The sequence below is a fragment of the Rhea pennata genome, chromosome 5 (genome assembly GCF_028389875.1).
Source record: "Rhea pennata isolate bPtePen1 chromosome 5, bPtePen1.pri, whole genome shotgun sequence".
Taxonomy (NCBI): domain Eukaryota; kingdom Metazoa; phylum Chordata; class Aves; order Rheiformes; family Rheidae; genus Rhea; species Rhea pennata.
In genome coordinates, this window is record NC_084667.1 from 36,823,218 (window position 1) to 36,934,029 (window position 110,812).

Below are 110,812 nucleotides of genomic sequence, written 5' to 3' on the forward strand. Positions count from 1 at the left end.
ATCAAATGGAGAAAGATTAATAGTGGTGGCATAATGAAATAGGATATTGAAAATTGAATTATCCCTCAAGAGACAAATAAAAGCTGCCAAGTTTCAAGAAATTTTTTTAATGCATTTCTTACAATATGCTGTTTCCTCTTTGAAGAGACCCTGAAAGTACAAATGAGCACTAAGCCAGTGATGTTCTTCCTCAATGCAAATATATCCATATCATGCTTGATCTCCAGGCATAATACACCACACTAGATATCAACAATATGAGAATCAACTGATATTTAAAAACCCAAAGATACAGACCAGGAAAAAATACTGTTTACATTTGTAGCCGGAAACCACTGTCCTTCTAGAGCTGGATCTGACATGTTAGAACATAAAGTTAAAAAACACAATACTGCCCTATTTTTGACACAAATACAGCCGGAGGAAACAGGACTATACAGATGCCAAGTCACTGTCACTCCTAATGATGCTCAAGGAGCAGCTTCTTTGGAGGTAGTTGGTAAGTCATTTTATAACAACATTTTTCCTGAAATTTTAGTTACTGGAAGAGATGCATCTAGGTGAGCGTGCTGAAAATAGGTGCACCTAAGACAAGTGCTTAATTGCTATCACATTGCTAGATGTGTCAGATACAGCAGGTCTTACTTCTGCTGCCAGAAAGAACCCTTTCGTGAAAGGCAAAATTCCTTTGGTTTAGTATGTTCCACATATGTATATATGTACAGTATGCTACTAAAAACAGGTGCTGAGGAATCAAAGAGAAGCAGGTGAATACTTCTCATTCTGTTGCAGTTTCTTCTGTTATAAATCACTCTCGGTTTAGTATCCTAGAAATAATTTACTGCAGCATCTTGCTAATAGAAACCATTCTTTCTTATTTAGCAAAGTCTCTCAGAGATCAGAAATATGCCTGCAGAACCATAGCCAATAAGATTGCCTGTCATGAAGTTTCTGTATCAAATTTTGTACCTAAGGAAATCAGAGTTGTATGATATAAAGACTGGACAGAGCTACCTGAAACCGATCAAGTTATTATAACTGAAATAGGAGAAAATGGATTATAATTTTGCATGAGCAAACTACAGGTTTCTACAAAAGCATCAGAGAATATTAAAATAAGATGCAAGGTTATTCATCCAGCAACTCAATGCTGTGTAGAGAGCGCCTTTCCACTGAGCCTTGCAGGTAAATTGTATTGTTTTATTTTTGGCTTGTTATCTCCTAGAGGACAGTCTGAGTTTGCATACTAATTTGCAAACACTCAAACTTATTTCAGCATGGCTGAAAAATGGCATAAGATATTTCTCAAAGTTATTAAAGGTATTAGAACTTATCTAAAGAAGATTACATCTCTAAATAAGTATTTCTGTATGTCAGAATAACGTGGAAGTTACCAAGTTTTCTATCCCAGTTATGTACTGAATGAACCAATCTTTAAGCAAAAAAAAAAAAAAAAAAGCACTACACCTCACTAAAATCAGCTCAAAACTTGCAACTAATGCTGACCAGTGCTTTCATAAAATGAAAGAGATGCAAGTGCCTGAACTTCACTTTAATTAGAATTACATTCTCTGAACTGCATAAAGACTTTCATAGTCAGTAAAAAGACATCTATTGAATTCAGCATACTTTGGAGTAGTTTCTCCGCGAGTTAATGTGAAAAATCAGTGATTGCTAAATAATATGGAATGAGAATATACTGTTAGAAGTGTTGCAAAGTGGTATAAACTTGGTAACTTTTTAAATGTAAGACTGCGGATTTTTCTCTGTATACATTAACTCCCTTTGCTATTGTAGATATAATCATATATAAGTATTATAAATATCATATATAAGTCAGTATAAGTTTATTATTAGTGTAAGAAATTGTATTTCTTCCTACTTTGTAGAAGGATTTAACAAGGCTGCTAATAAACTGTGTCTGACTGCAAATGGGTGCCACAAAACCCCTGAAGGGTAAACAAAGCCTTTTAAAACAAAGCAAAGTTATAAAGGCCATTCTAATGACAACAGTCCAGAGCATGATTTTCACCTCACTAGGCAAATATTATTAAAAGATATGAGAAGAGAATGGCTTATGCAGTAAGCTCACCTCTACTATCTGCTACAGGGCTCTTGGTTTGTATAGAAGGGGCAGAAGCAGGCAGGATGTGCCTGTCCATCACTAACAGAGGATTTGTCCACATGTTAACATTAGCAGTTGCTACAGGAAGATTTTTTGCAGCAGAAATCACCTGAGGGAGGCAGCAAGGGATCTCTGGCAGTCCAGGCAGATGGAGAAATGCAGAGACCCAGGAAGGTTTATGATCCCACCATAGTCCCACATATGGGCCTGCCTGAGGCCAAATTCAAACAAGGGGAATGAGCAGGTGGAGTGTCTTATATGTATATACACCACTGTCTCTTCAGGCAGTTATTTGGTGTTACAGGACCTCAGTGAAATGTGAAAAAATAACCATTGTAGTGGTAGAACACAACCATGCCAACATGGCACGTTTGGTGCCAAGACCTTTATCCTCTTTATCCTCTTTTCCTCTCTTTATCCTCTTTATCTTTATCCTCTCTCTCAGGTTCTGGTCCTCATCAGGAAGCAGCCACCACTTTGAAGACAGAGTACATTACTGAGCATCCTCAGGCTGGGAAGGATGTGACACTTCAGTGCTGTGCAACTGGAGGGAATAGAGGCAGTGTGGTTTTTGTTCCCTGGTTTAAGGATCAATTCCCAACTGAGAAAGAAGTTAAAAATAATAATAATACTAATAAGGACTGTGAGGATGGATCTGGTTGTTTTCTGCATAACTTTCAAAACAGAAAAACAAAGCAAAGAATGTAGAATCAGATACGAGTTTTCTACTGAAGATGAAGCTTTTGAAGAAACCTACATTTTAAAACTTGATTGATTTCCACGTAACAAAGGTAACAGACTCTTCAGTGAGGAGAGATCTGCATCAAATGTGCAAAATAAAAGGCTCTACATAAAAGTAGAAACACTTATGATGCTATTGAAAGATCTTGAGAAGTTATATTTGATTTAAGAATTCTGACTATGGCATGCTGTCAAATAGGGTTGTTGTTACTTTTTTAATTATTATTATTGTTCTCTTATTTCTTAAACAGACTTTTCAAGAACACAATGTGAGATACTTTTCAGGCTCTATGAAAATGAAAGGCCAGTAAGAAAGTAAGAAAAAAAAAATCAAATAAAGGACTAACAACTTTAACAACTTTCCATCAATACAGAAAACACAAAAGAATAATCTTACAGACTAAATTATCTTGTCCATCAACTAGTTTTTTTTTTAATATATGTATCAAATGCATCTATTTAATAAAACACATGTAAGTTTTAAGTATAAGGATTTCAGCCATGGATGTTCAGACAACACTAGACAGAAGAAAGTTTTAAAGAATATAATGGTTATTTCCTACAGTGATGTTTCTGAAAATACAGCTATTGCCTTTGGAAAACCCATCTGTTCATAACCAATAATTCTAGGTAAAACCTGAAGAAGTATTATGTATCCCTGTGGTTTCTGAATATAGCCAACAGTTCTTTCAACTTAAGTTACTCATTTATTCAGAGTGCTAATCATGTTACTAAAGTATCCCTAGTGTTGTCTCTCTTTACCTTCAGGACAAAATTTATTACTGTTCCACAAAACAAAGTTGATCTCCAGGCACTGCCTACTCCAACAAAATCTGTACATTTTGCTAGAAGAACGGACTGATCTTATTCCCACTCACCTTGCTGATCCTCTGCTTCCCCCACCTCCTCCTTGAAAAAAGTGTTATTGCCTTACTAGCTTTTTCCCTCCTGTTTCTAAAGCCAAAGCAGAGCTAGCAGCACTTGAAAAAAAACCCATCTGAGCCAGAAGCGGGATGCTGAAAATATCATCCCCACTCCTCCCGTGCACTCACCAGTGGGTGGCAGGAGCTTGACAAACACGATTCAATGATCTCAAAGCAAGACAGAAACATCCCAGTCACACCGATGTTGCAGCATACAGGCAAATCCAATACGCACAAGGGTCCTATTCTCTCAGGTCGAAGAAGAGAAAACAAACAAACAAAAAGATTTTACTCACAGGCTAGAAGAAGAGAGGATCACAAGCAGTGGAAATGAAGCGCAAAAGCACGGCTTCATGGCACAGCTGACTTTCCCCGAGATGCAGGGACCCAGCCACACGCAGAGGGTACTGAACTGCACCCTTGGGGGAAAGGCAGAGCCACTGACTCAGGCACATCCAGCGGCTACTGGAGGGGAAGGATGAAGACATTTAACATAAAATGTGAGAACAGCTTCATTCTTGCTGCAAAGGCAGCATCAAGTGCTATTTGGGTCAGCTGCCTGCCTCATTGGCCTCAGAGTACCAAACCCTAATAGGAAAATCCTGGCACTAATGAACTCCTTGGCAAAACTCACGTGGATTTAAAGACCCAGGATTTAACGTGGGGGACCTAACTGGAAACTCTCTGAAGTCAAAGACTCTCACCACCCTCGTTGACTTAGGGCTCAATCTTTGTGCCTTGACCTGGGTTAAGAATAACCAACCAAAATGACCAAGAACACCATCACCAACCCAACACAGCTGTTCACACACTGTGCCTGTTGTCTTTTCAGCAGAACTAGGTTTGCAAATGCAAAAGAATAAAGAGATACCAGCCACTTAAAATAGCAAATGTACAAAAACAAACAAGCAAACGTACAGAAGTTTACAAATGTAAAACAGCAAATCTGCCAAGTCTGTGCACACGTTTTCTGGTAGGTGGTCGTGTTTAGCACCCGTCGCTCCCTGCACTGGACGAAAATGAGGGCAAAGCTTCGCACCAGGGACGGCAAAGCGAAGGAAGAGGGTCATCCGCTGGCGCTCGGCCTCCCCACAGCCGGCAGGCACCTGCCCACCAGGCCCTCACACAGAGGGTCGCCCCCAGGGAGCCTTCGCCGCCCTCGGTGGGGGCCAGGCCGCAGGAGGTGGCTGCGGAGAGGGATGCTCACCTGAAGGAAGGAGAGGGAGGAGGTGACGCTAGCTAGGCCTCCGGGCCATGGTTATCATGGGAACCGGTGGCAGTGAGGGCACAGGGAGGGTGGCCATGAAGATGACGGCAAGCTCGGGGGCACTCGGCTCCTGGCGCACGGTTTGTTTTTTGCTCCCCTTGACCGCACAGAGGCTTTTCTGGTGGGTGGCTCATGGGAGTGAGAGCTCTGGGCTCCTTTCTGGCTCTGGAGTGTTTGGCAAGCGCTGCCTTAGATTTTGGGAGGTCATCTTACCTCCTGTGGGGCACATGCTCGCTGCTGCCCAGAAACCAGCTGCAAGAGAGAGAAAGCACCACAAAGACACGGTTGCCCTTCTCAGTTTGCTTCCTTGCTGAGGTCTTGCTGGCAACTTCAGCCAGAGCAGCATGCACGTAAAAGCCCACTGCAATTTATTTATCCCTCAACACAAAAAGCAAGACACGACTAGAGGGGCCGTTCCTTCTGAGTGAAATACAGGCACCTTCTTGCCCACCGCACTCTGAGGGGATTGATCAGCTCCTCAGCTTGGTACTGAGGGAGCCAGCTAGGAAACCTCTCATAAAGTTGCCATCTGCATTTAAACTCAGTATGTCAGGAACAAGGGCTGACAGATGCAAGCGACAAAAAATGAGTAGAGAGGTTTCATTTATTGTTGAAATCTTTGAACTGAGTCATTCCCATGTGATGGTTCTGTAAAGCTACATTATATATCAAAATGGCAGCATAAGGCAGAAAATTATGCAGCCTCCCATCCTTTGTAAGCAACGAGCAGTGTGAAGAGCATGATGGAGACAGTGGTATGTTGAGCTTCTCCAGAATGTCTTCTGCTCTTTTAATAGTTCTCCTTGGGGGGTGTGGAGGTTTGTATCACATTTCTTTCTCCTGTTGCTGAATCAAAAATAGAGCACTGAGTCACTTGTTACAGGCAGGCGATCACCAGCTACTCTGAACATGCTTCCTGCTGCGGGCCACCCTCATGTGCCTGCTCAAGGCCCCCTTCACACAAGGTCTTCTTCTCACCTCAGTACCAGCTTTGCTTGAGTAAGGACTGGTGTGTGATTAAACCCCTCTTACTGCTACAGCACATGTGCTTTCAGCAGGTTGACAGATGACGCTCTTTGATCCAAAAATTCATAGATATCAATGGAATATTTTCTACTGACTTCGAAGAGCTTTGGGTCAGGGCTGTTTGGTGCGAGACACCCACCTCAGCGCGGGCCAGCTGGCCCTGGTTGAATGCAGGTAACCCAGAAAGCAGAAGTGGAGAGGGCATTGGTCGGGCCTATTTTTAGTGGCAACACCAGTATGAGTGTGGGGAGAGAGAAAGATGTGCCAACAGCAACAGAGGAGCATAAAATGGAGTAATTCCAGAATGCTTTCTCTTCTCACCCCAAAACCTTAAGAGCAAGACTACATTCCCTTCTGCAAAATGAACAACAGGAAATCATCTGTGGTAGCTTATTAATATCCAGATCCTAGAAACAGATATTTCTGTGCTTTATGCAAGGAATTATTGTGAAAGTTGCAAGCTTGGCAATTTCACGGAAATATTTTTGTGTTTATGACATCTATTTTATTCTTATATTGTATTTTTCAAATAAACTCCTGTGCTTTATTGCACATCAAAATTAATCTGTGCTAGCAATACCACAATAATTCTAGTGCAGATGACTTGAGATGCACAAAGAAAGAGTAGAGGAAGAAGTAAAACATGAGGAAACCTCCAGTTTTCAAAGGACTATTAATTATACATTAGTTTTATATTATTAACTATTAATAAATAGCTAACCACAAGAATCGGCCACTGCAAAGCCCTCCTAACACTGCTTCCAGAAGGGCTCTGTTATGACTTGTACCTTGCCCAACACGCAGCAATGTTTGCCCACAGGACCGAGTACGCTGATCATGCCCAGCCTGCATTCTCGCCTTACAGAGAAGCCTGAATTTGGGAGCTGACCTTGTTGCTAATCTATCATAGTATGTAAGTCCTGGCCTTATTAGACTTTCATGCCAGCCTCTCATACTTACATTTTAGGTCTCTGATCTCTCATCTCAGCACCTTCACACCTTTGTGCTAACATTTTCAGAGGAAAGTAATTTATTATTCTTGACATCGCCTTCCCACTTAGTCAGCTGTGGATTTTAAATGCATTTATTTTGTGTACCTGTTTCTCCTTTGCCTTAATATGCAGCCTCTTGAGTTCACTTCTGATTTGTGCATGTTTAACAGGTAGGTTTTCCTACTGAAATACACTGCTATATTTATAATATGCCTTGGGGGATAAAGAAGACCAAATTGGGCTTTTTTATGCTGTAATTTCCTACACGTATGTCACTTGATTTCATTAGGAAACACAGCATGAAACTGATAAACCCAGTGGTTATGTTCTCACTAGCAGTTACTGTAAGTATTTAAAATGACAGCAAATAGCCTAAGTGTTCTCCAGTCTCTGCCTCTGATCAGTAAGACTGATCAGCCTCTGTTCATTCAAACAGCTTAATGAATGCAAATTTGACTGCACTGAACAGTGTGGACTATAAGCATAAACCAAGGTTGTTTTCCTAAAACTAGAACCCAGGAAAGGCAATTCCATGGTCAGAGTGAGTTCCATCATGCCCTAAAATAATTCAACAGTGGCCAGCTACAAAACATATTGCCTCCCCGTGCCTGTGTCCAAGTCCTCCCCCCCATGTCAGGGCAAGACCCAAGTTTGTAGCCCCTGCTCCACTTCCCGCCCGCTTGCTTCTTTGCAGAGGCAATGTGGACCGGTAGCTCCACCTGCCCCCCCCCAAACAGCGATGCCACTTATCAACAGCTAAATGCAGTCTGGTAGAGCAAGCTCAAAAGTGCACTCGCTTTGGACTTCAGAAAACATAGCATTTGCTTATTGACTGAGGACTTTCCTACCTCAGATGATGGCACTGACATGTTCTCCAGAACACTTTGTAGATATGTTTGGTAAACTTTCAGAACACTTTATAAATGGCAAAATGGAAGGGTCCTCACAAATATGTAGTATCACTGTTACAAAATAAAACATTTGCTTGTCTGTGCTCTGATCCTGAAATTTTTTTATATGTTTCAGATGACGAAAGAATAATTTAAAATGAAAAGAATCCTAGTACAGAGTCACCAACATATTAAACTAATTGGCTACAGCAATTTTAATAGTACAAATTCTGCACTCTGCAGAGTGCTATGGGAGATCCTTTTGCTTGGCTTCTTTCTTGCAAAGCTTGGGAAAACTATGGAGTTTGGTTTTTTTAAAAAAAAAAAAGAAAAAGAAAAAAGAAAAGAGACGTAAAAACGTGGTCCTGAAAGCAGCCCAGCAAATGCAAGTTGTTTCGTCCTGTCTTTCCCCTCACCATCTCACAGTGAACAAAAAGAATCTGTGTCTCTGTAGCCCAGATTTCCTTGAGGGAAAAAGAGGTTTGCATCAGTTCCTGTGCACAGTTGCATGGTCGTGCTGCTGAAATTGCTCTGCATTTAGGTCAAATCTTGAAAAGAGCTTTAAAATACTACCAGCTCTGAAGATGTTTTATGTGCGACTCTTCACGTATATCTTACACATTGGAATAGGCACTCAGGAGACTAAGGAGAACCCAGTGATTCAGGTCATTGGAAAACAAACTCTGTGGTATTTTATCTATGATTCTTGTAAGAACAGAATTGTGACAGGTGATAAAGAAGAGTAAACTTTCAAAGGAACAAAAGTATCTAGGAGAAACCCACAGCTCAAGTGTAAGTGCTTTTCAGATGGACAAAGGAACACAGGCAGTAGGAGAAGGAAGGCAGGAAATAGTGTGGCAATTAGACTGAGTCTTACAGAAGACATTTCATCATCAAAATCATTTCGGCATTCCTTATTAAAAAAAAAAGATATTTAGGACTACATGCATAAATATGCCTTTCCAAATGTTCTTTTCTAACTACTTATTAATGTTAGTTTAACTATGTCTTCTTTGTGAAACACATAGCACATTTTCAGAGCTGTACAAATAACAGAATTGGTGTATAAGGAATTTAGAAACTGAATAGGTATTTATTCACTGAAGTGGCAGTCTGAGAATGCCAGTATATGTTCTAATAAAACTGAAAACCACAAACACTAATAATATAATTAATATTTTATTATTTTAAAATATTCTTTGATTTTACCCCAGCATTATTTCATTATAGATGCTTGAAAATATTCCAGAGTCAGTAAGCAAGTTTGACACAATGTTACACTGACAGGTTGTCAAAAAAATTGCCATGTTATTGCTAAAACAAACTACATCAGTATATGTTGTGAGCTGCATAACGGACAAGAACTTGATACTAGAAATCCTTTGAATAAATATAAGTACTAAGGCAACTCAGTGATTGTCCCTCTGCAGAACTTGTGTAACCGGGTGTTGGGTCAGTTCTGTAATGCTTGCTTAGCTTTTAGTTGGACAAAATTTATCTTTTTTATTTCAGTGGCAGTTTGCCCTATTAACAGCATTTTGTTGTTAATATAACTGCCATCTCCTAGTAGCCCTGCATAGAAATAAAAATGCTGCTGTTATTAATATCCCCAGACAGAGGATTTGCAAGAGCATGCTAAGGGGAATCTCTGCTGTTAGCACGGTAGAACCGATGGGGTGAACATGGCTCCTCTATGTTTGCCAGCGACTGCCTGCTCGCGAACTGAACTGAAAACTGAGGCAGGTGCTGGCTGTGTAGAGAGGTCAGGATCTCAGAAACCATTTTCTCAGCAGGGGTGCGTTCCGTGACACAGCATCTGAAGAGTGCCCGCATTGTCTTGCACATCCCTCTCTTCCATAAGCACAAAACCTCCGCTTCTTTTACAGAAAAGCAAAAGGTCTTGCCTGCTACAATCTTTCAGCATTCAGCACTGTCCTTTTATTTACAATATATAATTCTATTTATATTTTCTGATTACCTAATAGAATTTACTCAGACCTAAGGGGGAGATTATTTTTTTACTTGATATGTTACTGCCATGTGGCTCTGCATGTGCATTTGTGGAGAGAATGTTGCCTGCATACATTTAGATAATTAGAATACATAATTCTCCTATTATTAACTAATTCCAGTTGCACACTATCTGCTGGTCTTTTTTAAAGGCAAGACATTGCTTACTGTCCGAAATGTACAGTCCAAAAAGGCATTCTTGGACATTTTACTTTGGAAGTGTAAAGGGGTTTAAAATAAAATAAAAGTAAATATTCAAATACATTTTGTATTGCAGGTGGTAGCAGTGGCTCCATACAATACAGTATGGATGAAAGAAATCCAGAAGTTAATTTCTTTAAGGCATAGAATATAATGGCACAGACACTTCCAGATCTAGTCTTATTTGTGTTATATATAACACTGCCTATCCCTTCTGTGATTATTTAAATTCAACCTAATTAATTTAATAATTATTAGTATTTTATTTTTCTATATTGATGTTCAAGTTTAGAATAGAAAAACTGTTAAAAACTACTGACTTTGGGACAGACACTGCAAAACCCCAAGTACTGCAACCTCCGAGGATACATATACATTTATGTTTCAAGAATATATGCCATTACCTGCAGATTAATCAATGTAAAATGATCATGCAATTAAATATGACAACCAGAATTGAAGTTCAAAGCTGCAGATCATGATTTTCCTACTCCAAGTGCTGCTTGAGATCTCTCACACCTTTACAAAAATATAATTAACATTAGATTTACCCACAATAAATAACACCCAGAACATACCTCGTGCTACCAACCTGAATTTAAAAAAGTAACAGAGCCCATCTCAATGTTTTGAGTTTATGAGATCTTTCAGATACAAAGCCCTAACAGTTTCCTAGACAAAAGGCATCAGGAAGGATCATCGCTTACAGTGAACTTGGGCTTTAGCTTGACAGATCTCTTCCTTATGGTGGCTTTCGGGGACAGCGCCATGGTGTCCATAATGCTCTTGTCCTCCTCTAGTTGCCTAGCAGTGCACGAAGGGGTGGGCACTTTCACTGTGTTGCCAAATTTAGAGTAGTCCACGGAGTATCGTCCATCTTCCTCTGCCACAATGGGCACAAACCTTTGGCCCCAGAGGATTTCGTCAGCCAGGTAGGAGGTCCTGGCTTGAGTGGTGATGCCAGTGGTCTCCACCACCCCTTCTAAGATGACTATGATCTCCAGGTCCTCGTGGTGGTGCAGGTTCATGGGGGAGATGTCGTAGAGGGGGCTGTTCTTGTCTATCACATGGTAGATGATGAGCGGGGAGACGAGGAAGATGCTGTTGCCCCCCACGGGGTTCTCCATCTGGATGTCGATCTGGTTGAGGGGCACAACCTCCCCCTCCAGGCTGGTGGTCTTCTTCACCACTTGCATGCGGATGGTGGCACTTATGATCATGCTCTTGCGGAGGTCGCCCACTCGCAGCATGAAGCAGAGCTTGCCCTCCCGCAGGGCGATGACTGCGTGCTTGCTGAAGATGAGGGTCTCGGCCCGGCGGTGGGCCTGCGAGGTCTTCATGAAGATGCAGCCCAGCATGATGGCGTTGATCACCAGCCCCACGATGTTCTGCACAATCAGCACCAGGATGGCGGCCGGGCACTCCTCTGTGACCATGCGGCCCCCGAAGCCGATCGTCACCTGCACCTCGATGGAGAAGAGGAAGGCGGAGGCGAAGGAGTGGATGCTGGTCACACATGGCACGAAGTCTGCCGGGGCCCCGGCTGCCCCCTCGCCCAGGCCCCGCTGCACGCGGGTGCTGTGGTCCAGGTCGCCGTGGGCAAAGGCGATGAGCCACCAGACCATGCCGAAGAGCAGCCAGCTGCACAGGAAGGACATGGTGAAGATGAGTAGTGTGTGGGGCCACTTGAGGTCCACCAGGGTGGTGAAGACGTCCTGGAGGAAACGGCCCTGCTCCCGGATGTTTTTGTGGGCCACGTTGCAGGCGCCGTTCTTGCCCACGAAGCGCGCCCGCCGCTCCCGGGCGCGGTACCGGGCGTGATCCGGCACATCCTCCGCCAGCCGGGTCAGCACATACTCTTCGGGGATGATCCCCTTCCTCGACAGCATGGCTCCCCGCCGCCGCCGCCGCTGCCGCTCAGCGCCGCCCCATGCCCGCTCCCGCCCTCAGCCGCCGCTCCGCCGCCGCCGGGGGCGGGGGGGCCGCGCCGCGCCGCGCCGCCGGGCCCAGCGGCCGCACGGCGCCGCCGCAGCCCCCGCCGCAGCCGGCGCCCCGGCCCCGCCGAGGCGCTGGGGCCGCCAGGGGGCGCGGGCAGCGCCGGCCGCGCCCGGCGGCCGCCGTGAGGGGCCGGTACCGCCAACGGCCGCGCCAACGGCCGCGGCGCGAGCGCGGGGCGCGGCCCCCCGGGCGCTCGAGGCGGGTGGGGGGGGCGCGTCACGAGATAACGGTCGCGGGAAGCGGTTGGTGCCGAACCGTTAAAACCGTCGGGCCGCGGTGCTGCGCGTCGCCGGTGTGAAGGCGGAGCCGGTCCCGGATGCCTGCCCTGTGAGCTGCGGGTGCGTTGCTTTGTCTTTTCACCTCAGTGCTTTCTGAGCAGCGGGGAGCTCTCGCAAGCGGGCTCCCCCCTTCCCGAGAAATGATTTCTGGAAATGTTTTCTCAAGGGTAGATTTTCTGCCAGTATTTGGCTTCTGTTATGAGCAGTGACTTTGCTTGTGTGATTTCAATTCAGGAAAATATGGTGTGAAATTGGAAACAAAATATTGTTGGGGATTTTTAAAAGGTCCTTAATGCTAAGGGATTCCTGAAATTCACGTGTTTTTTAGGTAAATAGGAGGAAAGCTTTCCTCTAGTGAATGATTCAGGCAGGCAATGGTAGTAAATGTGCTTAAAGAGCCCCAGTCCAGCGAGGAGGAATTAATGCTTAAAGCTGAGCCCTGGAATTAAGGGCTCATTCTCCACTCACATTTATGAAATTTGCTAGGATTGTTTAGCCTTCAACATGGAAGAATTTTTCTGAAACAAGTGAACTGATACAAGCTACTGTGATGGCACTGACTACGCAGGAAGATGTCTACTGTCCAAATAAAAGATGCAAAGGAGTCATCTAGCTGCATGTGGTTACCCCACAACTGGCATGAATTTCCAAGAAAACATTAAAATCACCAGCCAAGGCAACAAGAGACAGGGAACTACAATGTGTATGCGACTGTACAATGTGTATACAAATACATGTATGTACACGGATGTAAGGCTATAGCTTTGTGACAAGATGCATTATGTGAAAACACAGTGGAGTGATTCTTCCCCTGTTTAGCACAAAAAACAATATTCTCCTTCCTGTGCTTACACTAAACGCTCTAAGTACTTTGTGTCTATATCAGTTTGGACACCAAGTCAGTGAATTGCTAAAGCATCCTAGGATAGTCTAAAAAAGAGATTTTTCTTAAGTGTCAGTGGCTCTGAGATTATGTTTTTCCAGTTGCATATATCTGTGGAATTTCCCATCAGCTGTGGCTCTGTGAGTGCTCTGGTATACTGTGCAAGCTGATTTCTGGGCAATGTAATAATACCATGAAGGAGCTTGATGCTTGGGAGCCAGCCAGTAGGGGAGATTGAAATTAACTTTCACTGTCTACTGCTACTGACTGGCCCATCTATGGACTGTAGAATTAATACTCCTGAATAATGTCTCCGAACAGTCGTTATAGGTCTTGCAATTAAATGATAGCTGTTCCTTTAGCATTTCATGTCTACTGTTTATATATAAATTGTGGCATGTCCTTGGACATAGACATTGCCTTTGGGGCAGTCAGTTTCCAGTACACTCTTGTACCTCTTGTTCTGGGTTGCCTTCCTTGCTGCTTTGATAAATAAAACTAAATGACAATGAGGTTCTCCAGCACCTGGCTGCTAGGCCTCTGAACTTAACCAAAAGTGCTTCCCTCTCCCTTTGTCACTTTCTCCTTTCTCTCCTAGACATTTTGTGTGCTTGCTGTATCACCTATACAAAACAAAGTACAAAGGTACACTGTAATGAATGCTCTTTGTCTGAGTACACGGTTTATACACAATTACTTAGAAAAAATATTGTATTTTTTATATTTTTATTTCTAACTGTTTAAAAAATACTTAAATGGATGAAGTAATTTGAAGTTATTTGTGAAAGGCCTGATTCTCCACATGGGAGCTCATAGTTGCTTCTGGCATTTTAAAATGAGCATAAAGAGGTTCTCTGATACCCTGCAGTTCTTCTTGGCAACCTTGTACACTCTTTTTGCAGAGGCAGAAATAGCTATTGAAGAGGCAGTCAGGGCTTTGGTGTCTTTTTTCCTTTCCTTTTCTTTCTTTTCTTTTCTTTTTTTTTTTTTTAATCCTTTTCTAGCCATTATCTTATTCTGTGCTTTTTCCTCCAGAGGGCAGTAATTACATGAACACAGAAAGAAAAAAAAAATTGTCAGGAGCATTTTAAAGAGAATAGAATAGAAAGGAAATTTGGGTAAATTGTTTGCTAGTCTGGTGCTAGGAAGACTGGTGGAGCCTACTGCAGGAAGGACTTTCACATGAACAAGCTCTCCATGCTGGCTTTAGGAATCCTGAACACTGGAGATGTAGAAGGGTGTTTCCTTGTTTCCACTTCTGTTCTTTATTGGGACTGTCACTTGCCTCTTACCTCCTTTTCCTTCACCTCTGATCACTTGTTGGCAGAGATGGGACAGCAAAGCAAGTGGCTTCTGCTGAAATTTAAAATAAAAAGAAGCCCAGTCTCTATGGATCAAGTGACAGATACTTAAAAGAAAAAAAGTGACAGATCTTCTGTGTGAGCCAACATATTTGCGTTAAGAGCTGCTGAACAAATTGGGCTCACAGGAACAATCTGGCACTTGAAGGTTTTAGTATTAAATCATGAGGGGTAACCAGGTCTTTCTAACCACAAAACAGATTTTATATTTCATAACTTCTTTCTTATTTTTTTTCATGACTTCTCTTAATTTTAGCAGGTATCAGGAAGATAATGTTGCAAGAATAGCTATTAAATTAACACTGAGCTGGCAGCGTGGTACTTTGCCTTTAGAAACACTCCTTTCTTTCAAAGACTATAAAGTGCTAGCATGACATAAATTAAGCCTCTCAAAACACTTTGATGTATGAAGCAGGTAGACGGAAGAAAAGAGATCAGACCTGGTTATTTAAGGTCGTAGAGGAAGTTGTGAGTGGAGCTAGGAAGAGGGGCTAATGTAGCAGGCACACTGCCCTTCTTACCCTTCTAGGAAACAGCCTTGCCTTAGAAATGCTTAGAACAGGATGAAGTGGCTACAGTAAGACAAGGTGTTTGTTCTAAAGCTTTTTGTGTAACAGAAACATCTACAGAAGGCAGCAGGGCAGAACAAGCCCTGGTTGTATCTCAGTGGGCAGCCTATCCACCAACACCTTTGGGACACAGCTGAGCCCCACCCCAGAGGAGAAGCGAGCAAGTTTAGACATGGCAGACCCCTGTGGCAATCTCACGCAGCAGCTCTGGGGCTTTCTTGAGCCCACTTTAGTACAGTGCTTTCCTTAATAATGCTTCATTTTCATGCTAAATATATTTGTGAGCCTGATTCAGTAGTGACTTCTGTCTGGCACCAACAGAGGTTTAAAGATTCAGATAATGGCAATGAGCCTTCCACCATTCTCTAGGTCTTTACTGCTCTCACCACAGAAAAATTTTCTTGGACACTGCTTCTGATGGCTGTTGAGACTTCAGTCATTTGGACTCAGGAGGCAGAAGCTCCCTGGGATTTGGCCCCATATTTGGCCCCAAACAAGATTAGATAAAATGTGCTGAGGAAATAAGAAATATATTCAGTCTGAGTGGCAGGTAAGAGGTGTCCATGTTCACACTTATTTATCCACCAAAACAACACTATTGGAAATGCTGCTCTGTGAAATCTAAACTTCAATTACAACGCAAAATTGTGGCAGTTGTATTTGGCACAATTATTAATAGAGTCTTCCACTATTAGTGGTAGAGTGTATCCTTGGCTTCCTTGTATTCTTTTCTGGATAAGCTTGTGTCCAAATCACAGTCTCAAATCTCAGGTCCACTATTAAAAGCATATGAAACCTCATTTTTCCATATTTTTCCTCTTGTCCTTAGGATTTAGGATCTTCCTCAGATGGTTTGTAAAGCTTCTGAGGGGCTCTCCCTGCAGCATGAGGTCTGAGAAGTCCTGCACAGTGATGCATTTTCCTAAGCCTTTACAGGATGAGATACCTGCCTGAGGCCAGTCTGGGGCAGCTCAAAGGCAGCACATGTAGTGCTGTGTGGTGCACAGTACAGTATGCTCAGCACAGGGGCTGAGTACAGCTGCCCTTCTACTCGCCTGAAAGGTTACAGTTACCTGTCTCTCATTTCTTTTCTTTTACTCCTAATAGATTTCTGCTGTCTCAGAGTAAAACCACGTCAATACTTCTACTTCTGCAGCTATTTTTTCTTTGAAGCTGCCTAGCAGAAATGATTGCCTGCAGGAAGGGATCCCTCCCAACAGCTCTTTTTCTTTTTTTCTTTTTTTAATACTCTCATCTGCAGAAGGCAGTGATGGAGCTCATTATTTTATCTGCATAACTATTCTACCTTCCCCACTCTACTATTGCTCATGCTATACTCTCCTATTGGTCATATCATCTCTGGTTCCAGCTTAATGCTCTTAAGTATTGTACAAGTAATAGCAGGCAGATATTGTTGTTCAAATACTGTTATCAGTTCCATAGTGCAGTATTTGCAACAACAGTTCTTCACTTTTCCCTTCTCCCTGCTGCAGTGCTTGAAGAGAATTAATGCATTAAAAATACCATGTAGCCCACAAAAACACTGAGATCTGTTTCTAGAAAATAAAGTCTTTAAAAAATGGATTTCAAATTAATTGAGCAGGCTGAATAGAGAGGAAAAGCTGAAAGCAGTTTTCCCAAATGCAATGAATTCTTCAAAAAAGGGAAGAGGACAAAAATGGATATGAAACTAAAGTTGCTATTAAAAGAATACCAGTGAAAAATTCATTGTAGCCTTCCGTTGGATCATTGACATTCTAACCACTTAGCAATTAATAAATCCTGGAATGACTGGCACAATAAATTGAAAAAGGGCATGGGTAAGTAGCTGTCCAGCCACATCAGGATAATTAGACTGTTTACAAGTTACCTTAACAAAATATTGTACATGTAAGTATACATAATTTATTGGGAAAGCTCAGAGTGAAACAAGAAACAATGTGATAGTGGGTGAAATATGCGAAATTAGGAGACTATGAGTTGAGTTCTTATGGCTCTGAGCTACAGTGAAAGACTTAACAGTGTTTATTCATGAGATTTGGAGAGATAATGAGATGAACCGGTATGTCTGCAGGACTTTGGAAATCATGTGCACTAAATACTGATACTGTATCACAAACTTGTTTTCTCTTAGATTTTTCAGTATTTGGGAGGGATTTTGACTCAGTCACCTTTGGAATCAGTGCAGTGTGACTCAATATGAGTTGAAGTGAGGCAATCTAAGGAAGAGAAAATGAATCAGATTGTAGTTAGTTTCTTAAAGGCATTGAAGGAGCTACAAAGAGACACAAGCAGTAGCAATAAATCACATCATAAAGAAAATGCTTTACATACTTTATATTTAGATATTAAAGATTTACAGTATCATATGATCAAAAGTAGAAGCTTTTGAGAAATACCTTTGGTATATAATTTTAATTTTCCTTCTGCATTTAGTCAACACTGAGCATTATCTACAGTAAGGCTATGATGCATAAAAAAGAACATGGTAATAAAGTAACAGGAGAGGCTTAAGAGTTACATAAAAATTCCATGTTAGCTATATTTGATGTATATTCCCCCAACCATATTTTATGATTCTTTGGTAGCAAAAAGAAAAAAAAAAAAAACATACAAAGAAGAAAGTACATGGATAATTCATCAGTCCTTCAAATGGAGAAATAGCTCCTTTTATTAAAAAAAGAAAACCTCAGTTTTATTATGAAATAATCAACATTTATTTACAAGTAATTTACATTTAAAAATATGAATAATACAACTGTACTTCATATGTTTTTATTACTTATCTGCTTGTACAAAAGAAGCAAAGACACTGTCTTCTTGCTCTAGCAGAACCTCAGGCTTGTCATATTCCAAAATAAGCCCTCTCTTCATTACAATGACCAAATCTGCATTCAGAATTGTGTGCACACGGTGCTAAAAAATCAAAAACAAATATGCCAATTCAATATATTTATCAAATACATAATAGGATAAGATAGACTTTCAGAAATGAACTTCCTATTTATGTATGTTCTTCTCTGGAGATATTCAAAGCCTGCCTGGATGCATCCCTGTCTAACATGCTCTAGGTGACCTTGCTTGAGCAGGGAGGTTGGACTAGATGATCTCCAGAGGTCTCTTCCAACCTTACTGATTCTATGATTCTATCATGTTCAAGTTCGGTAAAGACTACTTTTTCTCATCCTAAATTATTATGCAAATACTAGATAAATAAAGGTAAATATTCAAGCACCTAAATCAGATTTAAGTATCTTGAGTATTTTTGAGGATCTCCCATTAACCCTCTTCCGAAAAAATAATTGCACAAATACACAAATGGTTGTATGCGTTCAGACTAAGTGTGTCCCTAGCTCAGTACCCTGCCTCTAAGAGCAGCCTTGAGGAGGTAGCTGGGGAAGAGTGAGAACAGGTCACCTAAGCATAGCACTGCTCTCAGGCACTCGCTCTTCCAACCCTCAACTACTTCCAGCTCCAGGGATTACTTGAGTGTGGCATGTTCTATAAACTTCAATGGATCTCTCTTCTGAGACCTTGTCCATGTTTCCACTTGAGCTTTCATAACTATTTTGCATCTGCATCTTTTGGCAAATGTCCTTTTTATATACTGATCATCAAATGGTTCTATAGACTCTCTGACAGGCTTCTTGCCCCAATGCATTTGCAGGGTTCATTATTAGTTTTGATTCCATCTGGAAGCTGCCCTCATACTCTTTCTTTGGCCTGCCTTATTGTGTTTTCACATTTAACATGCCAGAACTTATAATTATTTCCATTTTCTTCATTTGGATATGAGTACAGCTTTTACAAGAATGTCTTCTTGTTTCTAATAGTCTCTTTTATTTGTTTAGCCATGCCAGTTTCTTTTTATCCTTACTCAAGTCTTTCCTAATAATTAGTGGCATGCATTGGCTCTGGGATTTTTGAATAAAGTCCTTCAGTAATTTTCATGTTCCTTGTCAGATTCAATTATTTTAGTAGTTTCCTCTTTTAGATTTTTTTTGGGGGGGGGGCGGGGGAGGGCATTGTTTTTAACAAGCATTTTCACTGAGTTTACCTTTTAAAGTTGAATGCAGCTGTGCTGGATTTTTGGGGGCTGAATTATTCCTGCAGGAATAGCTAAACTAAGAACACGGAGAACCCTGTTACATAGTTGCTCTTTACCCATAAGGTTCCTAATCAGATCCTGGGCACCCTCAGTACCAAAAGAACTGTTATATTTCCTTCTATGGCTTCCTGTCTGCTGTTCCATAAAATAATCACTGGTGACATATACAAATCTCATTTCTGCTTCAGTCCTTATGTGACATTTATCTAGTCCAAAAAAGGGAGAGGGGACTGTGGGGAAATGAAATCTCATGTTCTGGTTGTACTTGCTGCCCTTGTCCTCCTGATCTCTTTCTGTGTAACAAAGTTGGTGCTACCGTCCTGGTCAAGTAACATAGATCCAATACAATATTCTTCCTATCCTTCATAAACACAGATTAGGAATATAAATATGGCTGCTTCTATAAAAAAAGAATCTTATGATGTTTCTAACAGAGAATATTCAATTACAAACATACCTCCTGTAGATTGCATTTATATTTGAAAGGTTAAAGCAACCCCAGACCAAGTCAAAATGTTTGTATGAACTGTGCAGTTAAAACTGACTAAGAGAGTGGAAGGCTAATATACAGAAATTCCTCAGCCCATCCCCAAACAAACTGAAAAAGAAACATAAATGCAAAAGCAGCACAACTTAGAGTTTTCATGCAAAGAAATTGGGAAATTGTGTGCTTATTAATCCTGTGCTTTTTGTGTATTGTGTATTGACAATTGATTGAACACAAAATACCACTAGGTAAGTCAGGATTTCTCTTACGTATTTGTAAAGTGAAAAGAAAATTTTGCTGCAAGAGTCCTGAATATAGATTTCTTGATTTAAATGTTATTTATAAATTTTAAGAAACATTATGATTTTATTTCTCTTCCTGAAATACTTCTAGAAAATAGAGGACTGAAAGATACTTACTGATTCTGATATATCTGTCAAGCCAATTACTTTGATTTAGGTCAGATAGTCTCTTTAATAAAAAAATTTATTTTTGGATACTTGAGATCACTGTATAATCACATCAAGAATATGCAAACTTAAATTCAGTCACTGTTAACAGCAATAGAATATTTATTCTTAAAAGCTAGTAAAATGCTCATTTATTTCTTTAAACTCTTAAACAAAATTGCTCTATCCAGTGGCAGAACTATTACATAATTTTAGTCTTCTATAACTGAAGATTATTATGGCTTGAGAAAACTCATTCTTAGCCTTTACAGTAGTCAAAGTCATATCATATTTGAAGTTTGCCTAGAACAAGCAACAGAAAATAGACCACACCCTGAAATCATATCCCTTATAGTTGATTAGACTTAACATCAAGCAACAAATAAATACTGCATTAACAAAAATTAATGGCCAAATTTGTTAATACTGACAGAAATAAACAAATGTAGCATTTCTGATTCTTGTTTGCATTAGAATGGTAGCAGAGATTGCACTTACTGCTATTGTTACCACAGTACGATCAGCAAACGCAGTCATGACTACCTTCTGGAGTATGTTCTCCTGTGTAAAGAGAAACATTTGCTGCTTTTCAAACAACAGAAATTACATGATAGACATACAGATAGCAGGAAGCTTAAATAACCACAGATTATTACATGCTTTTAGTAATCCTTTGTAACAGAAATGAAAAACTAACTCCATGTCAGAACTAATTCAGAGTTGGGTCTCCAGTTAGACAGCAGTGCTTGCTTCTGCCACCCCCATTCCCTGGCTTTGTGCCTGGGCTTCAGTGCCATTGTGCTTTCTGCGCTCGAGAGCAGTGCTCCAGCTCCCAAGGCCCAGGTACCCTGACCTTAGGTGTACAGCAAAGGAAGTGAAAGGAGAATTCACTGTGCTGCCAGGCTGCCAGCACGATGGCACCTCTGCTGCGCATCTTCACCCTGCTAGAAGCCCTGAAACGTCCCAGCGCATTTGGGGCATCCAACACAAAGCGCTGTCAGGGATAAGCAAGGGGGTGTGCTGTACCTGGCATATTTAATAGTAGTGAAGATACTTAAGACAGTGTTAACATGCATAGTTCTCACTCAACAAGTGCTCAACCATGGCTATTTAGAAAACACTGCTGAGTACCAAATTCTGCCTATAAATGTCATTAGCCCAGATAGCTGCATTTGTGATCATTTGGTCTTCAGACACAACCCAAGGGATGAACTGTATGCTTAATGTATCAAAATTCAAAATTCATTTTGATCAGGGCTGTGTACAGGATAATATGCAGCTTACTGACACTCATCAGCAACATTTTATAGCACTAAAAATTGTAATTGTTATAATAACCCCCCTTCGGTTATATTCTTTACTAACAGAATACTGTAATTATGAAGAAGACTCAAACACTTACTATAACAACATAACTGAGGAGAAAAAAAATTAAGAATGTACTGTTCTATTTGGCTAAAATCCAGCTAGTGCATTAATATTTTGTGGTTTAATCCATCTGTCAAATTCAAGAAATTAATGCAATGATCTATTACGTCTTTTCTATGTTTTATTTATTTCCTTGACCCTACTTTCAAGTCTTCTGCTTTCCTGACTTGTCCTTTCCACCATGCTGGGGAAAATTGTCTGGTTGCCAATTTATCCTTCACTGACCATCACAGCTGACCTTCCAAAGCATTGTTTACTTTAGGACATCAGCCTCCCAATAAAAATAACATGCTTCATTTTCTCAATGCAAACGGTGCTTGAGTAACTATTAAACCACTAATAAAAAGATTTAAAAGCTCTTCAGACTAGTTAACCGTGACTCACAACTGCCTAGACTTGCAAACACATCTGTAGTAGAAACGCTGTTTGAACATTACAAAGTAGATAGAATTGTCATCCATGTGTTGCATGTGTCCATTTGTAACTGTGTTAGCAGTTGTCTTCCTCTCTCAAAAAAAAGAAGAAATTGGAAACACACTGTAACTCTGTAAACGCACCGTTGCCATGTCAATAGACGCTGTGGCTTCATCCATGATGAAGATGCTAGTCTTCCGCACAAATGCCCTTGCTAAGCAGAACAGCTGTCTTTGGCCTTGGCTAAAGTTTTCACCACCTTCCGTGACTAGAGCATCTAGAAATGATATAGCAAAACAGTATTTATGGTGTGTAAGTGCAAGTGTGTATGAGAGACAGAACAGAATACAGCACATGTTGGGAATGTAATGTCTCACTTTCAGCATAAGGTTTAGGTAACCTTTCCTAGGTCTGAAGCTGCTGGTGCCATCAATTCTGCATGTTTTATTTCCATTATTCAACATAACCCGCTCTGCCTCGTGTATTCCTTATACCTATTAGATGTCAGAGTAACTAAGGATGTTGCATATTCCCAAGAGTGAGTTTCTCTGGGACACATTTAGCCTAGAACATTGCATGCCCTGTCAAAATGGCATCCTTCACTTTTTACCGTAAGGTTTTATTAACTTACATTTTAACTAATATTTTAAGGGGTTTTTTTTATACAGCCAAATGATTCATACCTTTAAGCTTTATTTTGCCCTTCTGAAATCTTCCTGGACCTGAGTACTATACTCAAGAATGAAAAAGAACATATTCTAGATACTGACTTGTCTACACCTTATTTGAATTGACTATACCTATGAACCACAATACTGGATATCAAAGACATACTGAAATAAAACAGTGATTTTACTGTTGACTAATAGAAACAGGATTCTACCCCACAGATACAGTTGGTAACAGTTAGATGGCTCCAACACTTTTACCTGACGGCAAGCACTTGCTTTTTTGCCATCTACTGCCACCTAAGAAACTTTTTCCTCATCAGCAGTTACTTTTTTAAATAAATCGTAAAATAGAATGAAACAGAAATTATGTGAACAATGGAAGCAGTTTTCTCAAGAAGAAAAGTGTTATTACCTAGCCCCCCAGGTAGTGCTTTCACCACATGTTTGAGCTGTGCTATTTCCAATGCTTCCCACAGCATGCTGTCAGTGCACTTCTTTTCAGGGTCCAAGTTAAACCTACAGTTATATCAATTTAAAAATATCAGTCAATACCAACTTCTGCAACGTACTTGTAGTTTTACTGTGCTTAGAAACAAACTTGGAAATAACTGGAACTAAATGCTAAATATTGGGCCCGATTCTAATTTCCCACTGATACCATGCCAGCCAACTTTGCAGACTTGATTAGCATTTATACCACAGTGATTAATACCAAAATTTGTATCTTTCAGTCAAGCAGAAGGGGAAAGAGCTTCCTGTTCTGCAGATATTTTTGTTCTGAATGAACTCAAGAATGGTGGTGTTTTACTACAAAAAGCACTGAAGAAAAAAAGCTGTGACAGTAAGTTTAAATTAACATTCAGTTTAAAAAATGCCTAAATCTCTCCTTTTAAATCCAGTATGTCCCTTCATTCTTTATTGCTACAGAAATGCTAAATAAAATTACCAAATTTCATCCTAAATTATGAAATGCAAAGCATTCACTACAACAGAATGAATTAATACATTAATTCATTAATTAATTCGTATTTTAATTAATACAAATTTTGCATTAATCAAAAGCTGAATATTATTTTAGCTTGCAAGGGCCCCAAAAAAGGTAGCATCAAATGTTAATCTTACATCACGTTGCTTACTATACAGAATGATAATCAGAAATAAAAGTCAGTGGTGAGACTTCTGTTTACTTTTTACTGCTACTGTATGTCTTTGAATGACCAGTAGTGGCCTAAACAGAGTCTTGAGTATGTAAAATAATAAAGTAAAGGTAGTCAGTCACCTTGCCCTCTGACATGAATGAACTATGCTCTATTCAGGAAAGCAGAGGAGATACAATCTTCAGACCTGTATTAGTCTCGAATCAGCAAACTGGAGAAGCCTGTAACTCATTTTTAAATAAACTCTGAAGATGTTTATGTACAAACTGTAACTGCAGGTCATATAACTCCATACTAAGGATTGTACAGTTCTTTTTTTTTAAGGTAAATGCCACAGATGTAGGGAGGGACCACTTGTTCTAAACTATGAAGCTTTTTTTTCCACTGCCTTATTTTCTCAAAGGAGAAGAAAGAGGAAAAAAAGGAGAAGAAAGAAAAAATTTTTGATCTCACAGATGATGGAATGGGTCAAAGGCTGGAAAAGTAACAGAGGATAGAGGCTCCATGCTAAAATACCCTATATCTCCTCTAGTCCTTTTCATACTGTTCTATTCCCTCTCCTTTTTGTACAAATTTTTCAGTCTGTGCTTTTTCTCTGTCACTTTTTAAGGCAGACAGAAGCAGATGTCTAAGCGATAAACATATAAGAATGAAGGTTTCAAGAACTGCTAGGTGGTTAGTGGTGTTTGACCAGTGGGCTAAGCTGATGATCTGGTCCTGAAAAAAATAGTGATTTTCCTGCTTCCTAGGCATTGAATCATCTCCTGCTGGAGCGCTGCTCAGGCACTGGTGAGGGGCACTCTGGCAGGGATGGGTAAAAAGCACAGACAGAAGGCAGTGATCCTCTGCACACAATAAAGAAGATTACGATTGAAATTTTGCTATCACCAGTTCCATACAAGTCATTATGTGGGATAGTGCAGACATGAACAAACTTTTATTGCTGGTGCTTGCTGCTTACCGGATTGTGCCACTGAATAATATAGGATCTTGGAGAATGATTGACAGCCTGGATCTCAATGTCTGTAATGGAAGCTTTGCAATATCAATGCCATCAATGATTATCCTTCCTATTCAGGAGAAAATGGATAGTCTGATAGACTGTTTATCATACCACACAGCTGCCAGCAAACACAGGGCTCACTCAGTTTTCAAGAAATTACAACAGGAACAGGCCTTGAACTGCACATCCCTTTATTCATCAATGAAACAAATTTTGGTTAAGCAGTGAACACAATTCTCTTGAGACTAAGCCTCAGCTGTGAAGAATACATTTGTAATATTTTATGAATGATTATACACACTACTCATCTAACGCTTACAAACATCTAGCAAACAAGTGAGAAGTTGCTTCAACCAGAGACTGCTTAAGAGGGGAAACATTTCATTTCAGAAAACCAAATCACTATCAAGCACTTTGAAAATTTATTTCCAGGTACAACTGTCTGACTTTGCTTAAGGGGCTGTGGGCAGTGTGTGGGAAACTGAGGCTAAGACTTCTGAGATGCAGAGGAAGACAGGCTGTGAGGCGTGTGGACATGGTGCACGCAATAGGAAGGACATTAGGAAATTCCAAGACAGCAGCCCAAGCTGCAGTTCCCAGTTGCTGTGCCTTCTGGGCCCAGCCAGTCTAGCTGTACCTCATGTGCAAATATTTCCTAATAATTAAGTACTTTTATATTTTGATTCTATTGTTGTGATTTAACAGCATGAAAGGGTGTCCTCTCTCACTGTGTGTGGCTTTTGGACTTTGGTTCTGTCATGTAGAATGAAAATTTTTATTGATCCAAATTATCAAGGGCATAACTGCTAGACAACAAATGATACTGAATTTAAGCAAGGCTGGAGAGAGTATCTCACAGATTCAGTAACTGCACTTCAAAGCTGCTGCTGCTATAGAGAAAGGAGCATCAAAATATCTTCAGGACCTAAGCTTGACCAATAGAAAAGTGTGATCTTACCCTCAAAAGTGTCAACCATTCTGAAAAAGGCAAGAGAGAAGGAAGATTTGCCACTGCCTGTTCGACCGCAGATTCCAATCTGTGACACAGAAAGCAGATGAACATCAACTGAGTGGAAAAGGACAATGCCTATAACTTGACACATGAGAGGAGTGGGTGGAGGAGCTGATCCTCGTGTCCTCCTGCCAGGTCAGTTGAACTGAACTTGCTATAACAGAGTTCCTAAGTTCACCCTTTGTCTTTAGGGGACTGAGACATTTAGGGTTAAATCAAAGCCAGTAGAGGAACAATAGGAGAGTAACACAGAGGAGCAGATGGAGGGCTGGCCAGTGCTGCAGGCAAAAAGCTTAGGACCCTAAGGTGGTGGTGTTGAGCAGGAAGGACACAGTTGGGACTATGGAGAAGAAAGACACCTGAAAGAGGAGAGATGCAAAGTACAGAACAATGACAAGAGTAAGGACAGCACAGCCACATGAGAATGATGGTAGTAGGTCTAGCACAGGAAGGGGCCACCATCAATTTTGGCACTGTGCACTCACAGCAGGGCACTGGGATACTGAGTAGCAAGGTGTAGTTCTAACTTATCACTGTAACATACTCCTAAGGACATCAAACTAAAATGTAAACCCCCCCACAAACTCCTTTCCAGTGCACTACATTAATTAAATAACTTTTTACAGGAAAAAATCTGTGGAGTTCAGTCATTAAAATGTATCATGGTTTGTTGTTTTTTTTTGCAAGTATGCTGTTTCTATGATGTGCTAGTCTGAACAGAGCTGCTCAAAATTACTGCAGTTCTTTACCTTTTGTCCTGGAGAGATGTGAGCATTGACATGCCTCAGGACTGGCTTTAAGTTGCTGTCATAACGAACACTGAGATTCTGGATTTGGATCTCACCTCTGTCTGGCCAGTTCTGGGGAATCTGTGAGGGAGCTGTACCAGGAGCACAGAGCACAGGGGGAGAGGAGGAAAAAATAACAAACAAACAAACAAAAAAAAACCCACAACACTTTCATGATAAATTCATCAACTTGTTAAGTGATTTAATAAGTTATTCATGGTCATACACTGTGAAAATCATTAAACTTTCAGCAAGCTCTTTCTGCATGCTGCACAATACTGCACTCACAAAGGAGCCCTTCATAATTTTCAGCTTCTGTTTTGAGAAGGCCATTGATTCTTTTCACTGCACCCAGTTGGATCTCCATGTCAGCCAGGTTACGAACCATCCAGTTCAGATAGTTAGATACCTGAAGTAAAGCAAATAAACTGCTAAATAAATTGTTATCAGCTGACACACACACACACACACAAAATGGAGAAATATCATAGCATCATTTGACGAGCATGCAGTTTATATTCCTTCACAGAAACACTTGTTCAGCCTTAGTAAGCTGAAGTTGTGAAGAAGTGTATGCTACATATCAACAGGGTGACAGTGACAACTTCAAGTCAAATTTCCTAACTGCAGTGCACAGACACTTTGGTACTATGGAGTTCTCTACCAAAATGAAAGAAGGAAGGAAACATTAAAGACAGATAGATGAAAAGAAATAATCTTGGCAATTAAAAAGACTTGACAATCTAGAATGATATACTGGGGCATAATTACAATTGATGCACTGAAACAAAATTATTCTTCACAATGAAACTTTTCCATATTTTGTTGACATATTTGAACAATTATTTCAATGTATATGTTATCTAAAAACTGAAAAAAGCATACACACAAATATGTCAACCATTTAATGTGAACTGAAGTTAATGTAGTTTCAGTGACATTACAGTACCCACTATAGACGTATGGACACCTTCGATCTTCCTGTTCATCTTTGTGCCCTGAAGAATTACAAACAAACATTTGGGAGAGACAAAAAGGGTCCCAGATTCTTACCATAAGAGCATAGGTTAGTCCCAAGCCTACAAGTCCTGAGGAGAGTTTATTATACAGGCAACTGGTAATAGAAGTGACAGCAGCTATGAGTACCACACATGCTCCAATGTACTCCTGAAGGAACATGAATAAACTCCATCACTATAAATCTATAATGGTGAAAATGCTCTCAGTAACTTCATATACTGAATAACAAACCCTTTGCAGCGTGAAATACAGACAGAAAATACACCATAACTATATACTGACCCTGCCTGGGAATCCATTCTTACTATCTTTAGCATGGCTGTGCTGTTTGGCAACATTACTGTACATAGAAGGAATTGCACAAACACTCCTAATACTCTTTGGAAAAGTCATTACAGGTATCTTGAGCCTTCAGTAGAGATGGCTGGAACAACTCAGCTGCTGTTACCTGAAGTAGGTTAGGGAAATGCTCATGTGGTCCTCTTTGTGAGCGGGGCCATGGCTGGTGGCTGTTAATGGGAGGCACAGCAATCGGTACTGGGTGCTTATCCTCTGCATCTGTTCGAACAAGCTACTCTAGCACAGCATGTATGTACTAGTTGGAGCATATCTGCCTTAGGTGAGTTTTTGTTGTGTTAATTTAAATCATTAAAGTGATTCAACTTCCCACAGAAAGGCTTTAAGTAAAATTATATAATGGACTAGAAAATTAACTCTGTAGCATGGAAGTCTCTCTACGTTTGTACCGTGTTTAGTGCTATGGGCATTGATCAAAACTAGGGACTTTAGATGCTCCAGGAGTGAAAATATGAGAGCATAATTAAGTTTTATTTAAGTCATACTCAATACTGGAAGTAGCAAAAGGTACTGCTTACCACAGAGTCCAAAATGGAGCTATGAAGTACCATGAAATATGAGTTGAGATATCCCTTAGCACATATAAAAGGAGCCCATGTTACCACAGCAGCAGTACTATACCTGTACCTTACAAAGTCTGATAAAAAGATCATCATCCATAACATAAAAGCTCCTTGAATTACTTCTCAAATAATAATTTTTAATAAATAATTTCTTGTGCCAGACAGCTTCACTGAGCACTCTAAGGAAAAGAATACCTGAATCTCTTTGGCATTCTTTAGCTGACCCAAAACAGACAGAAACCTGTCTACATCTTTCTCCTTAGCCTATTAAGGCAGCTTCCAACATGCTGAAGTGTTCCTGGGAGAGCCACAGAAGCCTGCTGACACTGACAAACACAGCTCCATAAGGTACCCTGGCTGGCTGTATGGCTTGACCAACTCTCTGGTCACTCTTCTACACATAAAAAAGTCAATGCGATGTAAAAGCTATTCTTGTCCTGGAGAAACAGCTGCAGGCTATGAGGAAAATTCATACTTGATTCAATTTCCATAAGCAGGACAGCTTGGATGCATTTTCATTACAGATTTTTTTATATATATATATCTGGGAAAAGTGCAGCCTCAAATCACAGATGAAGCTAGATAACTCTTGGATATCTCATCAGTTTGTTTGGAATAAAGTCAAGTCAATTCTTTGTGTATACTCAAAAATAATGTACTTGCCATGCGGACTTCCAGCCAGCGATTGGCAGCTGTAAGGAAAAGGGAAGCAATGTTGTTGGAATCTGTGTATTCGAGAAGCTTTTGTCGAAATTTGGCTTCGTACCTAAAGAGGGGGAAAAAAAAAGCCTTGGGGTATTGGAGAAATAAAAAGTAAAAATTAATTTAGGAGCCGTGAGCTCCTGAGGAACTCAAACACAGGGTCTAAATCGCCATGCCAATTGTTCAGGGTGGCATCATCCATAGATTTGTTTTAGACACATGAAAACTCTACTTCTAAAGTAAGTACAGGAGTAAATTGATGCTACTGCATTGATGAAATTCCATATGGGATTTATGGGGCCTTTTCTAAACATAAATTATTACATGGTAACTGTGAGAGAGAGAAATCTGAAACTGAAACAAATTTAAAAATGTGTGTGACCAAGAAATAAAGCACATATTTGTGAAAAGTAGCAGCAATACTGCAGAATATGGTTCTTCTCACTTTATCATATAACTGAAGCCTTTAAATTTATATTATTGCAGTACTTAGAAACTGTAGTCACCTATAAAGTATAAACACAAAGTACCTCTGGGCATGGTAGCTCCAGCTGTTAATTAAATATTTGTTTGCCCTTATCACTAAACAAATGGAACATTTTAGAAAACATATTGAAAAGTCTAAACACCTGGTTCAACAAAAACAACAGGCTTTAAAAAATTGTTTTCTTTCCACAAATAAACTAGCTACAGAATATAAAATAAGGTTAATGGCAATAGGTCTGTTTCAAGTTTATTATAGTAGATCTGCACTCACTTGCACTCGTGACTAGAAATAGCTGCATGAATGAACTCGGCAATGAGTTCAGTGGCTATGGAAGATGACCCCCCCCACTACACCTAGACTGGGATCTTGGCAAGCATACAAGTCAGCCACTCACCCCTTTTAGCTGGGTGCGTTTATTTGGATAGCTATAAACTGTGTCGTTAACAATAAAGTGGATCAGTAACGATGTTTAATATTAAAGGAGAAGGTTGGCACAATAGCCTTTTTCAGGGTAGTAACAGAAGCTTGAGGGCCTGAAGATGTGATTTATGCACCCAAAATTTGGCTGTTTCCCTCCCCTCCCCCCACTGCATTAGCAATTCCAACAAAATATATCATCTCTCCCTATAAAATCTGCCTTTCTTCCACAGCACATTTATGGTTGCAACAACTACTACTTCTTTATAAAACACAGCTCTCCTTACACTGATATAAGAGAAAGATATGGCAATGTTTTGTTTAAGTAGTACTAAGTATATGGTTTAGAGAAGCTTTAGAATTTGTCCAATACAAAGTATCCTTATCCTCCTTTTGAATACAGTATAATAAAGTTTTACTCTACATAAATCATTTATGTATTTGAGAAAAAGAAAAAAGTGCCCAAGTGCAATCTGTGGAAATATTTCAGCTGTTCACAACTTACTCATGATAGGCACATGTACCATATGCAATGGAGACTAGTTCCTAAAGCCCTGGGCTGGCTCCGAGCGTGCTGCTGCATTTGCATAGCCTAGAAGGGTCATCCCTGAAAGCGAGCACTACCACCACGCAGCGCCAAAGCTCTGCATGTAAACCCTGTCTTTCCCCAGGACTGATTGCGCGAGGCACCATACTGCACAGAGATGGCTGTACTGCTTCTACAAGTAATTACATCGTATTCAACGCTGGTATCTCCATACTGTGAGGCATACTGTTGTGTGAGGCAGATACGCCTTAGAAGGCATGAGGTATGCATCCGGAGTCAGTCACGCACATGTATGTGGAAGAGGGATGCAGACAAAGTTAACGCTGTTGGTGCCATACTGCAGAAATCGTGATTTCTCTTCAGAAAGTGTCCCCAAATTACCATGCTTCTCAGAATACAGCTCCGTCCTTGCAGAAACCTTTATATTTACTTTTTATTGATTAAGTAGCACCAATGCTGTCTGAAGCACCAGACAACACCTGCGAACTATAAATCAGCCCAGGACTTCTGCTGGAGATGTATTTATAGCTGCAACAGTAGCTGTCTTTCTGAATGACCCCCTGGATTTCTTGTACGTTTCTTTCCCTAGGCATTCTGAGCAAGTGCAGGACAGAGAGTTACCGAGAGTAAGGACACTCCAGGAACAACTGATACCTCCTAACTATGTGACTGGATTCCTGAATTAGTGTTATTTTTAGGAATGCCCAAGCTAGCAAGTCTAAACTCCACTCCTGCCGCATGTTAGGCAGCTGGGAAGCTGCACAGTCCTAAAAATAGCTATGTTGCCAGCTGATGCGGGAGGCTGGCAGGCAGATGGAATACAGAACTCATGGAGAGCATTTCACTTGGGTCAGAGACTCGTGAGTTAGTGCAGGACGTAAAAAAAATGAGGCAGCAAATACGATCGTTTGACAGGGAAGTCATTTCAAGGTGACAAAGGGAATCAAGTGGGAATGCTTCATGACTGAAAATAACAGCTACATGGCATTAAGTATTATTTATTGTAGTAACACCTGAAAATACACAGCACTAATAAAATAGAAGATAATATGGGTAAATGAGAAAAGCAATGATCAAGAGAGAAATTGAATTTCCCTAAAGTGAACACAGACATGCCCACAAACTACAGAACACTGTTGGTGCTGAAGAAAATTAAATATCCAGTAACAGTAATTAATAATGGAAAAAAATATGCTGTTCTACCACTCTTTAGGAAGCTATTTTCAGTCAAATAGAAAATATTAAACTAGTTGTTCTTTCATCTATTTAGAATAGTTTACATACTGGTATCATTAAATACAGGCTATCCTTTTCATCTTTCCCCCCCCCACACTCTAAAAATACAGAACAAACTTTAAAGTAAATAATTGTGTAGCCCTATAACTTTGTACATTACTACTGTTGTAAAATTACAATGATAGTTTGAGGTTGTATAAGAATAAGGACTTCTGTTTCCATGGTGGAATGCCAACAGTAATATTTAAATCGCTAATGTGGAGACATCTAGATGAGATGGGTGTGGAAGACAGTTGACCACATTTGGGACCACCAAGGAAAGACAAGAATAGCACTAGTGTAGGGAAGGCAGCTCGTAAGCTCAGCAGTAGTACTACTGGTACCTCTACATGTGTTAGAGAAATGGCAGTTGCACTTTTATACAACCCAGGCATGTTTTCTGGTATTCCTGGGCTGTCCTGAGCACTTATGTAGACAGAATAATAGATCAAAACAGGTGATGAAAGAATATCTTCAAGCTGCATATTTTCAAAACCTGCATAAACAAGCACATTTTCAGCTAGCAACCTGATAAATAACTTTACGTGCAATTATATCCTCTGAAGTAACTAGCAAGCAGCCTATCTTACCAGGACATCAACTTATACGCAAATTTCTGTGGCATAACAAGCTACTGTGTATTAGTTATTCTTTGGAAACCATCCAAGTGCATATTCTGCCATACTGCACACTGCAATAATTGCAATCTAATTTAGTTTCTTAAATCACATTTGCTGTGGGAGAAGGAGGAGAGTTACTGAAGCGCAGCTGACACACATTAGCTTGATTTTCTATAGTAACTCTTTCACACAACAAAATTCTTGGTTAAAGTTCTTTAATAGCTAGGAGATTTCCTTACCAGTACTCTGGGGACCCAGACTTTCCAGCTGATCCAATTGGTTATTACTTATATCTACAGACTTTTAGAACAGAATCAGAGATACACATATTCAGAAGTGAGATAATATATTTTCTTAAAACTCTACCTGAAAGCTCGGATGGTGGTTAGGCCTTCAACAGTCTCTGAAAAATGGGAAAGCAACGGTAGCTGAGTGCTGTCATCCAGCTGCTGCAGGTCCCTGGAGAAAAGTATGAAAAAAACAAAAAACACAGTTTTGCTGTGCAGTTATTCTCCTGAAAGAGACCCCAGGATCGAAAGGGAACATTAGCACAATAGATACATATGTAAGGCATAAAAGACAGAACTTCAGATGGGTTGCAAGGCAGTCCTGCAGGTGTCTGAGCAGGGAAAGAAGGAGATTCTGAGCAGGACTTTTCTCTTTAAATTTGAGTACACAGAGTATGGGAGCTCTGAATGGACTTTATCTTCTTTTCTCCTGTGTTCCCATTTCTTATATTGAATTGTTTATTCACTTAAATGCCATTCAGGCTCTAAGCAGAATACAAATGCATTGGGATATTGTAAATAAGAGCACCAGCCAAAGAGAAGGCAAAATATAACTTCTTCTCTGTCCCCTCTCCATCCCCATATGACAGTACAAGTTCGTACTGAGCTACCTATAGCCCATGTATTCACTGGAGGTAAGTGAGAGTCTGTACAGATCATTAGGTGTTACTTCCTGCTTTCATAGAATCATAGAATCAGTAAGGTTGGAAGGGACCTCTGGAGATCATCTAGTCCAACCTCCTGCTCAAGCAGGGTCACCTAGAGCATGGTAGACAGGGGTGCATCCAGGCGGGCCTTGAATATCTCCAGAGAAGGAGACTCCACAACCTCTCTGGGCAACCTGTGCCAGGGCTCCATCACTCTCACAGGGAAGAAATTCCCCCTCATATTCAGGCAGAACTTCCTGTGCTTCAGTTTCTGCCCGTTGCCTCTTGTCCTGTCACATAGGACAACTGAAAAGAGTTTGTCCCCCTCCCCTTGACACCCTCCCTTCAGGTACTTGTACACATTGATCAGATCCCCCCTCAGTCTCCTCTTCTCCAGGCTAAACAGGCCCAGCTCTCGCAGCTGTTCCTCACAGGGCAGGTGCTCCAGCCCTCTGACCATCCTCGTAGCCCTATGCTGGACTCTTTCCAGTAGCTCCACGTCTCTCTCGTACTGGGGAGCCCAGAACTGGACACAGTACTCGAGAGGAGGCCTCACCAGGGCTGAGGAGAGGGGCAGGATCACCTCCCTCGACCTGCTGGCAACACTCTTCCTAATGCACCCTTTCATGTTTAACCATGAGACCAGGGGAAGCGTATCTGGGGTGAAATTCTATTTAGTCTCAGCTCCTTTCAGCAGGAAGTAGAACTGGTTGCAAAGACTGTGCCAAAACAATGATCAAAACAATACAATCCTAGCACTGCATCATGCATTGCAGAGAATGTTTCAATTGCCAGAATGATACTGGTCTACGCTCTTACCGTGATGCGACTCGGAAGTATTTCTGTATGAAGTAACACGTGATTGCGAGGGGAACCAGCGCAATGAGAAACATCGGTGTGACATATGAAATGACAGCAAGAGCAGATACGCACAGCAGGGTGGAGCGACTCAAGCACTCCAGGGTAGCAGGAATGTGCTGGACAGATAAAATAAAGAGGAGTAAGCACACAGAATCAGAGAAATAAATACATAATATATCAAGTTAAAACCAGCATTATTTCCTGTTCCTTTCTTTGGTTCACATGAGGAAAAATATTATGAGAATGTGAAATGCTCAACATGTAGGTCTGCTTTAGAATTGACTGCTATGTTTTGGGAAAGTGAGAAGGGATTTCGACATGGGAGCCCTATGTCTGCACGGTGGAGCACCTCAGGTCGGGTGATTACAGACAGGACGCAACAAGATAATTCCAGTGTTCATATCTATCCTAGGTACCAGCAATGTAGTCTAGGGTAAATACTGATAATCTGAATTTCAGTAGTTTGTTTTGAGCAATAGCATTTGCCCATTTCTCACAGATGTCACATGAGTGTGTTTACCCACTTTCTGATTTGGTGTGAACACCCTTAATTTAGGCATATTGCTGTTGATCTACTTTTTCTTTCCTTTTCTATAAAAAGAAGGAAAAAAATAGACAAAGCTCTCTACAGTTGCACAACATCTTAATCAAACAAGCAATTTTTCAATGTGAATTTAAAGATAAGGAATTCATTCTGAACCTAGCAAGTCATAATCCAAATAGATATAATATTCACAATTATAGATCATCATTAAACTGCACATAAATGAGAGAATAAATGATAATTCAGTCTTTCAGACATGGAAAAATATGGTATCTTTGGAGCTTCATATGTTTATTCAGTACCTGGTCAATAGTGTTGCAGTCAGCTGAAAATCTGTTCAATATACTACCCAGAGGTGTAGTTTCAAAAAATCTAAAATGAGACAATGAATAAGAAAGATTACAGCATTGACACTTGCACAGTTTTAACATGGTTTTTTTTTTTTTTTTTTTTTCCATCTTCCTTAAGCTGGAGTCTGTGTTAGAGACTCAAGGGAATAAGCTGACAACCATGGTAAAGTCCTTGTTTGTCATTTTTCCTGTAATTATTGTATTCCAGAAAAAAAAAATGGCTATCTTGACTGTAACCCAGCAACAGCAAACGCCTCCCCAACTCCCTTTACTGCCTAAGCTATGCAAATCACACAACTGCATTAAAAAAAAAATCCTTTCAGATTTGCAAAAGACACTTCAACTTCATGAAGAACGCAAAGTTCAGTCCCAAGTATTGCATGATCATATTCATTTTTCTGGAAACAGAAACACAAAACTAAGTACAATTATTTGCATAATATAATAAAAGGCCTCTTCTTTACATAAACATATGCAAAATACAAACTGCATTATTGCTTTGTAATTGTTAATTGTTCTATAACTTACATTTAACTTCGTATCTAATTCTGTTCTGAAAAAAAAAGTTTCTAAAAAACCAAGGTTTTCCATGCTTACTGGGTCAAACATAGGTAACTTAAAACTAAGAAGGCATTTTTCTTAATGTTCAGCAACAGTCCCAGGCGTGAATCAAACTGTGATTTTTCTTCCATGCAACAGCATTAGAAACAAAAGTTATTAATGCATCGGTATAGGCCTTAACTGATACCCGTGCAACCCCAGTGTATACTAATGATACCTGCGACTATCCTTGGCTAAGCTCATTATCTTTCCTGGGTTGCACTATCACTGCCTGACAGTACATATTTTCAGTGATTAATAATATGACGCATGTTCTTTGTTTATAAACTGTGCAATAATTGTTTTCTCCTTAATAGAAAAACCAGCAAAGAAATAAAACATTATGGGAAGTAAATCTACAGTTGCAGTTAGACAGGAGAGGCATTTAACTGGTGTGCAAGAACATAAGGAGCCTGAGTACCATTTTCAAAAATTTCCCACTAGTTTGATACCTGGTGATTTTCAATAAAGACTTAAATGTGATTCACAGCCATTTCATAGTAAAAATTGTACCTAGAAGATTGTCTATAAATAAGGAATAAAGAATGGTTACAATACAGAATTTGTGTTATAATCAAAGGAATACCTCATTGGTGCCAAAATAATCTTATTTAGTAATGAAGAGTGCAGCTTTTTGGTAACTTTTAAGCCAGTCCATTCCACTGCTATTGATGTGACAAGACATAATACAATCCCAAGACAGCAGAGAATGCTGAAAACTTTTGAATATGGAGAATGGTTGAAATCCTAAGAAATAAAGAAAATTATTCATTGTAAATTGTATTTTAAAATTAGTAGTAAAACCGAAACACAAGATTGAAAAGTACAAGGAATAATTTATTTCTTTCCTTCTGAAAAGTCTCCTTAAACTAAATCACCAATGTTTTTTGACCATCATAATTAACAGTTAATTATCCTTCAGAGTAGGCAGTGTATGAATGGAAATAAGGCACAATTAGAAATTTTAAATCACAAAACACTATAAAAATTGAAAAAAAAATCCCTAGATCTGATAGTTCTATTTGGAGGAAAAAAAAAAAAATCTTCAAAGCATTTATTATGGCTTTGTTGATTGATTCTATTCTTTGAAAGGCAACAGGACAGAATAATTCTTATTTGAAAATATTAATTTTGTACTAAAAGCCAGTATTAGTAAAGTATATTTTAGAGATTAAAGCCTGATTCCAGTGAAATCAAAAGTAAAATCCTTATTCATGTGGATTAATTCTAGCTACTAAATCCACATAAATAAAACAAATTCAGTTCTAAAACATTCCACTATTGCTTTGTACATACAGAGTATCCTGCTAGGTAACACTGTGGTCAGTTACATGCAGAATTCACACAAAAATCAATCAAAATGTTATATTCATCATAAATACTGGGGTTTCCCACATACTGCAAAATCCGAAAGCCCTGCTTGCAGTGAAATTGCTAGGTCTAGGTGCATCAACTAAATAATGAAAAGATAAGAAATAGAGCAAAATGAGAACAACAACGTACAAAATCTAGTTGTTACTTTATTTACACGTGAAAACATATTAACCTGCAAATCTACCCCCCTTCCTGGAGTGGCTCTACTACTAGGAATAGAGCACATGGTGTACAAATCTTCAAGCAGAGGTTGCCGAGGAAGAGCTGGAGAGCGGGAGGTCACATACCTTGCACATGGAGCAGTTCCTCAGCTCTAGCTCCGTCTTCCCTGCGATGGCATCAGAAGTCCAGCGCGCCAGGCAGTAATCGATGGCTACCATCACCGTGTGCTTCAACAACTGGGACAGAACCAGCAGTGGCAAGAGGAGGATTCCCGCCGAGCTGAGGTACTTCCCACAGGCTCTCCAGGGCATCTTGGCTCTCTGATGTAGCACTGACGAGAGGTTGTCCTCATCATCACTTTCTGTTGCTTCTTCTGCTATGGGCAAGGAAAAAGTACAGCCGCCCTGATTTCCTCTTACACACCTGTCGTAGGAACTGGCAAGTGGCAGTTATAAAACAGGACTTATACCAGAGAAAGAGCAGTTTTAAGGTAAAACTACCTGCTCAGACATGCATTAACACCCTGCTAAAGGTAATACTTAGGCATGCTAAAAAGATACAAAAAAATTTAACACTGAGTGAGTCAATATCTTCAGCCACGTTTCTATAATATATAAAGAGTGGCTTGATAACTGCAATTTTTTCCCAGGTGAAGCCATAAGCAAGTCTGATAAGCTATTGTTAAGCTTGAAGACTCACCCAGCACAACTTATTCAGAATTGATTCGTCCATTCTCTCATTATTAAATCTCATTCAAATATTTTAAAGAACTTGAAAGTCTGGAGGAAGCTGTGACTTCTGAGTGCTTGATATCATTGCAGTTCAGAGGTAAACAAAAGGGAAGCAGCACTCCTATGAATCACAACCCACCTGAAAAATGATGATTTTCCTGCCTGGCTGAAATATGTTAATTAATTCTAGTATAGTTGAACTGTAAAACAGTAATGCAGTGGTAATGGGCCGCAAAAAGCCTTTTTACCTTCATCTTCATCATCATCTTTCAGCAGAGCTTCACGGGAGTACATAGTCCTCCGGAGATTTGTTCTTTCCAAAACGCTTTTACTTTCAATTATAGTCTCCTAAAAATGGGAAAGATTATGTGTTTTTAACTCAGGAATGAATCAAAAAATTACTAGCTGTAACGAAATTTGTTTCCAATCAGGAGATCAGTGGAAAAAAATGAGACAGCAGGTAGTCATAAATGATTGATTTACTCTATCTGTAAAAATTCCCACTTAAATCGTGTAATTCACATCACTTTCATGATACTAATCTCAACTGTCTCAGAATATTGGAGTCTTAACAGATATCCCTGAATTAATAAGAACGACAAGATTGATCTCTCATTTCCTCTTCAGTAATATGAAACAGCAAGACTATGTTAATGATTTAGAGCCTGCTACATAGTTACATACACCTGAAAAACTTTTACCCAATGCAATGAGTAAATTCAGGCACACAAATAGACAGTACTGCACTTTATACCAATTCTTTGCCATTAAAATGGCCCAATTTAGTATCACTTAGGCAAGAATATTATTTTAAGGCTTCACTAATGAGAATTAGTCAGAGGCAAAAATAGTGAGATGTGAGATGTCCAGATGCAGGAATTTTCTTTGAACAGATAATAATGATAAATAGTAATAATAATAATGCATTCATACTAAATTAGAAATAACATAGCATGTTGGTTCTTCCTAATGTTTTCAATCTAAAAATACTTTGTCACATTTTTTGCAAATATTGATTCCCTGCCCATCAAAAACCTTCTCCAGCTCTTGATCTTGTCGATTCATTAGTGTTTTCCAGTGTTCAAAGAGCTCAGTCTCTGACTTCTGAATGTCCTTGAGTGTTCCTTCTCTTTGAATGTAGCCATCTTTCATTGCAATTATCTAAAAAGTTAGAAACACAAATGGTGAGGCACAGTCACGTACCTTTACTTATTTTAAAAATATGTGATACCTGGGCAGAATTTTCTTCTCTTTCTAAATAAAGAATTATTTCTAAGAACAAACCTGACTCTTAAAAAAAAATTCAGTTATCTCTTGACTCTATCCCTTTCACTCAAGATGCTTCAAAACCAAAAACTGCTTTTCACACTTTCAGAAAGGAAGGTTGCTTTTAAGTAATCAAGAAGAATGAGGTCCCCTTCAGCAGACAGGAAGTGCATTACTCTTTCTAAATACAAATCACTAGCAAGAAAAGATTTTAGAGTTCTCTTACCTTCCTAAAAGGAAAAGGCTTTTAGCCACACACTGTGCACAGCATGTTTTACCCCCCTTCAGGCAATTAGATGTGAGCATGCTGGCTCCACCATCTGCTTGATATTGTCGACCTGATAAGGAAAAGCTAGGGAATTTGTATTCCTAAAGCTTTTAAAAGCACAAATAGAGGACACAGATTGGAAGGAAAAAAAAAAAAAAAAAAAGTACATATAACCTGAAGGGTGTAGTTTCCAGGTTTATACCAATGTAACACACTATATGCATAATGTAGCTACCTTAACTTTAGATCTGACAAGGAGAATTGGAAAATGAGGCATGTGAATCACAACAACATCAGAAAATAGTTAATGGTAGCTTCATTTTTCTCATTCCCTGGGAACTCAGAAATGAAAGAAACAAGAAATATATTCCATTTTTTTGTTAAGAATTTGCACCAGGGAAAGGAAAACAAATAGAGATCTTCTTTCATTCAGAGAACCTCTGATTGGACTGAGCCCTAGATTCTTCTGAGGGTTTTCCTAGGAAGGTTTAGAGGGTTAAAACATATATACTTCAATGATATTTTTCTTTAAATTTCTCAATAAATAAAAATATATATTTTTGCTGCACTGCATCCTATAAAATTCACTTAGGTTTAATGAGAGCTTTGCTTGGGAAGAAAGTAAAATAAAAAAGAACCTGTGAACCATTTCTTAACACATAATTATTAAACTTAATTAATACAGCTCCTTCCTGTCCTGCAGGCTGTTTGGACCAGAACAGCATGTCATAAAACATTATTGAAGCACAATTAGAAGATAATAAAAACAATATAATTCCCATAAAGTATCTCATAAAACACAAACACCTAGAAATGGGTCTGACATTTGGAAAGAAAGTGAAAGGTATTATTATAATACGAGGTCATAGCTGTGTACATTAAAAAAAAGGGCAAAGCTGTGTACATTAAAAACAGGCAATGTTTAAAAAGGGAAGCTAAGATAACCCTCAGAAGGAGGATAAGGAAGCATGGAAGCAGAAAATTCCTGTATCCTCAGATACACTTACAACAAAATCAGAACTGTGCAAGAACAGTAGTAATCTTTCAGGGTACAGGTGCACAGCTGAGCGACAAGGACACAACACAAGGTAAAGGATAAATGATTCCTACCACAAACACGACTAGAACAAGATCAATGTCTGTCTGCAACTTCAAAGGAAGTCATTATGAAGAACAGAAAGCAGTTGAAATATGATTATTGCTTGGGCCAGAGAATAACTGTGCTGCTATAGTCTGTACAAGCTGCAGATGACAGAGAAGCCCTGCTAGGATATGTAACTGCAGTAATCAATCCCTGTGGGCAAGAAGGCATGTGATGATGTAGCCAGATAATCGTAGAAGTAAGCACGAGGCCAGTGTGAACCAATGAACTAAAAAATTTCAAACAAAACAAATCTCCTTATCACATCTGACTTACTTCAGCTTGAGCATTTGCAAACTGTTACAGGAAAGCATACTTTCATTTTGTCTACAGCTACAAGATTTAAGAGAAACTTTACAAAACAAATGATTGACATACATTTCTTAATATTTTGCCAACATACAGAAGGCAAAAATGTTCTTGATGCATAAAACAGTATTTCTTTGCATTTAGTAATAGGAGATAATGCTTTGTATTTCCATGCACTTCAGTATCCATAAAAACACCTTTTCCTGTGACAGCACAGACAAGTTCCTAGTAACATCACAAATAAATGTTAAAAATAAATGTTTCGTTGCTTTAAGATCAAAAAAATGAACAAGATTTTAAAATGTAATTAATGATTCTGGATACTCAACATATTTTAAACGTAGTCTGCTTTCAAGAGATAATTAAGTATCTGTTCTACAAAAACCCCAGATACATTTAGCTGTCCTAAGATGGGAAACCGCAAACTATGGCACCCCAAACTTGCTTGGTAAGTTTTGAAAGATCAGAACAACGTCTCTTCTCACTAAACTACTCGTTGACAAAGAGAAGAAGTGAGAAACTCACTTGTAGCAAAAGATATTTTCCTGCCTCCTCTGAAAAAGTGGGCAGAGCTTTCTTACCCAGTCCGCATGGGGCAGGTATTGCAGCTTATGGGTTACCAGCACAATGGTCCGCTTGTCTTCCCGTAGCATTTTCAGGATTCCTTCTTGCATGAGATGGTCGCTTAGGTGGATATCCAGTGCAGAAAATGGATCATCCTATCATGAGGAAAAGAGGTCAGCTTACAGGCAATCTGCAGATCATCAGAAGCGTGCCGTGGAATGGCTTTCTTAGATCAGACAGCAATAAAGCCTGGACTGCCATTTTGCAATGAGCAGTCAGACATACAGTAATATTAGCTGTGTAAATGCTGTGATTTCCTGAGGTTTCCTCTCTTGGTGGATGCATTTCATAGCCTAACCCAAGTGCACTATGTGGTTTCTATTTAGACTCAAGACAATGCTACAAGGTGTATCTAGCGCATGTATAACAAACTGCTCCAGCAACAGTGACAAAGAGCATGTTTATATTTCCCTCATGATTATTTTTTGTCATAAACAAAACTCTACTTTATTAATGAAGAATCAAAGGAGAAATATTGATCGCTTTGATGATCCTGATTAATGTTTGTTTTATAGCCTAGATTCACTTTAACCTATTTAATTAACAAAATAAATGCAAATGATTCAGGAATAAGCTACTACATATAATCTCTTTGAGGATTTGTTTACTTAATCCTGTTTATATTGAATTTTAAATATCTTATTTCTGCTTGTACTACTAATACTAGCTGTAAGATTTACTTAGTATTCATATTTGATATTATTATGTTATGCTAAAAATAGGATTTAAAAAAAATCAAATTGTGTTTTCTTTCATCTAGATATTTGCTGAAAATGGAAGGTTTAGTTTGCTTTAATTCTACTTTTTCTGAGTGACATCACTACTAGTTTTCTCAGCACTTAGTAGAGATGAATAAACAAAAAACCTGAGTGCTTTAGAAAATTCCCTTGAACTGTTATTTCCTTGAATTTTGCAAAAATTTATATTGCTACTGCATTAGATATACTATTATGGTTGCTTTCGTGTATCTACAAAAACATATAAGCATAAAAATATCTGAAATCAACAGTAAGGTAAATATGACCAGTGAAATCAGAATACCCTAAGACAGAGGACTTAAAACTGTCAAATCTTTTTGCAACATAGTAACTTCAGACTGTGATACAGATTTAGTCTAAAAATTTGTGTGAAATTTAATCTCACACTAACAATGCAAACAAAACCCTGAGCTGGAACCTGTCAGCTTTACTGTTGCATTCACGTGCTCCTCTAATGTGGCTCAGATCTAATCATCCTTCCGAACCCCTTATTTGTGCAAAGCCACCTCATGTGCAATGCTGCACTTCTAGGCACTGTAAATGACTGCAGAGAACACGCTGCTGCATTGTGGGGTCAGGCTAGGTGGACTATTAAAAGGCAGTCACCATGTATGATTGTATTATGCACCAATTGTCAAACATCTGAATAAGTCAGTTCATGCTACAGGACTGCTCTGACACGCAACAAATAAAGAAGTGTTGAATGAATGTAAAGAAGAAAGAAATATGAATTATCACATGACTTTTTTCATATCTGCAAAGATCACAAAAAGTTTATGCAATAAGAAGGGTTACTGAATATGAGATGCGCACTCCTGTGAGAAAACGTATATAAGCATATACTTACAATATTAGTATCAAAAGAGCTGGATTTTTTCAAGTAATAACATATAGGATTCCAGATTATTTTTGAAAGATTAGTAACTGGAATAATAAACTTACCTGTAGATGCTTTTACACTATCAAACTACATGAGAAGTTGCTACTACTAGAAGATTATTGTATGTCCTGCACAAAAGCATTGGTATGAAGTGACAAAGAAAAAAACCAAGTTATGGTCCAATACTGGCTTTAGTGCCTTGCTACACTGGCCCAACCACCCTCTGCTTCCTGTTTTCTGCTCAGTGTCTGGAAATGCCCTATACATGAAGCAAAGCACATAATTATTATGAAGCCTGGTTATGGGGAACGGTCAATCACAGTAATCTAAATTTCAAGGATGACTTCTGATGTGCACAGTTCTTCTAATTCCATGTGACTGCCATGTCTGCCTGCATTAACAGCTGGATTCAAAGCTCCTTGAGAACTGAGCTTAAGGAAGGTCTTAATTGGAAGAGCCAGCAAGCCTAGCCATGAGTGTGTAGGACGCATCTGTTTTCCCATATAGTAAGTTTTGAGAGATTGATCTCACTCCTTTTCCCGTAGCACATCTGTTGAAGCTGAGGCAGCATACGCAAAGAGCAGTTCAGGGTGGGGAGACAGCTTAGTTTGCTGCAGAAAGGGAACACCTCTGACACAGGACAATATTAGTTTTTTGCCTGACATATCTTAGGAATTTCAGAAATACTGCTGAGACTATGAAATGTCTAACAACTAAGAGTAAGTACAAAGGTCAAAAAGAATTTTCAACAGACAGAAAGGATAAGCACTAGCATTTCAAATTGTATCCTAATATCTATCTGCAGTGTTTACAAAGTGCTTCTTACTAGCTAGCTAACAATTGATATAAATTAAGTAGTGCACACTTGGTTTAGCTCAATGAAGCCCGATGTTGTGTGTGTGCGCGTTACTCGTGAAATATTCTAAATGCTCACATCCCATGCTTCTCTTCACAGCATAAACATAATAGCACATACTCACCAGGAACACAACATTTGTCTGCTGGTAAAGCGCTCTCGCTACACTGATACGTTGGCGCTGCCCTCCAGACAGATTAATACCCTGGAGATGAACAAGGGGAGGAGGGGGAATAAATAAATAAATCAGACAACTATAAAACATAAATTGAACATTAATATTTTGTTTGGATTACATAGAAAAGACTTTCTTGACATAGAAACCCAGAGAAACTTTTTGAAAGTACGAGTCTGAAATTCAGCTGGGAATACTGTAGACTAATTGTTAGAAAAGCTAGAGCGCTCTGTCTGCAATTGCATGCCATTCATGCCAGAGGGATGGGATGTGTTTAATGGTTTGTGTTGGCGTAATGGTGTAGGTGGCATAATGGCGTAGGTGGCCTGCACTACGCAGGCATTCCTGAACTAGTAGGAGTTAGCTGTAAGAGCCTGACTCTGTCCTATTTTTTCAATATCCGTAATTTTTCAGCAAGGCTCTCATACCATATTAGCTCTATCGCATACCACACTTCTACTACAGTTACTGTAGTCAGTAATTGTTAGATGTCCTATCAGACCACACTGACATGAGCATTATCTGATTACTATTGCACTTCTATTTTCTGTCCTTAGTCTTGCTACAAATCTGGTCTAAGTTACTTATTCTTCCCATGGTCAAACTGCAGTTTCACAAATGCTTCAAGCTCTCATAAGCCAATACTGCTGTTAAAAGAGGCTATCTCACCTTCTCCCTGCCACTTTTTCATTCCACTCTGCTTCCCTCCTTCCGTCACAAAAACATTTGTTCAGCTACACCATGAAGTGGGTTGGGAAATAATCCACCTAATATTAGCCTGGGAGCTGGCGTGGAGGGGAAGCAAATAGATTAGGTATAGAAATATATCCTTGGGTTTGTTTTTGCAGCAGTGCCAGCTTAAGTCAGAATATTCTGTTAACAGAATTGTGACTTCAGTTTTTTATTGCTATTCCCTAACTTTCCCAGATGCAATAAAGCTTAATTTGCTTTTATTAAACATCTGCCATTTTTGAAGTGAAAGTGCTCTAAAATCTATGAATTATTTATTTTTATGTTACTCCTAGAAAAACTAAAATTTGCATGGTGATGCCAGGATACTTGTGACAGTGGCCACAGAATTAGTCAGACAGTCTGATAGCAGCACATTTAAATCATTGCATCTCACATAAAACGCAGTGTTTCCATGTTTACCAAGCAATGAGCTTTCAGACTAATGACCCAAAAGTACACTGAACTCAAAGATTACTTTTGTTGCCAAATAACCAGTAAGATTTTAAGAACACAACAAAATAATAATAAAAACCCTCTATACATTTAAAACAAAAATAGAAGCCTGCAGCTGTTTACTAACCCTCTCTCCAATCTGGGTTTGGTCTCCATGAGGGAGAATGTCAATATCAGGCTGGAGGGAACAAGCATCAATTACTGCTTTGTACCTGCGGAAACAAAAAAGGTAATATAAAATCCACACAGATACTGCTAAAGAAGCACATTTCCTACCTCCAGAGGAACAAAGATTAACCAGCTGGAAAAATCACACAGTGGAAAAAAGTATTTGTTAGCCACTAATTGTTCTAATGGGATCTCTTTCAATCACAGCCAAGTAAATACCGTTTCAGCTAAGACAGCATCTTAGGTCAGCTTCCCAATTAAAAATATTTAATAGGTAAAAACAGACAAAATGAGCACAAGTTCTTTCAAGGCATATTGCCATTGTTCAGCATTTAACTTATGCTATGTGAACACACAGGCACTGATCTGTTTTAAGGAGAGGAGGAAGATGGAATACCAACAATGACTTAAATCTTTTTAAATACTTTGTCAGCTTTCATACAGAATAAAATGACAGACATTAGTCCTTCACAATATACCAAATACTGGAATCTTAATAAACATCCCCACTCCCAAACCACTCAGATCATTCTAATAAGACAGTTTAACTAGGCAATTAGGTGTAAGAAGGTAACACTGCATGCTGCACAGTCCTTGGAAATGAAAACACTTCTACACCCAGTGTCAAGCAAGACCCAACTTTGTCCTTTGTGCCCTTCAGGAAAGACCATGAGCAAAGAGAAGGTCATGCAGAATGCCAAACCTTCCGTCATGTTCACGTAGGTGTTTTATGTTTGTTACTGCAGTGAGATGCCCCCAGCCAGATGGGGACCCACATGTGAACTGAGGCCCATGCAACAGCCAGTATTTAGTTAAAAGGGGAATAAAGCATATAACAGTTCTGAAAGTTGTCACCTCTGTTTATTGAAAGGGCTTTCAAATGTGATATTCTCTTCCACTGTGGCATTGAGCAACCAAGGCTTCTGTGATGCATATGCTACTGATCCTCTTTTCCTAGAAAAGCAGGAGTTCCCAGTATGTCAGTGCAATAGTAGTTATTGGAAATAATTTTCTGTTAAAAGGAAGAAACTGGTAATAATTCTTCAGAAATGCAGCCTTTCATTTCTGTTCTTTAGGACAGTCAATATCTATTGCATCAAGGAAATAAATGAGAAGTTAAATTCCCAATAGAACACTGCTACTGTTCACCTAACTAAAGACTCAGTTCCCTTGAATTTCAGTTTGTTCCCTCATTTTCTGCTATGAGGTGAGTTTTGGAGAGGCTAGTTCAGCAGTTCAAAATCAAGTGTCAGCTCTTTCTAGAGGGACTAACAAAAGTGTATATCAGATCACTAGATAACATATTTCGGAAGTGATATTCTAAAAACATAAAAACTACATACATGCACAAAGAAACCTCTTCCACTGCATCCACCCCCCCCCATTTATTTTCCCCACTATAAAAAGACAACTCCAGGGTCATTAAGACCCCACAAGTAAAATCTCCCTATCTCTACATGAAAGCTGTAGAAGAGAATATAGGGAAGAAATCTCTGCCAATTTTCCTCTTAGGGAAATTTCCCCACAACGGACCACCAATGGGGTAACTTATTAGTGAGTGGCCAACAGCATTTCACTGTGAACCTTTTATTTCATATGGATCATTATTTGCAAACAAAAGTATCTGCCTGTTAATGAAACAGTAAAAACAGCTGATGAAACAGCTTTTGTGGCATTATGCACTAAAGGCCTCTAAAAGGCAGAGCTGTGAAATAGAAGCTTTTATTAGAGCAATTGATACTGTTGGAAAAAGTGGACAAACTCATCAGCAAATCGCAGTTTCTCCAGAAAAGGGCCAAAGGAGGAATCATATATGTAAAAGCATATCTATTTTCTTTCCAGCTATACCAGCTGATCCAATAAAAGAATTGGCCTCTCACCCAAACATGGCCTTTAGAGTAATCTCGGTGGCCACAAATGCAATTAAAACTATGAGCCACAGGATGAATAAACCAAGTGCTGCTTTATTATTATTATTATTATTTATTGTTATTATTTTTTCTTCTTCTTTTAAATTAGGAATTAAGGTCACTAGCCTTGCTCATTTTTGCAGGCTTTCACAGAGCTTGTTTAGAGTTAGTTAGAATTAATTTTCTGATGATCTGAAAGAACATGCAGTTCCACAGGGCAGCAGAACGTGCTACCTGCAAACAGGCTTCCACGCTCCAAAATCTGATTGTTCATTACAATTTAATTATGCTTTATGAATTCCATTACTGCAAAATGAAACAGAAACAAAGCAAAACAAAAAGCCCTTAAAAACCCAGCCCGTAATTCTAATTCAAAAAGCCTTTATGTCTGCCTCAAAAAAAAAAAAAAAAAAAAAAAAAAAAAAGGAGCATTTTTTGATTAGTATGAAAACCACATCCTAGTGTTTGAGAAAAAATTACTCGGAGCATTTTAAGATGAACATGTGTTCCCTTCCTTTCCTTTTTATTGCTTGAAACTGTACCTTTGCCACTATTAATTCTGAATGTGATTGAAAAATTCCTTTTAACTTTCTTTGAAAAATAATAGCAAAGCTTTGAGGATAAAAGTCTTAAACTTTTGGAAACGGTCTTCTTTCTTTCAGTGAAATTATAAGCATCAGCGGTAAGATTCACTCCGTGCTGAGAACCAGTCGAACGCCTGTGAACACCATCCATGTTTGGCTTATTCTGCTTTAAGGGCATTAGTGAAAATTAATTACTACGATGAATTTGTTTAAGTTCATTACAAATTTAGAATGAAGTCAATCCTCTCAAATCCAATTAATTTTAAAAGCAAATTGATACTAAGGTGACCTATTGGGCAGACTGTATTTGGAGAGAAGCAAAAAACTTGCAAGTTTGTGACCAAATCTACAGTGCTTCTTAGAGTAACCAGACAGAGTCAAACAAAACTTTTACTGAAACCATGAGAAATATATGGCCAAAAAATCTAGAGAAAGAAATATTCTTAAATGAAGCTTGGAACACTTCTCTGAAAGTCTGCCTTGAACCTAAGGTTTCACACTTAAAACACTTGATGCAAACAAATGTCTAACAGGTAAAGATTTAGGAGGAATTTATTCTGCAGGTAGAAACTGGACTGCACAAATACGTATGTTCATCAGCGGAGTGTGCTTCCCCCCCCCTCCATGCTAAAACATGATACACTGACTATAGCCTCTTAATTATCACAAGGAGGCAGACAGCAAAATCCAACCTTAGAATACACGGAGAAAGCCTTCCCTGAGCACAGTGGAGGGTATGTACTTTGATTAATACAGAGCCAACCCAGTTTATTCATTCAGAATCAAACATAACACTGTCAAGATTGCTTGCTTAAAGTGAATTAATCTAATTCTATGTTCAGATTTAAGTTTTGAAAGTCCAGTAAGGCCAGGGTACACATTAAAGATCCCTGAAAATACTACTCAATAGACATTTACACATGAATCTTAATAAACATATCAACAAGTCTGAAAATTTTGGTAATTTTAAAAAGAAAAGAGACACACTTAAAACACAATGGAGTTATGATTGTAGTAATACAGGAAATAATATTTGGCAAGCCCTTTCTCGTATGTCTTAGATTTCTGACTATAGTTCTATCTTGATTATTTTGTAGAATTCATGAATTTCCAATCTTAATCAAGAAGTCATAATGCAGTGCTCTCCAGACATATGCAAGAAACATGCACTGTCCTGTCCTTACTATATCATTACTGCATCTTCATATACAATAAAATATGCTTCCATTATTTTCAGCCTAACAGCAGGTAATAAAGCATTCTGATTTCAATGCTCCTGAGAATGCTTCTGCATTTTTGCTATTGCCATACACTGCAAGTCACCTGCTTTTTGTTGTTGTTTTTTTTAAACTTGTTTTTGCTTCTGAAACCTTACAGTAGCTCTACGCTGCATTCATTTGATTTCCAAGGAAGAACAATTAAGATGAGACACTTCTGAAGAATACTCTAATTAGTTTTTCAAGTGTTGTACCTGAATTCCATGTCAACAGAAGATTCTTTCTCTGGGCTGCAGAAACCAAACACAGATTATTATTTTTTAAAAATTGAAATGATTTTAGATAATGAAAATGCCTTAAATTTCTAACACTACAGTATAATTAAAAATATAACAGTAGGACAGAAATAAAATTCTTTTCAGTAGACTATAAGTCTGTATTAAAATGATAATGTCCTAAAAATGATAAGGTTAAAGGCTCCATTTTGAGAAGAGCTAAATATCCTTATAGGAAATGAAAGTATTCAAAACCTTTGAGCAAACGCTCACGAATTCACAAGATCTTGGCTCAAATACTCTTTGCTCTGAGAGTCCTCAGAATATTCTGCAGGATGCAAGTGCAACAAAACCACTGCACATATTCCTACAACATTTAATCTCCATGACTAGGATTCCCAGAATCTATAACAACATAAATAACACACAATAATTGAAATAGCTTTATTTTAAAAGAGTAGACTTTTAATGTATATCATATAATCTTAATATTCTTTCCTATTTTTAATAAGTTTACTGTACTGTTCCATGTTATCATACTGTTTGTTACTGTCTATCTCTGTATCAGGTTTCAAAAATATGAATGTTTAATTCTGTTATATTTTTGTGTCTTAATGGGTTCATGTTTATTTAGACCAGAAATTGCAGAGCCTCTTACATGGGAAGAGCTGTGAGATTTCCAAATATCCTTTGACATGAGACTTCAGTCCTTAGATACCTGAAACTTCCTAATATATATAGATAGGAATGTGAGTTTTGCAAGATTCAATCTGATAACCAGGCAACAAATCTTAGAAACAAGCAGGAGAGAAGAGGCAAATATGCATGAAGGAAAAGCACTGGAATATTGGTGCTTCGTAGAACCAAGAAAAAATTCTGGTGAGTAGAAGACTCACAGTTGAGGGTGAGTCAGGAAAAAGGACATCATATGACATTGTTCCTGCTCTCATTTCTGTAAAAGAGCTCTTACTGACTTTAGCAGAGACAGACATATCACTTTTTGCAAGGTTTACCATTCTGGAGGTTTGCGTCCCACACTAAAAAGACAGTCATGTCAAAAGCTTTGCTCTCAACTGATTTGGTAAGTATTCCAGAAATGGAAGCTCAACTAAGCTCTCTATTAATCAGGTAAAAATAACTCCCGTGCGAGGATGCCAAGCCAAGCGATGGATTAATCTGCTATTCCTCACACTTCTTATTTTCCATGTGCCTGAAGAATGCTAGGTGTGAAAATAGACTTATGATAGGATATAACTAATGAAGAAAAGAATAAAGGGGAGAATTTGCTTTAATAAATAAAACAAAATAAAGCAATACTTGATACTTGTTCATAAAAGTGTGGAATTAGGGAGTAATCTGATCCAGACTTTGAGAGAAAGATTTTCAAAGGCATATAAAAATGTTAGGATATGATTTTTAAAAGCATTAAGCAGTATTTTTTTCAGAAAGGAAGTCCAGTTCTTACTTTCCTAAGTCACATACGTAGTTTTGCAAACTGTATGCTTAGTTATTCAAGACAATGAAAGTTTCACTGATTTTCAAAATTCTGACTTTTTCAAAACCTTAGTCACAGATTTTAGAAATCTTTGCCTCCTTCTATTGTCATCGATTTAGCAGAAAGACCAAGGGTCACATACAATACCATACCATACCTGACATCTTCCCCCATCTCGCTGTCAGGACTGCTGCATCACAGATAGAAAGCAGACAAAGATTGTTTATTTAAGTAAGCACAAGCAATCTGCCCCCAGAAAGAAAACTATTAAATTCCACTTAGTGCACAGACTGCAAACAGTATTTATACTGAGCTGCAGTGCAGCATCTGTTCCTTTTACAGAAGCTGACTTGATTTTAGCAGTTAAAAAAAAGTGACTTTTTTTTTTTAAACGAACATTTTATTGGACTCAGCAAATAAAATCACCTCTGTCCTGTCCTGGTGGTGCTAACAGAACTGAGAATTCCTAGTCCAGAAGAATTCAGTTCAATTTAAAAGAAAGAAAAAAAAGAAAAAGAAGGGGGGGGGGAAGACATTTTCAGGGAAAATGCACTGGTAACTCATGACACTATTTTTCCTTGGCAATAACTGCACATTTGTAGCATATGGCAGCTTAGTAAAAGTAAAATCCCACCTTTGGATGATGTACCACATGGTGTATTCTGTATCTGCACTATCCTTAGGGGGATGCGTCTGTATAAGTAAGTGTGGACAGGTCTGAGGGAGGGACAGTTTCTATTTTGATTATTTTTAAATATGTAACAAGATGTCCACAGAGCTGTTTTGATAACTGACTCTACTTTCTACTGATGCTAACTTCAGCTTCATTGAAAAGAATGAAAAAAAAAAAAGATCAAACAACGTTTTAAGGAAAAAAAAAGTTGAAAAACAGTTCTTCGTGTATCAAAGGAAATAACCTTACTAGCTTTGTGCTAACACTACTTGTTTGTAAATATCCAGGCAGGAAAACTACATCTGCGGTTTAAAAGGCTAGTCTGAAATACTTCCAGAAAGTTCATGCATAGAAAGCAATCACTATATCTAAATTCAATCCACTGTAAAATTTCTCAGGGTCAGTTGGCAGGCTAGTATCTTTTTTGCCTAAGGTTAGAGTACCAAACAACTCTTCCACACAGTTACCTCACACTCCACTAGTCTTAGTGACTGTACGAACTCAGTTTCCAAAACATCTTGTCCAAAGCCCCAGGAACCTGTTGTGTGTCATTAAATAATAATATATTCTTCACAGAAACAATCAAGGGAACAAACATAGAAACAAACAAAAATAGGGAACATCTTCTCCAGTCTTTACACACACTGCACAAGGATCATCAGCAATAAACATCGGTTGCTGCTGCGCAGATCATCCGAAAGGTGATGAGGGAGCCATTTTCAAGGGGAAGGCGCTAATTAACGTGCGACACGCAGTATTTGTGTGTGGCAGTGCCCGCCCCTCCACGGCTCCCCTCTACACCAAGCTGTGAGAAGGGCAGAAAACCATGCAGCTTATATAACCCATCAGGGTAGCTCAAGAGACAACACAGTGCAACTTAGCTCCTGTTTCTGCTCCAAAGCTGGGGCAGAGCACCATGCTCACATAGCAAGAGCGATTCTCAGGGAGTATTGTGAGGTGCAGCAGTGCACAGCAACGACCCGACTTCATTAACCGTGTCCTTTTGCTACGTAGACAAAAGTGCCACAATTTTGGTATGCAAGTGTTATTAGCTCAGTTCCCTGATTTGTGCTTCTATTCTGTAGTTAGAAAAATAAGTTCTCTGCTTGAAGTTTTAGCTCAGCCTTTCAACTCTTTTCCCCCATTTTGACTGTTGGCTTTATCTCTTCTTTCCCCTTTTTCCTGGGTACTCTTGGCAATTAAAAAAAACACATTCTTCTACTGATGTTGAAATGGCAGGACAACGTACATTTGACAATGAAGTCTAGAGATAATTTTTCAAAGCATATGGATGTCTAAAGATGCAAATATGTGCATACTGAGATTTTCAAGAGTTTTAAGATCTCGATTTCCAATCTAAATAAAATGAAATTATGTGCTTGGATGTTTTTGAAAACTCTCATAAACACACCTTTATAAAAATTACAGTACTGTGTAGGCATCAAAAACACTTTTAAAATATTGCCATTTGATGAAACAGTCAACTCTGCAGTGAGTATGGCAGGAATAAAATCTATTGTTAACACCTTTATTGAATCTACCACTTCCTTCACACTATAAGGACTAAAGATTCACATGGGAATATATACCGTGTTTAGAAACAAATGAGCATTGTTTGAGCAAAATTTCTCTCATTCAGGTTCACTTTCTGATACTATTTACTCCAAAAAGACTGGTATCTTATACGACAAACTGTTCCCTGGACTTGAGATTCAAAGAAAGGAGAGATCAGTATGGCATACAGTATAATTATTTACTCAATAACCAACCAGTCAAATCTATATTATTTACAATCTATTCAGAATGTAAATATTTTCTCTACCTTTATTAATCTCTAATTACTTTATAAAATATTTATGCCAAAGATGCTCTCAGTCTGCTTTGGAGAAGGGGCAATAATCTAAACTGGATTTTCCATGCACACACCGTAATATAAACGACAACAAAAGCAAGCCACAAATGAGCCAGTGCTCACCTCTTACTAGCTGATTCCTAGTTCAGTAACAAATGATATTTATTTGTAACTTCTTTAAACAAACTTTTTATAGCAAGTAAATAAAGATTAAAGATATTATACAGTTAATACAGTTAATCCTGTTTTATTGATAGAGAATGGAGGCATTGAGAAGGGAAATGACTTGTGCAAGGTTACCCATTAGACCAATGAAAGGGACAGAAATAGAATCCAGATTTCCTGAGCACTGAGTGACATGTTAGCAGGATATATCCTTCATCTTCATAGCTATGACCTTGGAGAAAACAAAGGGGAAGGAAATTTGGAATGAAATAATTCAAGACTATTCTATAAAATGAATGACCAAAGTCAAGAATTTGTCTCATTCCAAATAAAGAACTATAATAAATGATCTCACTGATTTTGGAGACACATTTTATTGCCTCAGGTAAGGCTAGGCACTACGGTGATTATTTGGTAAGATTGCTTCCTTGAACATGGGACAGTGCTGAATGTATCTGGCCAGGCATTAGTATTGTCTCATGGAATTATTAAAGCTTCATGTGGTAGCTCTACAATACAGATGTGCAGCCTTCACATACTGGATCCATTGTTCTCAGGAGACTACTGCACATGGCAGCATTCACAGTGGCTCTGACAACTGAGTCAAAAAATCATCTGTCCCAGTGCAGTCAGCAGTTACAGCAGTTACAGTGCTAACATTGTTTCACCTGCAAATCCCTTTATAAATATCTGCTAGATAACAGAGCAAATGTGGTAACAACTGAATCTGAACTTGTGATACTTTGGCACATCAATACCAAAGACATTAAAACCAGTTGTGACCTTTACACTGTTGTGAAGCACATACTTTTAACAAGTGCTATTTAAAAACACAGTCTGATCAGAACCATCATGTCATCTGTTTTAGTTTAGCATCCAACATTCAAATTACACTTCTTGATTATGTTATGTCATTATTAAAAAAAATGCAACCTTGCTGAAATGAAAGCAGTTTACCTAATCAGGCTGCAGAGATGCTGCATGATTCCTAGCCCCGCTCTGATTTTCTCTTTCGGACAGTATGTTTTAATAGACAAATCACCAGTCTGGAATCTGACTCCTATCCAACCCTTCAAAGACACTCCTATCTCCATCACAGGCCAAAGGTCACCTTCCAATGTTTCTTTATCCCCATTTTACAGATAGGGAAAAAACAACCAACCTTCCTCCTGCATATTATTACTATAAAAGCATGTACAATTCTGAGCAGTATGACTGGCTTAAGTATGAATGCAGAACGTAAATATCACTTTTACAAAGCCTCATGGAATTTGTGAGAATTGCTTAACAAAATCAGTGCAGATCCGACAGTGTAGCAAACACCCTCTATCCATCAAATAGCATGGATTTGACTTGTGCCTGCACTGTTGCTCCTTCATTCCCAGTCAGTTGGAAAAAAACAAATTACTTGTTTCTCCATATTCTTCTCCTGTTTGTCAAGCTTTACCTATAAATAATTGCATCTCAAAAGGCAAAGTGTAGACAGTACAGCTAGGAAGTCTAGTCCTGTAAAATGAACAAGCCAAAAATGTTCATGCAGATTGATCGATGACCAGAAAAGGACAATAATTTATTGGAAATCATATACAGGAGTTGCAATCCTTCATAGCACCTGTCATTTAGCTAGAAGGTTAAAAGATAAAACCCTGACAATTCAGCTGTTGGAGTTTAGTAGCATTTTTTTTCTCCCTTCAAGGCCAGTAAAAAAGTTAGACAGAAATATAGTCTGTATCTGGCTGTCAAAGTGCCCCCCCTTGAGAAAGGGAGGAAGGACATGATAATCTCTTCTCTTTATAAAAATCAGGCAAGGTGCACTGGGGTGGGGGAGGTGGTGTAACCTGAGCTCACTGCCACTTATAAAAAACCTCCTCAATCTCTCATGCAATAGACCAGTGTTGGGATAGAGCACAAGTCTAAAAGCGTAGCCAGGGACCTTGCCTAGCTTCTAATAAGCCACTACCTCTTTATGAGTGCCATTCAAAGGCATGTGCTCAGGCTTGAAGTTAGAAATGTCATTCTGTAGGAGCATAACACTTCAGCTAATTAATTCTGCTCCTAAATTATGATGATTTCACTCAGGTTACACTGCCGGAGCACAGAATGCCCACATACAGTTATCTGCTCCTGTTCATTGAATAGATAGCTCATTTGACCTTGGCTGGGTAGTCTTCCTGACCTGCCTGCCTGCTTGCCCACCTCCTGCTTAGGGCAAGGTTTTTCCTCTTGACTGTACATCTGCAACACCTGTGACTCCACCAGAACAACAGAAGGTTCCCAGGGTAGATTCTGGCCTTTTTTCTGTATTACTACTCAACTTGAGATTTAACTTTTAAATAGCACTACCTGCTCCAGAATATGTCGCCAGAGATCTTCTGCATCTCACCAAGTGTGGCTAGTAAGAGAGATGACTTACCACAGCCAACTTGTCCTACAATCATTGTTAGCTGACCTGTGAGAGAAGGAAGCATATATAAGCTTCTGATTTACCAAATGCTCACCACTTTATTTGGTACAGATGATGTGATTCTGTACCTTGAGGGATTCGGATATCAATGTTGGACAATGCTGGAGGACCCTCAGGTGTCCAAGTGAAAAATCCGTTTGTGATCTACGCCAAGATGGAGACAAATGAGAAAGAGAAAATGGGTTATAGGGCTGATTTTTTTTTTCAGTATATCAGAGACACTTTTCATTGTTTTCATTACACTGACCCTTTGCCCAAGGCAGGAAACAGACTTTCAAGTGACTTATATTTTTTAAAGTATATCTTCTGATGTGCAAGAATCTCCTAATCAAGCAAACAAAACAATTAGAAAATTGTGGAAAACTTGTGAAAATTTTGCTTTTGCAGTTTAGGGTTTGCTTTGTTTTGTTATTTGTCAGCTGGGTTCGTAAACCCAAGTGAAATGATTCCAACATGATTAAATGTTAGATAGGGTCTTGGTTTGCTCTCTGCATTTCAGTGAATGTCGCTCTCAGCACATACAGCAGTTGCACAGTCCAAGTTCCAAGCACATCTGCAGAATTTTCCACAGAAATTAGATGTTGCTGCCTATTATATATATTCTCCTTAATACTTCTGTTACGTTTCTCAGTTATAGGTAACCTAGGCATTACCTAGAAAGAAACAATCTTTTCATAAAACAAAACAAATAATCAAAACAAAACAAAATCCCCCCACGAAAAACATGAAACAAAAAGCCTGTTCAGGACTTTAGATGGAAGAACTGTGGATACTGGGCCTCTGGATATTCTGAAGAATGGGAAATAGGAGGCTATATCACAGCTCTGTATATATGGGGCCCTGTTCTCTTCTCACTCACTTTCTGAGGACAGCTGAAGTCTGCAAAGTCTTTCAGAAATGTAAGGTACAATATTTGTTGATCTGAGGAAATAGTCAAATGGGACACATTTATTCTATTCTGGAGCTAAATTCCATGGGAGAAAAAATGATACCATTACCTTGGGAAACAATCTGAAAAAAATGAGCAAAAGCAAAGACGGCATTCTTCCCTCCAGACTAACAAAGACAGCCAAAGAATCCTCCATCAAAAAGGTCCCTTAATGGGAAACAGGTAGCAGGCAGGCAGTGTTTAGTAACTACAAAAGTTCCCTGATCCAGGGGCTGGTTAGCTGTCTCTGAGGATGGTGTCAGCAGATGGAGCCAGAGATTATAGCTGATCCTCTGCTTGGATTTGGATCCTAAAAATACTGGATTTGGATCCTAAAAATACTGCCCTTACAGAGCTTACTGCTCTGGTCTCCCTTTGTGACAAAATCCTTTCTTGTTACTCCAGGATGCCTTTTGTTCACTCCTGTCCCCCCAACCCTCTTCCAAAATTTCCTCTTATTTTCCTATAGTCTATTCAAGAAGGATCCTGCACCAAGGGAGGATGTGAGAAGACAGCCTCTAAAACACCCCGAATGCACTAACCAGTTGTCCTACTTAGTCTCATTAAACTGAATTATTCATTCTCTTATGCCAGAAATGCAAATGTAATAGCAGACATGCTAAATAAATAGCCTCATCACTATAACAACCATCAAGATTTGTATTACTTATGACTGTTTCTATAGCAAATCAAGAATATCAGTCTTCAAAGTGCCATGGACAATTCTAATTCTTTCTTTGGAGAAGCTGAAGATTCTTGCCATGAAAACAGGACTAATGACTTAACTACTTCAAATGAAAAATTGCTGCACAAGTTCCAGAGAACATATACATGACTAACCATAATATAAAAGTCAGTAGTCAATTCTTAAGGTGGAAGGCAATACGAAAGAAAGGTGGAGGTTAATCTTTGATATAAGCAAAAGTGTCTGACAGCTTCAAATCAAATGTTGGTTCTTGAATGTGAAACTCTGCCATCAAAATATAAAAGTGATTATTAGTCAGCTATAGTAACAGTGTTTTTAGAGTGACCTTTATATCACCTTTACACAAAAATCATCCACTTCTGTGATGTTAATGGGTCTTCTCATGTGAGAACTGTAATTGTTCCAGTCCTCTCTGGCAGGCCTCTTGCGGTTAACAACTTTGAGCGGCTGTGCAAAATCAGGAAGACAGAAAAATACAATAATTGGTGGCAATACTAGGAAAGTATCCTGCACACAAGTAACCATGTTATTATCCAAATCAAGTACAGGATATTTACATGAGCTTTTGCAATTGCAAGTAATAATTAGTAGGAAATAGAAAAGTAAAAAATTTACTCTCAGGGCAAATCACTCCAGACACTTCAACTAAACATTATCACTCACCACTGCCTGGTATTTGCTGTGATTATCTGCACTTCTTAACTCTGAACATTTATCATGCTCTTCTCCAATTTCTTCACTTGACAAGAATTCACTCAGTTTCTGTACACTGAAAGGGAAGAAAAGAATTACAGCTCAATCTGGAATGCAAAACTTGTTCACTGCAGTGTTTATTATACTGTATCTCCTCCAGTGCTCCTTCAACTGTTGTCTCCTATGTAGTTTGTTTGTTTTCTTTTTGTTACAGGCCTATAAAAACCTGCTGTGAGATGTTACAGCAAGGAAGTTGACAAAATGTACTCTGTTTTCTATTAAGAGCTATGATTTTTTAATAGTTTGTGCAGATGCTTAAATCTTTCCTTTTCTGATCAGGCATCAGATAAATTACATGAAAGATTTTTTCAGCCTTTCAGTGTGATAAAGACTAGCTCTAATTGTAGCTGTTTTTGGAAGCCAAATGCCATAATAGAAGAATTAATGTCATTTATGTTACTGAACCACTGCACAGTCAATTCTATTGAACTTACAGTCCCAGTCTTACAAGCACTGGGAGTTTGATGAAATAGAGCTATCTAAATCTAGATTGCACAAAGCTCTAGAAAACAGTGCTAGAAATGACCTTTTTAGGTCAGCGAACCAAATGCTTAATAGAATATTTTTAATGTCTTTAAATAAACCAGATCAAAGAATAACAGAATGGTTGAGTTTGGAAGGGAACTCTGGAGATCATCTAGTCCAACCCCTCTGATCAGGGGTCACCTAAAGCACGTTGCACAGGATTGCGTCCAGGCGGGATTTGAGTATCTCCAGAGAAGATACCTCCGCAACCTCTCTGGGCAACCTGTGCCAGTGCTCCGTCACTCTCACAGGGAAGAAATTCCCCCTCATATTCAGGTGGAACTTCCTGTGGTTCAATTTCTGCCTGTTGCCTCTTGTCCTGTTGCTTAACACCACTGAAAAGAGTTTGTCCCCGTCCCCTTGATGCCCTCCCTTCAGGTACTTGTACACATTGATAAGATCCCCCCTCAGTCTTCTCTTCCCCAGGCTAAACAGGCCCAGCTCTTGCAGCCATTCCTCTAATCAGAGGCGCTCTGGTTCCCTAATCATCTTCGTAGCCCTACGCTGGACTCTCTCCAGTAGCTCCATATCTCTCTTGTCCTGGGGAGCCCAGAACTGGACACAGTACTCGAGATGAGGCCTCCCCAGGGCTGAGGAGAGCGGCAGGATCACCTCCCTCGACCTGCTGGCAACACTCTTCCTAATGCACCCCAGGAGACCATTGGCCTTCCTGGCCACAAGGGCACATTGCTGGCTCACGGTCAACTTGTCATCCACCAGCACTTCCAGGTCCTTTCCTGCAGAGCTGCTCTCCAGAAGGTCAGCCCCCAGCTTATACTGGTGCCTAGGGTTATTCCTCCCTAGGTGCAGGACTCTGCACTTGCCTTTGTTGAACCTCATGAGGTTCCTCTCCTCCCAACTCTCCAGCCTCTCCAGGCCTCTCTGAATGGCAGCACAGCCCTCTGGTGTATCAGCCACTCCTCCCAGCTTGGTATCATCAGCAAACTTGCTGAGGAGGCACTCCGTCCCCTCATCCAGGTCATTGATGAAGAAGTTCAACAGGATGGGACCCAGTAATGAGCCCTGGGGAACTCCACTAGCCTCAGGCCTCCAACTACACTCTGCACCACTGCTGACAACCCTCTGAGCTCTGCCTTTGAGCAAGTTCTCAATCCACCTCACAGTCCACTCATCTAACCTGCACTTCCTGATCTTTTCTGCAATGGGAGATAGCATCAAAAGCCTTGCTGAAGTCAAGGCACACAACGTCCACTGGTCTCCCCTCATCTACCCAGCCACTCATTCCATCACAGAAGGCTATCAGATTGGTTAAGCAGGATTTCCCCTTGGTGAATCCATACTAACTGCTCCTGATCACCTTCTTTTCCTCCACATGCCTAGAGATGACATCCAGAATGAGCTGTTTCATCACCTTTCCAGGGATGGAGGTGAGGCAGACTGGCCTGTAGCTCCCTGGGTCCTCCTCCTTGCCCTTTTTGAAGGCTGGAGTGACATGACTGTCTTCCGGTCCTCAGGCACCTCTTCAGTTCTCCACGACCTTTCAAAGATGATGGAGAGTGGCCTACCAATAACCACCGCCAGCTCCCTCAGTACTCAGGAGTGCATCCTATCAGGGCCTACGGATTTGTGGGTGTCAAGTTTGCCTAAAAGATCTCTAATCTGATCCTTCTTGACCAAGGGAAAGTCTTCCTTTCTCCAGTCTCTCTCATCTCCAGGCTCTGGAGTTCCTGAGGGCTGCCCCCTTAGCAGCAAATATTGAAGCAAAGGTGGCATTCAGTAACTCTGCCTTCTCTGCATCCTTCGTCACCAGGGCCCCCACCCCATTCAGCAGTGGGTCCACACTTTCCCTAGTCTTCCTTTTGCTACCAGTGTATTTGAAGAAGCCCTTCCTGTTGTCCTTGACATCCCTTGCCAGATGTAATTCCAAGTGGGCCTTAGCCTTCCTCTTCGCATCCCTGCATACTCTGACAGCATTCCTATAATTCTCCCAAGTGGCCTGTGCCCTCTTCCACATTCTCTGTACTTTCTTCTTCTGAGTTTTGCCAGAAGCTCCTTGCTCATCCATGCTGATCTCCTGCCCCCTTTGCTGGGCTTCTTTCTCCTTGGGATGCACCACTCTTGAGCTTGGAGGAAGTGATGCTTGAATACTAGCCAGCTCTTCTGGATTCCCCTTCCTTCTAGGGCTTTGACCCATGGGATTCCTCCAAGTAGGTCTCTGAAGAGGCCAAAGTCTGCTCTCTTGAAGTCCAGGGTTGCAATCCTGCTTATTGCCTTTCTTCTTTCATGCAGGGTCCTGAACTCCACCATCTCATGGTCACTGCAGCCAAGGTTGCCCCCAACCTTCACATCTCCAACCAGTTCTTTTTTGTTGGTTAGGACATGGTCCAGCAGGACACCCTTCCTCAAAGGCTTCTCCACTACTTGTGTCAAGAAGTTATCATTGATGCACTGCAGGAACCTCCTGGGCTGTCTGTGCCTAGCTTTATTGTCCTTCCAGCAGATATCAGGGTGGCTGAAGTCCCCCATGAGAACCAGGGCCTGCGATCATGAGGCTACTTCCAGCTGTCTGTAGAAGGCCTCATTGATTTTCTCTTCCTAATCAGGTGGCCTGTAGTAAACACCCTAGGCAGAGTTCAATATATTCCAGCTGCATTCTAACATAAAGAGCCATTCCACCACCTTGCTTTCCTGGCCTGTCTTTCCTAAAAAGTGTATAGTCCATGACAGCATTCCAGTCACACGAGCAAGTTTAGCTCAGTTGGTTAGAGCATGGTGCTGCTAATGCCAAGGTTGCAGGTTCAATCCCCGTATGGGCTATGCTGAGGGTTGGACTAGATGAGCTCCAGAGGTCCCTTCCAACCTTACCATTGTATGATTCTATGATTCTGTGTGATCCCACTATGTCTCTGCAATTTCAATGAGATCATGGCCCTGCAACTGTACACAGATCTCTAATTCCTGTTTATTCCCCGTGCTGCGTGCGTCGATGTACAGCCATTTCAGAGAGGTAATCAAGCATGCAAGTTTCCCAGGAGGAGTACAAGAGGATCCTCCATAGTCACGTCCCACATACACTTCCCCAGCTGATGCACCTACTGATGGTATCCCAACTTGAGCTGCGTTTTGCTGACTATCCTATCTCTATTACTCTCCCCTTCCTCCATCATTCCTCGTTTAAAGCCCTCCTTATCAGGCTAGCCAACCTGTTGGCAAAGACACATGTGCCTGCTTAGTGATGTGGATCCCATCTTGCCCCATCCATTGTTGACCTTAACCAGATGGTGGTTTAGCCACTGCCTATAGAATTGGCATGCAGCTGCACCTGCATTTTCTACAGTCAAACCATGCTAACACTTGAATAACTGTTATGAACATGTAGAGAGCAGATAGGAAAGTCCCCTATGTATCTGTATCAGCGTCTAAGGCAGGCAGGAGAAGACAGTAAACATGCTCTTAAACCATGCATACCCATATAAAATCATGTCTTTATCAAGCCAACTAATAGTTTGAGCTGTGCTCTCTGCTCTCTGATTGTTCATCACGGTGGTTGTGCTCTAAACATCAAGCCTTTTCTCTGCAAGCACTCTGCCCAATATTCCATCCAATTCTGCTATTGCTTCTCCTATGGCAGGTTCTGAGAAAAAACAGTGACTTACAATCGTGAAAAAAAATCTTTTATTAAAAGCAGCAACTCATACTTCAGGCTGCCACACATTCTAAAATTTAATAGATTAAAAATACGTCTACTGCTGAGCTCTAGCTGACACAGCAATTTCACAGCAACTACTGAAACTACAATTAGTAGAATTCCAGCATCTCCACTAGGATCTTGTTTTTAACAATTTAACAATGAATGGACATATTGATTAAAACATGGCTGTTATTTGAACAGCTGACTGAAAAAGTGGTTTTGTATTAAACCCAATTAGATACATAATGCCAGTCTTGCTGTTTGACCTTTCTGCTGAAGGAAAATTGCTCACAACCTTTGTCCTTGAAGATTTCACATCTATAAAATATATCAATTTGCTGCTTAGTTTTATTTTTAACAGCAAAAACACTTTTGTATTAAAAATACTTTTCAAAGAGGTAACAGAATTTCTCACCTTACTGTAGACCATCAGTGGTTCCCTCTGTCAATTAGAGGCAACCCCCCTCAGCCTATAACTTGGAAACTTTGCATATAGGTTGAAAATATCTGGAATGCCTTTGAAATGTTTTATAGGGGATACTCAGAAGACAGAATCTAAAGTAGCATCAAACAGCAGTACATAGCAATGCACTCTGAAACACTACCTGAATTGCTTCAATACAGATAGCTAGAAAGACAGGGAACATGCCAACCTCATTACACAATTTGACCCACGGATTCCTGTCTGAACTCCAAATGGCAGGGCAGGGCAGCAGCTTCCTAATAGGAAGATAATTGCAAAATAACTCACAAACATCTCCTGGCTAATAATTAGTATTTGGTTGATGGCAATTGTATTAGAATCTTCACTCTGCCATTAACTGGCACAGAACTCATTTACAAATAAATCCTCAGACAAGCCTAAATAAATGCCTATTACGAGTGCCAGAATGGGTCCCCAGATACTTTGCTGGCTGCAGCCTTAGCATGACAATTTGCTGTGGCCGTAGCGGCTACCACAGCAGCTGCAGAATGTTTCATGCCAATCACTGACACACTCAGATTTCACACTTCTTAGGAGAGAAGACAGAGCTGTGACTTTCACTACCAGGTAATTCTCCAACACCAAGGGCAATCTCAGCTTCTCGTCTCCTTTCCCTAAATCTCATCTCCTTTCCATTCCCAAAGCAGCACAAAGGCAATAAAGCTAGGGCTAGTTCTTTCCCAGTTCTTTCCCATTGCTTAAACAAGCTTTTAGAGAGCTACCTTTGAGGTCACAAAGAAATGTTAATAAAGAAAGAAACTCAAGATATTCTCTCCCTCCCCTATCAGTGAGGATTATAGTGAATATGAAAAGTATTAAGAGTCTTATTTATACAGATCTATTGATACTTGACAAAGTAAAACTCTCAGTGAGACAAGCAGTTCTACAGACAGAAAGAAAGTAGCACTATTATTTCAGTTTTTGAACTGTCAGCTAACTGTTCATTAAAAAGTCAACACTCTTCTAGTCTAGAACAGACATTTAGTCATTAACTTATTCTCACCATTAACACAAAGATCTTTATGTCTCCAGTTTTCTGTTAAAGTAATTCTCCAAAACAAGCAACTTCCTAGGTAGGGAGAAAAAGGGAGAACACAGCCCAAGTGATATGTATGGAAACAGAAGCACTTCTGTGATCATCTTGTTCCCTTCTACATGCTTGATGTGGGAGGGAAACATTTGGGTGATTTACAAAACTAAGTTCAGTAAACTTCACCTCCTTTCTTCTTTCAACATATATATGGTGTACAGTACCCAACATTGTTCAACTCATTCTATACAAAGAAGTGTTAACTGCAGATCACAAGGTAGTAGTTGTGACAAATGTATAAGCAAAGAACTTGGCCTACATACTACAGTCAAGAAAAACAGGCAAGGTAGAAAATCAGGAAGCAAAAACCAAAACCATCCAATAAATAATTACCATCTTATTTCTAAGTTTACAATTGGAAACTGAACAAAAGTCATCACCTCAGAACTAAGAGGAAAAATTCCATTTTACAGTTCTCACCTTACTAATGCTTTGACTGTAGATCTGACAACACTGGAGAGCAGGAACAAGGGAGACACAAGAATGTGGAAGAGAGAGATGGAGGCAAAGGCCACAGATGGGGAGAAGTCAGCATTTCTTGTCAGATGAGCATGCACCACAAACGTCTACAAAGACAAAAATGTTATCATCAGTATTTAGTCTTGAAGAAGGAAACATATTAACACTTCATATTTCACAAACATTTAATTTACTGCCCCTTATATCAGCGTCATAATTTATATTCTCTTAATGGTTTGGGCAGAGCTGTATTCTCCTGTCTGCTTCTGGTCACAGGTGACAAGTATATGTTTTCTGTTCTCTCCCAGAGAGAGACTGTAATTGTATAGTAGGGTTGCATCCTTTTCTTCTCTTCCTCATTTCCACATCACTTATGTTTGAAAATGCAGTTGTAGTTAATGCTCCTTAGAAAAGTCCATACTTACTATAAGTACAGCTGCAATTGGTATTGCTGCATTCATAAAGACTGTGAAGGAAAACATGTAGGAACATTTAGACACAATTTCCATTCAGACAAAAACTAAACGTTGCTAAAATGTTACTAGCACTAGTTTGCAATGGTATTTTCTACACTTAAAACAGGAAAAAAACTGTCTACACACATCAGTACATTTTTTTAAAATGCCTAGAGTTTACTTTTTGTCACATTACTAGAATACATAGAATCCATTAGTGCATGCTAGAAGAGAGAAGCTGCTATCAGCTCCTGAGCAGCTTAAGTGCAGGGCCCTTGCAGGTCTCTGCACAAGGTCTGACAGGCAATTTGAATCCCTGACAGTGAGATGAGAGGACCCAGCAGAGGCTGCGCAAATCACACCACTGGGGCTGGCATGAAGGCTGGCCACACACCTAGCTCTGCCCCATCTCTTGAGAGACCCATTGGCATATATCGCTTGTGACCTATTCCTGTGGCACCTCTTCTGAAGTGTGGGGCTTTGTGGCTCTCTGAAGTTATGGGATGCAGCTCAAATGACTGGGAAAGCTTGGTATCTCTGCAGCGCAGCATCATATTATTGACTTAAACATTTTATTCTTGTAGAGAATTTACTCAATTTGCTCTTTTTCTGGTAGTTTTTTTTGTGCAGTAGGTAACCTACCTATGGTGTCACAACTGTTCATCACTCAGTATAACCCTAAAGTTATGGTCAAGGTTCCTAGTTACTGTTACCCTTAGTTTCATAGTAAAAACTTCTTCTAAAGCTTTTCATAGAGGCATGGTCATATCACAGCAGGAAAAAAAATAAATAAAAAATAAAGAGAGAGAGAGAGAGAGAGAGAGAGAGAGAGAGAGAGAGAGAGAGAGAGAGAGAGAGAGAAAGATTGTTTATTCCAGAATAGAAAGTGGATCCACAATTACAGAGACATAGCTGGAGTTCAGTTACACGCAGAAGCTGAAGCTTCAGGGGCTCAGATGTTTAGTCTCTGCCCCTGAGCTATTCTTTGACCACAGGTAAGTTGTTTGATCTTGCTAGGAGTATCTAGATAGATGTGAGGTAGACATATTTAAGCTAGTTTTAAAGCAGTTAGTTCAAACTACTAGCTAAAGATCAGCCAAACCACATTTAGCACAAAAGCACCTACCAAAAATTGTAGGCGTACTTTGAATGAGAACTTGCACAGGGCCCTGTGCCACCACAGACAAATTGCTACAGAAGGTTGAACTAGGTGGCTTATTTGCTTTAGATAGACATAATTACACTTGCTTTGTGAGGTTTGGATATTTTGACTGTGATTACCCTTGGGAATTTTTATATAGATGGCAACAGTACCTAAATGTGGTAGAGTTCTGATTTTAGCTGGGCCTGGAATTACTAAATGCAAGTAATGAATTCATTTCCTCCCTGACCTCTGGCAGTGTTTGCCTCAGTGCCCTGGATTCCCTCACTATAGCAAGTCATAATTTATACCTTTTAGAGACTATTAACTAGTCTCTAATAACTATTAAGGAGAAGCAAGCAAATGCAGTTTCTGCAAATGCGATTTCTTTTAAGACAGAAATATGGATTAACAATGCTACAATAACCATTTGCCATCTAGGACTTGGTTTCAATCAAAACCATAGCTATGATCATATCCCAAACTCCTGACTCCTCCACCACTCCCTGAGGATACAATTTCACACACATGACAACCATTCTGTTTTGACCTTTGCTCGGTTTTATTTCACAATCAAAATAATACTGATTGGAAGATTATTTTTTTATAGTAGTTCTTACAGTACCCACAAACAATTCATGTACAAAATGTATCCAGGCACTGGAAAAAGGGGGGCAGTAGACATAGGAACAATTTCTATGCTGTCTTAAAGCTCTCTTGCAGTCTAGCCAACACTGCCCTAACCTTGTAGATCTATTTTCTATAAACCTACACAAAGCTATTCTTGCTGAATAGAAGCAGATCCAAACATGTTTTTTAATTCATGTTAATAGCTAAGTATACTTGGAAAATAATTTAGGAGTACACTCAAAACAGCATTTTAAACCAAACAAGAAAAAAAAAATCTGTTTTCTTGTGGCTATAGAAAATGCCCACCTTCTCTCTTGACCAATAGGGCATGAAAATCTTGGTCATTCCCATCTTGTTTTTCCTTACTTAACAAAAAAATGAAAAATATATATTTTATTATATACACATTTATTATATACACATATATTTGTGTGTGTGTATATATATATATATATATGTACACACACACACATTCACTATCTACTGCATAATGCAAATAATGTATATGTAAGAGAGAGAAAAAGAGAAAGTAGTGAACACATTATCACTATATCCTTAGGTGGCAATACATATTGAGCTGTGTGCAGCAAATATCAGTACTCATGTATCACAGAATACAGTACGTCTGATAATGACATCACCCCTTCAGTCCTTCAACTGAACCTGTGGCTCTGACTATAGATAAATTTCAGGCCACATGAAGCCCTGAAAACAAAGGGAGACCACCTATGTTGATTTGGCTGTAGAATGGAGTCTCTGGTCACCTCATCTACTGGTCAGCTGATCTCTAATTGGCCCATCTATATCATGGAGTTTCTGGTCATCTCATCTACTCCAGCGAAATTCTATTTTATGTTGAAATGGAAGCTATCCTTCAAGCACAGAGAGTCCCAGACCACCAGAGAAAAATTCTGGTCTCAGGAAAGTCAATGGAAACCTCAACTTAATGTCCACTGACTTCAGCGGGACCAGAATCTTGCCCTCAGAGTACATTATCTCCATGAAAGGCGGGGAAAAAAGTCACTAGAACATCTCTTGGACATGTGGCCACATAATACTAACCAGATGGGAAGTTATTTTCCTAAGCAGCAGTCTGCTTTATCAGTCTGAAAAATATTGTACAGGCAGCTCATAGTGTTTGAGTGTTTCTCACTAGAGGTTTTCAGTTCACTAGTATCTTACAGATGAATAGTGCTCCTCAGTATGACTTGACTACTTATTTCTAAAATATTATAGTACAAATTATACATGTTGTACGGGATCTCTTCAGTTCCAGAGTCCAGCTGGCCTTAGATCATTTGAAAAGGAGGAAAAATGTCTTAAGAGTAACTGGAAAGGTGACATGACATTAAAGAAGAAATCTTTATCTGGATATAGAATACTGCAAGTGCTATGACTCATTGTTTCCCTTCCATAAAACAGAAATGCTAGTAAGCATGACTTGTTTATATACATATACATACATACATAAATACATATATAGAGAGAGAGAGATAGATAAAACAACTAGAACTAGGTTTTGAGTGAGAAAAGTATGATCTGTTGAAGCTCCAATAGAAGCATACATTTCTTGTCATGTGATACTGTGATACCCTGTATTGTGCAAAATGGGGGGAGGGGGAAATCACATCAACAAAAGCTTCTTTCTTCGTGTTGTATTGCTGGGGCTAGCTTGTGAAACACCTGTCCTCTAAAAGCTTTTCTCCAGAAAAGCTAACGCTATGACACATTAATCTTGACTTTCCCACTTAAGCTTATTTCCTATACAGGGAAAATTCTACTGAATTAAAAGGAACGTCTGTCCAAATGGAAAGCAAGGAGCACAGCATTAGAGCCTAAAGCAACTGAAACAATCTCAATTGAGAAATGGTAACCTCATTAGTAACTAATAATGCAGTAGCACTGCAGCTGAACAATGGATTAGAAGGAGGGAGGAGACTTACTGGATATGGAGGTATAAAGGGCAAAAGCCTTGAGGCTAGTCATTTCTTTTTGTCTGGTTTCCTCTACACTGCTGTGAAAGATATGCTCCCAAGCATAGAGTTTAAGGAGCTTAATGCCTCGAAGCATCTCATTTGTCTTCTTCAGTCTCTCATTGGAGTACTCCTGCAACATTTACATAAATACATACTTAGAGATGATAGTTTAAGCATCTGACCACTAAACACAATGCTCACACACAAAAATTGTATGCAGGCCCTTGATCAGCCAAGTACATTTTCCTATGTCTGTCTATTTAGATACTTCGCTGTTTTTTGCAGAGGTGAGATTCCCTAAAGCTCATCAGTGAAAAGCCAGTGGGTTTGTACTCCCAAATCACATAGCTGGTACTGAAAATTATACTCCTCTGCCAGCTTTCTGATAATTTGCAAGACAACCTCTTATGACCACTACCACCCAGCAAACTGGTTGGATTTTCAAACAGGCACATTTGCAATGGACAGAGAAGAACAGAACTAACAGCTAAGCTATGAATAGGCAACCTACTCTGCCTGTGTGGAAACAACACTGCCAGGCTTCAAAGCAGCAAGGCTGCATTAACAAGAAGCTATGATCACTGTCAGAAATCTTGACCATGGGCAAGGCCAACTGGCTCAGGAACAGCAGTGCACTAGTAAAGTTACGCTGCTTGCAGTTTTCAGGCTAGCTCAGGGATTTTTGTACCACACTGTTCTGCATAGTGGAGACATACCACAAAACACACCACTCCCACTCATAGGAAATTCTAGATGATCCTGAATATCTGCTTAGATACTACAGGATGAATACTGGCTATATTTCTAGATGGATGGATACTACTGATGGGAAAATACTACTTTTCACACAAGAAGGTACATGAATAAGTTTCATTACCACTCATCATTTATGGTAGAAGAGATTTCAACAAGCAAACTCTGCTGCTCAGCTCCATTACAGGTTCACAGAGCTTCCTTGGCAGTGTAATAGTCACTGAATGTGGAAATAAGATTTGGAGCAGCTGGGCCCAGAAATTCCCACTAACTGAGGTAACTTTCTCAGCAGTGATGCAGAGGATTCAAAAAATTAGAGATGAGCCAAGTGAGGGATCAAGGAACAGCTTGTAGCTCAGCAGACCTCTAAGCTCCCCATTTCAGGAGCATGCTGAGAGAGTCAGGACTGTCCAGATGTTACACAAATAAATCACTTTGAGTGAGTTTCCACATCTACCACACATTTGGCACCTAGGTTAGAATGCAGCATTCCTTCTTCCTTTTGCGATTGGACAGATTGACCTACATAAATTACTTACTTGAAATTTGTACATAGGACATAGGGCTGTGTGAGGGCATTTCAATCAGTTATTATTGTCTTCATTTACATATGCAAGTGAGAAAGATCTTATGTTAAGTAACTTGTTGAAAATTAAAAAAAAATTGAAATTTGTTGAAAGCTATAAAATCCGAGATAAAACTCAAGATAAGTTGCATCTTTACTACTTAAGTTTGTCACTTTTTCAACTTTTTCACCTTCTTGCACTGGTCATTCTTGAACATTACAAAATATCTGAAAATCAGTTGTTGCTCAATGCCAGGTGGTTAGGCTTTGCAATTCTAAACATACACCAATGTATAAATACCAGAGTATTTATGTCATGTACGATTTTGAAGACACTTACCAACGTGCTTCTCTGGGCTTGTGAGAGTTTTGTTGCTACAAAGTACTGAACAGGTGCAAGTATTATGATTACTGCTGCTCCAATTAAGGCACTGATTCCAAGAAGGTAGTAGAGCAGAAGGACTCCCACAATTATCTGTTGGAAGAAAGAGAGTAAGGGGAAAACTTGGAATAACTTCACTCTGTATATGCACCACAAAGACCCACCACAGGGTAACCAGAGAGCATGTTCAAAACAACAATTCACTGAAGCTAAACCTACCTGCAAGCTTTGTACATTCTGCATCACTGGTAAAAAACACACAGTTTGGTATCATAGAATCAGTAAGGTTGGAAGGGACCTCTGGAGATCATCTAGTCCAACCCCCCTGCTCAGCAGGGAAACAAGTGGCCCATACGGGGATTGAACCCACAACCTTGGCATTATTAGCACCATGCTTTAACCTGCTGAGCTAAAGCTAACCCTGGCATAGCCTATACAGGGACTGAACCCGTGACCTTGGCATTAGCAGCACCATGCTCTAACCAACTGAGCTAAACCTGCCCCCAAATAAATTTATCAATTCCTAACCACATCATAGAATCATAGAATTGGTAAGGTTGGAAGGGACCTCTGGAGATCATCTAGTCCAACTCTCAAACAAGTGGGCGACCTTGGCATTATTAGCACTATGCTCTAACCAACTGAGTCAGATGCTCCACCGCCTCAGATGAGCATCAATATATTCTAATAAATAAATAAACAAAGAGACTAAATAAACCTACAGAGTTCTTCTCCAACTTGCAGATTCTGTGATTTTAATCATATACTGCAAGAGATTTAGCAAACTGTGTTCGCTCTGTGTTTCTTCGCTTCATGGACTCCCCACTATGAATAGTAAAATATGGTAGTATAGTATTGCACATCTTCAAAAACATAACCCCTATTACCTATTTAAAATAACTTCCAGGTAACATGTTGAGCTATTCCATTTATAGTTACTATTGAATATTTTTCCCCATTGACCAGACGACATAGCTTTTTCATTTTCTTTGAGTTCTACGGTCATTTTTCTGCTTTGACATTTACATCTCCCCACACCTTCGCCCTTTTTTAACCAGGAAGAGAAACCACATCTCACAACTTGTTCTGATCCCACTACTCTACATCATAAAGAAGTAGTTGCTTACTACAGAAACTAGTGTGAAAGAATCATAAAGATTCAATGATATATTATAAATGTTATTTTTCTTGAATGTTCATGAAATGAATGCTGACAAATGCTAATCTACGCATCTACATGCATATAGAAAAGGAATCATACCACTGAGAATCTGTCCTTCAAATAAACACTAGACAAACTTGAACTGTTTTAAGGATGCATAGTACCACACATGCAATATCCATTAAAAGAAAGTTAGAAAAACTGTTAAAAAAAAAAAAAAAAAGAGAGAGAGAGAGAGAGAAAGAGAGAAAGCAGCTTGTCTTTGGATAAATAAAGTCTGCATTGTTCACTATCTATTCAGAGAAAGCTACAGTCAGGATGGAAACAGTAAAAAAGACAGACATTATGAACAGCACAATAATGCAAACAAGATGTTCAAGCTATGGAATGTTAAATAACCACTACTCCAACGTCCAATTCCTGAGTATTTTGGAGCATTGACACTATTATATAAAATATAATATATGCTGCTAAACTAATCACAGTATAAGATACAGTGATCAGAAGTTAATTTCATATACCATTTTCCTTAAGTCAAAAAAAAAAAAAAAAAAAAAAAAAAAAAGTTTCCTTAAAGTGTGATCATCTTGTTGCAGTGGCATACTCATATAATACAGAAATCCTATCTTCCATCATTTCAAAGCTAAGCACTTATATGGATAGCAGGGCTAAAATCATCCACTCTGCATATATTCATGGGAATTGGGTGTAAGGAAATCAGAGAAAATTCCAGCAAGAAAATCAGAGTCCTTACTTTCCACCCATCTCAGCATTTTCATGGATATAAAACATACAGAGTAAAGAAAGCTTTTTTCTTCCCTCTTAACAACACTTTGTCACCTCTCTGCAGATGACCTAATCTAAAATGTTATTCTTAAAATGAGTCATGGCATTTACTTGGAAATATGTGATATCAAAGTAGTAAAGTCCTATTGTATATACAGTACAGAACTAGTACAAAAAAGGGTTAAATAGTTGGGGTTTTTTTGTTGTTGTTGGAGGGGTTGTGTGTTTGTTTTTGCATTGTGTTAGAGTAAACTTACACACTTCAGAACAGTGCTTCTATCTGAAGTCAGGAAATTCATGAGTATATGAATCTAATGAAAACATGCAAGGCCTGTGTCAGATAACCTTGGTAGAGTGCACCTCCAGAAGATGTAAAAAAAATATTTACAAATCAAGATATTCATTTTCAACTGCTTCCTCATAGGCATAAAATCTAGGCCCTCAAAACACAGGAAAGCACTGAAAGATACACAGTAACAGATGTTTGGAAGTACAAAGTGGTGTGGAACCATTGACTCCCTGCATTACTGCTCTCCCTGTACTGGCTGATTGTCAAGGTCATTAGGGGCACCTGCTTCTAGAAAAGGAGCCACTGTTTCTTTGCTAAGGAGGAGAAAACTACAGAAAACTGGCTCCAGAGGGAGGTGCAAGCTCAGGGCTTTTTCTTCCCTCCTGGCTATGGAAGTAGCCAATATTTTTCAACAATAATGCTTTGTTTTCAATAAATTAAAAATTACCCCATTTCCATCTTTTCCTTTATACTGCGATAAAAGGATAAGCTTTTCAACATATTGATCATGAGACAAACATACATATTTTCAGTTTAAGTATGTAGATACTAGTATCTGAAATGTGCTGAAATCTGTAAAAATTACTGAGTAATTCTTATGTTTACCACACTGCATACTAAACGGTCAGGAAAAAAAATACGTAGATAATATCTGAACTGCTAGAGAGTCATGCAGCAGAACTCTCATTAATATTTCTGAGAGGGTAATAATCACGTATTTAGACAACAGTATAATGAAGCACTTTGCTTCCCTTTCATCAAAATATCAAAACTTCCCTTTGCCCGAGATATGTACCACGAACATAACATTCACTGATGACTCTCGTTGTTGTTACAAATGAAAGAAATCTAGTGTGTTGATTACCTACTGAAGTGGCAAATTCTTTCAGCCAGTAACTACTTTGAAGACACTTTTGAAAGAATCAAATGTCCTTTTATTACACCTGTAAACCAAATCAGTGATGTGAGAATACAGGGTTTTTTAATAATCACAATGGAATCAAACAAGGGTGTTCATAAGAGAGAGGCTAAATGAAGTCTTTATAGGGCCTCACTTTGCTCACAGGGTTTGAGCCAAATCTACTGAGGGTACCTTTCAACTAGTGGGCATCCCTGGGCCTCTTTCCATTGGTTTCAATGGGCTTGAAACAGTAACTTAACACAATGATAAAGTTCCTATTGATTGTAGTCAGAGTGAAGATGGGGCTCGAATTATCTAAAACACACAGAAAAATCCAAGCTTTTATGAATGGGTAGATCTTTTAGTCAAGAGTAATTACAAAATACAAAGCAGATGCTGAAATGCTGATTATTTTAAAACAAGTTTTTAATTGCTTTCTAGCTCTTAACCAAACAAAGTAGCTTGTTCAACTTTTTATTAGCAGCCTCTTGAGCATTCAGTAATTGCTTTCACTGCCTTGTAAAAATAAGTCAGAATGAACACTGCGGAAACAAGTTTTGGAGAGGACTTAATGACAAATGTGACTCCTTGGTATGTATCTTGCAATGCATGCACCATCCACAAAATATGAGCTTGCTTTGACACACGTTGTCTAGATTTGCAGAAGAGTACTGCAGGGTGAACAATAATACAAATAAGTCTTCCATTGACAAGGAAGAAGGTCCCATTTTGCCCCTCCCCACCATTTTCCTCACTAAATCCGCAAAAAAATACAATTGGGGAAAATAATTAAGCCAGACCCCCCATACACACACACCTTCCCCCTATTAGAGAGTCAGTCTGGCTTCCTATGCAACCAGATGAGGCTGAAGCCAGCACAAAGCAGGAATGGTTCATCTGATCTATAGAAAGAAGTTCCAGTCCATCTGCTGACAAGGACAACTACAAAAATCAATTCTAATATGTAACTTTCTCCTCAGAAGAGGATTCAGATGTCTTGATGGCCAGGCTAGTGTCTTAGTCACCTGATTTTTTTTTTTTAATGACTTCTGAATAGAGCATGTCTTACATATTTAATGTCTTACAGAAAATTACTACTATCTGATGTTTAAGGAAACGGACACTTCATAGAATCACAGAATGGTTGAGGTCGGAGGGAATCTCTGGAGATATCTCATCCAAGCCTCCTACTCAAGCAGGGTCACCTACAGCACATTACCTAGGACCTTACCTACATGGCTTTTGAGCAGCTCCAGGGATGGAGATTCTGCAACATCTCTGGGCAACTTGTTCCAGTGCTCTGTCATCCTCACAGTAAAAAAGAGTTTTTCCTCATGTTCAGATAGAACTTCCTGTATTTCAGTTTGCTCCTGTTGCCTCTTACCCTATTGCTGGGCACCGCTGAAAGAAATCTGGCCCCATCCCCTTTACACCTTCCCTTCAGATATTTATGTACACTAATAAGATCTCCTCTAAGCCTTCTCTTCTGCAAGAAGATCAGTCAGTTGCAGTCCAGGCATAGACTCATGAAAACAATTTCATCTTTTGCTAAGAGCAAGGAACAAAATGCAAAATAGCTGAGTAGACTGTTTGCTCTCTCTGAGTTCCACACCACTCAAACTAGCCTCTGCGTAGTGCTGGAACTAGATGAACTGCGATGAACACAGTTTTCACCAATATTTCTGGAAATAAATTGTACATTTAGAAAAGAGTGAGTGAATATAAAACCTGCTGCTTCTTTTGTTTATTTGTATTTACTTTTGTCAATGAGACACTCAATGAAAATATGCTGAATAACCCAAAACAGAAAGAATTGCAGTGTACTGTATTTATATCAGAGAAAACTATTTACTATAGTGCCAGCTCTTCTTAGTACTGAATCTTCCAAAGTAATTTGCACTTCTCCACTGTTTTAATAAGAGTGAAAAACAATCTAAGATTGTACGCAGATAGCTCTGACCTCCTGCTACTATGATTCTGCTATCTCACTAGCATAAACTTGATTAATCATGTGGCCATGCTGTGAGATGGGCCACTTAGAGTGCTGAGTCAAAGGAGTACTACCTCACCAAAAAAAAATAGTAGATTAGTTTTTCAGTAGTTCTGCAAGCTGATGTGGCATACTGTACAGCCTACAAAGGTGAAATAAGGAAGAAAAGTAAAACTGTGTTTGGAGAAAGTATAGACAGTACAAACTGTCATTTCAGTAATAAAACATGCTTAGATTAATTTAAATCAATTCTGAAAGTACCCTCTGAGACAGGACTCTGCTTTCCTCCTCTTAAAGACTTGAACAAGACACAGCTGTATTTCATGGAGCATTATACAGGCTACAGAGTTAAGGGACATGGAACAAGGTATTAGTCAATTGAGTGCAACTGAAAAGAGTGATCTGCACTATGTTATCTGCATAGGAAAAGAAACTGAAGCGATGTGAGTATTTAAAGAGACGAGGCCAAAGACACTGCAGAGGACAAAGTACCAAACCCATTTCATGTAACAAATGATTCTGGAATTTAATATTCTGGAATTTGCCATCCATGAGGCAACAGTAGTTTTAAGTAATGTCCAAAGGACCATATTTAAGTGATCATATTTTTGAATAACTTGCTGCTTTCATTATCTGCTCTGTTGCAATTCAGAAAACAACTGATTGCAATATATTCTGGCTAATAAACTGTAACAATACAACCTGCTGAACTTGCTACAAATGCTAAGCATCTGGCAGTAGTCAAGTTCAGGATCCTAATGCAATCTTAAATACTGAGAGTCCTGTCAGACACGAAGTATATTAGATAAAATATTTTTAGATATTAATAATTTGAAGTTTTATTTCAAGTTATTCTTTACCTTCTTTAATATCTCTACTTTCATTAAATTCATAAGTGAACAATCACTACAGATCTATGCACATTAATGACAGAGTCATGTTCAACTCCCTTACCTGTACTGGCATAGCCCAAAGGTTGGGGCAGAGGAAAAAGAACCACATCAGCTGATTTGTATCTATGGCAACCAGGTTACAGATCTGGCCTGCAGTCATCTCCCCCATAGACATGTTAGAAGTTGAGAGCTGCATAATTTTATTGTATATTTTTGTCTGCAAAACAGAAAAAAAAAAGTGGCAGTGTACACAAAATACCTATAGCTCCAACTAAAACAGAGGCCATAGTCCAGCATGCCAAGGGGAACCAAAATTCTCTATAACTGAAACGAAGAGCCTAGGTGGCCTTTTGTGTTACAATTAAAAATTTTAAACTACGGTTGTATTTCCCAGCCTCATAAAACTTAGTGCATTTAAGTTCATAATGGTCATGCAAGTATCCTCTTGCTGCAGTCCTGTAGAGGAGTAAGAGAATGAAATTTCTATTGTCCAGGAGGCCCAAAAACCTATTTGTGATTACTATTTATGCCTTCAGCTTCTCCATGCAGTGCTCCTTCCACGAGTGCAAATAACTTCATTATATATTCAATGTATAATAAATCTTGTTATTTTTTCCTCTGGTAAAATTCCTGTCTCATCCAATCCCAGAGCCAGGTTCCTTGTTGAGACTGTTGTTAAATTTTGATTAGAAAGCTCAGTCCCATTACAAACTTCAATTCACGGATAAATACAGTAACAAGTCTCATCCTATACCGAATTAAGTTGTAACTTCAGAACAGAACTAGGCACCATGTCTAAAAATAACTTAATGCACCAAAGTGAAAGTATATCTTTTCCAGTTTGTTCAGTAAAAGGCTACATGGTGATGCTTTACAGAAAGTCATGAGACTTAGCTGATAGGAGGCACCCTGACTAGCTAAATGCCTCATGATGGATAGCTGGCACTTCATCTGAAGGCATGAAATCATACATAGCATGTAGAATAGCTGCAGGTTTATATAAAGGAGAAAAAAAAAAGAGGGTTAAAGAAAAGTTTAAAAAAGGAAAAAAGAAAATTTGTTTAAAAATATTTCCTTGTCAAGGAGATTGTCATTAACACTAATTTTCCTGCCTACAGGATGATGGCCAAAAATTTTCCAATCTGAATGGGAAAAATGCTGATAGTTATATGAACGTCTGTGTAATACATAATGCAGAGAAGATGAGCCCTTTCTTGCATCAAATTTGATGGAAATGTACTATTATTCTCCTGCAATTCCCCTTTTACCATTTTCTAATTACTACAGTAGATATTCTTTTCAGTCAGTGATGGCTCTTCTGCTTGACACAAAATATGCAACTTTCTCATGTATTTTGTGTTGCATTTTTATTTCTTCAAAAATTTTCTATTTTACTCTAAGAAGGGAAAACCAATGGATGGAATCCAAAAATCTAGCAGCTAAGAAGTGCTCACAAGTGTATGATAAAAGAAGGATTAAATAATTATGCTGCTATTGAAAGCATTCATCTATCACACAGACTTTCACGATGACCTATGCAGTTCGATGGAAAAGCAGTGTTAACTTATAAGGTTGGCTTTTAAGCTGTCAAAGGGTAGGTTTCAGCTGGTGCATTTGGCATTATCACATTGTACCTAATTCTCACCTTATTTACTCTTTTTCCAGGAACAAATCTTTGATCTGCTGTTCACAGTTATGCAATAATTATGGACTCCATTTTACCACTCTTATTTATGCTAATTACTGATTGCTGTGGCTAGTGGATTTTGTGGCACTATCCATGAAAAAAAACAGAACAGAACAAAACACCCTCACAGTACTCCATGCACTGGGAATACATTGTATCCTTTTGTTTTAAGTGTATTTAAAGAGACATTTTAAAGCATGTATTGTTTGTGTGGAATGTTACAAAAATGCAGCTTTTTCATGGGTGATATGTATTTTAGAATCTAGATTCTTTTATAAATTATGTTCAGTTTTACAATCAGCAAGCTTATCAATCAGCTGAAAGATAATAAGAAATACAGTATTAGATATAGTAAACAAACGTTTACATAAAATCATCAAACAAGATACAGAGGAAGAACAGACAGAATGCAGGTCTAAGTTAATGAATAGATCTTGAATGGCAAAACTCATATTGAATTCATTTCAGGAGAGGACCACGTCACTTGCTACAACAAAATTCATCTCTGCTATAATACGTATTTACAAGCAGGTGTATAATTGTACATAAATAAATATATTTATTTATTTATTGCCTACCTGTATTGCACCTCTCAAGTTGATTCCCGTTTCAATAGCAACATAGTATGATGCTTGGAGAAATGTCCTTTGCAACAAAAGGGCAAAAAATAAGAGTACAGCCAGGACATAAGCATTGGACAGGAACTCTTGAGATGAAATAAAGAAAACACCAAGAATTTTAGTCTATAAAAAAAGAAAGAGTTATAAGTCAGCTGTAATTGTAATTTAATTACCAGTTTTGTAAAATTAATAAGCAGAGATATCCAGCTTATTACTTTAAAACTGTTCCCAACAAGATCTAAAACCTCACAGTTTATCTGTTCAAGGAGACACGCATATAATGTGCAACTCAGCAACCTTTATTTAAATGCAAGATGACATTTATAGAATTCTGGAAGGATATCAGAAATCCAAAGACAGACACTTTTAACAAATGACCATATGGAGTTACTCGAAGACATGTATTACCCATTGCCAGAAAGGGCTATATAATAACCTTTCAGAGATGTTCATCTCCTTATTTTGGCACTCCAGGTTATCAGATCATAAAATGACCTTTGCAATTTCTTGGAAAATATATCCTTTCAGTTCCTGGAAATATACACATTATTTCAGTTTGTGGCATCCAATGGGCTTGCTCAGCATTGTTTTATTAGTGGTCATTATCTCCTCAGGAAGTTCATGAGATCACTGGAGTGCATTTCGAAGCACTTCTGTAGTTCACATGGAAAGAAGTGCATTTATTCTAGATTCTATTTAACAACCCTTGGTGCCACAACTAGTTGAGCAGTTGGTTTACCTTGGGAAGCCTTCTGAAAACAAAATGTCTCTGCCTTCCTCTTTCTCCCCTTGTAAAGAAATACGAAGCATTCTCTTTCTATTCCCTCCCTCGAGGGCTTCTTGTCATTTGCATTGCTGCTGTAGTCCTTGTTTAACACACTTCTTCAAGCTTACATAGATTTTTTTTGCTGTTGACAACACTTTCAAGATTGCTATAACATTTATTAAATTGTATTTCACAAATACCAACTGTACATTTTTTTAGATCCAACTTATAGCCTGCTATTAACTCATTACAAAGACCCATGACAAGCTATTAATACAAAGGCTAAATTTAGTTTAATAAAGCCGTGGTTTCATAAAATGAGGCTGAGCCAGCTGAAAGAGGATAGGACTTCTTACCCTTTATTCTACCTAGTTTGTTCCAAGCTGCATGTTTCTGCCACTTACTGTGTGCCACTTTTGGAGCTCATTGGATCTCTTCCTGAGCCAATTCAAATCATTGACAACAGAAAATCAGCTCAGAAAATCAGCTCATGTAGTTTTTTGCTAGGTTAGTGGGCTGGGTCAGAGCACAAAAGCATCCTATGAGTGCTAGAGCTGGAGCAAAGGAAGAATAGGAGCAGGGGTGACAAGGAATGTGAAAGGAGGGAAGAAGAGCAAGTCCCACACCTTTTGGAACCAGAGACTTAGGGTATTTTTTCCATCTTTTTATTTTTTTTTTTTTTTAAAAACCTCATCTTTTGACGTTCTTGATGGCTCCTGCCATTGCTGTATCAGGCACACTATCTATCACCTTGACATCAGAAGGGTAATTTAGAGGCTTAAAAGCACAGAAATGCATGCTTACTTTTGCAAACAAGAAAGCAAGATAATGAGCAAAACAACTTTTTTTTTTTTGATGATGATCTTTTGTTTTAAGCCGTGAAAAGAGTGCACGCCTGTACAAACACATGCAGTACCAGTTCCCTGACATGGTGCATCACACCTCACCCAGCAGTATTCCTCCCCATGGTAGGAAACTAGTCTAATCTGTTCACACAACAGTTTGATCTGTCTGTTGAGGCAGTCTGGAAGGTCATTCAGCAATACCAAAGAGGCACTGTTTTTGTACCATAAATACATGTTCACTTGTAAGTGAATCTAGGAAAAAACAGAATCTCTGACACATTAATTTTTTTTTTAAAAAAAAGCTTCTTATGAAGGCAGAGCTAGAATAATGTACATATCTGTGACACCAGGATGTTATGATTGTCAAAGATGCTCATAAGCATAGCACAGAGAAACAGTGAGCATTATTACAACTATGAATCATGATGGTTGCAGATTGAGCTGTATTATATCAAAGGCAATGACTGAAGCAGTACAATTTTGAAGCTGCCCTACATATACATTTGGCTAATACTACTTGCTTTTTAAGAGGCAGAAGCAGTTTTTTATATTATTGTGCTTTCACAGATTATGTTTTTCTAGCAGTGAGATTTTGGTGCAGTGCTGATTCACATTTAAAACATTATATAATAGATAAGCAGGGAGGATATGTGGGACAAACGTTCTTGTTCTCTCTTCTAGTACTCAACTTGAGAGAAAAAGAGGACTCATACATGCACACATATGTAAACCTTACACACACAATACTTTCACCAAGGTGTTCTTAAAATCTCATTTACAAAGTCACTGAGCATCTATGTGACTAAACTATGAGAATTGTACACTTGTCAATCTGCAGTAAATACAAGGAAATAACTGAACATTTACTGAACCTTTCACATTTAACATAAACTTAAGAAATCGATGCAACTAAATGTTTTATTTTTTAAAATGGATTTGGGGGCTTGTCCCCAAATGATGTCACCAATCTGTTGGATCTACTTCAGTACCCTATCTTCCTGGTAATTCAGAGTAATGACACTTTTTTTAAAAGTGCCAGTAGGCTCTAACCACTAAGAGGCTGAATAAAAGGACATTTTTCTAAATACTTACAGACCTAGAGCTCCACTGCCTTACATGTCGATACTGAGCCTTTTGCTTCTTTGGGATCTATGACTTCTGGAGTTTTTAAAAAAAACATTTTGTAGTTTTGTCATTTAATGTGAGTATGTTATGTCATCACATATTCCTAATATTAGAATTTGCAAGCCTTACTTGCAATGTTGAAAATAATACTGGCAAAATATAAAAGTTATCATTCTGTCAGTCTCTTCTTCAGGGCTAAATGATTAATACAGAGAAAAAATCATGACCTGAGAAAGTTCTGAGGTGGTCATTAATATTGATACTGGAGTTATAAATAAATATGAAGAGCATGACAGAACTTAAGATGCTGTTGTACTCTGTGGCACTAACTAAAGCAGTTCTGTGGTAATTTCTATCTGTCACAAAGGGCCTGAAGAATGGAGCAAATATATCTTATGATTTACCTCTTTGCTTTCAGTTTCACAAACAGAATTTTTGTTTGAAAGATACAGTTGATTCACTACAACTTTTCCCCAATCTGAACTATTTAAAGTGAAGAAATGTCATGTTAAAGGATGGATAAAAGATGTTCTCTAGTGTACACACAGCTTGCTTTGCTTGTTAGATTCTGTCTCACTGTATGGAAGTTCTTTCCAACTCCCTCAAACTTAGCAGCACATTATACATAAGCAACATCTCCCCTACTCATCTTTACGTTCATAAAATAGTGTTTTAAAAGGTTTATTTCCACAGCTACATAGTTTTCAACAACAAATAGTTAAGGCCATGTTCTCCTTTCTCATTCACTGCAAGTAAGGATGTAATTTTTCTGGCAGTAGGGCAAGTGTATATTTTTTAAAAGAAATCCTGTTAGCTAGGTGTGTGTATATACATAGTAGTTTTCCTGAACAGACTGGTCTTTTTACATACGCTTTGAATAGAAAATCTACATACATTTTAGAAAGGTATTTCTAATAATTCAGCAAAAGCAATTTTAACAGGTAAAAGTAACTAAAGTAACTAGCCTTCTTGAAAGGAAAAAGAAAAAAAAAAACATACAAGCCAGTTTAGAAAGGGACAAAAAAAAAGGCTCTCTGGAGTCATTGTGTCAAAGATGAAAAACCTGTTACTATCAAACATGGACTATAACCATCAGAGAATATTTCAGTTATGCAATTTCCAAATGGTGTAAATTAAAACATTTATCAAGACACAATAAGGATACAAAGGCTGAATGAGACACTATTCAAGGTCTATTTAGTTCAGACCTGACCATTTTTCACAGAGGAACAACAGCTGTCATTTCAAAAGGAAAATTAAACAAGATAATCTATAAACAGCGATATGGTAAAATTTCAGCTGAAGTAGTAATTGTTCGAAACAAATCATCAAGTTACAGCTCAAAAGCTTCCACAATACTAAACAGCAACATCAGGCCCTATAGTCTTATTTTTTCATTTCCTGCTTTAACTGGTTTCCATTTCTAGTGGCTATATTAAAATCTCCAAATATTAGGATAAGGATTGCAAAACAGATAAATGATTAATTTTAGCCTAAAGCCTTTGTTAAACTTTCTGCAACGCATTCGATATATTTCAATATTTATGGTGGACCTAATCCAAAGTGTATTCAAATAAACAGGAGTATCTTCATCAGTATCAACAGACTTTGGAAACAGTGTCAACAATAAGTAATCTGCAAAAATAAAGTGATCTTTTAATAGAAAATTGAAGACCGCACCTTATAAGTAAATGCTTCCTGAGCTTTTTTTTTTTTCCCTTCTTTTTAAATAATCAATAAGTATTTCTTCTTTTTTGGGGAACATCCAATTCAGTAGCTTCTTTAAAAATTTGTTTTAGTTGACCTTTCAAAACCAGTCTCCCCAAAGACTCTAGTAGAAATTCTTTGTCATAGCTAAATTATTTGGCCTTTGTATGTGGCCTTTTATTTATTATTTGGCCTACTTTAACCTTCTTACACATAACTAATTTTTAGGGATGAAAAGCCAAGTGTCTTAAAAATACACTTCCTCCTTTCCGATAAGCACTCAATCACATACTTAAATGAGTGTCTACCCAAGAGTGTACTTTAACCCCTCAGATCATAGAATCACAGAATCAGTAAGGTTGGAAGGGACCTCTGGAGATCATCTAGTCCAACCTCCCAGCTCAGCAGGGTCACCTAGAGCATGGTAGACATGTGTGCATCCAGGCGGGATTTGAGTATCTCCAGAGGAGGTGGCTCCACAACCTCTCTCGGCAACCTGTGCCAGGGCTCCATCACTCTCACAGGGAAGAAATTCCCCCTCATATTCAGGCAGAACTTCCTGTGCTTCAATTTCCGCCCACTGCCTCTTGTCCTGTCACATGGCACCACTGAAAAGAGTTTGTCCCTGTCCCCTTGACACCCTCGCTTCAGGTACTTGTACACATTGATAAGATCCCCCCTCAGTCTTCTCTTCTCCAGGCTAAACAGGCACAGTTCTCGCAGCCGTTCCTCGTAGGGCAGGTGCTCCAGCCCTCTGAGCATCCTCGTAGTCCTATGCTAGACTCTTTCCAGTAGCTCCATGTCTCTCTTGTACTGGGGAGCCCAGAATTGGACACAGTACTCGAGAGGAGGCCTCACCAGCGCTGAGTAGAGGGGCAGGATCACCTCCCTTGACCTGCTGGCAACACTCTTCCTAATGCACCCCAGGATACCATTGGCCTTCCTGGCCACAAGGGCACATTGCTGGCTCACGGTCAGCTTGTCATCCACCAGCACTCCCAGGTCCTTCTCTGCAGACCTGCTCTCCATCAGATCAGCCCCCAGCTTGTACTGGTGCCTAGGGTTATTTTTACCTAGCTGAGATGTTCGTGGGATTTCTGAATATGCTTCACTATCATCCTGAATGAGGTTATTTTCCTGACTGCAGGCCTGACTAAATGTGTGGGTAATACTTCACTCACTATCAAGGTATAAACGCAGATAATTAGTAGTACATCAAGAATTCTTAATATCATTTCAGGTAAGTAGAATGTCATTCACTTTCTTTACTGATGTCAAACAATATATAGTCATAGCATTAATTTTTTGACTCACACTTATTATGGTAATTTGATAGTACCTGTGGGCGAATAGTGTTATTTCCTTTTCCAACATTGTGAACAATCCCAGAGATGCAGAGTGGACCAGCAAATCCAAGCAAGTCTGCCAGAATACGGAATGTGCTACTGAGAAGCAAAGGTCTTCCAAATGCACAGCAAAGAGCACGCCAAATTGACCCAGATCCTTGTGGAAGTGATGACCTTTTGCTCTGCCCAGAAGTAAGAGTATGTTAAGTATTAATCCCAAATCTGATACATTGCCAATACCTTTTCTCTGTTTTATTAGTGAACAACAAACCGTATTCTCTGAACTAGAACAGCATAAGAATTGCAATCATCATTTCATTCGTTTTCAATAGAGTCAAAACAAAGGATTAATTTGTACTCTCCTCCAGCTGAGAAAATGGAGCCATTCTTTCGTTCATACCCTTACACAGGGACCAAGCAAGTGTGGTGTTCATGGCCTGCTGCAGGAGAAGGGAAAATAAAGAGGCAGAAAACTGACAGGTTTTGTATTCACATGAACTTGAAGACTGGAAAGCTATACTCTCTTAGATGGGCTGCAGAAGACTACTCTTAAAATCTCTGAACACACCAAACTGCCACCAGGGAATCGGGCAGAATCTCAGCTGCAGCAATTTCAATTCGAAGTTCTCTTGTGGACAAACACTAACTCAAATAACACAGAGAAAGTTATCCTGGGAGGCCTCATTAATAATAACTCTAATTCCATGATTCCAGGCTCTTATAAGGAAGAGTCTTGGTGATATTTAGTGAATACAGTCCATAATTACTTTGCACATGACAAAAGTAGTTATATAAAGTTTACATGCACTTAACCAATAATGCGCATGTTTTGCGTGTTCCATTAGAGAAATCATTTGTACAACTGAGTACTTGATCTCTTGTATATGACAAACAATGCTAGTATCTTCTTTATTTGCATCATATCTATTTATATAATTTTATATCATGCTGATAGCATAAAAAAGTAATGAAAATGTAAGCAGTTAGTAAGGAGTTTGAGGTAATTTCATGCTTGGCGTACCTTCTGTGCTTCAAAAGCCTCATTAAGGCGAATGTAATTGGTCAGAGCTCTCATGGCAATGGGAAGCTTGCCTATGGTTTTCAAGTCTATTGGTTTTTTATGAGCAGTCTTGATGAACGTATTCATCCACCAATATGTTCCTTTGGATAACAGATTCACAAATGGCTGTAGGAATCGAACTCCCAGGTCCTGGAGATCCTCGGGAGGTTTAACTTCTTTAGGAGTTTTGAAGAAAACGTATCTCTGAAATCCAGAAAAGTCCCCACAAAGAATCATATTAAATGCATGGAAAAGGAGAAAAAAAGTCTGCAAAAAATAGATAACTGAGAGGTAAAAGAGAAAACAGATAATCAATGAGACAAAGGCTTGGGTTCTCAAGGGAAGTCAAGGAATCCAGACATCCAAATCTGACATAGCAATCCAATTTCCTCAAGTACCTCTGCATATTAGAGGTACTTAGCCTACAAGTATAGAAACATTCAGTATTATTTTCTTTATGGAGTACAATCTGGTACAGCTGAGAAAAAAAAAATCATCTTATATTTTGCACAGGACAGACTCAGCTTCTCACTCTCAGTTCCAGACAGCACAACATAGGCCAGGGGCATTAGCAGGGACATGCTCACTTGGGCATAGCCCTGAGGCTTTCACAGCAATTCATCTGCTATACTACAGCTGCCTCACATTTAGTTAGCTCAGAACATGAAGCCATCTGCATCATCATGAATTGGCCTAGGAAACTACTAAACTGGAGTGGATATGGCACTAAAGAAAACTTTCATTGGTCTAAGTAATGAAAGACTGAGGACAGATGATTATGATTTCCTGTTGTCAAGATAACAGCTTTGTATTTAGACATCACTCATTTTTGGAAAGGAAAAGCCAAACTCTTTAGGAATGTATTTCTACATTTCTAAAAAGCACTCAGTCACATACTTAATTCAATATCTATTCAAGGCTGTATCTAAATCCTATTGATAGTGGGATTTCTGCTTCACCATCTTTTCTCCAACCATAAAAAACGCACTAGAACAGCAACATGCTATATTATGCATGTTGCATTTAGTAAACCTCTACAATGCCATTGCAAGGGAGTTCTGTTACAACAGAGAGAGGAAAAAAAAGATTAAAAAAAAAAAAGCACATTCTTTGCTTGCATACTTAAGAGTGGGCTCAAATAGTTCACTCATCCTAAAAAAGTGATAGGTTTGGGAAAGGCTATCTAGAAAGTAGAATTGGGACTGAAAGTCAAACAAGTCAATCTTCCTTCTTTTGGAAGGAGGATAGGGTAAGGGGAAAGCCAGGTAAAAGAAAGGGAGGCCAATGCCAGCTGCTTTTGTTGCTGAGGGGCCTCATGCTTATTTGCTCTCCTAGTAGTGCCCAAATCTCCTTCAATCCCAGCCCGTTTATTTGCCAGCTGCAGCAGCAAGTTTGGCTGTCCAAACTTCAGCACAGACAGAATAGGCAGTCAAAAAATTCATACTGCTGGTAATTCATTTTATGTGTCAATGACATCCTTTAATAATTAATTCCAATTAAACAGAAAATAAAAGAGAAGATAGTAGGCAGTAGCCAATTCTTATTCTTCCTCGTGGCCTATAATTCCAAGCTGATTAAATCTCACTTCATAATACAGTTCTATTACAAGGTTTACGAGCGAGCCTCCCGTAATGTCATATTTGAGTCCTATTTTTTCCACAAGCCAATTCAGTGTTTTTCATTTTTGAGATAAATACTGAATTCCTGCACTGAGTTTTTTTATTGCACTTTCTTTCAAAAATATTACCGAAAGGCTGCCTTTAGGTGTATTTTTGTCCTAAGTTATCAAATAAACATACACATACAAAAATTCCCCAAAACACAAAAAAACAGTAAAACAAATACATGATAAATGCAACTCCCATTGCTTAAATGCTACTAGAAAGAGCTTAGATGTTAATGTGAGGAAAACAGCAAAAAATTTACACAAGACTTTCCATCCTGACTAGTTTAATTCATGGACAGTTAAGTGAGGGATAAGTGAAGGCAAGAATTTTGGCACGTATCTATCCAGCAGGCTCCAAAGTCAACTCCTAGTTTGGGTTATAATTGAAGACATTGTGAAGGAAAAAAAAAATTACCTAGGAGGCTAGAAAGTAATTCCATTTGCCCTAGTAAATCATATTTCGCCTGCTCCTGGAAAGTAAGAAACATCATTTGCATGTCTAAGGGTGTTCTCTGGTAGAGCAGACAATTCCTTTGACCAAGTCTTTCCTTGCATCAGAAATACTCTGTTCTGATGATTGAAACTGTGAGTCATAACAGACAAAAAAGATGAAATTCATCTTTGATTTACAGGGGAGCCTAGGATTATTATTTTTAAAAATTATCGGTTAATTTGGCCTAATAAAACTGAGTTAATATTTCATTCTCAAATATACCTCTATTTCCGATTGGATTTTATCTCTCTTCTTTAGCAACATATTTCACACTAAGTACTCAGAAAGGGAGAAGAAAAAAAAACAAGGAGACATATGTGTGAAACTCACTCACCCTCACCCTGATGACATTGATTTCTACAGCAAGTAGCATTCCATATAGAATAACCAAGAGTCCTGTGAGGCAAAATCGAAGCTGAGAAAATCCGACATCATTATCACAGAACTTTACGAATTTGATGGTTTTAGTTATGAAAGCTAAAGTCCAGTAGAACAGCAAGGCTGTAAGAGAAAAAAATTAATCAGGTTAACAATTGCAAAATTGTAAAATAATAATATTAAATATTCCTTCAGAAAGAATGCAACAAGAATACACAAAACCAGAGTGTGGCCTTCTCTTGGCAAAAACAGAAGCTTAATTCAATTCTGCAAACATGAAAATATTAAGATAACATTTGTTCCAAATTCTTTTCCCATTGTATTTGGTGACCTTTGCAAGTTTCACAAAGTGAAGTCTACTGGAAAAAATTTCCATTCATTGCAAACACACACTTAAATGATGAGTTCAAGGGATGGAGATGCCCCATAGGAGAAGGTGCCTGTGAATGATCTTCAAATTTGGTTCACGCTACCAAGACAACTGTAAATTTGGCTTGAATAAAAACTTGACCTCATTCCCTATGCAGCTCTCTGGGATGTATGAGAGAACAGGCATTAAAATATTTTCTCCAAATGATGCGATGTAAGCAAGCTCAACCTTCAACAATAGGCTGTAGGTTATCACTGCCAGGCTAGACTACTGAAGATCACTCTTGTATGCTTTTATTAGATTAAACTCAAGATCTGCAATACCACACTTAACTCAATAGAACTTAAAAAAACCAAAAAACAAAAAACTAACCTGTCTCTGTTGGAGAGAAGTTTTGTGCAGTAAGCATTATGGAACACAATGAAACAGGAAGTTCCATTTTAACCAATAAACTAATTCAAGAGAATTAACTATGATGCCAAAGCACACAAAATTTAAATTAATTAGAAAACTAGATTACTGTCAAGAATGGTGAAACAGTCCTATAATTATGATTAAAAACCCTAACATTTTTATTACATTAAAAAATCTCCTATGTGTTCCCATCTTTCTGTCCCTCTCAGCTTAAAACCACAAAGTCCTAATGTTATTTCATAATATTTCCCTACTATTTAACTCTGGGTTTCATTCATCTATAAAACATACAAATATTTTTAACTCGAAAACAGCTCAGATGTTAACATTCAATTACATATTTTGAACGTTGAGAAAGCTAGCAGATTTTCCAATTCAGTACAAAAACAACTACAAAATGTCTCACTAACCTGTACAATAGCTATACATCCATTCTGCAACAACGTGCAAAGAGCACCAAAATAAGCATTATTAAGAGAGCCACCTGGGAAAAAGTATTAAAGTGGAAAAGCTACGTTTGTTGAAACGCAATTACAGGTCAAAAATCACACAGGGAAAATCAGATTCAGAAAAGACCAGTAGCGAGTTCCAATAGTTCAGACACAACTGGGATCCTGCGCTCAATCGTTACCTTCAGAGAATAAATATTCCAAACTTTTTCCAATATTTTTGAAAGCAGATGGAACGACCAATTCAGAATAGCCAACAGCCTGGGCGTAAAGCTGAGAGCCAAGATCAGCTCAATAACTTTGAGTCCTGAATCTTGCATATCCAAAAGGACAGTGCTAATCCTTGAGAAGTGTTACAGTATCAGTCTCTTGCCTGTTTATGAAGAACTGCAAATAGACTTGGTTCCTTTAAGGTTCAGAGTGAAAAAAATTAAAATATTCCCCCAAAATTTCACAGGACTGGAAAATTGTTCAGAATCAACAACAGGTCTTTAAGGGTCTCCTCCACAGAGTCAAGGAGAGCTTTCCCAATGAATTTAGTAAGTTTTAGGTAAGAGTCTGTTAGTCTTTGCTTTATACTGCTATTTTATCTCCTTTGCAGCATTTTACTAATGAATAACCCTCTTTCAGTTTTCCTTATCATATGCTCAAACAAGAGTTTATCGGCTTAAACTTTTCCTCATGGCTTCCATTTACCTTGTTTGTATTAGACTAAGGGAAAGCTGCTCATGGCCACAGTGCACTCTAGTGGGTTGATAGCTGAGTATAGTTGTTATTTCTGGGCTAATTTGCATAGGGTTGCATTCTCCATTCCCAGGCTGCCAATCCAAAGTAGCTACAATTGATGTTGAAAGACAACACCCCTCAGGGTTGGATAAAATTCTCTGCAGTTTAGTTAACCAAATGGAAATTGTTAGAAATACATTTCTTAAGTTTTCTCACAAAGGACACTGAAAAGAAAAATAAAACCAAAAATAAAATAACAGAAGACCTCAGTTTGCTAAGACTCGGAATTAAAATTTGAAACAGATTAACTAAAATGGGAAAGAAATGTGGCGGTTTGATTTTCTTTCTTTTTTTTTTTTTTTTTTGTCTAACAGTTAGCTATGAAGATCTGAATTTCCATATCAGCCTACTCTTTGGAAATTCTTGCAAAAATGAAAATTCCTACTAATTAACTTTAGTATCACTAAATAGTATAACTTCCAATTATTAACTTATAGATATCTATCAATAACACAAGTTCCGGTATTCATTGGTGTATCTGTTTATTAATCAAATATTGTCCAGAGTTCATTCAGGATCAGTGCTTTAAATATTGAACAAAATTATCATAAAAAAGAAACCTCTTCAGGGAAGGGATTGTGCAAAAAAAACTTTTAGTTTTTTTGAATAAGCAAAAATTAGCTGCAAATTTGTGCTACCATTTTCAATGATTTAACAGCAGCAATGTGGAAGGGGTACTAAATTATTAAACACTGCATTATACATCTGGAAAACAAACAAAAACAACCATTGCTTTTCTTCTGTAAGTGACCGTAACAGGCTGACAATGTTTTCCCAAAACACAACATCCAGTGCTGTGGGAAAGCATCAAGCAGACTCTGACTTATGAAAAAATTGACTGCCTGATCCCATCTGGCCATAAAAAGATTAAGTTTCTACTTAAAAGAAGGGTACGAAAAGACCACCAGTCCCAGGTGAGAAAACTTAAAGGCTGCCTAGCCTGGGTAGATCTTAAGTTATTTTTGTATTTTCTTGTAGTTGTTTTCTTCTTTACCACTAAAATCAGACCTTTAGAAGACAAATGATCTTGTTTTTTCCAGCATGAGTTACAGATTGTTTCTGCAGAGAAGGATGCCTGCTTATAACTACATGAAATTCAAAATAATCCTTAATATTTAAAAGCTTTGACAAATCCAGGTGTTACTGATATTTTGCCAGCCGATCAGCATTGAATGTAACTCTGATCCACAGAGCCACTATGACACGAGACAAAGTTTAGCAGGACCCATTAACATGGAAACTTAGCTCAAAAAATTTGATGAGCCTGGACCATCGCAGAAATAATAGGTAACAGGACAGCTAAGTGTATATACATCCACAGTCTGTAATCTACTCAAACTATAGAGAACACCTCACCAGATGCATGACTGCCAGCAATAATGGATTTCTATAGTTATCTTGTTTCTTTATAAGTATTTATTATACTGTGTAACTCATATATAGCATTTTCCATTCAAAAGGTCTTAAAGCAATTTACAAAGAAAGTTTTAGGAACAAGAAACAAGCACAAGCAGACAAAGTGACATATCCAGGGTCATACTGACAAGTCAGCAATGCTCCTCATTTCCCCTGACTCCTTGCAAATTTCAATAGACCACATGCTACCCTATGGTCTTAAACCACAAGGAACGTAAAATGGCTTCAATTTTATACAATATTTTCATGCAACATGGTGACAAGTAAGAGGATTCGGATAGCTTTTAGACCTAGATATGCTACTTTTCCCATAAACTAATTTTTTTGCTAGAGAAGCTTTTGGCCCAGTGGATTCCTGGAAACACCACACTGAAAACTATTAAAAGTCAAAAAGAATGAACTGTTTTAAAGAAACTCCTCACATTACCCAGGACTGGAATCTGGTAATAGCAAGTATTACACCAGAATGTAAGCGTAACTATACCAGTACAAGCTAGAATCAAGAGTATAGCAACCTGTCACAAAATGAACAGACACTCAGGATCAACACAGTCATACTTCCAATTTTTCAAAACTGTGAGACATACCGATTAATAACTTCGGGAAATTAGATGTTTCAATATTATGGTAATAAACAACAGATGTGATGGCTGCCAAGAATGCCATCCCAGCCGGCATGTACAGGTGTAAATGGCGGGATTCTGAAACCCTTAAAAAGAAAAAAAAAAGTGAACAACTATTAAAATCTAACCTTCTTAGCTATTTAAATGTTTCTTTTTTGATTTATGAACTGTACACTACACAGAGATGAGGTAAGGTTCCAAATTCCAAAATCATTTATGGATGTAAAGCTATCTGATTTTCCATGTGCTCCTAAATTACATAGTTGCATTTCAAATTCCTCCTCAGTGCTGAAAAGGGAATCTGTGTACTCACATTTCCTACTGAAATCAACTGGAATGTTGTTTAAACAGGGATAATAAGCTCAGCTCCAAAAGGAAAAAGGAAAAAATCATTTATGCTATACTAGTTTAGAAGTCTTCCATCAAGATATGTGAGTAAGATCAACTGACAGCACAGAAGATTTTCTATAGAAACATTTTGTGGAAGTGTTTGATTTTCTTTTTCCAGTTTGGGAGAAAGATAGTATCACAGCATGGGAATTACTCACAGTGAGTTCTGTTTTCAGTGATTACAAGTCAACAAACACAACCTACAAAAGAATCATATGCCTTAAAGTTTTGTCCTGTAAAGCAAAATTGCCTGACGCTTTGCCTCAGGTAGCAATGGATGGTGTCCAGACAACTACACTGCTTTGTGAATATGGGCAATGTTGGCCAGTGCTGTCGGTTTGTGCAGAGGTGGACAGAACCACATTTCCACTCTCCTTCCTCCTACTTGTCATCTCCCCTGCCTTCCTTTTTCTTTCTTTCACAAACGTGCTATCAAGGGCTACAATTTCCTCTAGCTCCCATCTGACTCTTCTGGTGAGAAGAGGCACAAAGAGGAAATCTACAGAGCACAAACACCTAGGGAAATTCACCCCTTGTCCTCCAAACCCTATGGAAAATAAATTAGCATCTCTGGATTTGTTCTTGCTGTAGGGAAAGCTATGCTTGTGTTTGGAGAGCTGGAAGGGGCTGTGTAATCAGAGAGCTGGATTGCATCACAGGGTTTCAGAAGACTGAGAGCAGAATAGCCCAGATAGCCCCTCCAAGCTCCGGTGGATCGGTTAGACGTTTCCCATGTCTATACTAGGGAGGGAAATTGCTTCCTCACATAAGCACTGTGAGGAACTCTGTAGAGCTGACAGAAGCCACGCAGACAACCCATAGCACAAACACTTAACTGCTCTTGTTAATAATGAGAGTTGTATGTGTATGCAGCAAAATGAGAAAAGATTTTTCAGTTTCTGAATTCCAAGTAATTGCTTGCAGGGCTTTTTTTTTTTTTTTTTTTTTTTTTTTTTTTTCTGTATGATAGGATTGAATTCCCATCAGGGAAAAGCAAGTAACAGGAACATATTTGTTCAGGCAGCCAAAATTTCAATAGGTAATTCTGCAAGAGTGGGTGGTGTTTTTCTGTACTCACAAACAGAAGCAAGCTGCTGAATTCCCCTATATAAGCATATCTCCAATAGACCACATGTATTGCTGGGGTGCCAAAGCCTTTGGCAACCAATTGCTGACAAAAGGACTTACCAATACGACCTATTTTCGTTTTAGGAAGCTGATGAGTCTTAAAATCTGGTTTTATTCACTGGAGCACTCACTAGCCTGCTGAGTGCGCAGAAGGCACAACTGTGGGTTGGCACTCCCCCAGTATAGCTAGGAGCTTTGATTCTTGTCAGGTGGCACTTATTATTTAACAGCAATGCTCTGAGTTAATTTAAAAAGCAAATAAACATAATGGAAAGAGATTGCTAAAGAAAAATAAAACAGTAAACTCAGGACAGAATGTTGCTTTGAGGATCATACAACTTGATAACTCCAAAAAAATGAGAAAAACTTTTTTTTTAAGCCAACACTAAAAAAATTCTATTTATACATTTTTAAGGGAAACTATAATAATACTTATTATGTCAGCTTTTATAGCAGAATACTGTAGTGCCTTATCACACTGATAAGTGTGATGCTTGTTGTACAGATGGCTAAAACAGACAGGTTTCATTCTGTTTAAGGAGGGCTGTAACTTTCTAACCCTTAGGCTGCAAATTCGTAGTGTTTATAAAAATCAGACTTTCTTTTAGAAAAAAAATGATCACAGTCACCATTATACATCAGCTTTTGCCAGTATAAGTCATTTTCCTATATCATTCGTTTCACTCAGAATAATTTTTCCCATAGCTTACTATTTAAAGACATTCCTAAGCTGAGTACCAGGTCACGGATCAAAGGATGTATAAAACAAATATTCAGTTTGTGTAACAGCCCCTTCCCCTCTATAATGCCGCCCCTACTCTGTGAGAATGATAAAATCAAATCAAACTACCATCAGTGTCAACTACATCAAAATGAAGCATCTAACAGATTTGGGAAGCTAAATCTCTTTATCAAAACAATGTGAGCTACTTTGCTGAAGGCAACAGATCAGACATATTGTATGAACACCAATGGTATTTCAGGAGAAACTTGATGTGGTGAGATAATAAAGCTCAGTGGATCTATCCCTTTCATCAAGGCATGCAGATTTTAGCTCATTATGAGGGGAACATTATGACCTACTGTACACATGGGAGTTCTGCCTGAGTAAGGACTGTGGGACTAGGCCCTTAGACAAAAAAAGCATACAGTGAAAAATGTCACCATCTGCTCAAATTGTCAGGATTTATCTATGATTACTCTTTGGAAAGATAATGTCATTAAGCTGAACTAAAAATGATTATGGTCATTTGTATGTGTACATACTTGGCAAGGTCTGTGGAATTTCTGATACAAGGTCGGTAGGTTAATCACCAAGAACATAGATTATATGTTTACAACCACAAGGCATATGGTTTAGATGAGAATTTAGACCAAGAGACAATACATACAGTGAAACCCTTTAAAAATACTCAGTGCTTTAAGGAGAAAGTATACATCCACTTACCCATCAGACACTATACCCTCTGCAATTTCACACACCAGCACAAACAAAAGGATGAAAGTCAGTATCCAGCGTAAATTGTGGCCAGGAAAATGAAGCCATGTGCTATGGTGAATATGAACTTTGGAACTCTGACTTCCCCATCCTAAATAGGAAAAGATAATTATAACAAGTTTTCTTAGAAAGAACAAAAATAACCAGCAAGAAAAGTGATACGTATGCTTCCCTGTATACAGAAGCTGTATATGTAACAAACTAGTGTACTGATGTTCATACAATTGTTATTAAACATGCAGATATTTGAATCTTTTCAGAATTATGTTCTTGTTGCTTCACTTCTCATATGGAATAAAATCAGCAAAGCAAATAGAACACAACACTTCAAATTTAATATTTTAGTAATTTGCTGTCAAATAGCTATATGCATTAAATATTCCTCACATTTATATATACTTAAATATTTTGATAAATGCAAGGTGTACAATAATTTATCTTATACATTTAGTTACTCTAATTTTCAACTCATCTTACAGATAACTTTTTTTTTAAAATAAATCGTTCTCTAGGTCTTGATAAAAATACTGGTTTTTTTAGTGAGTAAAAAGAATAAGAACACCGAAAAAAGCCAGATAAACAGATTATGGAGCAGTACTCTAGGCAGTTCTTCAGCTGATTCTGAACAGTTGTGCTGTTATGTCAGCGCTGGACCTTCTATAATCAACAGAAGCGAGCTTTAAACCGTATAGCCCTCACGCTACATAGAGAAAGGATCAGGCTGAGCCGAGTGGTACACATAGCTTCAGTAGCGACAGATGAACGTATTGTTAAACCACCGGGCCACCTACTGGTAACCCCAATTACCAGTGACTGTGAAGGCTGCCTAGCTGCTGTGACCCTCCCAGAAACCTGCAGTAGACATTATTTGGTAACGTACAACTTACTTGCAAGGTTTTCTGGGGGTTTCTAGCAGCACCTTCGCTCTCGTTTCCTACGCCGCTGGGCAAAACCTGCTGGCAAACCCCACAGCCCCTGCAGGGAGGCTTCCCCAGCAGCGCCCGCCGCCGCTCCCGCACAGCGGGAAAAAGGAACCGCGGCCATGAGTAAAGGGACCCTCCGGGACTGCCAGCATCAGAGGGCAACCTTGGGGCAGGCGGGCGCCCGGGTCTCCCGAGGCGGGGCCCGGGCACCAGCTACAGCCGGCACTCGGGTGGCGGGGAGCAAGGCAGGGGGCGAGGCAATGCCAAGGGGCAGGGGGACACACTAGGGCAAAGCCAAAGGAGCGGTGGGTGGGGAGGGCACTAAGGCATTGCCGAAGTGCGTGGGGACTCACTAAGGCAAAGCCGGAGGTGGGGGGAGACAAGGGAGACGTGACAGGTGGAGGGGACGCAGCCAGGCAGGCAAGGGAGACGCTGCAGGCGGGAGGAGAAGGGGGGCACGGCCAGGCAGGGACAAAGGAAGGGGGCAGGGGAAAACGAGGCGAAGGGGTCTCCCCGGCGGCGGCGGCCCCGCAGGCACTCACCGATGAAGAGGATGGGGAAGGTGATGAAGAGGAGGAAGACGTGCGGCACCACGTTGAGCGCATCCACAAAGCAGCCGTTGTTAAGCACGCCGTGGTCCACGTTGTAGGCGGTGGAGTTGCCCTCATCGCCGCAGAAAGCCAGGGCCATGGCGGGACCCTGCGCGCAGCCGGGCGCCGCCTCCGCGCACATCCAGGCGGTGCTGCGCGGCGGCGGCGGCTCTGCCCGCACCTGGCGGCAGCGGCAGCGCGGCCCGGCGCCGCGCGGGGCTGCCCCAACGGCCGCCCGGCCCCGCCCCAACGGCCCGGCCCCGCCCCAACGGCCGCCCGGCCCCGCCCCAACGGCCCGGGGAGGGAGCAGCCGCGCAGGAGCGGCGGGAGGCACGCAAGGAGCCGCGCCGGGGGGGCCGTCGCTCCCCCAGGGCAGTGACCGAGCGCTGCAACAGCCCTCAGAGGCCTTAGAGCAACGTGAAAGAGCGTTTCAGGTGTGACGGGCGGTGATAATTCAGCATCTTATACAACAGAACGTGGAAAAGGGCACTAAATTAATGATGACAGAGGAACTGTGGGGTAGTAAGAACGTTTTTAAGGTTCTGTCAGCTTTGCACTTTTTTTCCCTCCATTATGATGAAGACAGATTAAATCTCATAAGAAGCTGCACTGCTGTGCTCCAAGGAGACTTTGAAATCACATCCTAAATGGCGATTACATTCAAGTTTCACCTATTTTCCACCTCTTAAGGAACAAGGAACCCAAATCAAAATTACTATTTTTTTTTTACCTAGACTGTTGATACCAATTAATTTGAGTGGGTTCTAGATCACTCTCTAAGCAATTTTGCACATACCAAGATAACCTATAAACCGAACTTTTCAAAACACTTTTGTCTTGTTAGGTTCAGTTGAGCCAAGGCCAAACAAAAACTCTAATCAAATACCTCTATGCTGGAGGACAAATGTTGAAAAGTAAACTGTGAGGCAGCATCAGAAGTTTACAATTGGTTTACAGTTTTGGGCAGAGGCTGAGTTAAAGCCTGAGATTCAAATATCTGGTACATAGCAGTGAGATACTCAAAATTCAGTCTTATCCAAATACTTAATCTTGGAGCTCCTTTTATTCCCAGTCACACTTATCAGTTGCTTATCTGATTGCTTATACAACTTGTCACATCCTAAGAACAGAAATGCAAACAAATAATGCCCACATACCCAGGATTTACGCTTCAAAACATAACAGCTTCAAGTTGGCTAAACATCAACATTATACTCTTAAGGAAATGACTCCATAAATGAAAAGCATTTGCACTTAGGGAAAGTACAACTTCCGTAACTTTAATGGTCAAGCTATGAATACTCAGCATAATAAAGACAAAGAACATCTGATTTCTAGGACAGACAGCTCCACTAACAGACCCGAAAATTATCCTACTTTCACACTTCTTTTATTGATCTTGTCAGATAGGAGGGAAGAAAAAGTAATTCTCTGTGTGCAACATACTATTTCGTATATGGGGTCTTTTGAATTACAGTAGTGTGGTTGAGACTAACAAAACATAAGCCAAATCCTTGTATATGTATTTTTTTTTAATTTTAAAGTTATACCCAGTCTGAAAAGACTGTAGTTATTTTAAGTTTTGGATAGAACTCAGCATTCAACTGAGCTTCTGGTTAAGCTTCTCTCTGTTAAAATAATCCTAGGAGTTATTTAATAAACAAAACAGTATGTGCAGTTAGATACAGATTTTTTTTTAATCGCTTATATTTTAGTATTCCCTGAAGCCCCAAGCAATGCAAGGGTTCTGTATGATATGAACAAATAGCAAAGAACTTTTCAGAGTTTATACCCTACACTGGTATCATAGGGCAAGGCTTGGGAAAGGAATCATCACCACCTTCACTTTGTGGCTGGAGGACTAAACACAGAAATTGAGAAGTTTGCCCAAGTCTCCAGAGGAATTCAAGAACAGAGCTCAGACCTTACGCTGTTTCTCAACCTCGACATCATCTTTGTTTATGACAAAGTGTCAATCTCAGTATCTTAAAAACATATTTCTCAAACTGTAAGGCATCAGGAAGTCAGGAGATGCTGTAGCTTGGAATTTGACATGCGACTTTTTCACTTTTTTAAATGCTGCGAAGATTAAATCATTAACACCATTGTTTAAAATTAGTGGTGTCGATCCAGATGTAGACAGGCATGCATCATGAAGGTAAAGGTGAGTTCGAAATGCATTGGCAGCCTGATCAGCGAGGTGATGGATTAAATGGAAGAAGAGTTGTGGGTTATAATCAACTTATTATATACTGAAAAAACCCGCTGTAAGAAATCAAAACAACTAATTGATAAGCTGAAAATGCACATGCACGCACACTTTTAAAGAAATTGTATCTTCAGTAACAAAACTGTAATTTTGTCCCTGCTGTAACAATAATGAAATCAAAGAAGAGTAATGAATTTGGACTAATACTGCTTTTGATTGCTAAAACATCAAATAACAATCTTTTTCACTCACAAATGGCAAACAGGCTACTCACTGACTTCATCAATTAGTTCTAAGAGAGAGTATGATCCTTTTCTGAAAGTCTTGTATATGATTGCCTGTGATGGCAAAAGATTTACTTTATTTACCCAGAGTATCCCTCCTAGTCCTGTGTCCAGTAGTCTTTGGGGTGGGTCACAGAGGAATAGGTTGTTTCTCAAAACTTCATTTTTGTGAAGTTTTGTGAGAATAGAATTACTTAAAGTACAAAAAAGCAAAGGAATAATGTGATACCAACAGTTAGACAGCTTTGTTTATGCAAACTCTAGACTTAGGCCCATGATACTGTCCTGCACACTGCAAAGGCAGCCTAATTTTTCCTCAAAACTCTCAATAGATGGTTTTTTTTCCCCTACCTTTTTCTGACTGTGTCCATGTTGCTGGAAGTCAGTTTTCTGCTTCATAGTTTCAGCCCATCTATTAAAAATGAGGACTCAAGCCAGATCTTGGCAGTAACTAGCACATTTAGTAGCTGTCTGGAAACACTTTGGAAGCACCTTGATTATCTGAAATCAAATTTCAGACTTATAACGGGTAATGTTTTTATTTTAAGGAAAATCACTTGTATGTTTGGCTTGAAATTTGAATTTGTCTAGGAGCCATATGCAGAAAGGGGTATTAGACTTCAAAGAAAAATATTAACACTTCAAAATTTAAAACCTGATAGTTGTTTATAACAGATGAGAACATTCATGTCAGTGGAAGCGTTCACTCTGCTCTCCTACCTCTGTCCTTTGTTTCTTAGCCCTCTTGTTCAGCTGTTTTGCACTGACTTCTCTTTCTCAACAGTACTATATAGCAGAAAAGGTCTCAAAATCTTGTTTTGCAATTACATAGATCACTGTACAGGCTTTTTGCTTTTGTTGTATCTAGAAATAAATATATATAAAAAAATCTTTAAAGAGTTCTGAGCAGCCATAGGTCACGTTCAAAATTAGTTAATTAGGCATACAAATTCAGTCCTTAAGCAGGAAAAATGTATTTTTTTTTTGTCTAGTTTAAAGACACTAATAAGACCAAGAGTCAAGGGGAAATTTTTATCAGAAAAATATAGCAAAGAAAATGGAATTTGCCAATGTCTTCTGCTCATTCATTATGACTTAAAATTTGCTAAATGTACATGTACTAATTTATGATTTATGCTTTGCATCAAATTCTGCTCTTAAATGTAGAGAGGAAGAACAATTTACATGAATGGGATAGAAATGTCCCTTTCAAAAGCATGTTTAGAAGGGTTCAGAGCAAAAAAGAAAACCACAAAAAAACCCCAATTATTTTATTGTTACAAGGAAAAGAACTCTATTAATTCATAGAAGACATCATTTGAAAACGCAAGTAAGATTTCTTTGTAAAATTTTTCATGTACTCCTGTTAAAAAAGAAAAAGAAATACCTGTAAAGAATATAACAGTACCATGCAGCGGCTCACAGAAATGACTGTTTTTCTCTAAATAAACCATGTAAGTTTTTGAGTGCAGGCACTCATTAAAAATGAGGAAAACTTATCAGTAAGCTCTTTTTGGACAGTGATCTCAAAATACAGACAAATATTCAGCTAAGTGTTTTAGAACAGCTTACTTTTAAGTGTGTGCCACTGGGCGAGTTCTATTTAAACTAGTGAATGAGCACTCTTTTGCATCTGTTTGGCACATAAGCCAGTTAAAAAGGGGAAAAAAAGATATATATATTTGATTTAAACATTGTTTGTTTCCTGTATTTTACATAGCAAGAATGGTTAACACCACTTCTTTTCTCCATCTGAAACTCAAGGAATGCCATTCTCCTTCATCTATGACTGAGGAAACCATACTACGTTATTGTAGGACAACCAATACAAGCCTAATATTCCCCTAAATAGGAACAAACCACTGAGCTATGGCCTTAAGCTCTTCAAGTAAAATTCTGATGTCCTAACATGTTGAATAAAACTTATTTCTGAAAGATAAATATTCTGTTTGACTATCAGGAGTAATTCAACATAAAGCCACTTCTAGCACACAGTCTAGGTTCTGTTACTCATTTTTAATTACTTTCTCCCAAGCAAAGTAGGCTAAAGTCGAAATGGGCACAAGTTACTAGGAAAGATTATGCAACTCCTCACAAGCATGAGGTATTTTCTTCATCGTGCTTCTTGTCCAAAGACTTCGAATCTAGCATTATTAGAAAGGTAATGTAAATTGCACATGACTTCTACAGGGATGTCTTGTGGCTTTAGCTACATACATGATCTATGTAAGTTATTTGCTGAAGTACAGATTCTTTTTCAATATACAGCAGAGTATTTAGGCAGTTACACTTGCTCCAAACTAGTTCCTCACTAAAAACTAGCTTCCAAATTTAACACAGCTATAGCAGTGCCATCCTGGCAATATCACATGACACTTGAAACTTGGGCAAAAGCTGGGGGGGGAAAGGCTTGCTCTTAACTACTTTGAAATGTTAAGCAACTTTCATATGTTTGGTTAATACCTGGCAAATGCATGGTGAATCAAGTAAATAGTAAAAGAAACAGCCTACAACCATTATCACATAAAAATATACCTGATGCTTTGTTGCCATCACTAGAATGCTTTTCAACAACGGAGATTCAAATGTACGTGGACAGTATTCTAAAGGTGCAATGCTTTCTTTGAGTGACAGTACTCTGCATCTCGCTTTTACTAGGCAGAGAAGTTATTGTCCTGTTCAGCAGTCCTCTCTTTTAGACATCCACTTCTGATCTCAGAAGAGCAGCCAGAAGTGTTTTCAATAAAAGGTTGTTTTTTCCTCTCACCTGCCCATGCCCTTAACTCCACTCACAGTTCTGATACCTACCAAAATACTTTCAGGAAGAAAGTACTCCAGCTTCAGTTAGCTTGGTTGGTGCTCAACATTTGAAAATATTTCAGGTCAAGCTGATAAATGCTGACGCAACCGAAACAACTGAAATTTTTGAAAAATCAGGCCTAAAATAACTTCCTATTCACTCCCAACTATCCTTGTTAAATAGATACACCCTTATAATCTCTACATAATCACACTGATCACACTGTACCTTATTTTCCAGATGGTAAATGGTTAATATTTTGAGTACTCCCTGGGTTGTACTTGTAGTACAAGTGTTGTTTTCCTCAGGAGAATAGGCTTAGTGCTATGAACAAACTCACACCAATAAATAACTCACTTGCTGATTCCAGTGTAGTATCCTTTAGCAAATGTTATTTGTTACTAATTCAGTTAAGTGCTTTTGTGATTTTTGCTACATATTTGGACTCTTATATAGGATATTTTTGCCTGTCACTACACAACACAACACTGTCACATACACTAACAATAAACAGATAGGCAGCATTAATTTCTAAAAGTTTACAGGGCCAAGTCACTGGCCCTTTTAGGAACTCTTCCAAAAACAGAAAGTAGACTCAAGATTTGAGTTGTATGTTAAAGATTTTTAGGAATAACATGAAGCTACAATCCTCTTTCATTTTCAAAACAGAAAATGCTTTTCTCTTTAGGAATGCTAGAGAATTTACCTTCTGGAAACTGGTCCAGGTTATCCTAAATTTATCCAGTAGATTAAATCTACACAATAATCAGAAAGAAACTTAAAGCTTTCAGTTTAGACTTGAATGTGGAATGTATTCTGTTGTGCTGCTATTTTACAAAATTATACAAAAATTTCACACAAAAAAAGTATTGTAACTCAATGTGGTTTTGCACTGAACATTTTTCTACTATTCATTTTGAATAGAATGCAATTTGGCATTTATTCAAGCTCCTCAACGAACACAACAAAAAATCCACATTGTGGATTCATTTTTAAAAGAACTACGAGTATGCACAGAAAAGCTCTACCTTGCATAGTTAAGAGTTTTTATTCTCTGCTGGGATTTATCTTATTATTTACTAATCAATTATCAAAGGCCTACAAAAGTCCTATTTCAGGCAATTTTCCTCAAGTTCAACCCACATACAGACTACTTGAGCTTTTCAGAGGTTTGAGGGAATTGGACAATAAATACCCCCACAAAATATAAAGGAAATTAAGTTAATTTCTAGTTAGGAAATTAATTTCTAGTCTGTGGGAATTTTTTGTAATGTTTTGCATATTTTCCATAAAAGTTTTACCACAAAGCCCATTATTTCTTGGAGTAATGCAGTTTTGCTGGTGTATAGCAAAGCACCATAACCACATCCTTAGGTCTGGAATCCTTACATGGAAGTAACTGTAGTCTGTGGGACTGTAATTTGGCAAGAGTAAATCCTGAATGTCTTCACTTATACCAAATGGTCCACAGCCTCAGGCTTCAAATCAGCCAAAGATCAACTTTTCCAGATTAGGGATCATCATCTTCCTCCTCTTTTACTAAAATTACTTGATTCCTCTAAAAGAAGCAAGGAAGAAGCAAAGGAAAAGAAAAAAAAAGCTTCACAACTGTCTCCAGTGAAACCTGACACTCCTCTTTGCCCTCAATAGCAGGGAAAATACATATTTTTAATCATTAACTGTCCATTAATCTTGTCTACAAATTTGTAACATGAATAAATAAGATGCACTGAATACCAAGCCCTCAATCAATGTGTATTAACAAAACCAAAATTGTGCAAAAAACAACAACAACAACAAAAAAAAAACAGCATCAAAAGGGACTGAGCTATTTGCAAATTTGTGTTACATTCACTTAGTAGCTTGGCCAAAGGAAAGAGGAAAATTAAAAAAAATGTTTACTGTATTTAAAGAGAAATGAAAAGTAGACTTTCTTCATTCAGAAGCACATTTTCTACCTGGAACTTTATTTTTTAAAGGATTAATAAAAGGTTTAATAACCTGAAAATAAGTATTTTTATCTTTCAGTTGAGAAGAAAAGGCTCCACAATCTGCTAGAAAAACTGACTCAATACCTTAGAAAATGGGGACCATGTGGAAAGAATGTTACTGGGATGCTTCTGCTAATAGGAGTCCATAACAAATTAAAGTATACTCCTGCAGCTCTGTAAAGCAAGCTGACCCCTCGTTAGGCTCATTTCCCCAAATCTTTAATTCTGGAACTTCCAACTAAAAACAGTTTCTAGGTCAAATCCTAGGTTGTAATTCTGCAAACTATGTGAGGCTCTGATGAGCAAACATTCCATAGGTGACTTCTAATACAACTAGAAATCACATAACATCAACAAAAAGGAATAGAGAAACAGCAAATTCTCCAGAGTTTTCAGTAAGGTTCTTACTGCAACAGCAGCTTGAACTGTGTGGAAAATTGAAGAGGCAGAAGCAGCGGCACTGAGGACATGAGGAAGGGTGGTACACAGTGGGCTCACATGCTGAATTGGCAGTCTAGAGGGATGGCCTCTCTTCCTCCTGGCTCTCACAGCTGAGAGTAAGGCCAGTGGGCCTTAGTTACATCGACCAAATTCATAGAGTAGTGAGTAGTGTTGCTTTTTTTTTTTTTTTTTTTTTTTTTTTTTTTTTTTTTTTGAATGAATGAACAATAGAAATAAGGGTTTTGTACAGCTACAGCATCGCTCTGAACTTAGGGGACCACAAATGTGTTGAAAATACTGAAGAGAGATATTCATTTTCAGCAACATTAAAAATAAAATACTAGAGAAATTCTTCATGCAAGGCTGTCTTTTTTTCCTATAAAGCTTTTCAAAAAAGTGTTTATAGGTGGGACCACGTTTAAGATTGAAATCCAAGGCTGAGTGGGACCTCTGTGCATTATTACACAAGTGTCAGCAAATAACTACAGGTATCCACTTCACTGAAGGATGTAAAGCAACTGCAGATCTAAGAACTGCTCTCAGGAAAGTATGAGCTACTATTCTGAAAATTATGCACCTAAACATGAAAACTCATCTACTATTTTAAAAGATCTAAATAAATTGTCCCTGTTAAGAAAAAAAAACAAAAAACAAACAAACAAAAAAAAAAACTTGAAGTTGGGTTTTATGACTACAGCTATGAAGAGAATGTCTTTTCCCTCCCAAGTAATTCTCTCCTCCAGCACATGCATTATATTTTTGATGACTGGTGGTAACACTTGCTAAACATTACATGTTGTACCACACATTTCTTAAGAGAAGCCCTGTTTTTTTATTGTGCAAGATTTTTCTTTTAAATCCATCTTCTCAAAGTTGAAGAATATTTTTGTATAGCAACATATGTTCCACTGTTTCACTCTATAGCATTAGTGAATAAAACAACTCTGACTCTCCCTAGCACAAAAGCCTATTTACAGTGTGCTGAAAAAGAACTTTAAAGCTAGAAAAAATTGTGACTGCTAGATCTAAAAATCATGCCAAGTATATGATCAGAACTGACAAGTAATATAAATGAAAACTGTGTTCTGTTTTATTATTAAATATCCTAACAGACCAGTTCCTAAAAAACAGTAAAGAGAAATGCCTCAGCTGGTTTACAGGAATAAGTTTAAAAACTAGTGTGCAGGGAATTTTACTTTTGGGTAGGAGATTGATATCTGGAAACAATCCTAGGCATTTCTCAGCCTAGGTCCACAGCTCCATAGTAGATACCTGGCCTGACATGCGCAGGCGTAAATATTGTATCTGCGTGTTTGATACCACATGCAAACACGTGAAAGCCACCTGTACAGAGTGTAATTCTTGGCCTCTGATTCTCTCTCATATTTGTAATTATTTCCAATTCTTCTCCCCTCCCCCCCATGGTTTTAAGTAGCTGTCTCAGAATGCTTTCTCCAGGCTAAGTTTATCTCCTGCAGGAAGAAGGCAACACATGAGTCAGTGGAAACTTTCTGCAAGTCTCCATTTTAGCAGTCCTAATGCAAATGGAGATGTCATGTGTTGAGGCTCAGCCATGGAAGTTTTGCATGTACAATCATCTCCAGCCTGTTTTGCATCTACAGCGTAACAGCAATGCAGTGAGGACAACAAGAACATACCGTATCCAGCTGGAGAGCACGGACAAGTGATGATTTTTGCACGTCTGCCAGAGAGATATCCTCAGCGCAAGCTCAATATAACTCTGGTCAGAACAAGCACGATAACCTGAGAATACTTCTACATATTCCCAGTCCTCAAAGTCAGCCAGGGCTTCTCTATATTGCCTGTTTGATCAATTAGGACATCACCAGATCTTAAAAAACTACCAGCCATTTCCCTAATAACTTATGTTTTGGGCCATAAAAACTCAAGATACTCTAAGATGATGGATGGATTATGTTAGAATTAGATAAAAATTCCACCCACATCTACTCCTACTTGTATAGGCAACACAGCTGCCTACACTGTGCAGCCAGTCATTGCCCTGTAATTGGAGGAATAGATAAATAACGAGTAAGGAATAGCTGGTGTTTAATCTTATGTGTAATCTGCTTTCTATCATTATCTGAATGATAATCTGAATGAATCATTTCTGAAATGACATGACTCACAAAAGTTACTTGTGTTATTCTGGTACAATGAAAGGGAAGTATTTTGTGTATTTATGTAATTTATAGATGTAGTCACTTTTCTACATGTGCTTACAATGGTATTTTAAGCACAGCTATTCAATTACACAAGTTTAGATATACCATAGAAAAGACAATATCATATTCATCATCTAGAAAATACATCTTCCATTCACTGTGCATTCCAATAGCGCAACAAAAGAAGTTCTGTTTTTGTTTGGCTAAATGTACAAAAATGTGAATGCTTACATAACTTCAAAAATACAGATTTACCATAATAGGACAATTTAGGATAAATGATTAGAAGCCAGACAATTTAATATACTCTTATAGCTTTTCCATTTAAACAATATAATCATGCCACCCACTCTATTTTTACCTGTCTTACAAATATCAACACAAAACAGTTGCAATTACATCCTCTGTTCTAAGAACATTACTAACTACATTGTACCAACCTTTTAACTCTGAAATCACTGTTGAAGTATTTATATGTTGGCTGGTGAATAAAGTTTTTTCTACTGGTAGCTTGGGCCTTCTCACCATCTGGTCTTCATTTGCATCTGAATCGTTTGCTGATAGTGACAGCCCACCAGACACCACATGCAATGATTTCTTTGTAACAACACTGATTCCTTTGAGAACAGAAAACTTCCACATACCCAGATGTATGGATTCTGTTATGAAAGAAGCTACCTTCCACTGTGTGGGGAAAAATAAATAAATAAATTAATAAAAGTAAATAAAAAGCAGCCTGGAGTCAGGAACTTAATAAAAACACCTCAGTCATCTCAGTTCTTTCTGTTCTCTTACCTGGCTCCAGTCTCTACATGAACAATCTAATGTCACTGAGATGAAATGGAGTTCTGGCTCAGCTGAAGATAGAGGTGCAGTATAATCACAACTGAATGCTCTTCAGTTTTTCATTCCTGCTATGCATGTCACTCCTCTGCACAAAGACAAGGCCTATCTGCTTTGCATTATCATGGAACAGGTTACAATTCTTCTTGTCCTACCTGGTTGATACTGTTTACTGAGGAATCTACTTAATCTCAAATTTGTGTGAATAATCAAAATGGAAACATGCATCTCTCTCTCTCTCTCTCTCTCTCTCCCCCCCTCACCCCCCCACTGTTGGAATTGCTGTGAATCAGAAACCGCTCCTGTTCCTCCTTTGTAGAAGGGAAAAAAAGTAAATATTGTTACTTGAAAAAATTATAATTACTCAGTTTCAAAGGATAATTCTGCAAGGTTATTTCACCCTGCCAAGGAAAATAAGAGTTTAACCAAAGACCCAATTTTCTGCTCAGTGTTCATGATGAAATGTTTATCTAGTCTTATTTATGCTCTCTCTGCTAAGTGACATTAACATACAAAATCCTCATGCCGTTCATCACTGTGAACATGGAGTTTCAGCCTTCCTCTTGCTAAAGCATCCAGAACTGCTTAGTCAAAGGAGAGAGGGAAGAGAACAAGTAGTCAGAGAACAAGTAGTCAGAGAAAAGAAACTTGAAACTTTGGAGAGGGAAGAAAAAGCTTTATAAAGAATATCTTAACATCTTTCTGTCTCATTTCTCTATAGGTTAGAAGAGTCCTCGTCCTCAAAAGAGCTGTCAGATTTCTATCTATACTCTGTTTATGTTGGGAGGGTCCCAGTCTCTCTCTCCCACATTTACTTTTAAGCATCACATAAACAAAGGCTATTACAGCTATTGAAGAATAATGATTTCTACTGATGTCTGGAAGAGAAGTGGTGAGAAAAGATAACAGGATGATGAGCCAAGAAAAAGGGGGGGTATGGCAGGGAGGACTGATCTTTAAAGAATGTTTAAGAAAATGAAGAGGGACCGGAATTCAATGCGAATGCTTAGAACCTCAGCATAATAACAACAATGTTCCATAAAAAGCATCTCCAGGGCTAAGGCATCCCTTCAGATTTCAACTTTGGGCCCCAGTCCTTAAGTCTGTTAGAAGTATTATTAAACTCAGCCTATACCATTGAGACTGGCTTACATGCTTAAATTTAAGCAGGTACTTCAGTACTTCCCTGAATCAAAGCCTTAGATGTTTCTAGTATATGGTTACCCTACAAGTGGGAAGTATCTACCAGGCACAATCACCTTTCAGATGTGCAAGGTATATCCATTGCTAGTCATGTAGCACATCTTGCAATGCTGGATGAAGTGTCCAGCTGCAGCACATCAAATGTCACATTTTTTACCACGCAGATAAACTCCAAATTGAACACTAGTCACTCAGACTTAAGTATCTAAGAGTTGCGAGTCCGCAATACTTGTTAGAAAAGAAATCCTTGAAGTGTCCTCCCAGTGGCTGTTAATACTAATAGTTTAGCATCCTCCTGGAACATCTTACATATCCAGCACCAAGAAAACTTATGTTTCTTTTTTTCCCTGTAATCCATGATCCCCTAAAACATGGAGCATATTCCACTTTGACAAAATGCCATGCTAGAGAACAGAATCATATTGATTTTTTTCCCCATGTCTGACTCCATTTCCTCTCTCATCTCAGATGCTTTCAGTGAAGACCAAGAATAGCCTGAATTATCTTGCTGTAAATATGCATAGCTCTAGGGCTACAAAATGCTGTACCATTACTTGTTTCTCCAATAACAAAGCAAACACAAACCTAGTAAGAGAAGAAATATTCCAGCAAAGACCCCCAGTGTTCCAGCAGAGGCAAACAAAAGCACACTTTTTCCTGCCTTCCTTAGAAAAAACGAAATATAAAACATCCTAGTTAGTCCACATGAAAACTGTTTGCATAACCTGCCCACCTGCAGCTTCTTCAGATTTCAAGTCTACGAAAAGGGATTTTTGGAATCTGCTCTGGAGTTTATGGAAGTCAGAAAAAACAACTTCCCTGAAAACAAGAACAGATAAAATGGTCAGATAAACACAGGAAAACAAATTCAGTATCAGGATCAAACTCTTACTAGCTTACGCTAAATTGATAATGAAGGACTTTTGGACTCATCTCATTTGTAATCCTAAGGGTCAGCTTCTTTCAGGTAGCATGTTAACTTCTCTACACTAGACCTTTCTGGTCTTCAAATGATGTAAACATGACACAGTCTGTTCAAATTAACACATTTCATAGGGAACACTTTGGTAAAGAACAACTAAGAATTTTACAGCATTTACTCTAACTCTGACCCTCCTTTACCAATTCAAAAAAAAAAAATCAATGTACAGATAAACCATACAGAAAGCATAAATCATCTACTGTGCAGAAAACTTCTTAAGAGGCTGATATACATCCTTTCACACAAAACCAGTTCTGTTTTTAGAGTAAGAGTGTTTGTGCCAGCTTATATTCTAAGTTTAAATCTCATTAAGTGCTGAGATTTGCGTGTGTGCTACTTACACGCAACTGATTTGAAAACCCTGGGGGGTGTGTGTGTGTATGTATACACACACACACCCACACACCCCTTCATGTATATAAATTTGAAATACAGAAAAAATATTAAATAAGAAAATCATAATCTAAAATTAACTTAGAGCTT

General features: G+C 38.7%; 2 protein-coding genes across 6 annotated transcripts; both read right to left on the reverse strand.

Moving 5' to 3' along the window:
• Positions 1 to 9,130: 9,130 nt before the first annotated feature.
• On the reverse strand, positions 9,131 to 12,064 carry KCNJ11 (potassium inwardly rectifying channel subfamily J member 11). The gene has a single exon (XM_062576236.1). The coding sequence runs from the start codon at positions 12,062 to 12,064 to the stop codon at positions 10,862 to 10,864; it is 1,203 nt and encodes a 400-aa protein (XP_062432220.1). The 3' UTR covers positions 9,131 to 10,861.
• A 5,600-nt stretch (positions 12,065 to 17,664) lies between these two features.
• ABCC8 (ATP binding cassette subfamily C member 8) lies at positions 17,665 to 97,570 on the reverse strand. Of its 5 annotated transcripts, none has more exons than XM_062576131.1 (39): positions 97,343 to 97,570; positions 95,827 to 95,968; positions 92,826 to 92,947; positions 88,760 to 88,926; positions 86,228 to 86,470; positions 85,200 to 85,388; positions 79,376 to 79,540; positions 77,172 to 77,327; positions 71,048 to 71,182; positions 69,357 to 69,519; positions 65,613 to 65,653; positions 65,149 to 65,294; positions 58,888 to 58,993; positions 58,561 to 58,671; positions 56,659 to 56,734; positions 56,470 to 56,575; positions 51,594 to 51,623; positions 49,921 to 49,956; positions 46,811 to 46,909; positions 45,915 to 45,999; positions 44,552 to 44,632; positions 41,891 to 42,028; positions 39,361 to 39,486; positions 38,574 to 38,673; positions 37,720 to 37,970; positions 36,645 to 36,805; positions 35,411 to 35,480; positions 34,523 to 34,680; positions 33,136 to 33,228; positions 29,385 to 29,487; positions 27,835 to 27,948; positions 27,070 to 27,190; positions 26,743 to 26,873; positions 25,940 to 26,018; positions 24,940 to 25,048; positions 23,234 to 23,337; positions 22,294 to 22,427; positions 20,807 to 20,869; positions 17,665 to 18,180 (listed from the first exon to the last, which is right to left on the reverse strand). In XM_062576131.1, the coding sequence occupies exons 1-39, from the start codon at positions 97,530 to 97,532 to the stop codon at positions 18,043 to 18,045; spliced, it is 4,782 nt and encodes a 1,593-aa protein (XP_062432115.1). In that variant the 5' UTR covers positions 97,533 to 97,570; the 3' UTR covers positions 17,665 to 18,042. The 5 variants fall into 5 exon arrangements, with proteins under 5 accessions (XP_062432115.1, XP_062432114.1, XP_062432113.1 ...); XM_062576130.1 differs by having other exon boundaries at positions 37,720 to 37,967; positions 51,594 to 51,626; XM_062576129.1 differs by having other exon boundaries at positions 51,594 to 51,626.
• Positions 97,571 to 110,812: the final 13,242 nt, after the last annotated feature.

Bases quoted from the DNA above. Each gene is read 5' to 3' on its own strand.
- KCNJ11 (XM_062576236.1), bottom strand. From the start codon at position 12,064: ATGCTGTCGAGGAAGGGGATCATCCCCGAAGAGTATGTGCTGACCCGG.
- ABCC8 (XM_062576129.1), bottom strand. From the start codon at position 97,532: ATGTGCGCGGAGGCGGCGCCCGGCTGCGCGCAGGGTCCCGCCATGGCC. The intron at 95,969-97,342 runs GTGAGTGCCTGC...TTTCCTATTTAG, and splicing joins CTTCCCCATCCTCTTCATCG to GATGGGGAAGTCAGAGTTCC. The intron at 56,576-56,658 runs GTACAGAATCAC...CTTCTCTCACAG, and splicing joins TGATATCCGAATCCCTCAAG to GTCAGCTAACAATGATTGTA.